General features: G+C 38.6%; 2 protein-coding genes across 4 annotated transcripts; one reads left to right on the top strand and one right to left on the bottom strand.

Moving 5' to 3' along the window:
• Positions 1-74,288: 74,288 nt before the first annotated feature.
• On the top strand, positions 74,289-135,763 carry VIRMA (vir like m6A methyltransferase associated). Of its 3 annotated transcripts, XM_060127380.1 has the most exons (24): positions 74,310-74,550; positions 82,550-82,665; positions 86,378-86,464; positions 87,561-87,609; positions 89,135-89,303; positions 95,229-95,351; positions 95,933-96,205; positions 98,058-99,198; positions 102,531-103,022; positions 104,080-104,234; positions 107,064-107,146; positions 109,253-109,346; positions 109,491-110,035; positions 110,560-110,795; positions 111,264-111,516; positions 113,421-113,638; positions 119,112-119,244; positions 128,718-128,870; positions 129,647-129,807; positions 130,451-130,547; positions 132,216-132,382; positions 133,050-133,381; positions 134,258-134,401; positions 135,422-135,763. In XM_060127380.1, the coding sequence occupies exons 1-24, from the start codon at positions 74,488-74,490 to the stop codon at positions 135,574-135,576; spliced, it is 5,439 nt and encodes a 1,812-aa protein (XP_059983363.1). In that variant the 5' UTR covers positions 74,310-74,487; the 3' UTR covers positions 135,577-135,763. The 3 variants fall into 3 exon arrangements, 2 of the variants coding, with proteins under 2 accessions (XP_059983363.1, XP_059983364.1); XM_060127381.1 differs by lacking the exon at positions 128,718-128,870; XR_009536305.1 differs by lacking the exons at positions 130,451-130,547; positions 132,216-132,382; positions 133,050-133,381; positions 134,258-134,401; positions 135,422-135,763 and having other exon boundaries at positions 74,289-74,550; positions 128,718-128,987; positions 129,647-129,764.
• On the bottom strand, positions 120,708-121,372 carry LOC132507779 (nascent polypeptide-associated complex subunit alpha-like). Its single transcript, XM_060127383.1, has one exon. The coding sequence runs from the start codon at positions 121,362-121,364 to the stop codon at positions 120,708-120,710; it is 657 nt and encodes a 218-aa protein (XP_059983366.1). The 5' UTR covers positions 121,365-121,372.
• Positions 135,764-136,347: the final 584 nt, after the last annotated feature.

Genomic DNA, 136,347 nt, shown 5'->3' with positions numbered 1-136,347 from the left:
GGCAAGAAACCGTGTCCCCTGCATCGGCAGGCGGACTCTCAACCACTGCGCCACCAGGGAAACCCGTATTCCATTTTTAATTATTGTTAAATATTGTTAACTGATGGTGTTTCACTAACTAAAAATATTTTCAGACAAAATGCTGATTCAAACCCTCTCCTAAAGCCTTTTCCTACCTCCTTAGATTAGACAAAGGTACAAAGGAATTTGCTTCAATTGGAAAAAAACAGAGAAGGAGAATAGTTTCATCTTTGTCTGCCACAACCAACTCTGTTCACTCTGGAAATCTTTCTTTCAAAGCCAAGGTGGGGGACTTCCCTGGTGGCGCAGTGGTTAAGAATCTGCCTGCCAATGCAGGGGACATGGGTTCGATCCCTGGTCAGGGAACTAGATCCCGCATGCATGCTACAATTAAGAGTCCGCATGCCGCAACTAAGGAGTTGGCCTGCTGCAACTAAGAGCCCGAGTGCCACAACTAAGACTCAGCGCAGCCAAAATAAATAGGAAAAAGACTTGTCTAAATTACAAAAAAAAAAAACAAGCCTAAGGTGGGAATTCCCTGGCGGTCCAGTGGTTAGGACTCCATGCTTTCACTGCTGAGGGCACGGGTTCCCAAAAGCAGCCAGGTGTGGCCAAAAAAAAAAAAAAAAAAGCCTCAGGTGATCAGCATGCTTCATTCACACAGTTTAAAGCCAGAAACCTACTAGTTGTACCTACTTGCCCAGCTTCATACTTCCCTTCTTTCATTCAACAAATATTTATCAAGCACTTTTTGCCATTGTGCCAGGCACTGGATATGGCAGTGAATAAGTAAATTGTGCTCTCAATATATGTCACTGCGTCCAATGTTGAGTTGAAGCATTTCCACTGGGCTATTAGTAGCAACATTTTAGAAAGAGCTTAAAAACCAGGCTCTAGTGAATTAGTGAGAATCCTGTTTTGCGTTTTTATGGAAGAGAACTATGCAGTATTTAAGGATTTCACATGCAACGTTCCATTTGTTACTCAAATCTATTAAAAAGGGTAGGTGAAGTATTATCTTCATTTTGCAGATGGGGCAAGTGAGATTTGGGTAGGTTAAATGATTCCTTCAATTCACACAGCTAGTATGCAGCAAAGTCGGCTTGGGAACCCCGCTGTTACCTCTAATTGGTTGCTTTTCCATTACCCCTTTCTGAGACAGGAAAGTCTGACTTCTTAGGGGGCAGCTGCCTCTGCCTATGTGTAAACAATAAGGCAACAGAGAACTGTTAGGTTTGCTCTTTTTTTTTTTTTAACAAATTTATTTTTCACTGTGTCGAGTCTTCATTGCTGCACACGGGCTTTCTCTAGTTTTGGCAAGCAGGGGCTACTCTTTGTTGTGGTGCACAGGCTTCTCATTGTGGTGGCTTCTCTTTTTGAGGAGCACGGGGTCTAGGCAGGTGGGCTTCAGTAGTTGTGGCACGCGGGCTCACTAGTTGTGGCTTACGGGCTCTAAATCACAGACTCAGTAGCTGTGGCACACGGCCTTAGTTGTTCCACGGCGTGTGGGATGTTCCCGGACCAGGGCTCGAACCAGTGTTCCCTGCATTGGCAGGCGGATTCTTAACCACTGTGACACCAGGGAAGTCCCTACGTTTGCTCTTTTTAAATTTTTAATAAATCACCACTGTGCTTATTATCAATTTTATAAACAGGTAGCAGTCATGAAGCCAAGTAATGAATGCAGCAGATGGCAACATTGTGAAAATATGTTTCTGCCAGACTTGTAAGTGCACAGTTAATGAGAACAGAAATCAAATCTGCAGACTGTTAGTCTCTAGCAAAGTGCACAGTTCCTGACCCAAAGTTCTCTTCTGGAGATCTTTCTCATTTACCTCAGCCATCAGCTTCTGTGCGAATGACTTCCAAAATCAATTCAACAAACGTTATGGGAGTGACAAAATGCCTGGTGCACTGAGAATATAAACAAGAATGAGGCCCATCCCAGCTTTCAGAGCCCCAGGTTTACATTAGGGAAGCAAATAATTAAAATACAACGTGAAGACATGCTATAATGGGCAAGTGATATAATGATATGGAAATTTCCTTAATAAACAAAATTAGGAAACAATTACTTATGAGAGGAAACAATTACTTATACTTAAGAATAATTCTGCATCTGAAATCTTAAACCTCAGACAACCTCCAAGCTTTCCAACTTCCTTAATGAAAATAACATTTTTATTGATCTGCTGTTATGTGCTGGACATTATGCTAGTTGCTTTACAGGTAGTGTATCTCATTTTATCTTCACAACCCTATGATTATTTTTCACTTTACAGAGGAATCTGAGGCTCAGAGAGGTTAGGTGACTTGTTCAAGTCCCCACAGCTGCTAAGTGAATAGAGTCAGTTTAGGCTCCCAAGTGCATCCTCTTAATCAAGGCCATATAGGGCCTCTTTTCCTCCTAAGGCAACTGTTCTTTGATCTTACTGAGGCCTTGGCCTCCTTTTTCTCCCCATTCTCCTGGCCATCACCCTTCCTTCCTTTACTCTCTATCCTCTAGGCCCGCCAAACCACACAGGTACCCCACCAGTGTATGGTCTGACACCTCCTTTGTACACATTGTTCCCACTGCCTGGATGAGCCAAAGCTACCAAACCCATTGGAAAGCTGGCAGAGTGAAAGATAAAAAGGAACCATAACAGTAGAGTATATGTGAAAAGTTAATATGTCACTCTCCTAATACTGAAAAATTTAAATTACAGAACTGGAAAATTCATGGTAGACTTTCATGTGAAAAGATCTTACTGGTAGAACATGGGGAACACACTCTCCGCAAGTGTAGTTGTGAGATTCACAGAATTTTATCCTGTATTATAGGACAAAGATACAGTTAATACCTCAAGATAATATTTCTATATAGGACATTCTTAGACAATGACAAAACAAAATTTAAATAGGGTTTTAGTGCAGTGTTTTTTCAAATCAATACATTCATACATGTATGTGTAATGTGTGTGTGCACATGTATATATACATATAGTCTCAAATAAAACCTAAGTAATAAAGCAAATCCAGATGAAAATATCAGTTTTCTTAAGAACAAAAATAAAAATATAAGGTATAATACATATCAGATATTGTTAAGTCAGTATTTAGAAGAAAATCTCTTTGCTCTTAAATAATTTTTAATAAATATTCATAAAAATGTTTTTAAGAAAGAAGCTAATGATGAATTATGTCTCTGCTAAAGATGATAAAGAGAAAGTATCTGTTTCATTTACAACCCAGTTCAGCCATGCCTTAACATTTTGCCATATTTCATATAAAATTAGGGATTTGAAAAATTAGTTTTGTTAATTTTTAAAAGAACTATATTGGTTTGCTTATCAGTTCCATTTTTTGCCTTTATGTAATTGATGACACACAGTATGGCTTGGAAATAAAATTTTGAAACCACTAGCTTAGTTAATAAAATAAAAGGAAAATTCAAATTAACAAAGTCACGGATGGAAAAAAGTGGTATAATTCAGACATAGGTTTTAATCACAGAAATGTTATTTTAAGCCACAAGCTTATAAAATGTGCTAAAGAAATAGAAGAGGATACTGCCTGTGATAGTGTAAGGTTAGCAAACTCAAGGTGGCCAAAGAGACTCCATGAAGATCTACACAGCAGAGAAAGCAGCAGGCGCTTACCAGATGATTAGTAGAACAACAACAGACAAGCCACCATTTCATGCACTGTTCCTGGGAGTGTAAGTAGTGGAACTTTTCTGGAGTAACATTTAGAAATATCAAGATTTTTTTCTGGGGGGGAAGCAAATATTTGAACCTGCAATTGTACTTTATTTACTAAATGTTTGAATATGAATGTTTCAAGGAGAGAAAGAGAAATTGTTCATCACAAACATTTTTTAATGATAATTCAAAGGATTTTTTTTTTTTCCGGTACGTGGGCCTCTCACTATTGTGGCCTCTGCCATTGTGGAGCACAGGCTCCGGATGCGCAGGCTCAGCGGCCATGGCTCACCGGCCCAGCCGCTCTGCGGCATGTGGAATCTTCCCGGACCGGGGCACGAACCCGTGTCCCCTGCATCGGCAGGCGGACTCTCAACCACTGCGCCACCAGGGAAGCCCTCAAAGCATTTTTTAAATTGAAGTATAGTTGATTTACTTATCATAGATTGCTTTTAAGAATAAAAATTTTGGAAATTTGATGTGGTATAAAAACAGCATAATTTTCTATGTATTGACATAAATGATGGGCAAAATCTATTGATAGAAGAAAAAAACACAGGTTACAAAGGTATATATATATAATCCAATTTAAAATTGTTCTAAAGACTGGGAGTATGAAGTGTATGAAACTGTAATAGTGTTTATCTGTAATGAATAAGATTTGAAGATTTCTCTTTTACTTAAAACATTTCTAATTGATTTTTTTACAGTGACTAAAATTGGTAAAATCAGTGAAGATATTTGGGTAAAAATGGTCACTTGTCTCAAAACACTCTGAGAAGACTTCTCCAAACTTTTAAAAACTGTACAAACCCCATATTACATTACATATGTTAAATTACATTACAGTTTTAAAAAAGATGGGGGCTGGGAGTTCCCTGGTTGCCTAGTGTTTAGACTTCTGTGAGTTCACTGCCATGGCCTGGGTTCAATTCCTGGTGGGGACATGAGATCCTGCAAGCGTGTTGGGCAGCCAAAAAAACAGATGGGGGCATGTTTTACAATTTTACTTATTTTATGAGATTAATATGTTATTTTTTATTAATGTATGATTGATAAATAAAAGTTGTATATATTTAAGCTGTACAACATGAAGTCTTGATATACATATATACCAGGCAGACCTTGGAGATCTTGTGGATTCAGTTCCAGATCACCACAATAAAGTGAATATCGCAATATTCGAGTAGACTTTTATTAGGGCAAACATTTCTATAACCCTAAATATCTCATTAAAACAAACAGATGACCAAGAATCTTTGTTAATCAGTGACCCAAAATGAAGTAAAAATTAGTAAAGTTAACTGTAAATGAAGATACTGCAGCATATAAACCAGTAAATCATCAATGTGTTTTTTTTTTTTTTTTTTTTGTGGTACGCGGGGCCTCTCACTGTTGTGGCCTCTCCCGTTGCGGAGCACAGGCTCCGGATGCGCAGGCTCAGCGGCCATGGCTCATGGGCCCAGCCGCTCCGCGGCATGTGGGATCCTCACGGACCGGGGCACGAACCTGTGACCCCGCATCGGCAGGCGGACTCTCAACCACTGTACCACCAGGGAAGCCCCATCAATGATTTTTTAATACCAGGACCTAATAACATTATTTTCCAAGTAAGTAATTTTTTTTTTTTTAAGTATGGTACCTCTTTTTTTTTTTTTAATTATTTCTTTATTTTTGTCTGCGTTGGGTCTTCGTTGCTACGCGTGGGCTATCTCTAGTTGCGGCGAGCGGGGGTACTCTTCGTTGCGGTGCCTTCTCTTGTTGCAGAGCACGGGCTCTAGGCATGTGGGCTCCAGAGCACAGGCTCAGTAGTTGTGGCGCACGAGCTTAGCTGCTCCGTGGCATGTGGGATTTTCCCGGACCAGGGATCGAACTCATGTCTCCCGCATTGGCAGGCGGACTCCCAACCACTGCACTACCAGGGAAATCCCCCAAGTAAGTAATTATTAATGTGAAAACCATAATTAATACAGACAACACAGATAAGAATATTTTTTGGCTTTCCAGTGCATGTAAAAGTTACGTTTGCACTCTCCTGTGGTCTATTATGTATGCAATAGCATTATGTCTAAAAAAACAATGTGCATACCTTAATTTAAAAAATACTTTATTGCAGTGGTTAGGACTCTGTGCTTTTACTGCCAAGGGCCTAGGGTTCAATCCCTGGTCAGGGAAATAAGATCCCGCAAGCCACCCGACCAAAAAAAAAAAAAACCTTTATTACTAAAAATGCTAGCCATCATCTGAGCCTTCAGCAAGTCATAGTAATAACATCAAAGATCACTGATCACAGATCACCATAACAAAAATAATAATAATGAAAAAGTTTGAAATATTGGGAGAATTACCAGAATGTGACACAGAGGCAAATATTGGGAGAATTACCAGAAGTGAGCAAATGCTGTTGGAAAAATAATGCAGATAGACCTGCTTGACGCAAGGTTTCCACAAACCTTCAATTTGTAAAATACACAATATCGTCCAGTTGCAATAGTTGAACAAGGTATGTCTGTACATTGTGAAATGATACCACAATCAAATTTTTTTTACTGGAGTATAATTGCTTTACAGTATTGTGTTAGTTTCTGCTGTACAGTGCAGTGAATCAGCTATATGTATACCTATATTTCCTCCCTCTGGGACCTCCCTCCCGCCCCCCATCCCACCCATCTAGGTCGTCACAGAGCACCGAGCTGAGCTTCCTGTGCTTTATAGCTTGTTCCCACTAGCTATCTATTTTACACATGACAGTGTATATATGTCCATCCTAATCTCCCTATTAGTCCCACCTTCCCCTTCCCATCCTGTGTCCACATGTCTGTTCTCTATGTCTAAGTCTCTATTCCTGCCCTGCAAATAGGTTCATCTGTCCATTTTTCTAGATTCCACATATATGTGTTAATATACGATATTTGTTTTTCTCTTTCTGGCTTACTTCATTCTGTATGACAGACTCTAGGTCCATCCACATTTCTACAAATGACCCAATTTTGTTCCTTTTTATGGCTGAGTAATATTCCATTGTATATATGTACCACATCTTCTTTATCCATTCATCTGTCATTGGACATTTATGTTATTTCCATGTCCTGGCTATTGTAAATAGTGCTGCAATGAACATTGGGGCACATGTGTCCTTTTGAATTATGGTTTTCTCAGGGTATATGCCCAGTAGTGGGATTGCTGGGTCATATGGTAGTTCTATTTTTAGTTTTTTAAGGAACCTCCATACTGTTCTCCATAGTGGCTGTATCAAGTTACATTCCCACCAACAGTGTAGAAGGGTTCCCTTTTCTCCACACCCTCTCCAGCATTTATTGTTTCTAGATTTTTTGATGATGGCCATTCTGAATGTTGTGAGGTGATAGATACCTCACTGTAGTTTTGATTTGCATTTCTCTACTGATTAGTGATGTTGAACATCCTTTCACATGTTTGTTGGCAATCTGTATACCTTCTTTGGAGAAATGTCTATTTAGGTCTTCTGCCTATTTTTGGATTGGGTTGTTTGTTTTTTTGATATTGAGCTGCATGAGTTGTTCGTATATTTTGAAGATTAATCCTTAGTCTGTTGCTTCATTTGCAAATATTTTCTCCCATTCTGAGGGTTGTCTTTTCGTCTTGTTTATGGTTTCCTTTGCTGTGCAAAAGCTTTGAAGTTTCATTAGGTCCCATTTGTTTATTTTTGTTTTTATTTTCATTACTCTAGGAGGTGGGTCAAAAGAAATCTTGCTGTGATTTATGTCAGAGTGTTTTTCCTGTGTTTTCCTCTAAGAGTTTTATGGTATCTGTCCTTACATTTACATCTTTAATCCATTTTGAATTTATTTTTGTGTATGTTGTTAGGGAGTGTTCTAATTCCATTCTTTTACATGTAGCTGTCCAGTTTTCCCGGCGTCACTTATTGAAGAGGCTGTCTTTTCTCCATTGTATGTGCTTGCCTCCTTTGTCATAAATTAGGTGAGCATATGTGCATGGGTTTGTCTCTGGGCTTTCTATCCTGTTCCATTGATTTATATTGCTGTTTTTGTGCCAGTACCATACTGTCTTGATTACTGTAGCTTTGTAGTATAGTTTTAAGTCAGGGGAGCCTGATTCCACCGGCTCCATTTTTCTTTCTCAAGATTGCTTTGGCTATTTGGGGTCTTTTGTGTTTCCATACAAATTGTGAAATTCTTTGTTCTAATTCTGTGAAAAATGCCATTGGTAATTTGATAGGGGTTGCACTGAAGCTGTAGATTGCTTTGGGTAGTATGGTCATTTTCACAATATTGATTCTTCCAATCCAGGAGCATGGTATATCTCTCCATCTGTTTATGTCATCTTTGATTTCTTTCATCAGTGTTTTATAGTTTTCAGACTACAGGTTTTGTGTCCTTAGGTAAGTTTATTACTAGGTATTCTTTTTGTTATGATGGTAAATGGGACTGTTTCCTTAATTTCGCTTTCTGATTTTTTATTGTTAGTGTATAGGAATGCAAGAGATTCTGTGCACTAATTTTGTATTCTGCAAACTTACCAAATTCAATGATTAGTTCTAGTAGTTTTCTGGTGGCATCTTTAGGTTTTTCTGTGTACAGTATCATGTCATCTGAAAACAGTGACAGTTTTACTTCTTCTCTGCCAATTTGGATTCCTTTTATTTCTTTTTCTTTTCTGATTGCCGTGGCTAGGACTTCCAATACTGTGTTGAATAAGAGTTGTGAGAGTAGTCACCCTTCTCTGTTCCTGATCTTAGAGGAAATGCTTTCAGTTTTTCAGCATTGAGAATGATGTTTGCTGTGGCCTTTATTATGTTGAGGTAGGTTCCCTCTGTGCACATTTTCTGGAGAGTTTTTATCATAAATGGGTGTTGAATTTTGTCAAAAGCTTTTTCTGCATCTATTGTGATGATCATATAGTTTTTATCCTTCAATTTGTTAATATGGTGTATCACATTGATTGATTTGCATATATTGAAGAATCCTTGCATTCCTGGGATAAATCCCACTTGATCATGGTGTATGATCCTTTTAATGTGTTGTTGGATTCTGTTTGCTAGTATTTTGTTGAGGATTTCTCTGTCTATGTTCATCAGTGATACTGGTCTGTAATTTTCTTTTTTTGTGATATCTTTGTTTGCTTTTGGTGTCAGGGTGATGGTGGCCTCCTAGAACGAATTTGGGAGCGTTCCTCCCTCTACAAGTTTTTGGAAGAGTTTGAGAAGGGTAGGTGTTAGCTTTTCTCTGAATGTTTGATAGAATTCACCTGTGAAGCCATCTGGTCCTGGACTTCTGTTTGTTGGAAGATTTTTAATTACAGTTTCAATTTAGTTACTTGTGATTGGTCTGTTTACATTTTTTCTGGTCTGTGTATATTTTCTAATTCTTCCTGATTCAGTCTTGGAAAATTGTACCTTTCCAAGAATTTTTCCATTTCTTCAAGGTTGTCCATTTTATTGGCATGTAATTGTTTGTCTCTTAAAATCCTTTGTATTTCTGTGGTGTCAGTTGTGATTTCTCCTTTTTCCTTCCTAATTTTATTGATTTGCCTCCTCTCCCTTTTTTGCTTGATGAGTCTGGCTAAAGGTTTTTCAATTTTGTTTATCTTCTCAAAGAACCAACTTTTAGTTTTATTGATCTTTGCTATTGTTTTCTTCGTTTCTATTTCATTTATTTCTGTTCTGATCTTTATGATTTCTTTCCTTCTACTGACTTTGGGTTTTCTTTGTTCTTCTTTCTCTAGTTGCTTTAGGTGTAAGGTTAGATTATTTTATGAGATTTTTCGTGTTTCTTGAGGTGAGATTGAATTGCTATAAACTTCCCTCTTGGAACTACTTTTGTTGTTTCCCATAGGTTTTGGGTGGTCATGTTTTTGTTGTCATTTGTTTCTATGTATTTTTTTATTTCCTCTTTGAGTTCTTCAGTGATCTCTTGGTTATTTGGCAGCGCACTGTTTAGCCTCCATGTATTAGTGTTTTCTATAGTTTTTTTCCCTGTAATTGATTTCTAATCTCATAGCGTTGTGGTCAGAAAAGATGCTTGATGTGATTTCAATTTTCTTAAATTTTCCGAGGCTTGATTTGTGACCCAGGATGTGATCTACCCCAGAGAATGTTCTATGTGCACTTGAGAAGAAATTGTATTTTGCCACTTTCAGGTGGAATGTCCTATAAATATCAATTAAATCTATCTGGTCTATTGTTTCATTTAAAGCTTGTGTTTCCTTATTTATTTTCTGTTTGGATGATCTGTTCATTGGTGTAAGTGGGGTGTTAAAGTCCCCTGCTATTATTGTGTTACTGTTGATTTTCCCTTTTATGGTTGTTAACATGTGCCTTATATATTGAGGTGTTCCTATGTTGGGTGCATAAACATTTATAATTGTTATATCTTCTTTTTGGATTGATCCCTTGATCATTATGTAGTGTCCTTCTTTTTTTTTTTTTTTTTGGTACGCGGGCCTCTCAATGTTGTGGCCTCTCCCGTTGCGGAGCACAGGCTCCGGACACGCAGGCTCAGCGGCCATGGCTCACGGGCCCAGCCGCTCCGCGGCATGTGGGGTCCTCCCAGACTGGGGCATGAACCCGTGTCCCCTGCACCGGCAGGCGGACTCTCAACCACTGCGCCTCCAGGGAAGTCCTAGTGTCCTTCTTTATCTCTTGTAACAGTCTTTGTTTTGTGTGTGTGTGTGTGTGTGTGTGTGTGTGTGTGTGTGTGTTTTGTGGTACACGGGCCTCTCACTGACGTGGCCTCTCCCGTTGCGGGGCACAGGCTCCACACACGCAAGCTCAGTGGCCATGGCTCATAGGCCTAGCCGCTCCACGGCATGTGGGATCTTCCCGGACTGGGGCACCAACCTGTGTCCCCTGCATCGGCAGGCGGACTCTCAACCACTGCACCACCAGGGAAGCCCAACAGTCTTTATTTTAAAGTCTATTTTATCTGATATGATTATTGCTACTCCAGCTTTCTTTTGATTTCCATTTGCATGGACTATCACTCTCCATCCCTTCACTCTCTGTCTGTATGTGTCCCTAGGTCTGAAGTGGGTCTCTTGTAGACAGCACATATATGGGTCTTGTTTTTGCATCCATTCACCCAGTCTGTGTCTTTTGGTTGGAGCATTTAATCCATTTACATTCAAGGTTATTATTGATATGTATGTCCCTATTACCATTTTCTTAATTGTTTTGGATTTATTTTTGTAGATCTTTTTCATGTCTTGTGTTTCCTGCCTAGAGAAGTTCCTTTAGCATTTGTTGTAAAGCTGGTTTGGTGGTGCTGAATTCTCTTAGCTTTTGCTTGTCTGTAAAGCTTTTGATTTCTCTGTCAAATCTGAATGAGATCCTTGCCAGGTAATCTCTGTTGTAGGTTTTTCTCTTTCATCGCTTTAGGTATATCCTGCCACTCCCTTCTGGCCTGCAGAGTTTTCCTGAAAAATCAGCTGATAACCTTATGGGGATCCCCTTGTATGTTATTTTTTGTTTTTCCCTTGCTGCTTTTAATATTTTTTCTTTGAATTTAATTTTTGTTAGTTTGATTAGTATGTGCCTTGGTGTGTTTCTCCAGGGTTTATCCTGTATGGGACTCTCTGTGCTTCCTGGACTCGGGTGGCTATTTCCTTTCCCATGTTAGGGAAGTTTTTGACTATAATCTCTTCGAATATTTTCTCAGACCCTTTCTTTTCCTCTTCTTCCTCTGGGACCCCTATAATTCGAATGTTGGTGCATTTAGTGTTGCCCCAGAGGTCTCTGAGATTGTCTTCAATTCTTTTCATTCTTTTTTCTTTATCCTGCTCCTTGGCAGTTATTTCCACCATTCTGTCTTCCCGCTCACTTATTCGTTCTTCTGCCTCAGTTATTCTGTTATTGATTCCTTCTCGTGTATTTTTCATTTCAGTTATTGTGTTGTTCATCTCTGTTTGTTTGTTCTTTAGTTCTTCTAGATCTTTGTTAAACATTTCTTGTATTTTCTCAATCCATGCCTCCATTCTATTTCTGGGATCCTGGATCATCTTTACTGTTATTACTGTGAATTCTTTTTCAGGTGGGTTGCCTACTTCCACTTCATTTATTTAGTCTTGTAGGTTTTTGCCTTGCTCCTTCGTCTGTGACATATTTTCTTGTTGTCTCATTGTTTTTTTTTTGATGGGTGGAACTGTGTTTCTGTCTTACTGATTGTTTGGCCTGAGGCTTCCAGCACCAGAGTTTTTAGGCTGTTGGATGGAGCTGGGTCTTGGTGCTGAGATGAGGACCTCCAGGAGACCTCACTCCAGTGAATGTTTCCTGGGGTCTGAGGTTTTGTGTTAGTCCAGTGGTTTGGACTCGGAGCTCCCACCACAGGAGCTCAGACCCAACCCCCGGCTCGTGAACCAAGATCCTGCAAGCCACTTGGGGTGGCAAAAAGAAAAAAAAAGAAGAAAAAAAGGAGCATAATAAAAATAAAAAATAAAATAAAATAAGAAAAAAATAATAAAAAGTAAAAAATAAAATAAGGTATGTTAGAAAAAATATAGATGAAACAACATCTGGAAGGTAAAACAGAACCACCACAGCAAGAAAAAAATTTAAAATAAAAAAGCTGGAAAAGGCCTTGGCTGTGGTGGGAGGGGCTTAGGCAGGGGCGAGGTTTAGCGGGGGTGGGGGGCTATCCTTACATCCACAGGGCCGGAAAAGGCCCTGGGGTGTTGGGGGCGGGGCTTAGGCTCAGTGTCACAGAGGGGCCCAGGATGCCTCCGGACCCAGAGGGCGGAGGACCAGGTCCAGGACCCCAGCAGGCTCCCTGGGCCTGAGTTGGCTGGGGAAGTGCTAGGCGCTTTGCCCCTGATCCTCCGATCCTGGAGGGTCCCTCTGCATTGGCCCCTCCTCTTCTTCCCCCCACTCCCTCCTACACCCCTAGGACCAACGCAGCTGGGGAGGGCCCTGGAAGGCGGAAGACCTGGCCGGGGACCCCAGCAGGCTCCTGGGGCCTGAGTGGGCAGGGGAAACTAGTTGCGTCTCCCCTGATCCTCCAATACCGGAGGGCCCCTCCCCATCCACCTCTCCTCTTCTTCCCCCCTCTTCCTCCCTCCTATGCCCCTAGGACCCACGAGGCAGGAGGGGGCCTCAGAGGGGGGAGGACCCCTCCCAGGAGCCCAGCAGGCTTCCCAGGGCCGACTGGGTGGGGGAAAGGCTAATTGCGCTCCCCCCAATCCACTGAGCCCTGGAGGGTCCCTCCAGGTGTGGGAACCCCTCCCCCTGTCGCAGCCACCCCTCACGGGCGCCAGTCCCGTCCAGCCTCCACTTCTCCTCCCCCCACTCCCCCCCATGTCCTACCCGGTCGCTCAGGGGTTTCACTTGTCTCCTTGTGCATCGAGGACCCCCACCAGCATCCTGTAGGTGCCCTAGTTGTGGGGAGACTCAAACACTGCGTCCTCCCGCTCCGCCATCCTGACACCACAATCAAATTAATATATCCATCACCTCACATGTTACCACCATGCTTGGTTATGCATGGGAGCAGGACTGGGGCTGGTAAGAACAATTTGAGATCTAGTCTCTTAGCAAATTTCAACTATAAATTATTAACTATAATCACCATGCTGTAAATTAGGTTTCAAGAACTTACATATCTTGTAAATGAAAGTTTGTACCCTTTGAGTAACAGGAGGTTAATGTGATTTTGATTTTAAAAGCTTGACAAGAATAATAACCAGAAAGAAAAACACTTACATGTTAATCCCGTTTTTAACGTGGGTACAACGCAACTCTGTTACACAGAGTCAAGTCTCCCCACCCTGTCTAAGCAGGCTTGTACCACAGGCATCACACAAGGCAAAGAGCCCTGGCGCTTAATGAGTGAAAATAAATCAGATCATCTCAACAGTCTCTCAGAAGACAGACCATAACAGTCACCATTTGAAAACTTAAGCATGATGTGGCTAATTTTTTAACATGAAATGTGTGTATGTATATAAAATGTGGCAAAACATTAAGATATGACAAATGTGGGTGAGGATATTCATTTTATAATATCATTAATTTTCCTGTACGCTTGAAATATTTCATAATACGAAAGTTTAGGGACTTCCCTCGTGGTCCAGTGCTTAGGACTCCGCGTGCCCAATGCAGGGGGCCTGGGTTCGATCCCTGGTGAGGGAACTAGATCCTGCATACTGCAACTAAGACCCAGCACAGCCAAATAAATAAATACTAAAAACAAAAACAAAAGCTTTCACCTACTTTAAAAAAAAAGTTTCGGTGATTATAAATACATACACATATTTTTAAACTGTATTTTCAAATCTTCCCTCTCATTAAGAAAACCTTTTCGTGGATGCTCCTCTAGATAAAGCCTTTATTCTTTCCTGCTCTTCAGCCACTGCCTCAGAAAACTTAGTATCTTTCTCCTCTTCCTTTTCTCTGTGCCTCTTTCAACCGAGCAATAATCTTCTGGCTTTAGGTCCCCTCAATTTGCTGAAACTTACTCTGGCAAAGGTCACCAATGGGAAGTTGCTAAGTCCCACAGCTGCTGCTCTGTCCTTTCCTATATGGCACTTTGTCCCTTCATTTGATGCATCGCTTCCTTTTGCTTGGCATTTTTTTTTTTAATTTATTTATTTTTGGCGGTGTTGGGTCTTCGTTGCTGCGTGCGGGTTTTGTCTAGTTGTGGCGAGCGGGGGCTACTCTTCGTTGCGGTGCGTGGGCTTCTCATCGTGGTGGCTTCTCTTTTTGCGGAGCACTGGCTCTAGGCATGAGGGTTTCAGTAGTTGCAGCACGCAGGCTCGGTAATTGTGGCTCGTGGGCTATAGAGCGCAGGCTCAGTAGTTGTGGCGCACGGACTTAGTTGCTCCGTGGCATGTGGGATGTTCCCAGACCAGGGCTCAAACTGTGTCCCCTGCATTGGCAGGCAGATTCTTAACCACTGCGCCACCAGGGAAGCCCTGCTTGGCTTTTAAGGGAACAGTCTATCCTGGTCTTCCTCCTACCTCTCCAGCAGGGCCTTCTCGGTGGCCTTTGCAGGTTTCTCATCCTCTGAACACCTGTTTCCCTCCACCTACTTTCTCTCCCTCATTGCCATGGCTCCAGCTCTACTCCCAAGTCTCAGGGCCTCAGGGAAAACATCTCTTCCCAGTTTAGGGACTGGGCTTCAACCCCAATTCTATTACCCATCTTAGACAATTTATTTAGCTTATTGATTAATTCTTTGTCTCATCTGAAAATGAAGTACCTCTCCAAAAGACTTGAGAAATAAGGTTTGTGAAGCCCTGATCACAGTATCTATTTTGATCAATAAATGTTAGCTACTTGATACCTCCACTCAGCTGTTCCAAACACATGAATACAATTGTATGTGTCCCCAGCTAAACTAAACCCACTTCTCTTTCTAAACTCTCTTCTGGGAGTTAGAATCCTGCATCATGCTAGACTCTTCTTCTTCCATGTCACCCCTCATACTCAGTGTATCACAAGGCCTACAGACTCTTGTTCCTTAAAACCTCATGTCCAGCACCTCCGCTCCCTGGCTGCCTCTTCTTGCCTTGTTCAGAACCTCTGGCTCCAGGGTTGCCCTCTTAAATCCATCCTCCACCCCCTCCAGTGACCTCACTAAAACTCTACTCAGACAAGGTCAGCCCGAGTCTAGACCCTACCGTGCTGTTGAGTTAACAAGGAAACTGAACAGAGAGAAGGACCCTGCCTGGTGGTAGTTCGATAGCTTCTAACTCAGCTATCTTTCTCCCCAACGAAAGGCATGTTTATTAGCTCTAGGTAGTTCCATCTAATAGTAATTCAATTTGTGATTAACTTCACACTCCCTATCAAAGTCTTTTAAATGGCAGGTATTCCAGGGAGGGATCATAGAGTAAACCCAGGATGCTTTGCTGTGCAGAGTTTGTGCCAGAAAGCCATTGTATGTGACTCCCTGAGTGGGGCCATTGAAGAACAGCTGTGCAGAGGGCAGGACGTTTTGTCTAGCAAGGTATAAAGGATTTGTGAGAACGTTTCCTTTCCTGATGGGACTACCTGTTGTAAATATATTAGGACTTAGGGCAAAGGTGCCCCTTCTGCCAATTACCAGGTTAGATGTTGGACGCCCACTCGATGCCACCCACAGATCCCAGGCACTTATAACCACGTCTCCCAACAACTCTGAACAACCTCATTCAACAGGTGAGGAAACGCAGGCTTAGAACCTTGTTCTGCTTCTGGAAGCAAATGGTTTGTGAATCTCTGGAGACCTAACCATGCTTCCTGGGTGTGGGATTTTAAAACAAGTGCTTTTCCACCTTTCAACGCCCTCCCCACTTCCTTTAGGCTAGCTGTTCTCCACGTGTGGTCCTCAGACCAGCAGCATCGCCATCACCTTGGGAATTTGTTAGAAATGCAAGTTCTCAGGCTCCACCCTTGGCGTGGCTGGAGGATAGAGAGGGAAGGAAGGATGATAGCTGAGAGACTGGGAGAAACAAGAAGCCAAGGCCTGCAGTTCTCAGTACGATCAAAGAGCAGTTTCATTAGAGGGAAAAGAGGGCCTACAGGGTCTTGATTAAGAGGATGCGCTTGGGAGTCCAAACTGGCTCTGTCCACTGAGCAGCCGTGGGGTCTTGAACAAGTCACCTAACCTCTCAGAGACGCAGGGACTCAGATTCCTCTTTTTCTTTTCTTTTTTTTTCTTTTTGGCCGCGCTGAGCAGCGGCGTGCAGGATCTTAGCTCCCCGCCCAAGGATTGAACCCACGCCGCCCCCAACAGTGGAAGCACGGAGTCTTACCCACTGGACCACTAGGGAAGTCCCTCAGATTCCTCATTTGTAAAATGAAAAATAATCATAGGGCTTTTGTAAGGATTAAATGAGATACACTACCTGTAAAGGAGTTGGTATGAAGTCCGCACAAGATAGCTAGTCAATACAACCTCACAAAATAGCTAGTCAATAAAAATGTTATTTTCATTAAAATAACATTAAAAATGTTATTTCCAGGAAGCTGGAAAGCTTGGAGGTTGTCTGAAAGATTTAAGATTTCAGATGTGGAACCTGGGGATGTGGCCCAGTAAATTGTGTTACAACACACCCTCCAGGTGGTCCTGAAGCATGTTCTGGAGTCTTGAGAACCACGGGAGAATCACCCGGAGAGCCTGTAAAACTCCCAAACCCAGACCGCGCCGCAGGCCTATTAAGCCAGAATCCCTGGGTGTGGAGTCAGCCCAGGCCTCGGTGTTTCCAGAGCCTCCCAGGTGATTCTGATGTGCAGCCACGCCTGAGAACCCCTGCTTAGGCTCGCGTTGATATAATTTAACAGCCATCAGTTATTAAGCACTGATAGTGTGCCAAGCACTGAGCTTCACATTACATTTATATACAATTCTCACGACAACTCTAGGACTTTAGTATTAGTATTCCCACTTTAAAGAAATGAATGATGAGGCTTAAGAAAGTTTTGCCTCTTGCCCACAGGCACCAAGTTAGCAGAGTCAGGATTCAAGTTCAGGATTTTCTGATTCAAAATCTGGGCCACAGCTCCCTGCCCACTGCCAGATCGTGTGGCACTCAGAGCTATCATTAGTGTATGAATAAGTATGGTCAGTGGCAAGGTGAGCAGTGACTTCAGAGTCGGTGGTGGCTCGGCAGCTGCTAAAAAGGACCTAAGAAGAAGTATCCAGCTCTCCCTAAGGAAGAGCTCAGGCTTAGGACTCAGACAAACCCAGTTTCAGGGCTGGCTCTGCCCAAGGTCCTACTTTGTGACTTGACCTCCCTGAGTGTCAGTTTCTTCTCCAATAAAAAATGGACATATTTTTATTTTGTAGAACTGCTGTGAAGAATAAATGAGGTAACACCCATGAAAGTGCCTGGCACAGACTAAGAGCACAATAAACGTTTGTGTATCCCGCCCCCAACGAGCAATTTCTCCTCCACTTTGCTCCTAACCTGTGAGGGCCTAGGGGTTGGGGTTTGCTGTTGCTATGGGAATCAGCCTGGGGAATAGCCATTTCTCTTTCTTCAGTGTTTTCCACTGGTTGACTCTATTTCTGTTTTCTATTCTTCACTCAGTCCCTAAGGAGAGCCAATTCTTCCTTCTCTCTGCCACTGTTTGAATCACCCCACCCAAACTTCTGCCTAGAGGCATGAAATGAATCACCTCCCTTTTCTAGTTCGACAGTCTTTCTGCACAGGTCAGATCCCTCCTCCTCTCCTGATGACCCACCCCCTTTCTGTGGTCCAAGGCCTACAGGTCTTGCTGGCCATTAAGGCCTAAGTGTAATGACAGCGTTTGCCTGCACAGCCCTGGGTTGATGGCACATGGTTTGATCATAACTTACTGGCCCTAGGAGCACCCAGCCTCCGGGAAAGGCTCCAAATGAAGTGACCTACTTTCACCTACATTTGCGAGCCTTTTTTCAGCATTTCACCACTCCTGGCCAGAAAGGCTTGTTTCTTGAGACTCAGACAAAACTTAAGAGACTTTGGAGAGGGAGTTCTGAGTGCATCCCTTTTGTCCTGTAGGTGAGGAAGCAAACTGCTGTAGGTCAGATGGCCAGTTAGTGGTGTGGGCCAGATGGTAACTCAGGTTTTCTTCCCCACAATGAAGCATACCTGTGTCAGGGAGCTGTTGCACAGTGGAGACCGCTCTGGACTGGAGCTGCAGTCCTGAGCTCACGGCAAGAACTGTACCAGCCTTCAGCCACTCTCTTGTGATTTTTTTTTGGTTAATATTTTAAAATTGTGTATTAATTAAAATGTGGTCTTAGTAGAAAAATGTAGCAAGGAAAAATCAAGAGAAAGAGACAGACAAGAACTTGCAGTGGGGAGAGGGGAGAGAAAAGCAACTACATTTATGTGACAAGAAGAGAAGAGAAATAAAAGGGCAAATAAAATCCAAGGCATGGAACAGGCGAGCATTCTGCTCCAGCCTGTTGGTCAGACCAACCCTCAGCTTCTGGTTCGGTCACACAAATAATTGCTTAGAAAGCAGCACCTTTCCCACCATCTACCCCGATTGCTGCACGCCACAGATCTAAGGCTGTATTACTATCCTCTCCTTTCTACCCTTACCGCTGTCCCCTATCCGTAGCTGAGCCCCCAAAGTCAGGGAAAACTCAGGGTGTATGTGTTGGAATAGCTAGCTCAGAAAAATTAGAATGTTGCAATGCTCGGTGTAAAATCTAACTTCTCCTGACTCCCGGGAATTCCCTGGCGGTCCAGTGGTTAGGACTCGGCGCTTTCACAGCTGTGGCCCAGGTTCAATCCCTGGTCAGGGAACTAAGATCCTGCGAGGTGGGGCCAAAACCATACTTTCAAAAAAAAAAAAAAAATCTAAGTTCTTCTGGATCTCAATGTAGGAAACACTCTGGGAGTTTATTTTTTTCTATTAAATTATTTTTTTAATTGAGGCATAGTTGATTTACAATTCTGTGTTTGTTTCAAGTGTACAGCAAAGCGATTCCATTATACATATGTATGTTTATATCTATATTCTTTTAAAAAATTCTTTTCCGTTATAGTTTATTACAAGATATTGAATATAGTTGCCTGCACTACACAGTAAATCCTTGTTGTTGAGTTTAATTATTTAGGGAAACTATTTCCTTGCCTGATTTAACAATACCTTCCATGGTCAAATTTGGATATACCCCATCTCTAACTCATTCACTCCAAAGGCATTGAGTCAAACTAGGGATTCCAAGAGCAAGGCCATATCTCATTTCGTTACACTTGGGGAAGGTAAATAATACACAGACAAGAGCCAGGAGCCAGGGACACACCCTGACTCATTTCTTTTTTTTAATTGAAGTTTTTATTGGGATAATTACAGATTCATATGCGGTTGTAAGAAATTAAAAAGAAATACAGTGTACCCGTCACCTAGTTTCCCCCCATGGTAATATTTTGCAAAACCAAAGTGCAATATCATAACCAGGAGGTTGACATTGAAATAATCTATTATTCAGATTTCTGCAGTTTTACTCATACTCACGTGTGTGTGTGTGTATGTGTATTTAGATCTATGCACTTTTATCACATGTGCAGGTTCAGGTATCGACCATCTCAGTTTAGATACTGACCAGTTCCATCATCACAAAAATCCCTTGTGTTGCTTTATTTCAGCCACACCCACCCTCTCCTGCCCTACCTCCTTCCACCATACCTAACCCCTGGCAACCACTAGTGTGTTTCTAAATGTTCATCGTTTCAAACATTTTATATAAATGGAATCATAGAGTATGTAATCTTTGGGGTCTGGCTTTTTTCACTCAGCATAATTACCTGGAGAGTCATCCAAACTGTTGGATGTATCAATAGTTTGTTCCTTGTTCATTGCCGAGTTCATTCACTTTTTCACTCTGTGATTGTGAAAATGTCACTTAGAAGTTTATACTTTTCTACCTGAAGGCCCCCAGAAACTGTCTTGACCCTTCTAAGCCTCCATTTATTCACCTGATTTTTTTTTTAAATGCGTAGTTTAAGTTTAAATGCGTAGTTTAAGTTAAGAGCGTAGTTTCTCCCAGGATTGGTATGAAGTTCAGACGAAGTAATAGACATAGTGAGGCACTGAGAACGGTGAAGTGATGCACGTAGACATTATAAAGACCTCTTTGAGGGAAGCTCCTAGTTTGAATTTTGTTTTTACTGCTTCTTCCAGACATATCAAATTACTCCCGTTTTGGGATTTTCTTCCAGCCGGCTGAGCTCAAGGGGGACAGGAATTTAACTTTCAGGCCTTCCTCCCTTGAGGAAATTGCCTACTTGAGCAGAGAGAGCGAGAGAAAAGTGGTGATGGTTGGGGGGCGGTGGTGGACAATGGGGGAGGAGGGAGAGAGAGAGGGAGAGAGATTTAGAGAAGAAAAGGGAGAGAGAGAGCATGAATAGATTTCAGGGCTCTTTTTAACAATTCTCAAACCCGTTCTGTTGGCAATTTGCATAACACTGTCAAAACTGCTAAAACCAACGCCACTATTAAGTACAAAAAACAGTTTCAATGGCAGAAAAAAATTCTATTCTCTAATTCTATGTATGCAGTATAAAATCACAGTCGTGAGCAGACATACCCATGAAAGAGAGCAGGAGGCCTAAGCATGGTTACCTGTTTCTGAGTTTTTCTGTGAATATTCATTTTGTATTTGGCTAAAGTTCATCAAAAGAAAAGTGATAGCAAGCTGTAAAGGTAGAAGAAATATTTAGGGGAGATAAACAAAATTTGAAAGTTCTACCAAAATGTTTATAGGTTAATAAACCTTTTTTTTTTTCAAACCAGGAGAAAGTGTTTATCCTGTTTTGGTGGGAATATTCCTGCCTCGCTCACCTTCTACTCTTATCAGCTAAATCAGAATTACCCGAGGAGCTTTTAAAGCAATATAGGTTCAATTAGTAAAAACTAAGTTCAAAACTAACGATGATAAAAATAATAATTTACAAATATATTCCAATTCCCACTCCTACTAAGTCAGTAGATCTGGGAGGCGACCAGGAAACTTGTGAATATATTCTTAAGCTCCTCCGATGATTCTGACATTCAGCCAGGTTGGGAACCTCTTCTGTTTGGGATTTGCCTTCAGTGCCTCCAGGAAGCTCTGTCCTCAGAAAGTTTTCCTTTTATCACAACCTTGTTTCCAGTGGAGTTTCAACCTCCTCACTCCCTGGAACTACCCTCGCCAAGGGTAGTTTGCTTTCTCATCTTGCGCAACAGCTCGGCAGCGCTAGACACGGCGGCACACCCTTTGAGCTTGAAACACGTCCAACTCTTGATTTCCACATGTTGGGCTGTCCTACCTCTCAGATTCTTCCTTCTCAGCTCATTTGCTGTCCACCTCCCGGGCCTCACCCCTCCAGGTCCCATGCCTGGAGCTCTGGCTGGGCTCCCTTTTCTGCCCCATCTGCACTCTTTTGCTAGGTGATCCCATTTAAGCAGATGGCTTTAAATGCCATCCAAACGCTAGCACCTCTACTCTCCATATGCTAATGGCAGGTACAGTTCCACCCCAACCTTCCTCCAGAGCTGCCTACTTGACATCTCCATTGGGTATCTGTTAGGCACCTCAAACTCAACATGTCCAAAATAGAGCCCTGACCCCCGCAACCAACACAACCACTGACTGGTTCTGCAGCCTTCCTCCTTTCGTTTAACAGCACTGTCACCCATGCAGTTGCTCAAGCTAAACATCTAGCCATCATCTGTGCTTCTGCTGACCTCCCTCATTCACTTAGAAAATAGTCAATACCCCTCCACCCCTCTCCATCCCTCGGCTTCTCCTCTAGTTCAGCCGCCATCATCTCCCATTGAAACTATTGCACTTGGTCCCTAATTGGTCTCTCTGCTTCCATTCTGCCCTCCTTAGAGCTGATGAATCACTGAACACTATTAAAAATGTAAATGAGGCTAGACCACTCTTCTGTTTATGACTCTCCAATGACTTTTCATTGCAAATAGAATAAAATCCAACCCCTTATTTTGGAGCTTACAAAGTCTGAACCCTTGAACTGCTGTCCCCTCTGGCCTAGAAGCTTCTTCCCACAGATCTCTGCATTGTAGATTCCTTGGCACTCCTCAGACATCACCCTTGAGACTCTTCTGAGCATCTTAACTGAAGATTCTCCCAACCTGCCTAGTCTTTCTCTTTCTCAGTATCTGATTCATTTTCTTCTTTGCCATTTCATGGTGTGAAATTTTAATTTATGTATCTGTTTACTTGTTTATTGCTGGTACAGCCCCACTAGAATGCAAGCTCTAGCCCCACAAAGCAGATGCTCAATTAACATTTGTCTAATAAATCACTCATTTGTACAATAGTACAGACGACTGACAAATGCTCCAAGTATTCCATTTTTGGGGGGCATTGCATTTTACCTGGGATCGAAGCTTTAAGATCAAGAAGAAGCAAGCTAGGGACTTCCCTGAGGGGTGCAGTGGTTAAGAATATGCCTGCAAATGCAGGGGACATGGGTTTGAGCCCTGGTCCAGGAAGATCCCACATGCTTCAGAGCAACTAAGCCTGTGTACCACAACTACTGAGCCTGCTCTCTAGAGTCCACGAGCCACAACTACTGAGCCCGTGTGCCACAAGTACTGAAGCCCACGCGCCTAGAGCCCACACTCGGCGACAAGAGAAGCCACAGCAATGAGAAGCCCATGCACTGAAACAAAGAGTAGCCCCTGCTCTCTGCAGCAACAAAGAGAAAGCCCTCGCACAGCAACAAAGACCCAATGCAGCCAAAAATAAATAAATAAATTTATTAAAAAAAAAAAAAAGAAGGAAGCTAGTGAGATTTCAATCATCAATTTACCGACCGAGGAGAATTTCTTCACCACTGTCCTGAAAAATCCTACCTCGATTTTCACAGAGGCCACCCCCATTTTCTCTCTGTACTTGCTTCTGGGTTCCTTCTAACTTTCCTGAGAGGTTCCCTCTGAAAACTGTTCTTCTAGTTTCCCCCCACCCCCAATATATGTTTAAGTGTCCAGGCTTACGGATTCTTGCTTGCAGTAGCTACACCTTGGTACCCTTGTCAGAGGCAATGCCAGGTTCTGGAGGTTGGTTGGGCCCTTCTCACCCTGCCTCTCAGTAGTTTTCAGTAGCCTACTGCCACCTCAACATTATGCTCCTGGTCTGTACACACCCTCGTTCCAACCTACCAGCTCTGCTGAGCCTATGGTTCCTGTGCCTTTTCTGGCCTGTAACTTTTCTTGCTTTTTCACTGGCTAGGTGCCTAATTCGGCCTCCAGCCTCTCCATATCTGGAAACGTTCCACCATTACTGCTGCTGCAATTCTGCCCCCTAGCAGCTGAAACTGAAAACACTCCTTTCTGACGGCAGTGACAGCACTCCCTCTGTCTAAACTCCCTCCATCTTCAGCTTCCGTTCCCAGAAGGACCCAGGCAGTGGAGAATCTCTCAACTCGGGGTGGGGGGGGTGGGGGGAGCGGTTCAAGAGAACTGGCTTTCTCTGTGAGGTGGTGAAGGCCAAGGTATTTCTGTATTCAGTTACACTCTCCCCCTCAAAACCTCGATGGTATGTTTCCTTTTTTTCTCCATGTCCCTTATTCATGATACAGATGGCAGTCACTCCCAGGGCTGGAATGAGAATTGGGTATCCCTTCAAATAACAGATATTTTGCAAACGTTCAACATTTATTTAGTGAGGGTGGAGAGAAACTAGTTTTCTATTAATAAAAATGACTCGGACTAAAGGATTTATAACATGTACTCTTCCAAACTTCCTGGGAAGAATAGATTTTTGCCCTCCTGAGATAACTACTATTCTGACTTCTATTACCGTAGATTACATTTGCCTGTTGTTGCACTTCTTATAAATGGAATCAGACAATATGTGATTTTTTTTTTTTTTTTTTTGGTCTGGCTTCTTTCACTCGTCACATTTTTGAGATTTACCCATGCTGTTGCATGGAATAGTTCTTTTTATTGCTGAATGCTATTCCATTGTATGGATATAACAGATTTATTTATCCACTCCCCTAATTGTTTTTTTTTTTTTGCCGTGCCACGTGGCACGCGGGATCTTAGTTCCCCAACCAGGGATCAAACCCGTGCCCCCTGCAGTGGAAGCATGGAGTCCTAACCACTGGACCGCCAGGGAATTCCTCCATTCCCCTGCTGATAGACATTTAGACTGTTTCTAGATCTCTTCAGGCTGTTATGAATAAAGCTACTCTGAACATTTGTATACAACTCTTTTCATGGATGTAGGTTTTAATTTCTTTGGGGAAGTTACTAAGAAGCAGAATTGCTGGGTCATAGGGCATATATATAAGTTTATTAGAAACTGCCAGTTTTCCAAAGTAGATGTGTCATGTTACATTTTGGGAGATATATAAAACCACTTAATTTTTTATTTTTAAATGGCAGTGCCACAGTTTTTTTAAATAAATAATTAATTAATTTTTGGCTGCATTGGGTCTTCGTTGCTGCACGTGGGCTTTCTCTAGCTGCGGCAAGTGGGGTCTACCCTTGCGGTACACGGGCCTCTCACTGTTGTGGCCTCTCCCGCTGCGGAGCACAGGCTCCGGACGCGCAGGCTCAGCGGCCATGGCTCACGGGCCCAGCCGCTCCGTGGCATGTGGGATCTTCCCGGACCGGGGCACAAACCCGTGTCCCCTGCATCGGCAGGTGGACTCTCAACCACTGCACCACCAGGGAAGCCCTCAAGAAGCATTTTTAAGACCACATTTGAGTATTAGAGTTATTAATTGCCTTTGAGTTTGTCATTATTTCTTTTCTGTTTTTCCTTTATCTCTTCCTTTCTTCCTTTCATTCGTTTTGATAAAATACTTCATGAGTCATACGATATTTTCAATTCTAATTCAGGACTACGCGATTTTTATATAACCTTCTATATTACATCTGTGGCTTATTTTCTCCTCACCAAAAATCCTGGTTCTCAAGGACACTGGAGATAATAGAACTAGAATATCATTCTCTTGGCTTTATTTCTCTTCTTAATTAAAAAAAATTGAAGGATAATTGACATTTAGTAAAACTCACCCATTTTAGGTGTACAATTTGATGAGTTTGGACAGATGCATGTAGATGTGTAGCCATGACTACAACCAAGATATAGAACATTGACACCTCAGACTTGATGTAAGCAGGGACTATAAAAGGGCACAAATAGTGGGAGGTGTTGTTTCGCTGGGGCCATATTTGGAGACTTGCTACATATCAAGCTTCCATCTGGGGCCCTCTTCTTTCCTTCTTATTCTGCATACTCTCCCAAGTAGTTTTATCTACTTCCATGTCTTTAATTACTGGTCCATGATAACTCACATCCATGTATCATGAACTCTAGACCTGACATAGCCTCCTGAACGTGCCACATCATCTTTTCCTAAATCTGCTCCTCCCCTGCGTGCCTTATCTTGGTCGTTACCAATTACCCAGTGATTTATCCTTTATCTTAGACCATACTATTCTCCCTCAGCTCTCCTTCAATTCCCACAGCAAACAGGTTTCAAGTCTGTCAAATACCTTTTGAAATATCTCTAGACTCAGTCCTTCCCACTATAATTTTTAGACTTGAACCCTTGCCATCTCTCACCTAAATAACCTTTTTGTTTGTGGAAACTTTCTCCTTCCAGGCTAATACTTCCCTCCTCTCCATCCCACCCCTCCTACTCACACTTCACACTTCTTCCTTCTTCCCATCTCTTACCTTCTTTTAGTTTATTCTCAATACTCTGCAGAGTTATATTTCTAGATATAAATCCTGTCATATAATTCTACTGCCTACAATTTCTTGAATTACTTGTCACTGTTTATAGGATAAAATGCAAACATTTCTGCATCCTATACAAGGTCTTTTTCACATTCTAAAATATACTTGTAGTTTCCCCAAATAAGCCATGATTTTTCCTTCCTGCATAAAGTTCTCTTTTCTTGGCATGTCCTTCCACAATTCCCTATCCATAACTTTCTTCCTCTCCTTCAGGAGATAGAGTAAGAGCTTCCTTTTCTGTGTAGTCTGTCTTGATTTTCCCAGACAGACGTAGGGTTGCTCTCCTTATGTTCTCATTATATCTTTTACATAACTCAAGTATGTTTCTTTTTTTTTTTTTTCTGGCTGCATTGGGTCTTCGTTGCTGTGCACGGGCTTTCTCTAGTTGCGGCAAGTGGGGGCTACTCTTCGTCATGGTGCACGGGCTTCTCACTGCAGTGGCTTCTCTTTGCTGTGGAGCACAGGCTCTAGGTGCGTGGGCTTCAGTAGTTGCAGCACATGGCTCAGTAGTTGTGGCTCGCGGGCTCTAGAGCGCAGGCTCAGTACTTGTGGCACACGGGCTTAGTTGCTCCCCGGCATGTGGGATCTTCGCAGACCAGTGATTGAACCCGTGTCCCCTGCATTAGCAGGCGGATTCTTAACCACTGTGCCATCAGGGAAGTCCCAGTTATGTTTCTTTATATAATCCTCACCACGACCCCAACCCCATTCTGGAAAATATGCTTCTTCAGAATAAGAACCACCACTTTTTTAGTTGTACATTATCATTGCTAACATAGGGAATGGCTGTATCTGTTAAGAGTCTTCTGCTATTAACAATGGAAGCCCGACTCTAATTAACCTAAACCAAAGGGAATTTACAGGAGGGATATCAGCTCATAGAAGGGAAGGATGGAGAGCCAGATTTGGAAGTAGGAAGGGTCCTGGGCTGTTCTTAGGAAATAGAAAACAGAAGTGGACAGAACAGTCTTGTAGCTGGAGCAAACTGGATGAACTCCAACCATTTTCTGTCTGTTTGGCTGGGCAAATTTCAAGAAAGGAATATCCAATTGTCCTAGCTATGCCCATCCCTAGCCATGAAAGCAGGACCCCTGATGAAGTACCATATAACTGATGAACTGGGATGAGGCAATTTCTTAAAAGGAAATAAGATGATTTGGGGAAGAGAAAATGGATACCCGGTAGCTAAAAAGACAACAAACATTCATTATACTAGCACATAGTAAGCACTCAATAAATATTTTTATATGAATCAATGACTGAATGCTTGAAAATTTTATTTCCTGTCCTATTAAACAGTCATTCCCTGGATGCCTCAAGTAACCTCTCACTTCCCCTTCTCACATTTGCAGGAGCTGCCACCTCCATTGGGATGGTCCTTTCTCTTCTCTTCTGCCTGGAAATGTGTTTGTTCCTCCAAGATTCACCTTAAATGAAACAACCTCTTGGAAACTTTCCACATCCCTTCTCTATCCTTCTCTATCGTGTGCTCTTATAGTCTACTCTCTTCCTCTGTCATATGCTTCATTGATTATGATTCTGTACACGTCAAGCTCCTGTAGAGTTGATTCATGTTGCTTTGTAGCAAAAGTATTCTTACTGATACACCAAGACAGAAACATTTCCTGCTCTCCTACACCTTACATACTAGAATATAGTATCAAAATTCAACTTCCAGTGTTGTGGGTTTGGCCACTGAACTCCCATTTTTACCAGTTTGGTCATTAAACCACCAATTTAAAAATTTTCTATGGGAAATCTTGTGCTGAGCTCCTGAAACTTAACTAATAAACTATAGAAACATGATATTATAAATTGTGGCCCACCTGTTTATATTTTTCAATAAATATTTATTGGATTGTGATGGATCCGTGGAAGAATAAAGCCTGGTTCCTGGATAGTTTTTATCCCTATCTTCAAGAATTCACATGTATAGTCTATTGGGAGAGACAGATGTTTAAATAACTAATTATATCAGAAGGCAAAACGTACATTCACAAACAGGCCGCACAGCTCTTGTGAAATCTTAAAAAAACAGCGACTTCTTTTAAGGACCAAGAATTACCTTTTACCTCATTTCTGTCTCTCATGATGTCTGCTAGTGTGGTGTCCAAAAACGGGACTCAGTAAACAGTGTTTGATTGTTTCTCTGATATAGAGGAATTGAATGACAGTATAAAAAAGGAACCTCAGCAGAAATTAAGAAAAAGAAGAGAAGTTGTAAATAAATATGTTCTTGAAATGACATATAGTAAAATAGATGAGATAATGCCTACTTGGCACCTTAAAAGGTCAACCTGAGATTCCTGTTTATGCCTTATGTGTCATTTTATGTATAAACAATATTGTCCCACTGCTGACTCATGAGGAAATTTTGTTTTACTAAATGACCTATATTATGTCCCGAAGCACAGTAGGTTTTCCGTGAAGGTCTCCAAAGATGTCCAGTTAGTTGTGCCTAGAAATGAAGTTAGTTTGGGAGATCTCTTTTCAGATCACCAAGTTCCAGTGTGAAATGGAGGAAAAAAGGCATTAGGAATAGGAGTCAATTACTGCAATCAAAAATATTATATATACTTTAAAATGTTTTACTCACGGCTTTGAGATTAATCCTTTACAGTTGAAATGGAAGGCTTTTATTAAAACCTAACAGTTATAGAAAAAAATAGGAAATAAAAAGTTTAAAAACTCTTTTAAAATGTAAACTGTGTTGTCAGTCTTCAAAATGCTTTTGTGAGACAGGATGGTGTATGAGACATGCAAGTTTGGTAATTACTTGACTGCACACAACCAGACATCTATTTCTGAAAACTGGTGAAAGGAGTTTCATTGCAGATGCCCGAATAAGTTTGTGATTATGTAATGCCCAGGTTAATTTCAGAAATCACTTAATTTCTGAAATTAAGAAATTCAGTTGGGGTGGGGATTAAAGAAGGAACCCAAAAGGATCAAAATATAAAAGGGTCATGTCCAGATATGTTTCTTAACGCTCAAATCAGAAGCTTTGATTTTTACCCTTTTCTTTTTTCAACCTGCCAAACTGGCTTTTCTGGAGGCGGGCTTGATCCAGATGAGTGGCAGGTGGTAATATTTCTGTTAGGGTAAAATCTCCTTTGAATTTTTGATCTCTTACTCCTTCCCCTTAACTCTTTAATCTTTCTCCTTTCTTCTTCTTTTATCTCTTTGTTGTGTGCTTTTTTTTTTTAACATCTTTATTGGAGGATAATTGCTTTACAATGTTGTGTTAGTTTCTGCTTTATAACAAAGTGAATCAGCTATACATAAACATACATCCCAATATCTCCTCCCTCTTGAGTCTCCCTCCCACCCTTCCTATCCCACCCCGCTAGGTGGACACAAAGCACCAAGCTGACCTCCCTGTGCTGAGATGATCTCCCTGTGCTATGCGGCTGCTTCCCACTAGCTGCCTATTTTACATCTGGTAGTGTATATATGTCCATGCCACTCTCTCACTTCATCCCTGCTTACCCTTCCCCCTCCCTGTGTCCTCAAGTCCATTCTCTATGTCTGCATATTTATTCCTGTCCTGCCCCTAGGTTCTTCACAACCATTTTTTTTTTTTTTAGATTACATATATATGTGTTAGCATACAGTATTTGTTTTTCTCTTTCTGACTTACTTCACTCTGTATGACAGTCTCTAGGGCCATCCACCTCATTACAAATAACTCAATCTCGTTTCCTTTTATGGCTGAATAATATTCCATTGTATATATGTGCCACATTTTCTTTATCCATTCATCTGTCGATGGACACCTAGGATGCTTCCATGTCCTGGCTATTATAAATAGAGCTACAATGAACATTTTGGTACATGACTCTTTTTGAATTATGGTTTTCTCAGGGTATATGCCCAGTAGTGGGATTGCTGGGTCATATGGTAGTTCTATTTTTAGTTTTTTGAGGAACGTCCATACTGTTCTCCATAGTGGCTGTATCAATTTACATTCCCACAAACAGTCCAAGAGGGTTCCCTTTCCTCCACACCCTCTCCAGCATTTATTGTTTTTAGATTTTTTTGATGATGGCCATTCTGACTGCTGTGAGGTGATAGATACCTCACTGTAGTTTTGATTTACATTTCTCTACTGATTAGTGATGTTGAGCATCCTTTCACGTGTTGGTTGGCAATCTGTATATTTTCTTTGGAGAAATGTCAATTTAGGTCTTCTGCCCATTTTTAGATTGGGTTGTTTGTTTTTTTGATATTGAGCTGCATGAGCTGCTTGTATATTTTGGAGATTAATCCTTTGTCAGTTGCTTTGTTTGCAAATATTTTCACCCATTCTAAGCGTTGTCTTTTCATCTTGTTTATGGTTTCCTTTGCTGTGCAAAAGCTTTGAAGTTTCATTAGGTCCCATTTGTTTATTTTTGTTTTTATTTCCATTTCTCTAGGAGCTGGGTCAAAAAGGATCTTGCTGTGATTTATGTCATGGAGTGTTCTGCCTATGTTTTCCTCTAAGAGTTTTATAGTGTCTGGCCTTACATTTAGGTCTTTAATCCATTTTGAGTTTATTTTTGTGTATGGTGTTAGGGAGTGTTCTAATTTCATTCTTTTACATGTAACTGTCCAGTTTTCCTGGCACCACTTATTGAAGAGGCTGTCTTTTCTCCATTGTATATTCTTACCTCCTTTGTCAAAGATAAGGTGACGTATGTGCGTGGGTTTATCTCTGGGCTTTCTATCCTGTTCCGCTGATCTGTATTTCTGTTTTTGTGCCAGCACCATACTGTCTTGATTACTGTAGGTTTGTAGTATAGTCTAAGTCAGGGAGCCTGATTCCTCCAGCTCCGTTTTTCTTTCTCATGATTGCTTTGGCAATTTGGGGTCTTTTGTGTTTCCATACAACTGTGAAATTTTTTGTTCTAGTTCTGTGAAAAATGCCAGTGGTAGTTTGATAGGGATTTCATTGAATCTGTAGATTGCTTTGGGTAGCATAGTCATTTTCACAATATTGATTCTTCCAATCGAAGAACATGGTATATCTCTCCATCTGTTTGTATCATGTTTAATTTCTTTCATCATTATCTTACAGTTTTCTGCATACAGGTCTTTCATCTCCCTAGATAGGTTTATTCCTAGGTATTTTATTCTTTTTTGTTGCAATGGTAAATGGGAGTGTTTCCATAATTTCTCTTTCAGATTTTTCATCATTAGTGTATAGGAATGCCAGAGATTTCTGTGCGTTAATTTTGTATCCTGCTACTTTACCAAATTCATTGATTAGCTCTAGTAGTTTTCTGGTAGCATCTTTAGGATTCTCTACATATAGTATCATGTCATCTGCAAACAGTGACAGATTTACTTCTTCTTTTCTGATTTGGATTTCTTTTATTTCTTTTTCTTCTGTGACTGCTGTGGCTAAAACTTCCTAAACTATGTTGAATAATAGTGGTGAGAGTGGGCAACCTTGTCTTGTTCCTGATCTTAGTCGAAATGGTTTCAGTTTTTCACCATTGAGAACGATGTTGGCTGTGGGTTTGTCATATATGGCCTTTATTATGTTGAGGTAAGTTCCCTCTATGCCTACTTTCTGGAGAGTTTTTATCATAAATCGGTGTTGAATTTTGTCAAAAGCTTTTTCTGCATCTATTGAGATGATCATATGTTTTTTCTCCTTCAATTTGTAAATATGATGTATCACATTGATTGATTTGCATATATTGAAGAATCCTTGCATTCCTGGGATAAACCCCACTTGATCATAGTGTATGACCCTTTTAACGTGCTGTTGGATTCGGTATGCTAGTATTTTGTTGAGGATTTTTGCATCTATGTTCATCAGTGATATTGGCCTGTAGTTTTCTTTTTTTTCGTGGCATCTTTGTCTGCTTTCAGTATCAGGGTGATGGTGGCCTCGTAGAATGAGTTTGGGGGTGTTCCTCTCTCTGCTATATTTTGGAAGAGTTTGAGAAGGATAGGTGTTAGCTCTTCTCTCAATGTTTGATAGAATTCACCTGTGAAGCCATGTGGTCCTGGGATTTTTTTTTGTTGGAAGATTTTTAATCACGGTTTCAATTTCAGTGCTTGTGATTTGTCTGTTTATATTTTCTATTTCTTCTTGGTTCAGTCTCAGAAGGTTGTGCTTTTCTAAGAATTTGTCCATTTCTTCCAGGTTGTCCATTTTATTGGCATATAGTTGCTTGTAGTAATCTCTCATGATCCTTTATGTTTCTGCAGTGTCAGTTGTTACTTCTTTTTATTTTTAATTCTATTGATCTGAGTCTTCTCCCTTTTTTTCTTGATGAGTCTGGCTAATGGTTTATCAATTTTGTTTATCTTCTCAAAGAACCAGCTTTTAGTTTTATTGACCTTTGCTATTGTTTCCTTCATTTCTTTTTCACTTATTTCTGATTTGATCTTTATGATTTCTTTCCTTCTGCTAACTTTGGGGTTTTTTTGTTCTTCTTCCTCTAATTGCTTTAGGTGTAAGTTTAGGTTGTTTATTTGAGATGTTTCTTGTTTCTTGAGGTAGGATTGTACTGCTATAAACTCCCCTCTTAGAACTGCTTTTGCTGCATCCCATAGATTTTAGATTGTCATGTTTTCATTTTCATTTGTTTTTAGGTATTTTTTGATTTCCTCTTTGATTTCTCCAATGATCTCTTGGTTATTTAGTAGTGTATTGCTTAGCCTCCATGTGTTTGTATTTTTTACAGATTTTTTCCTGTAATTGATATCTGGTCTCATAGTGTTGTTGTCAGAAAAGACACTTGATATGATTTCAGTTTTCTTAATTTTACCAAGGCTTGATTTGTGACCCAAGATATGATCTATCCTGGAGAATGTTCCTTGAGGACTTGAGAAGAAAGTGTAATCTGCTGTTTTTGGATAGAATGTCTTATAAATATCAATGAAGTCCATCTTGTTTAATATATCATTTGAAGTTTGTGTTTCCTTATTTATTTTCATTTTGGATGATCTTTCCATTGGTGAAAGTGGGGTGTTGAAGTCCCCTACTAGGACTGTGTTACTGTCGATTTCCCCTTTTATGGCTGTTTGCATTTGCCTTATGTATTGAGGTGATCCTATGTTGGGTGTATAAATACTTAAAATTGCTATATCTTCTTCTTATATTGATCGCTTGATCATTATATAGTATCCTTCTTTGTCTCTTGTAATAGTCTTTATTTTAAAGTTTATTTTGTCTGATATGAGAATTGCTACTCCAGCTTTCTTTTGATTTCCATTTGCATGGAATATCTTTTTCCATGCCCTCACTTTCAGTCTGTATGTGTCCCTAGGTCTGAAGTGGGTCTCTTGTAGACAGCATATGTACAGGTCTTGTTTTTGTATCCATTCAGCCAGTCTATGTCTTTTGCTTGGAGCATTTAATCCATTTACATTTATGGTAGTTATCGATATGTATGTTCCTATTACCATTTTCTTAATTGTTTTGGGTTTGTTATTGTAGGTCTTTTCCTTCTCCTGTGTTTCCTGCCTAGAGAAGTTCCTTTAGCATTTGTCATAGAGCTGGTTTGGTGGTGCTGAATTCTCTTATCTTTTGCTTGTCTGTAAAGGTTTTAATTTCTCCATCGAATCTGAATGAGATCCTTGCTGGGTACAATAATCTTGGTTGTAGGTTTTTCCCTTTCATTACTTTAAATATGTCCTGCCACTCCCTTCCGTGTTGCAGAGTTTCTGCTGAAAGATCAGCTGTTAACCTTATGGGGATTCCCTGTATGTTAATTGTTGCTTTTCCCTTGCTGCTTTTAATATTTTTTCTTTGTATTTCATTTTTGATAGTTTGATTAATATGGGCCTTGGCATGTTTCTCCTTGGATTTATCCTGTATGGGACTCTCTATGCTTCCTGTACTTGACTGACTATTTCCTTACTCATATTAGGCAAGTTTTCAACTATAATCTCTTCAAATATTTTATCAGTCCCTTTTTTGTTTGTCTTCTTCTTCTGGGACCCCTATAATTCGAATGTTGGTGCATTTTATATTGTCCCAGATGCCTCTGAGATTGTCCTCAATTCTTTTCATTCTTTTTTCTTTATTCTGCTCTGCCATAGTTATTTCCAATATTTTGTCTTCCAGGTTACTTATCCGTTCTTCTGCCTGAGTTATTCTGCTATTGATTCCTTCTAGAGAATTTTAAATTTCATTTATTGTGTTGTTCATCATTGTTTGTTTGCTCTTTAGTTCTTCTAGGTCCTTTTTAAACGTTTCTTGTATTTTCTTATTCTATTTCCAAGATTTTGGATATCTTTACTATCATTACTCTGAATTCTTTTTCAGGTAGACTGCCTATTTCTCTTCATTTTTTTGGTCTGGTGGGTTTTTACTTTGCTCCTTCATCTGCTGTGTATTTCTCTGTCTTCTCATTTTGCTTAACTTACTGTGTTTGGCACCTCTGTTTAGTGGGTTGCATGTTCGTAGTTCCCGTTGTTTTTGGTGTCTGTTCCCAGTGGGTAAAGTTGGTTCAGTGGGTTGTGTAGGCTTCCTGGTGGAGGAGATTATTGCCTGTGTTCTGGTGGATGAGGCTGGATCTTGTCTTTCTGGTGGGCAGGTCTGCATCCAGTGATATGTTTTGGGGTGTCTGTGACCTTATTATGATTTTAGTCAGCTTCTCTGCTAATGGGTGGATTTGTGTTCCTGTCTTACTAGTTATTTGGCATACGGTGTCCAGCACTGTAGATTGCTGGTCGTTGAGTGGAGCTGGGTCTTAGCGTTGAGACGGAGATCTCTGGGAGAGCTTTTGCCATTTGGTATTACATGGGGCTGGGAGGTCTCTGGTGGACGAGTGGTCTGAACTTGGCTCTCCCACCTCAGAGGCTCAGGCCTGACACCTGGCCAGAGCACCAAGACCCTGTCATCCACATGACTCAGAAAAAAAGGGAGAAAAAGAAAGAAAGAAAAAATAAATAAAATAATTAAAGTAGAAAAAAATTATTTTAAAAAATTAATAAGTTAAAAAAAAAGAGAAAGAAGAGAACAAGCAAACCAAAAAACAAATCCACCAATGATAAAAGCACTAAAAATTATACTAACAAACAAACAAACAAAACCAAAATGGACAATCAGACCCCTAGGACAAATGGCAAAAGCAAAGCTATACAGACATAATCACACAAAGAAGCATACACATACACGCTCACAAAAAGAGAAAAAGGAAAAAATATATATATATGAAATTAAAAAAGAAAGAGAGCAACCAAATCGGTAAACAAATCTACCAATGATAATAAACTCTGAATAGTAAACTAAGATAAGCATAAAACCAGAAACAAATTAGATGTAGAAAGCAAATCCCAAGTCTACAGTTGCTCCCAAAGTCCACTGCCTCAATTTTGGGATGATTCATTGACTAATCAGGTATTCCTCAGATGCAGGGTACATCAAGTTGATTGTGGAGATTTAGTCTGCTGCTCCTGAGGCTTCTGGGAGAGATTTCCTTTTCTCTTCATTGTTTGCACAGCTCCTGGGGTTCAGCTTTGGATTTGGCCCTGCCTCTGCGTGTAGGTCGCCTGAGGGCATCTGTTCCCCACCCAGACAGGATGGGGTTAAAGGAGCGGCTGATTTGGGGGCTCTGGCTCACTCAGGCCAGGGGGAGGGAGGGGTATGGAATGCGGGATGAGCCTGTGGCGGCAGAGGCCGGTGTGACGTTGCACCAGCCTGAGGCATGCCATGTGTTCTCCTGGGGAAGTTGTCCCTGGATCCCGGGACCCTGGCAGTGGCGGGCTGCACAGGCTTCCGGGAGGGGAGGTGTGGATAGTGACCTGTGCTTGCACACAGGCTTCTTGGTGGCTGTAGCAACAGCCTTAGCGTTTCACGCCTGTCTCAGGGGTCCATGCTGATAGCTGCGGCTTGTGCCCATCTCTGGAGCTCGTTTAGGTGGTGTTCTGAATCCCCTCTCCTCACGCACCCCAAAGCAATGGTTTCTTGCCTCTTAGGCAGGTCGAGACTTTTTCCTGGACTCCATCCCGGCTAGCTGTGGCACACTAGCCCCCTTCAGGCTGTGCTCACGCAACCAACCCCAGTCCTCTCCCTGGGATCCGACCGAAGCCCGAGCCTCAGCTCCCAGCCCCGCCCACTCCGGCGGGTGAGCAGACAAGCCTCTCGGGCTGGTGAGTGCTGGTCGGCACCAATCCTCTGTGCGGGAATCTCTCCGCTTTGCCCTCTGCACCCCTGTTGCTGTGCTCTCCTCCGTGGCTCTGAAGCTTCCCCTCCATGCACCCCTCTGTCTCCAACAGTGAAGGGGCTTCCTAGTGTGTGGAAACCTTTCCTCCTTCACAGCTCCCTCCCACTGGCGCGTGTCCCGTCCCTATTCTTTTGTCTCTGTTTTTCCTTTTTTCTTTTGCCCTACCCAGGTACGTGTGGACTTTCTTGCCTTTTGGGAAGTCTGAGGTCTTCTGTCAGCGTTCAGTAGGTGTTCTGTAGGAGTTGTTCCACATGTAGATGTATTTGTGGGGAGGCAGGTGATCTCCACGTCTTACTTCTCTGCCATCTTGAAGGCGCCCCCTGTCGTGTGCTTTTGGCTTTGCTTGGTTTCCTCTGGGCTCTGATTGCCTCTCCAGTATTTCCCTCCGAAGCCCTCCTGCCCCCTCTAGTCCTGCTTTCCGGTGGCAATCTAGTCCCGTGCCTGTTTTCTGACACACTGTCCTGGAGATGGGACAGTAAACAGCAAACTTAGCTTTTCAACTGTCCTGGGTCAATTATTAATTATTGTGACAACTCTTTTTATTTTTTTATGGTGAAAAATCTTAACGAACAAGTATAATTGTTTGTTGGTAGTGTGCTTGCTAAGAATACACGTGACATATAAAATGTGGGTGGTTCTCACACTCAGTGCGATAACTATGATAAAACAAAACAAAACAAGGGGCTTCCCTGGTGGCGCAGTGGTTGAGAGTCCGCCTGCCGATGCAGGGGACACAGGTTCGTGCCCTGGTCCGGGAGGATCCCACATGCCGTGGAGCGGGTGGGCCCGTGAGCCGTGGCCGCTGGGCCTGCGCGTCCGGAGCCTGTGCTCTGCAACGGGAGGGGCCACAACGGTGAGAGGCCCGTGTAACGCAAAAAAAAAAAAATAAAACAAAACAAAACAAAAACAGAAAATAACAAGTGTTGACAAAGGTATAGAGAAATTGGAACCCTTCCTTGTGTACTGCTTGTGGGAATGTGAAATGGTGCAGCCTCTGAGGAAAACAGCTTAGCCGTTTTCCTGAAAAAGTTAAACACAGAATTACCTTATGACCCAGTAATTCTACTCCTAGAATTATTGTTATTGTATACTCCAAAGAATTAAAAGCAGGGACTTGAGCAGATACTTGTACACCAATGTTCATAGTAACATTATTCACAATGGCCAAAAGGTGGAAACAACTAAAATGTCCCTCGACTGATGAACAGATAAACAAAATGTGGTATATACATACAATGTAATATTATTCAGTCATAAAAAGGAATGAAATTCTGACACATGCTACAGCATAGATAAACCTTGAAAACATTTGCTAAAGTGAAACAAGCTAGACACAAAAGGACAAATATTGTATGATTCTACTTACTTGAGGTACCTAAAGTAGTTAAATTCATGGAGACAGAAAGTAAAAGAGAGGCTGCCAGGGGCTGGGGGTAAGGAGATATGAAGAGTTAGTGTTTAATGGGTAGAGAGTTTCAGTTTGGGATGATGAAAAGTTCTGGAAATGGATAGTGGTTTTGATTACACAACACTGCTAATGTACTTATCTGATGCCACTGAATTGTATACTTAAAAATGTTTACAATGGTAAATTTTATGTTATGTAAAAGACTAGTACTTTTTCCCAATGAGCCATCTTTGGGCTTTCTGACCCAGCTCTGGATCTGCTCTGACTTGAAGGACCGAGAGGAGATTGAATCTGTCTTCTCCAACCTCTGCCTGGAGTCAAATTACCATCATTAAGTGGAGTACTTCCTAGAAAGCACCAATTAATAAGAATCAGAACTTTGGAAAAAGCCCAGAGCTGTGTATGATAACTGGCCTTGATATGGGACCTCTCTAGAGTTATACTGGAGAACATTAAATTGAAAAAAAACCCAAAAACAAAACCTCTTTCATTACCAAAATAACACCTACTTATTATAGAAAATTTTAAAAATAATGGTAAGCAGGAAAAAAAAATCACCTATAATCCCATCTTCCAAAGAGAGATAACTGTAACATGGAGTATAATATATCTTTTCAATTACTTGTATTTCATCTATATTATACATATAAAACTGTTTTACAATCTCCTTTTTTTAAAAATTTGACAATTAAAAATATATTTTGATGGGAAACATTTAGATAAAATATTTAATGGTTATTTAACTAAATTGGTTCTATTAAGTTTTTTGTTTAACTTTAAAATAAACTTTTATTTTGGAATAATTTTAGATTTACAGAAAAGTTGCAAAGTACAGAGAGTTCCTGTATACCCTTCATCCAGCTTCCATCTTCCATAACCTTGACACATTTTTAAACATAAATTTATTTATTTATTTATTTTTGGCTGCGTTGGGTCTTCGTTACCATGTGCGGGCTTTCTCTAGTTGCGGTGAGCATGGACTACTCTTCCTTGCCACGTGAGGGCTTCTCATTGCGGTGTCTTCTCTTGTTGCAGAGCACGGGCTCTAGATGCATGGGCTTCAGTTGTCGTGGCACGCGGGCTCAGTAGTTGTGGCTGGAGGACTCTAGAGGGCAGGTTCAGTAGTTGCGGCGCACGGGCTTCGTTGCTCGGAAGCATGAGGGATCTTCCCAGATCAGGGCTCAAACATGTGTCCCCCGCATTGGCAGGCGGATTCTTAACCACTGCACCACGGGAGGTCCCGACACGTTTTAAGAAATATTTATTTACTTATTTATATATTTATTTGGCTGCGCCGGGTCTTAGTTGCTGCATGCAGCATCTTTGTTGCCGCGTGCGGGATCTTTAGTGGCAGCATGTGGGATCTTTTAGTTTCGGCATGCAGGATCTAGTTCCCAGACCAGGGACTGAACCCAGGGCCCCTGCACTGGGAGCATGGAGTCTTAATCCCTGGACCACCAGGGAAGTCCCACCTTGACATATTTGTCAGAAATAATGAATTCATCACCATTCATTCACATGGTGAATCCATGTCACCTTTTCTCAGGTCTGACCATGAATCAAACTCATCTCTACAACTTTTTAAAAATTTAGATATCTGAGCCCAATTGCCTCATCTATTGAACCTAAATTTAAGAAGGCAGTGCCAAACATTTTTTGTTTGTTTGAGTCCATGAGTGACTGGAGCGTTAGGAGAGAATCTAGAAGACATGGTTAAAATAATTCAATAATTCACTAAATTGAATTGACTCTATCAGTTTTTTGATAAATTTGAGCACAATCCTTTTAGTAAATTCATCAATAGAGATATAAATAGAGGCAATTTTTCATGAAATCTATTAGATGATCATTATAAAATGACCTGTCACATCTGCATCTCTACTTCTATCTGCTTGAATAAGTCCTGCTGCCTGTCAGTGATCAAATGACTGCAATATTGTCTAGAACTTCTTTACATGAAATTATCCTTCCAGTTCCTCTTCTGTGAAGTGGCAGGGAGCCCTCAGAATACATTGCACTTGTCATTTTATAGCTTAGTGTTGCTTTTAGCATGGCTAAAGCACTGTTACCCTTTCAGTATCCAGGGCCCCTCCCTTTTTTTTTCAGCCACTTTTGAGAGCTCAGTCTGAAGTGTAAAAGACGCTGTGTGAAAAGCTGAGTTCGCTTTGATTCTCTGCTACATGATCTACTGGGGCATGTCTGCACGCAGTAGTGGTCAGAATTTGTATCCTCATGACCTCACTTTTGCTTACAAAGCTCACTTTGTCACGTGGGCCACTTAACCATTTTGGTGGAGCAGTAAACAAATAGGAAAGGCTCCCAGGAATTATATTATATGAGGAAAACAGGACTGAGCCGCTTTATGCAAGTTACTTCCCTAATTTATGTACATGTTTGGGTTGGAACAAGTCAAAGGCAAAGATTACGGCTAAAGAAAAATACTGCAGAAGCTCTGGAGATAAAAGAGCTTCAAAGGTTTTTTCTCCCCCTGGTGGCCATATGGAGTCAGTACAGCAACTTGCAGAATTAAACTCTGCCTTCCCTCCCTGGCCTTTGTTAAAGTTCTTTAAAATAGACATTCCTACCAAAGAGTTCTTCATGACAAGAGACAATAGAGATTTTTAAAGCTTCTGTTTTTGAGTTCAAGAATTCTGTCCTAAAATGGGAATAATGTCAGCTACAAGGATATATTGTACAACACAGGGAATATAGCCAATATTTTATAATAACTATAAACAGAGTATAACTTTTTTTTTTTGTTTTTGCGGTACGCGGGCCTCTCACTGTTGTGGCCTCTCCCGTTGCGGAGCACAGGCTCCACACACGCAGGCTCAGCGGCCATGGCTCACGGGCCCAGCCGCTCCGCAGCATGTGGGATCTTCCCGGACCGGGGCACGAACCCGTGTCCCCTGCATCGGCAGGCGGACTCTCAACCACTGCACCACCAGGAAAGCCCTAGAGTATAACTTTTAAAAATTGTGAATCACTATATTGCACACCTGTAACTTATGTAATACTGTACATCAACTATACTTCAATTTAAAAAAGTTTAAAAAGTGGGAATAATATCAATACCTTAATTTGAAAACAGAAAGGACAATAATAAAAGACAAATTAAGGGTTCCAATGAATAAAACGTAGTTAACAGTAGGGGCATTTAGGAACAATGACAGTATTAATCAAACATGAAATATGAAGCAAGACGGAAACAGCAGTTCTGGAAGAAAAAAAGCTACTACGACATTTTCAAATATTCAACAGATAGGTAAAACTGTACCTTTTTTATTCAGTTAAAGGGTATCTGTTTAACAGCATCAATGTGTGTAACAGATTCGTGGGCAGAGAACATACTAGTTGCTCTTTTAAAATAAAAGCAATACCTACTTGTCTACAATGTTATATCCCTCTGAACTAATGCACAAGTCCAATTTCTCCCTCCTACACAGAAAAACAGACTGTTGAAAGACTCTGGCTAAACTCAAGTGCTGCAGCATGGCAATCTGAACAGGTGAAGAATGAGAGCAAAGGTTATTTTCTAACAGCTTTCTTTGCTAGATGGCTCTAGTCAAAGGGTGTGGCTTGGGCTGTGGCCAGGTGGGGACGGAAGTTGGCCATAGGTGAATACAGTCTCACCATGGTAAGTCCTCTATGGGGAAATAAGTCAGCTTTATTCAGAGAATCTGTACCTCAAGGAAGCAATCTGGGGCTGCCACAGCATTCTCTCTCAGCACTGTCAGTGTTGGTTCCATGAAAGCATTTAGTCCGGCCTCAGAGCTTTCCCACACAGAGGTCCCTCACTAGTAACACCTTTCTCCACTCTTCACAGCACTGGTTCCCAATCCTTCAAGCCTCAGCTTGTTACCCTCTTACACATGGCTTCCCTGACCATCACACCTGCTCTCTATCAGGACCCTGTGTTTTCCCTTGCTAGCACTCTTCTTACTTTTTTATTGTATTCCTTGGTTTGCTTACTTGCTTAGTGCCTCTCTTCCCCCATAGACTTTGACCTCCACTAGGGCAGGGTCTGCATCCATTTCCATCAACATTTGTCTAGCACAACACATAACTCATAGTAAAAACTTTATACATATATGTTGAATGATTGGACAAATTTAACATTGGCTAAAGATAGGAATATAGGTTTTTATCTCCTGTGCTGACTCAGACCTATTGCTATGAAGTGATTGTGTTAGGAATCTGAGACCAAGTCTGTACTCAGTAAGAATTGAAAGATTGATCATTAATGGCAGGCTGAATAATGGCTCCTCAAAAATGTCTACAGCTGAACCCCCAGAACCTGTGAATATGTTACCTGACATGGCAAAATGAGGTTTGCAGATGTGATTAAGTTAAGGATTCAGAGATGGAAAGATTATTCTGGATTATCTAGGTGGGCTCCATGTCATCACAGGGAGGAGAAAGAGATATGCCAATAGAAGCAGAGGTCAGAAAAAGAGAGAGTAGAAGATGCTATGCTGCTGGCTTTGAAGATGGATGGAGGTAATTCCTACAGCCAAGGAAAGGAACAGGCAATCAAACAGATTTTCCCTTAGAGTTTCCAGAAGGAATGCAGCCCTGATGACCAATGTCAGACTCGTTACTTCTGCAGCTATAAGGTAATAAATTTGTGATGCTTTAAAGCACTGAGTTTGTGGCAGTTTTTATACCAGATACAGGAAATTAATACACTCAGCATTGTCACAATATTTTCACAATATTCCTGAATAATTTACAATAAGCTTTCATGAGCAGGTACAAGCTGACTCCAACATACCACTGCAGCTAAGAATGACCAGTAACTTGGGACTTCCCTGGTGGTCCAGTGGTTAAGAATCCACCTGCCAATACAGGGGACAATGGCAGGGCCCCCTTTAGGTTTCCATATTGGGCAGTGCAGCCCTGCCTCTTGTTGGTCTTCAGATTGCTTCCAAATAGGAAGGATATTTAGAAACTGGACAACCAAAACAAACAAATGTCCACTACAGAATTTGTCCATTTCTCCTTTGATTTAGTGGTCATATTATATTTATTAAATATATTTGTATTTATTATATGTGTGTCTATTTCTCCACTAAACCATCAATTCCTTGTGGACAGTGACCTTATCTTTTCACCTCTATATTCATAGCTCCTAGCACATTGGTTGGCACTAGATCTATATAAAAGAATATTTATTCAATTTCATACCTGTGGAAAATGTCCATATTTTGTTCTTTGTATGTCCCTTATATTTTCCCTAGTTATTAGTTAAAATTAATTAAATAGTATCAGACCTAAACCTCTGCCATTTGCCCTTTAACATTTTGTAGGTGTCTATCCCTTGAATAAAACTTTAATATTACTAAAAAAAAAGAATATTTATTCAACAGATCACTTAATGGATATAAACTATACTCTTATTTGACAGTATGTTATATTACCTGCTCAGTGGAGTTTTAGATGTAGCTTTTCTTCTAAGCTAAAATATATTTATATATTTTAAATATGCATATACTTTCAGTTTTTAAATACTTTGACTCACAAGAAGTTGCAAAAACAGTACTACTGAGAGTTCCTAATGCATTCACCCAACTTCTCCCAATGATAATCAATGTAAGTTTTTACATCCGTGGTTGAATATTTCTTGACCCTGCTGTCTCTTTAGTCACTTCTCACGTTGCCAACTGACGTGAATGCAGGGAACTCACACTAGGAATCCGTGTTTCCTCCACCATTTATTCCCATCTTCTAATTTCCTCCTTTTTCTTTCTGTCTGCCTCTTTCTGTTTGCTTTCTACGGTTATTCTCTTTAATGCCTCCCCTTTCATTCTTCTTGTACTCACTTTAAACTATATTTAAAATGTCTTAATTCCAAAGATACTTGGAGGCATAATAAAATATGCATTGGTGTGCGTGCACGTGCACACACACACACACACACACACACATAAACTGGTTATAAATTGGGGGTGAAAGGAAAGTTGGCGCTCAAGCACAGGAGTTTGTCTCATGTGTCTCTCTTCTCCCTGGAGTCCATCTACCAAGTCCACAGCCATCTCTAGTCTGGGCACTCTAAGGCCCCAAAAGTTCTTCCTCTGCTTGCCATGGATTAAATATCCTCCTTGATTACAGCCACATCTTCGGCAACTCCTGTCAGAGCAAGGTGGAGTTCACTACATGGAGCAGTGTATCAGTCTGCTTGGGTGTCATAACAAAATACCATAGTTGAGGGGCTTCCCTGGTGGTGCAGTGGTTAAGAATCCGCCTGCCAATGCAGGGGACACGGGTTCGAGCCCTGGTCCGGGAAGATCCCACATGCTGTGGAGCAACTAAGCCCATGCGCCACAACTACCGAGTCTGCGCTCTAGAGCCCGCGAACCACAACTACTGAAGCCCGTGTGCCACAACTACTGAAGCCTGCGTGCCTAGAGCCTGTGCTCCACAACAAGAGAAGCCACCACAATGAGAAGCCTGCGCCCCACAACAAAGAGTAGCCCCCGGTCACTGCAAGTAGAGAAAGCCCGTGTGCAGCAGAGAAGACCCAATGCAGCCAAAAATTAAATAAATGAATAAATAAATAAATTTTAAAAATACCATAGTTGAGTGCCTTAAACAACAGAAATTCATTTCTCATAGAGAACTTACTCTTGAAATGAGTGCATATAGCTGATTCCATGTGTGACAGGAGACAACTATTTAACTGGAAATTCTCCCAATTCACTCCTGTCTGGGAAGCCCAAGATTAAGGTGCCCGCCAATTTGGTCTTGGTGAGACCTCTCTTCCTGGCTTGCAGATGGCTGTCTTGATATGTCCTCACATGGTCCTTCCTCGGTTTGTGCATGCAGAGGCGGGGGGTGGGGCAAGAGAGAGAGAGAGAGAGAATGTATCTTCCTCTTTTTTTTTCTTTTTTTTCTGGCCATGCCACATGGCTTGTGGGATCTCAGTTTCCCAACCTGGGATTCAACCCAGGCTCAGGCAGTGAAATCGCCAAGTCTTAACCACTGGACCGTCAGGGAATTCCCTGTGTCTTCCTCTTCTAATAAGGCCACCAATCCTATTAAATTAGGACACCCACCCTTATGACCTCATTTAATCTTAAGTGGCTCCTAAAAGCCCTAGCACCAAATACAATTACATTGGGAATTAGGGCTTCAACGTACAAATTTGTCAGAGGGACACATAATTCAGCCCATACCAGGCAGAGTATGAGCTGGATAGTTGTGTGCTGTGCACTCCAGAGATTTTGTAGATCACATTCTCTAGCTGTATTTACTCTTTATTTCCCAACTGTTGTTCTTAAATCTTTGGTAAAGACTTTGTAGTGAATAGCAAACAAGATAAGGATGTCCACTCTCACTGCTATTATTCAACATAGTTTTGGAACTCCTAGCCTCGGCAATCAGAGAAGAAAAAGAAGTAAAAGGAATACAAATTGGAAAAGAAGAAGTAAAATTGTCACTGTTTGTAGATGACATGATACTATACATAGAGAATCCTAAAGATGCCACCAGAAAACTAGTAGAGCTAATCAATGAACTTGGTAAAGTTGCAGGATACAAAATTAATGCACAGAAATCTCTTGCATTCCTATATACTAATGATGAAAAATCTGAAAGAGAAATTAAGGAAACACTCCCATTTACCATTGTGACAAAAAGAATAAAATACCTAGGGAGACAAAAGACCTGTATGCAGAAAACTATAAGACACTGATGAAAGAAATTAAAGTTGATACCAACAGATGGAGAGATATACCATGTTCTTGGATTGGAAGAATCAATACTGTGAAAATGACTATGCTACCCAAAGCAATCTACAGATTCAGTGCAATCCCTATCAAATTATCAATGGCATTCTTTACAGAACGAGAACAAAAAATCTTAAAATTTGTATGGAGACACAAAAGACCCCAAATAGCCAAAGCAGTTTTGAGGGAAGAAAACGCAGCTGCAATATAATTAACCATTAGAGAAATGCAAATCAAAACTACAGTGAGATAACATCTCACACCAGTCAGAATGGCCATCATCAAAAAATCTAGAAACAATAAATGCTGGAGAGGGTGTGGAGAAAAGGGAACACTCTTGCCCTGTTGGTGGGAATGTAAACTGATACAGCCACTATGGAGAACAGTATGGAGGTTCCTTAAAAAACTAAAAATAGAACTACCATATGACCCAGCAATCCCACTACTGGGCATATACCCTGAGAAAACCACAATTCAAAAAGACACATGCACCCCAGTGTTCACTGCAGCACTATTTACAATAGCCAGGTCATGGAAGCAACCTAAATGCCCATCGACAGATGAATGCATAAAGAAGATGTGGTACATATATACAGTGGAATATTACTCAGCCATAAAAAGGAACAAAATTGGGTCATTTGTAGAAATGTGGATGGACCTAGAGTCTGTCATACAGAATGAAGTAAGTCAGAAAGAGAAAGCTATGGCTAGCAGATAGGCAGCAGATAGGTTCAGAAGCTAAGGCCAATCCTGTTCCTAAGGGGGTTGGGGGAGGGGAGATGAAGCCTGATGAAATGGTTTCCCAGTCCCAAGGCAATGAAACATCTTCTCTCCTGCTCCACAGAGAAAGCAGCACAGAGAAAAACTTCATTTTTAAGAAATTTGAGGGCTTCCCTGGTGGCGCAGTGGTTAAGAATCTGCCTGCCAATGCAAGGGACACAGGTTTGAGCCCTGGTCTGGGAAGACCCCCACATGCCACGGACCAACTAAGCCCGTGCGCCACAACTACTGAGCCTGAGCTCTAGAGCCCGCAAGCCACAACTATTGAGCTCACGTGCCACAACTACTGAAGCCTGCGCGCCTAGAACCCGTGCTCCGCAACAAGAGAAGCCACGACAATGAGAAGCCCGCTCACTGCAACGAAGAGTAGCTCCCGCTCGCCGCAACTAGAGAAAGCCCGTGCACAGCAACGAAGACCCAACAGAGCCAAAAATAAATAAATAAATAAATTTATTAAAAAAAGAAAAAAGAAATTTGAGAGCTATCCTAATTCTTCCACTTGTAAGGATGCACTGTGGGTGCCAGGAAAGGAAGGGGGAAATGTATGCATGTTTCAGGGCCACGGGCACCAAGGCTGCCCCTGGAAAGGAAAGGAATTGAAGGCCTAAGTGGGGGAACCTAAGCTGGGTCCCTCAGAAGTTCAGTTTTATGGCTTTCTCAGCTGCTCTGGGACAGACGGCAGTTTGTAGGCCAAGAAAGCAGAAGAGTTCCATCCTAAGTCACTGTGGTCTCTCCTATCTACTTCCCACAATTTTCTCAAAACTCTGGGCTAGAACAAAAGGACTTCAGAGTTCTCTTTTGCCTTGATGGCTTCCCAAAGAGATCCTAAAATACCTGATGAGGGATGTGAAGAGAGGCTAGAGATTTAGAAAGTCCTCTGCTGCTGTGAGACAGCTGTGGGGGACCTTCAGTGCCAGTTGTTCCCTGTCCACAGGAACACGTGTTATGATATAAGGGGCCACAGGTAGGCTTCTGTGGTGCTACCCCCAGTGGTAGAGGGATTAAACCACTGGTTGCATGGTGGGTGGGTTTGGGCATAAGCCTGGAGGGACCAAACTAAAATTACTAACAAAGGAGAAAAGAAATAGGGCTCGTGGGAGGTGGGGGACAGAACAGACTGTACAGTGGAACTGAAGATCATACCTATTTAGAGGGAGGTAGAAAAAGCTTGGTAATCAGTGGATCAAACTGAATGTGAACCCTGGGAAAGGATGGAAAACCCCTCCCTCTTGCCTGACTCCTCCTCATTCCCCTACTGTGGCCTACACTATCCTGAGATCCTTCTCCAGTTTCTCAGTTAATTCCCCAGGAAAGGCAAACCTCTACCCAAGAGCTGGGTTGGCAAGAATATAGGTGAAGTAAGAATCAGAATTGGAGGAAGCTGACAGTGGAGACTGGGTTGGAGTAGCTGCCGCCCATACTGTTTTCTACAGCCCCTCCCCAAACCTCAAATACACCTTGGATTCCATTTAATTAAAAAGGTAAGAAGGCAGGTAAATCAATCAGAACCCTCATAAAACAATGATCACAACTGAACTACCATTAAAGAACAAAGTGCAGGGGGATTTAGTGGCTGGGGCTAAGGCCATCTGCAGGCCAGAGGGGGGAAAATGCTTATGTATAAATCAGAGCATGGGTATCAGAAACTTGTCCCTCCTCCAATTAGATCACAGCAGCACCCAAGATTCAGGCAACCAGTGAAGATTCTTTGGAGGACTCTGGGGTCCAGAGTCTCCCCCACTATGGGGGAAAAGCTATCTAGGGGGTTGGGTGAGGGGAAACTAGGTCTTGGAAGAGATCCAGAGGCACAGATGACACTGCATCTCCACCTCTTTGACCTCTGCCCAGTTACTAACAACATGGCTCCCACCTGGTGCCCAAGATTTTTCTTCCCATTCTCACCTCTACTTAGAAACACCCTCCACATGGCCAACTCATGAATACTGCAGTGTTTTCAAATATGAGAAACTCCAACCAAATAAAAACAAAAACTCCCTCTTGCTCTAAGCTTTACCTTCCCCCCAGGGCCTTTAATGTCATTGAACAGAAAACCTCTTTCCTCAGTTCCTGGGTTCACCACCTTCTCCATCCTGGGGAGGGGAGGAAAAGGGGATGCAGATTGACCGAAAGCAGAATGGAAAGGGGCAGGAGATGAAAAATATTTTCTGAAAACATGGGGAGGAGGAGGAAAGATAAGTAGGTCATTGTCTTGTACCTATAATGCAAAGTAAAGAAAGTTTGTTTTAGAAGGTGAGTCCTGGGGGATCTGACCCCTGACCCCCAAGCCCCAGGGTAGGGGCTGGAGGCCAGTGGCAACGGCTGCCTGGTGTTGGTTGCTAGAGTGGTAAAAAGTGCCATGATGGAACTGTTAAGAGGCAGCCCTTGGGAGCCAGGGCTTAGCGCGCTTCTACCGTAGGGGCTGTGTGCTGAGCGGTGGGGATGGAGGTTATTTCTTGGTTCTCATGCTAGCTCAACGCTTGTTTGCTGCTAGCCACCTGCTCCGTTGCTGCAACACTGGCTCTTATTCTGCTGGGACTGTTCTTGGAGATCCATACCCAGGCTTTGGCCCAAGGCACCCCCAGATTCTAGGGTTCATTCTGGCAGTTTCTTAGCTGTTGCCAGGAAGGAATAATTCATGTTCATAGCTGTCTTGGCTTAAGTCTCCATAAACAATAAGCTGTTTTCATCTTCATACACCTGAGCCTCTCCATATTCTACCCTGTGCTTGCTGCCTGGGTCAGCTTTGGTCCCTGACAGGGCAATAACCATGCTAGGACTGGCCTGTCACTGTAGTTCCTTTATTCATAGTCTAGTGAAATATAAAGACAAACGTATGGAGTGGCACTCAATAATTCAGGGACAAATTTGTCATTTGTGGGTTTTATATGCTGGTAAGATAAAAATTTCAGTCTTAGGGAATTCCCTGGCAGTACAGTGGTTAGGACACAAAACTTTCACTGCTGGGGCCTAGGTTCAATCCCTGGTTGGGGAATTAAGATCCTGCAAGCTGTGTGATGTGACCAAAAACAAAACAAAACAAATAAAATATATATATATATATATATATATATTTCAGTCTTAATAACCTTCTCAATTTTAAGACCATTTGTATAGAGATAAATATTCTGTGAAATTTTCTGGCCAAAATAGCCTGTTATCCTGGTGAAGACACAGCCATATCAGAAAAAAAAAAGTAATAATTTAATTTTTAAAAAGTCATGTTCTGGTTTTACTTGTAAATCAAAAAGAAAAAAGATTAGGACATGTTAATACATGTTTTGGAAGATATAGCTACTTTCATTCAGTTTGATAATTTGATCAGTCACTAAAAAATTCTTTAAAATTTGTAGTTTTAATCTTTCTTTGGATTTTCTGGGTTTTTTAAAAAAACAATTGGTGAATTTTTTAATTAATCAGAATTAATTATAATTATATAAATTTATGCTTATGACACAAATGATAGTGATTGAGATGTATGCTAAGAGATTGTGTGCTTAAAAAAAACTAAATGAATTAAATAATCAAAATTTTAGTATCACTAACTGATAAATAAGCCAGTGTTTTTCAAGCCTTTATATGTGTTCAAAATGTCAAATAGGTGGCAGGACTTTCCAAGCGTGTTAAACTTGTGATTGAAGTTGTAAAATATTGTTAAAGGTGTTTTGTTTACAGTTATAAAATGTTGCAGTTTGTTCACAGTTATAAAGTATAGAAGATTGGTTGTGTTTATAGTTGTAAAATGTTACATAAAGTTGTTTTGCTTACAGTTATAAAATGCTTTAGAATGTTGTTATGGTTATTAAGTGTAGAAGGTTGGTTGTGTGTACAGTTATAAAATGTTGTAGAAGGTTGTTTTGCTGACTATATCGTTATTAGAAACAGTCTACTTTAAAAATACTCTAGGTTAAAAAAAATACTCTAGGTTATTATATCAGACAAAACTCTTTTTGTTGCAAGTCATAGCAACTCAGTTTGATAGCCATTGACCTTCTTAGTTTCATGTGCTTACAGCTTCTCTGTATTACAGGAGTGGGTAGTCACGGGAAGGGCTGTGGCTCCCCCAGATTGAGTTGTGGACTCAGCTCTGAAACAGTCACTTTGCCATGTGGACAGGTTAATCCAAAGGTATCCTTTAGAGCCTGGGGTTCTATGATTACACTCCCATCTGGACCATAAGAAGTGAGGAATGGGTGGTTCCCAAAGGAATGCATATTGGGCAGATAAGTCACATTTGTCCACTCAAGTTTCCTTTCAAAATAATTGTTATCTGTGAACAGCCTTGTGGGGCCTAAGTTTGGATTGTCCTCATTTGGAAAATGACAATACTGCTGGATTTACTCATTATTTTTATGAAATCATAAAAAGAATAAAGTTGTAATTTGCATCATTATAGATCTCAGGGTTTGTGGTGAAACTGAAGAGACTTTCTTACAGGATAATATTTATGTTTGGTAGGAAAGGTACCTCCGAAATTAATTATGTTCATTATCTTATTATTTAGAAATAGCATATCTGACTTTTTATTTTTTATTTTATTTTTGGCTGTGTCAGTTCTTAGTTGCGGCATGCAGGATCTTCATTGCGGCACGTGGGATCTTTCGTTGTGGCACTCGGCTCAGTAGTTGTGGTGCATGGGCTCCAGAGCACGTGCACTCTGTAGTTGCAGCATGTGGGCTAAGTTGCCCCAAGGCATGTGGGATCTTAGTTGCCTGACAGGGATCAAACCTGCGTCCCCTGCACTGGAAGGCCATTGGACCACCAGGGAAGTCCCTTAACAGAAGAAAACCATAGTGAATTTATATAATGCGCCACTATTTAAAAATTCTTCTCTAGAGTTTGGTAGGTTGCGTTAGTTTCTATAAAAACTTACTTGCAAAATTTAATTTCATTTAGCAAATGTAAAATTTAAGATGATCAATTCAGTTCTATTTTATTCAATAAACAATAACTGAGGGTAAACTACAGGCCAGGGACTGTGCTGAAAGCTAGGAGTACAAAGATGAACCAGGGCACAGGGCAGAGCCAGGGCACAGTCTCTGCCATCAAGGAGCCAATTGTGAGAGGGAAGAAACATACACACAATTTTAATATAATATGCAGGATACCATGTTAGAAGATTGCCCAGACATAGGGGAGAACTTAGAGTACCCAGCACATTCAGGAAAGGCTTCATGGAGGAAATGAGTTGAACCTTGAAGAAAGAACAAAATTGAGCTGGAAGAAGACGCTGAGAAACGCAAGGCTGGCAGAGGCTCAGGCCTCAGAGGTGTAAATTAATATGGCACATGTGCGGAAAGCTCAAGGAGCTGGATACAGTTAGAACATAAATGTCAAGGTGAAGAGTGACAGGAGACAGAGAGAGGAGTGTCTTGACATTCTTGGCTATGATGCTAAAGAATTTGCCCTTAATGCAGGTTAGAGTTACATTTCAGATGGGCTGCTGTGCTGCAGTGTAGCCGATGGCTTAAAGAGGGGTAAGACGGGAGGGAGGGAGTCTAGTCACAACACTAATGCGACAGTCTGGTGAAAAGATGTTGAGGGATTGAACTGGGTGAGACAAAAAATATTTTTTATTCATCTTTGAATCTCTAGTGCCTGGTATAATTCCTGGTACATGGAAAGAACTCAAATAATATTTACAAATTTAGCTACATTTATTTTTTCTCTTCTGCATTCCAATGAAAGCTCCACCTTTTGGCTTTAGAACCACATTTCTAGTGACTATCATAATACAAACTGGAGTTCTAGAAGCTAACTCTACAAATACATCATGCAAGATACAGCAAGAATATATATGCGGCTGAAGAAAGTCTGCTTAACGTGACCATAATTCATTCCACAAACATCACACTTCCCTTTGCTTTTCCTGGACCACAGGGTTGTGGATAAGAATACAGATTTAGAAGGATTGTTTAAATGATCATTGCAATAAAAAAAACTAAAGCCAAATGGCCTATCAACTAAGCAATGATTTGTGCAGAAATAAGCAAATCTGCAGCTGTGTTGCCCATAAAAGACCATATACCTTGCTGGGCACTTGACTGATTTGTTGGAGTATGTTTTAAAAAGTCTCTGAAACCAGAGTTTAGTCTGAAATTGGGCATTTCATATAAATACATTACCGCAGACTGAGGTATCAAGATGAGGAGAACTAAACAAAGCTAGTGGGTGAGGGCAGGAAAGGAGTAAAGAATCATATGAGGCCCCAAGCAGGTTAGATTATTAACCACTGGGAATCTGACACCATTCAAGCCCTTCGCTGGATATCAAAGGGAGTTTCATCTGTGCCCACATTTCTTTTACTTTTTGATAAAGAATCACAGTTTTCACATTTCTTTTACATTACTCACTTTTGGAAGTTTTTTCTCCAATGCCCTCTAAATCCATGAGATATTTTGGGAGAAAATTTACTAATGGTGATGGCATATTTAGCACCTACCTTTTTTTTTTTTTATAAAGGGAACATTCTCACAAGATGTTTTACCAAGACATGTGTGAGATCTCTTCACTTTGTGAAATAGGGATGGGAGTGGAGCAAGGACAGTTTTTTTAACATCTTTGTGTATTAGTTTCTGCTTATAACAAAGTGAACCAGTTACACATATACATATGCTCCCATATCTCTTCCTTCTTGCGTCTCCCTCCCTCCCACCTTCCCTATCCCACCCCTCTAGGTAGTCACAAAGCACAGAGCTGATCTCCCTGTGCTATGCGGTTGCTTCCCACTAGCTATCTATTTTACGTTTGGTAGTGTATTTATGTCCATGCCACTCTCTCACTTTGTCACAGCTTACCATTCCCCCTTCCCGTATCCTCAAGTCCATTCTCTAGTAGGTCTGTGTCTTTATTCCCATCTTGCCCCTAGGTTCTTCATGACCATTAAGGGCAGTTTTTAACAGGGAACATTTTCTGGGAATATTGGAAAGTCTGGGTGTCATTTTCCTGTAAAGCTCTTGTGATTTTAGAGTCTACAATTTACCCTGTGAGTGTGTCCTTAACAGTTTGCCATTCCCAGAGATAACTATTTAATACTGTTTCATTTCTTTCTAACCGCGGTGTCACAAACGAGATAGAAAAGATTAAGCATGGCAACTATTGGCAGACAAAAGGCTCGTGAAATTGACACAATAATCTCATACTGCTAAAAAATTGTAAAACAGCATTAAATCTTCTGGTTGCAAAACCACTCCTGGTTCTGTAATTGTTTGTTTTTATAAATTTATTTATTTTTGGCTGCGTTGGGTCTTTGTTGCTGTGTGCAGGCTTTCTCTAGTTGTGGTGAGCAGGGGCTGTTCTTCATTGTCGTGCGTGGGCTTCGCATTGCAGTGCTTTGTTTCAGAGCACGGGCTCTAGGCGCACAGGCTTCAGTAGTTGTGGCACACGGGCTCAGTAGTTGTGGCTCGCAGGCTCTAGAGCACAGGCTCAGTAATTGTGGCGTGCAGGCTTAGTTGCTCCGCGGCCTGTGGGATCTTCCCGGACCAGGGCTCGAACCCATGTCCCCTGCATTGGCTGGAGGATTCTTAACCACTGTGCCACCAGGGAAGCCCTCTGTAATTGTTGAGTTGGTGACTAAGTAGAAAGAAGTTGCTGCCACCAAAGACAGAGCCGAGTCTGAAGACGTCAGACTTTTGCAATGACACAGTCTTTTTCAAGACATGTTCCATTGTTCCATGGCTGTTAATAGGTGTTGCTCAAAAAGAGGTTTCTTCAGTCAAAGAAGCTTGTGAAACAGTTGACTAAACAAAGTTCATCGGCCTCTCCGCCAAAGCATTCCTCAAAGCCTTCGCTAAACTAGTGAGCAAAGGGAACCTCTAAGAGGGGGTTACAGTATATATTATTTGCCAGCTTTCTTTGATCAGAGGACTTTTTCTTTGAGGAGCATCCCACTGGACTAATATTAAGTATAACTGAGTTTGGGCTTTAGACCATAAACGTGAGGTGGATTTTAAAATGTGGCTTTAAGATAGTTTATGTAGTGGACTTTTGTCAGTTGCCTTCCCAGCAATATTCTCCTTTCCTCCAATCCTCAGTTTCCTTTTTGGAATCCCAAGGTTCTGGGGAGACTGATTCTATCCTGAATCCAGGGATGAAACATATGACCTAAGCTAAGCCTGGGAGTGTTCCATCCAATAGGCTACAGTGCTTGGTTGGGGTAGGCAGTTGACAGAACCAGTCCAATCAGAATTTTTCCTGAAAATGCTGATGGGAGAACTGTGTTGGCTTCCTCCTGCTGGATGTGAGAAAGGAAGCTATCCCAGGAACTTTACAAAAAAGGCAGTGTACAAACGGCAAGAAACTGGTCCTCAGGGTTAGGCTTGGAGTTAGCCCTACCTTTGGGCATTTTGTATATAAATTCCCTTCACTGTTAAACCAATTGAGCTTGGTTTTCTATAATTTGTGACAAAATTCCTGCTTCCTGGTAGAGTTTGCTAACCATAGTAAGACATATACTATAAGGGGTTACCACCTCTTTTAAGAAACCAAATATTGATTTAACCATAAAAAAAATTTACTCCTTTGTCCCTCCAGTTGAATTTCAGTCTCACTTTCCTTTGTGATCTGTAATTGTTTACTGTTGCTATGACAAGGATGTTCCAAAAAAAGTGTATTGTTCCCATTTTTACACTCCTACACAAGTGTAATCAAAACCTCCTGCTCTAATTTCATCAAATCAGCGTTTCTAGAACCCACTATGTACCAGGCAAAAAGGGTTCAAAGATATGACAGTTCTTGACTTTCAAGAAACTCACAGCCTAAGAGAGTTTTCCAAACTTTACAAATAATTTTACTTGAAATTGTGGGAAATAAATACAGAAACTGGAAGCATTATAAACAGTCTGTTTTACAAAGAAGTTTCCACATTTAGCACAGCTAATCTCTTCCCATTCTGCTTGCCCTTTCGAGATGTTTTCAATCCAGCTCCAAAGAGTTGGCCCAAAGTAGACTGCCTGGGTCCCTCACCTCCTGGCTGCTCCCTTTTCTCTCCATGGAAGAAGCCATCTTCATTTAATACCCAGAAGTAGCTTCCTAGGCATCTTGGTTTTATTTATTTTATTACTTTATTTTTTGAGGTAAAATTCAAATAACATAAAATTAATCATTTTAAAGTGAACAATTCAGTGACTTTTAGTTCATTTACAATGTTGTACAACCACTACATTTTCATCACCCCAAAACATTTTCATCATCCCCTATCTAGTTCCAAAACATTTTCATCACACCTCAAAAAACTCTGTACCCGGGAATTCCCTCGTGGTCCAGTGGTTAGGACCCCTCTCTTCCACTGCAGGGGGCACAGGTTCGATCCCTGTTCGGGGAACTAAGATCCCACAAGCCACGAGGTGTGGCCAAAAAAAGCAAAAAATCCAGAAAACACTCTGTACCCATTAAGCGATCATTCCCCTTTCCCCCCTCCCCTCAGTCCTTGGCAACTACCAGTCTGCTTTCTAACTCAGTGGATTTACCTACTCTGCATAGTTAATATAAATGCAATCATGTGAGGTCTTTTTTATGTGGCTTCTTTCACTTAGCATAACGTTGTCAAGATTCATTCATGTTGTGGCATATAGTAGTATTTCATTCCTTTTTATGGCTGAGTCATATTCCCTTGTATATATATACCATAATTTTTTTTTTGGCCATGCTGTGCAGCTTGTGGGATCTCAGTTCCCTGACCAGGGATTGAACCCAGGCCATGGCAGTGAAAGCACTGAATCCTAACTACTAGACCACCAGGGAACTCCCCATAATTTGTTTATCAATACATCAATTGATAGATATTTGGATTGTTTCCACTTTTGAGCTATTGTAAACAGGGCTGCTATGATCATGTGTACACAAGTATTTGAGTCTCTGTTTTCATTTCTTTGGGTCTATACCTAGGAGTGGAATTTCTGGGTCATATGGTAATTCAGTGTTTAACTTTTTGAGGAATTGCCAAACTGTTTTCCACAGCAGATGCACCATTTTATATTCTTCCCAGCAAAATATAAAGGTTCTAATTTCTCCACATCCTCACTTCATCTTACACTTATTTTTGTTTTTTTGATTATAGACATATTATTGAGTACGAAGTGGTATTTCGTTGTCGTTTTATTTGCATTTCTTAAGAATCAGTGACGTTGAGTATGTTTTCATGTGCCTGTTGACCACTTGCAGATCTCCAAAGAAATGTCTTTGAAGTCTCACATTTTAATTGAACTGTTTTATTTGTTGTTGTTGAGCTTTAAAAGTTCTTTATATATTCTGGATAGTAGACCCATATCAGATATATTATTTGCAGATTACTTTCTCCCATTCTGTAGGCTGCCCTTCCACTTTCTTGATGGTGTCCTTTGGTTTCTAGGCATTTGACCCTTCATTCAGCAAAACCACATTAACTATTTATCTTGGACTGCCCTCTTTGCTTCAAGCTTCTGACTGAAAAACAGACTTCTTCCTTCAGTATCTGACATCAGAAATGACCTCACCCTTCCTGGGAGACCTGCAAGAATGTAGCTTCATCCCTACAGTGTAATACTATCTTAATATAAGAAAGCACAATGATCACAACATTCACATAACGGAACTGCACGTATATGGTAACAGAGAGGTACTTTTTTTTCTTGCAGACATCCTCAGGGAATAGCCATAGGGGGTTGCGGGAAACTATTGACCTGGAATTCTGTCACCTTAAAGCTAGAAATCTTGTAGTGGGTCATGAGGTGATATTGTAGTAATATAAGTTTTTAATACTTCATGAAGTTTTTAGATAAGGAAAGTTAGAGAAAAATTGGTCATTGTGGACCTAGCCCTGCCTGGGGAATATGGTGTGCTAACCGACTGACAACAATGTTATTACATGTTAAGATGTTTCAGTTTCAAATAAAAGAAAACCTAACTCAGAAGGACTTAAACAAAAAGGATACTGTAGTGTCTTGTAAAACAGGAAGTCTGGAAGAATAGCTGTACCAAGGATCATTAATTCAGGAACTTAATCCTATCATCAAGAGCCCAGTTTCTGTCTTTATGCTCTGCTTCCCTCGGAGTATTGTGTTGTCCCCTCATGGTTGCAAGATGGTTACTGAAACTCCAGCAGCTCCAGGCATCACTCCACATTAAAAACTGGAGTTAGGAAAGGAACTGTTTCATTCTTGAGTCTCTCTCTTTTTAAAAATTGTGGCAAAATATATATAACATAAAATTCACCATCTTAACCACTTTTCTGAAGTACACTCACATTTTGTGAAACCATCATTACCATTCATCTCCAGAACTTTTTCATCTTGCAAAACTGAAACTCTGTACCCATTAAACAGTAACTCCTTGCTCCCCACTCCCCCGAGTCCCTGGCAACCACCATTCTACTTTCTGTCTCTGTGAATTTTACTATTCTAGGTACCACATATAAGTGTAATCATACACTACTTGTACTTTTGTAATGGGCTTAGTATAATGTCCTCAAGATTCATCCACATTGTAGCATGTGTCAGAATTTCCTTCTCTTTTTAAGGCTGAATAATATTCTGCTGCATGGATATTTGTTTATCCAGTCATCTATCTGTTAACGAACATTTATGTTGCTTCTATGTTTTGGCTATTGTAATAATCCTGCTATGAACATGAGTGTATAAATTTATATTCGAGTCCCTGCTTTCAGTCTTTTTGGAAGTGGATTTGCTGGATCATATAGTAGTTCTATATTTAATGTTTTAAATTAAATAGGACCCACAATACTGTTTTCCATAGCCTCCACACCATTTTCATTCCTACAGTGTACAATGGTTCCAGTTTTTCTACATCCTTACCAACTCTGTTCTTTCTTCTTTTTTACACTATCCATCCTAATGAATGTGAGGTGATATCTCACTGTGATTTCAGTTTGCATTTCTGTGATGATTAGTGGTATTGAGCATCTTTTGCATGTGCTTATTGGCCATATTGTCTTCGGAGAAATGCCTAAATCCCTTTCCTCATTTTTTGTTTTGTTTTGTTTTATAAAAATATTTTTAAAATTGAGATATAGCTGCTGTACAACATTATATAAGTTTCAGGAGGCTTTCCTGGTGGTGCAGTGGTTAAGAACCCGCCTGCCAATGCAGGGGACACGGGTTCAAGCCCTGGTCCGGGAGGATCCCACATGTGGCGGAGCAACTAAACCTGTGCACCACAACTACAGAGCCTGTGCTCTAGAGCCCGTGAGCCACAACTACCAAAGCCCGTGCGCCTAGAACCCGTGCTCTGCAACAAGAGAAGCCACCGCAATAAGTCTGCACTCCGCAACAAAGAGTAGCCCCCTCTCACCACAACTAGAGAAAGTCCGCATGCAGCAACAAAGACCCAACACAGCATAAATAAATAAATAAATTTAACAAGAACAACAAAAACTTTCAGGTATACAACAGTTATAATTTTTACAGGCTATACTCCATTTAGTTATTATAAAATATTGGCTATATTCCCTGTACTGTACAATATATGCTTGTAGCTTATTTATTTTATACGTAGTAGTTTGGACTTCTTGATCCCCTACCCCTATATTGCCCTTCCCCTCTTCCCACTAGATTATTCTCCTATATGTGTGTCCTTTTGTTGTTGTTATACTCACTAGTTTGTTTTATCTTTATTTTTTTATATATAAATTTATTTATTTATTTGTTTGTTTATTTAATTTTGGCTGCGTTGGGTCTTTGTTGCTGCGCGCGGACTTTCTCTAGTTGTGGCGAGCAGGGGCTAGTCTTCATTAGGGTGCGCAGGCTTCTCATTGTCATGGCTTCTGTTGTTGCGGAGCACGGACTCTAGGTGCGCAGGCTTCAGTAGCTGTGGCATGTGGGCTCAGTAGCTGTGGCTTGCAGGCTCTAGAGCTCAGACTCAGCAGTTGTGGTGCACGGACTTAGTTGCTCCACGGCATGTGGGATCTTCCCAGACTAGGGCTCGAACCTGTGTCCCTTGCATTGGCAGGCAGATTCTTAATCACTGCGCCACCATGGAAGCCCTGTTTTATTTTTTAGATTCCACTTATAAGTGATATCATATCTCTATCTGACTTATTTCACTAAGAATAATACCCTTCAAGTCCATCCATGTTGTTGCAAATGGCAAAATTTCATTCTTTTTTATGGCTGAGTAGTAGTCCATTGTGTGTGTGTGTATATATATATATATATATATATATGTCACATTCTTCTTTATCCATTAATCTGTTGATGGACGCTTAAGTTGCTTCCACATCTTGGCTATTTTAGGTAATGCTGCTATGAACATTGGGGTGCACATATCTTTTTGAATTAGTGTTTTCATTTTCTTCAGAGGTATATCCAAGAGTGCAATTGCTGGATCATATGGTAGTTCTATTTTTAGTTTTTTGAGGCACCTCCAGGCTGTTTTCCACAGTGGCTGCACCAATTTACATTCCCACCAACAGTGTATGAGGGTTCCCTTTTCTCCACATCCCCACCAACATTTGTTACCTGTGGTCTTTTTTTTTCTAAGTTATTTTATTTTCAATTATTTTTTATTATGTAATTCTTTATTGGCCATGCCATGTGGCATGTGGGATCTTAGTTCCCTGACCAGGGATGGAACCCATGCCCCCTGCAATGGAAGCACAGAGTCTTAACCACTGGATCACCATTGTGGTCTTTTTGATGATAGCCATTCTGACAGGTATGAGGTGTTATCTCATTGTGGTTTTGATTTGTATTTCTCTGATAATTAACAATGTTGAGCATCTTTTTTTTAATTATTATTTATTGATTTATGGCTGTGTTGGGCCTTCGTTGCTGCGGGTGGGCTTTCTTTAGTTGCGGTGAGCGGGGGCTACTCTTCGTTGAGATGTGAGGCTTCTCATTGTTGTGGCTTCTCTTGTTGTGGAGCATGGGCTCCAGGTGCACGGGCTTCAGTAGTTGTGGCATGCGGGCTCAGTAGTTGTGGCTCATGGGCTCTAGAGCGCAGGCTCAGTAGCTGTGGCGCACGGGCTTGGTTGCTCCGCGGCACATGGGATCTTCCCGGACCAGGGCTTGAACCCGTGTACCCTGCATTTGCAGGCGGATTCTTAACCACTTTGCCACCACGGAAGCCCATGGTGAGCATCTTTTCATGTGCCTCTTGCCAATTCTTATTTTTTTTTAAATTTATTTATTTTAGTTATTTATTTTTCGCTGCATTGGGTCTTCGTTGCTGCTCGTGGGCTTTCTCTAGCTGAGGCGAGCGTGGGCTACTCTTTGTTGCAGTGCGCGGGCTTCTCATTGCGGTGGCTTCTCTTGTTGTGGAGCATGGGCTCTAGGCGTGAGGGCTTTAATAGTTGTGGCTCGCGGGCTCCAGAGCACAGACTCAGTAGTTGTGGTGCACGGGCTTAGTTGCTCCACAGCATGTGGGATCTTCCCAGACCAGGGCTCAAACATCTGTCCCCTGCATTGGCAGGCAGATTCTTAACTACTGTGCCACCAGGGAAGCCCTGCTTATTTTTAAATTGTGGTTTTGTTGTTGTTCTTGAATTATATGTAGTTCCTTGTATATTCTGGATATTAATTCCCTATCGGATATATTGATACACAGAAATTTTAATTAATTTATTTTATTTTATTTTATTTTTAAAATTTTGATAGTCCAATTTATCTGTTTTTTTTCTTTTGTTGCTTCTGCTTTGGTGTTTTATCCTAGAAATTATTGCCAAATTCAATATCATGAAGCTTTCCCCCCATGTTTTCTTCTAAGAGTTTTATAAGTTTAGATTTAACAGCTAAAAAGTCTCTTCTGGAGGCCCACTTAGTCAACTTCCCCGAATGTCCATTGGCCTAAGTGGAACCACATGCTTCTCCCTAAATCAATCACTAGCATGAAGAATGTAGTAGCCAAAAAAAAAAAGAATGTAGTAGCCATGAAAGGAAATTAGGCCAAACAAGATTTGTTCTCTCAGGCTAGAACTGATGCCAGCTTTCCTAAAATTCATGGTTTTAGGGGAATGAGGAATGTGGTTAGGATTCTCAGCATAAGAAGAAGCAATCATGGGAACTCCCTGGTGGTCCAGTGGTTAGGACTCTGTGATTCCACTGCACAGGGCATGGGTTCGATCCCTGATTGAGGAACTAAGATCCCGAAAGCCACACAGCATGATCAAAAAAAAAATAAAAGAAGAAGCAATCATCTTTTTTTACTATAGTTGTCATCTCCCTTATTAGATATATCCCAACAGAGGGAAAGGAAATTTGGAGCTAACTCATCTACACTGGGCTTTGTAGTTTCCTGAGTCCATTAATCACCCCTACAACTGTGATTCCATAAGGTCTATCACAGTGAGTCAACATATGTTCTGGTTTTTCAATGAAAATTAAAAAATCGAAATTTGTTTATAAGTTTATTTGTGTGATTTTTTTAACTTATATTAAAAAAATTTTTTTAATTTATTTTTTTGTCTGCGTTGGGTCTTCGTTGCTGCGCGAGGGCTTTCTCTAGTTGCGGCAAGCAGGGGCTACTCTTTGTTGCGGTGCGTGGGCTTCTCATTGCTGTGGCTTCTCTTGTTGTAGAGCGCAGGCTCTAGGTGCGTGGGCTTCAGTAGTTGCAGCACACGGGCTCAGTAGTTGTGGCTCTCGGGCTCTAGCGCACAGGCTCAGTAGTTGTGGTGCACGGGCTTAGTTGCTCCATGGCATGTGAGGTTGAACCCATGTTCCCTGCATTGGCAGGAGGATTCTTAACCACTGGGCCACCAGGGAAGTCCCCTGTGAGTGTGATTAAAATGGCTCTATTCTGATCACTCCTGAGGAAACCAGTTAACAAGAGTTTCTAATCCTATGGGGTCAAAGACAAGCTCCTAATTGCAGATCAAGTACCTAGACAATGATCATGCTAAGATGCTGCACCTCACCATGACTCTTGCCTCAGTCAGTCAGCCACACCTATTTACATTCTTATGGATTCATGGCTAATATTCTGACACAGATTCAGAATACATGGTCTCATTTGGGAATATAAAATAATGAAAAGATGAATATATTCCATAAATTAGTAAGAATAAAAATATAAAGCGATACACATAATCTCTCGCCATTCCCAGGAGTGGTTAGGTAGAAGAAAGAAATGAATACTTATTGAATACGTAATATTTGTTAGGCACCCATATGGAATTTTAGTAATTCACCACGGAGAATGGTGGATTAGAATATAATAATAATTTTTTAAAATGTTATGTGTATTTTGAGACTTCCCTAGTGGTCCAGTGGTAAAGAATCTGCGTTACAATGCAGGGGACAAGGGTTCCATCCCTCGTAGGGGAACTAAGATCCCACATGCCTCGGGGCAACTAAGCCTGCGTGCCACAACTACTGAGCTCATGTGCCTCAAAGAGGGAGCCCACGTGCAGCAACAACAGAACCCCCATGCCCTGGAGCCCTCGCACCACAACTAGAGAGAGAAAACCCGCATGCCACAACTAGAGAGAAAGCTGAGCACTGCAACGAAAGATCCCACATGCCTCAACAACCTGACGCAGCCAAAAAAAAAAAAAAATTATGTGTATTTTAACACAATAAAAAAAAGAAAAGAAAATGATATTCATAGTCAAATAATTCTGACCCTTGGTATATTGCTTTCTAGTTTTTTATATGCATGAATTCTTAAAATTTTATTTTGTTTTATATACAATATTTGCAATCATAACACTTATGCATTTTTCCAAATAAAATAATTTTCCCATGTAAATCTAAGTTATTTATGAGTATCATTTTGATGGCTGTAAAATATTTTGTTTTATGATTATAGCACTGTTTACAGTTACTATTTTATTAAACATTTACATTATTTCCAATTTCTTTTTATTACAAATGATGCAATACAAATTTTGTAAATAAAGCTATTTCACCATTTTGTGATTACTTTCTTAAGTTTCCAAAATGAAAATTATTGGATCAAAGGGCATGACTATTTTAAGGATATGTGTATGGTTCCAGTATTATCAACACTAACATATCAATATTCATTTAAATGTAGTATCACTCTACTAGATTTTAAAACATATTACTACAACATGGCGAAAATAAACATGTTATGGTATTGAACAAAAATTTTAAAAAACTCAATTTGTAGAACAAAACTTATGCCTGGTACAAACAAGAGTATCTTTACCTTTCAACCTGTTTTTTCTCCATTCTTTCTTTTAATAACCTTGTAAAAGCAACCAGAAAAGCTTCACCATTTCAAATCTTAGAAGTGAGGAAACTGTAAACCTAAGTAAATCCTAAACACAACATTGCAAATCAACTATACTCCAATAAAAATTAATTAAAAAAAAAAACAACTAAGGAAATCCTACACCCACTCAGTAATGGGGTAAAATTAAAATGGGATAAGACACCAAGCTTGATCAGCCACTAGCAGCTTCCCAGGGTCCCTAGATCTGGTAGTGATACAGCAATTCGAGTATACAATAAAGAATAGAAACCCCTATTACCATCTAGCTGCTTGACATTCCGATGACTGTATAACGTTAACCGTGGCTTAAGTTTGTAGGTTTGCAATTAGGAGAGTTTAGTCACTTCTCCTCTGCCAGCAGGTGGCAGTAGATATTGTAACAGGGCCTTGGAGTCCAAAATGTAAAACCTTTGCCTGAGATTTAAATTTTCGACATGGCTTTTTAAGTTTAATAAACTTTATTAAAACAGCTGAATTTATTAACTCATTGTTTTGTACCCTCTTTATTTCTGTCATTAGTACTGACCAGAATTTTAGTGTCGAATAATCAGTAAACATTGAGTTCCATGCATTTATGCTACTCATTAAGGACCATTATTTTAACAAATTTTTATAATTATTTATTTATTTATTTATTGGCTGCGTCGGGTCCTAGTTGAGGCATGTGGGATTTTTGTTGCAGCGTGAGGCTCTTCTTTGCGGTGCGCAGGCTCCAGAGCTCATGGGCTCTGTAGCTGTGGCACGCAGGCTTAGTTACCCCGCGACATATGGCATCTTAGTTCCCTGACCAGGGATCAAACCCCCGTCCCCTGCATTGCAGGATCAATTCTTAACCACTGGACCACCATGGAAGTCCCTATAACTTCTTTCTTTTTAATGTCTCTTTTCATTCGTTTCCTTTCCATATCCACTGCAAACAATCCAAATCCAGACTTTTAACCCCCTCACATGAATTATTTTAAGAATTTTCTTAATGACCATTTTGCTTCTAGTCTTTTATTTCAATAATTGTAAACATCCCAGGAAGAGTAATCTTCCTGACACATTATGATATAATTTCATTCTTCTTTCAAAAACGTCAAGGCTCAACCTCAACTCCTCAGTTCACTCCCAGTTTACAAAACAAATTCCAGTGTGGAATTCACGGCAAACCTCCATTGGACCTCAACTGACCTCTCCCATCTTTAGCTCCTACATTCAAACTCATCTACTCACTAATCACACTGGTCTTTCTGCTTCTGCTCAATTTGTTAAACCAACCAGAAACCCTCTCCCCTCCTCTTTGGCCATCTTTGGCCAATTTTACCTATCCTTCAGAAACCATTTAGCTCAAATTCCATTTCCATAAAGACTTAGCTGACCATCCCAATTCTCATTTATTCAACAACTCATTCAACTATATACAGAGGGTATATATATATATATGTGTGTGTGTGTGTGTGTGTGTGTGTGTGTGTGTATGTATATATATGGTACTAATTGTGTTCAGGTACTATTAGGCAAGGAAATACAACCATAAAAATTGTGTAGTTCCTTCCTTCACGGGGCTTGCAGTTTCTAAAAGGAAGTTTAATTACAATGCAGGAATAAATGATGTAATAAAGTGTACAGTAAGAGCATTTAGGAGCCCCCTGCTTGTAGTGGGTGTGGTGGTCAGACAAATTTCCCCAAGTTCTAAAAAGTGAATCGGGAGTTAGCTGGCAAAGAAGGGGCATGGGCATTTCAAACAGAGGAAAAGAGCATGATTAGAAGCATAAGAAAACATTTATAACCTGAGGACCAAAACCAAAACAAAACGAAACCACTCGAGCATTGTAAACACTTAAGTAGTTTTAAATGCTCACTCTCAAATTCTGTACTTAAGCTAGGAACTTAGTTGGCCAAATCTGTATTTTAAAAGATCCCTCAGGGGACTTCCCTGGCGGTCCAGTGCTTAAGACTTCGCCTTCCAATACAGGGGGTGTGGGTTCGTTCCCTGTTTGGGTAGCTAAGATCCCACATGCCTTAGGGGGCCAAAAAACCAAAATGTAAAAAAAAAAAAGCAATATTGTAACAAATTCAATAAAGACTTTAAAAATGGTTCACATCAAAAAAAAATCTTAAAAAAAAATAAAAGATCCCTCAGGTGTCATTCTGGAGGATGCATTGGAGGAGAGCAAGACCAGTCAGAAGGCTGCTGCAGTACAACGGACAAAGGCAGAGGAGCTCAGCTCAGGGAGGGCAGTAAGGACGGAGAGGAGGGGCCACGTGTGAATGTCATTATGGAGGTGAGATGCTCAGGACTGACTGGATGAGATCTGAATGACTGCCAGGTCTCTGGCTTAAGCAAGTTAATGAAGAGTGGTGGAATAAGTGGATGGTGGTCTAAGGATCCCCATTTTATGGGATGGGGGTAACTGAAGATCACTGAGACTAAGTAACTCTCCCAAGATCACACAGCGAATGAGTGTCACAGCCCAGAGCACAGCTAATTCTCTGTTTGCTCCACCAGATCCATTTCCTGTCCTTCTCTGCCCTGCTCCATGACCTGGTTGGCTGTACACTGTATCACCTGGGCCTTTCTGCCGTCTGGCTTCTAAGTGTGTTTGGCCCAAGGGAGAAACAGAGGTCAGAGTGTGGGAGGAAAGAGAGACTGAGGAATGCATTTTCCCTAGCTCTCTCCTGAAGCGAGGTAAAGCTGAAGTTTTATCAGAGGTTAAATTCCTCCAGACCAGTGTTTCTGAAACTATCAGTGGTGAATGACCTTTTTTAAAAATTACCACCCACTCGGTGGTTAAGAATCCGCCTGCCAATGCAGGGAACACGGGTTCGAGCCCTGGTCTGAGAAGATCCCACATGCCAACTAGAGCAACTAAGCCCGTGCACCACAACTACGGAGACTGTGCTCTAGAGCCCGCAAGCCACAACTACTGAGCCTGCACACCACAACTACTAAAGCCCGCGCGCTTAAAACCTGTGCTCCGCAACAAGAGAAGCCACCGCATTGAGAAGCCCGTGCACCGCAACAAAGAGTAGTCCCCGCTCACTGCAACTAGAGAAAGCCTGCGCACAACAACGAAGACCCAACACAGCCAAATAAATAAAATAAAATAAAATAAAATAGACAGGATCCCAGAGTGTTATGCCTTTATGAGGTTGGAAAAGAGTTGGAAAAAAGCTAGGGTCATTGAAACTTTCTGAACAACTGGCACTAATGGGTGTGCTTATTTCGAGATAGTTTGTGTAGATAATAGTTTACAATCTATGCTACTCAAATCTTTAGGTAATCTCCAGACTACATTCTGAAGAATGATGTGGAAGTTTCACAGCAAGCCCTCGGCTTGTAGGGAATTATCATAATAAAGTCTCATGGATAAAGGGGACAGCTGTTACTTTTAATCAGTGTGCTCAGAGAGAGAGGAAAATGAAGGCCCTTTGTGTTCCCACTGGTGGACGGGTGTCGTGCAGTTGGCAGTTTGCCAGACTCCCAACTCAGTTGTTCTTGATGTACTTGCTCTCTGGAGAGGCTGAAATGCTTGGCAGTTCACTCCAACCCTCCTCCGGCTCTGTGTACTGATGTGCATGTCAGTCACCTTGGAAAAGAGCTCATCTGTTATCAAACGAATGCAGCATGGACTTATTGTGGGCTGCTTAGCTCTCTCCCACCATCTCTGCCTTTTTGTCACTTTGCCCCTGGCAAGTGTTCAGATTTGCGTAAGTTGCTTTTCACATTAGAGGCAATTCTTGTTTTTCTTCAAATGGCTCTTTTCACTGCAGGGTGGTGAAAATCAAAAAAGGAAAGACACTGTAGCTGGTAAAACAGCAACAGCTACTATGGGCTGTTTACAGAGCACTGTTCCGGGGGAGTTTCTAATCTGATGAGCAAAAGAGACAGAAATGAAAGAAAAAGAATAGTACAATTCAAGCATTTGATATATAAAACGTGCATAATACATAATTTGATATCTGATTTGAAATAGTGAAAAAGAAATCAATTCATTCAATAAACATTTTTGAGTATTTAGTGTGTGCCAGGAACAGGGTATTATCACTAGTTTGGAAGAAGCTCATAGGCTAGAAGGGGGACACTAACCTATGAAGAAATGGCAAAAGCTAGTTGGGCACTAGACCTTAATCTGTTGAATATACTCCAAAGTACAGATAAAAAAATATCAAATCTGAGGAGTCAGGGAACTGTGTGGTGCAGGAAGTATATATACACCACATTTTGTTTATCCATTTATTCATGGATGGATATTTGGCTTCTTTCCACCTTTTGGCCATTGTGAATAGTGCTGCTATGAGCATTCATGTGCAAGTATTTGAGTACTTTTTTCGGATCTTTTGGAATATGCCTAGCAGTGGTAATATGGTAATTCTCTGTCATATGGTAATTCTATATTTTTTTTCAGAAACTGCCACACTGCTTTCCACAGTGACTGTATCAGTATTTATTCCTCATGTACAAGGGTTCCAATTTCTCTACATCCTCACCAACTCTGATTTAAAAACAAAAAAACTGTAGCCATTCTAATGGGTGTGAAGTAGCTTACTGTGGTTTTGAGTTGTCTTTCCCTAATGACTTAAGATGTTGAGCAACTTTTCATGTATGTATTGGTCATTTGAACTTCTTTGGAGAAATGTCTATTCAAGTTCTCTGCCCATGTTTTCACTGGGTGGTTTGTCTTTTTGTTGTTGAGTTGTAGAGTTTGTTATATATTCTGGAGAATAGACCATTATTATACATATAATTTGCAAATATTTTCTCACATTTTATAGATTGTCTTTTCAGTCTCTTGATAGTGTCATTTGATGCACAAAAGTTTTTAATTTTGATTAAGTCCTATTTATTTTTTCTTCTGCTCAAGTTTTTTGTGTCCTGTCTAAGAACCCATTGTCAAATCCCAGGTAATACAGATTTACTGATACGTTTTCTTCTAAGACTTTTATGGTTTCAGTTTTTATATTCAGGTTCTTGATCCATTTTGAGTTCATTTTTGTATACGGTATGAGTTAAGGGTCCAATTTCATTTTTTTTTCATATAGACATCCAGTTATCCCAGCACCATTTATTGTAGAGATTATTCTTTCCTCCATTGAATGGCCTTGGTACCCTTGTTGAAAATCAATTTACCATATATGTAAAGGTTTATTTCTGACTCATTTTAAAAATGTTATTGAAGTATAGCTGATTAACAATGTTGTGTTAATTTCTGCTGCACAGCAAAGCAACTCAGTTATACATATTCTTTTTCATATTCTTTTCCATTATGGTTTGTCACAGCATATTGAATATAGTTCCTCGTGCTATACAGTAGGACCTTGTTGTTTATCCATACTATATATAAAAGTTTGGGAATTCCCTCGTGGTCTAGTGGTTAGGACTCCGCAATCTCACTGCCGATGGCCCGGGTTCAATCCCTAGTTGGGGAACTAAGATCCCACAAGCTGCGTGGCATGGCCAAAAAAAAGTACATTATTTAAAAAAATTAAAAAATACAAGTTTGCCTCTGCTAATCCCAAACTCCCAATCCTTTCCTCCCCTACCTCCCCCTTGGCAACCACAAGTCTTTTCTCTATATCAGTGAGTCTGTTTTTGTTTTGTAGATATGTTGATTTGTGTTGTATTTTAGATTCCACATATAAGTGATATCATATGATATTTTTCTCTTTCTGACTTACCTCACTTAGTATGATAATCTCTAAGTCCATCCATGTTGCTGCAAATGGCATAATTCATTCTTTTTTATGGCTGAGTAATATTCCATTGTATATAGGTACCACATCTTCTTTATCCATTTATTGGTCGATGGACATTCAGGTTGTTTCCATGTCTTGGCTATTGTAAATAGTGCTGCTATGAACATAGGGGTGCATGCATCTTTCTGCATTATAGTTTTGTCTGGGTATATGCCCAGGAGTGGGATTGCTGGATCATATGGCAACTCTATTTTTAGTTTTTTGAGGAAACTCCATACTGTTTTCTATAGCGGCTGCACAAATTTACATTCCCACAAACAGTGTAAGAGGGTTCCCTTATCTCCACACCCTCTCCAACATTTGTTATTTGTAGCCTTTTTTTTTTAAACATCTTTATTGGGGTATAATTGCTTTACAATGGTGTGTTAGTTTCTGCTTTATAACAAAATGAATCAGTTATACATATACATATGTTCCCTGTAGACTTTTTAATCATGGCCGTTCTGACCAGTGTGAGGTGGTACCTCATAGTAGTTTTGATTTGCATTTCTTTAATAATTAGTGATGTTGAGAATCTTTTTATTTTTGACTCACTTCTATTCCATTGGTCTATATGTTTATCTTTATGCCATTGCCACAGTTTTAATTAATGTGGTTTTGTAGTAAGTTTTGAAATAAGGAAGTGTGTATCCTCCAAATTTGTTGTTTTTTTCACGACTGTTTTGGCTATTTGTAGCCCCTTGACCATATGTGGCCCATACGAATTTGAGGAGCAGATTTTCCATTTCAGGAAAAAAATAAAGGCTGTTAGACTTTTGATAGGGATTGCATTGAATTTGTAGATTGCTTTGGATAATACTGTCATCTTAACAATATTAAGTCTTCCAATTCATGAACATGGAATGTCTTCCCATTTATTTAAGACTTCTTTAACTTTTTTAGCAATATTTTGTAGTTTTCCGTGTATAAGGTATTCACCTCATTGGTTAAGCTCATTCTTTAGGTATTTCATTCTTTTGGATACTATTCTAACTGTATGTAGGTTTTTGAAAGCCATATTGAGGGAGTCATATTCAAAGTAGAGGAAAACATGTAAGCAAGGGCACAGAGATGTGAAATACCTCTGGATTAAGGGAGCCATATCTAGATGGGAATCGCTGAATCATCAGAGTGGGACGAGGTGAAAGAGTGAGCAAGGAGAAGTGAATTTGGGGCCCTACACATTGTGAGAGGTGATGGGTAGCCAATCAGGGATTCTGAGCTCTCCCAGAAGTCTGGCTAATACATCTCTCTTTCTTGACCTCCTCTACATCTTTCTGCCCTCTCAATCGTAGCTGATGATTGCACAGAGACAATAGAAACCATCAAAAAGGAACTTCCTTATTTCCACATACTAAATCATTACTCCCATCTGCTGTGTACCCATGGGCTCCTTCTTGCCCCTGGTTACCAGGCAGCAGGTGTTCTTTTTAGCAAAGGTCACTTTCTACTTGTCTACCAGATACCATCCCTCCCTCCACTCAATACATTTCTTCTTGAAATATCCCCCCTCTTTATTCATCATCACTGTTTCTCCATTGCTTTATTCCCAGCAGTCTACATGCTCTATTATCCTCCATCTTAAAAATACTCTTTGATTCCATTTCCCCTCCAACAATTACCTCATTTCTTTCTTTTTTTTTAAACATCTTTATTGGAGTATAATTGTTTTACAATGGTGTGTTAGTTTCTGCTTTATAACAAAGTGAATCAGTTATACATATACATACGTCCCCATATCTCTTTCCTCTTGCGTCTCCCTCCCTCCCACCCTCCCTCTCCCACCCCTCTAGGTGGTCACAAAGCACCGAGCTGATCTCCCTGTGCTATGCGGCTGCTTCCCACTAACAATCTATTTTACGTTTGGTAGTGTATATATGTCCATGCCACTCTCTCACTTTGTCACAGCTTACCCTTCCCCCTCCCCGTATCCTCAAGTTCATTCTCTAGTAGGCCTGTGTCTATTCCCGTCTTGCCCCTAGGTTCTTCATGACCATTTTTTTTTTTTAGATTCCACATATATGTGTTAGCATACGGTATTCGTTTTTATCTTTCTGACTTACTTCACTCTGTATGACAGATTCTAGGTCCATCCACCTAACTACAAATAACTCAATTTCGTTTCTTTTTATGGCTGAGTAATATTCCATTGTATATATGTGCCATGTCTTCTTTATCCGTTCATCTGTTGATGGACACTTAAGTTGCTTCCATGTCCTGGCTATTGTAAATACAGCTGCAATGAACATTTTGGTACATGACTCTTTTTGAATTATGGTTTTCTCAGGGTATATGCTCAGTAGTGGGATTGCTGGGTCGTATGGTAGCTCTATTTTTAGTTTTTTAAGGAACCTCCATACTATTCTCCATAGTGGCTGTATCAATTTACATTCCACCAACAGTGCAAGAGGGTTCCCTTTTCTCCACACCCTCTCCAGCATTTATTGTTTGTAGATTTTTTGATGATGGCCATTCTGACCGGTGTGAGATGATATCTCATTGTAGTTTTGATTTGCATTTCTCTAATGATTAATGATGTTGAGCATTCTTTCAACACTCCCTAATACCATACACAAAAATAAACTCAAAATGGATTAAAGACCTAAATGTAAGGCCAGACACTATCAAACTCTTAGAGGAGAACATAGGCAGAACACTCTATGACATAAATCACAGCAAGATCCTTTTTGACCCACCTCCTAGAGAAACGGAAATAAAAACAAAAACAAACAAATGGGACCTAATGAAACTTCAAAGCTTTTGCACAGCAAAGGAAACCATAAACAAGACGAGAAGACAACCCTCAGAATGGGAGAAAATATTTGCAAATGAAGCAACTGACAAAGGATTAATCTCCAAAATATACAAGCAGCTCATGCAGCTCAAAAAAAAAAAAAAAACCCAATCCAAAAATGGGCAGAAGACCTAAATAGACATTTCTCCAAAGAAGATATACAGATTGCCAACAAACACATGAAAGAATACCTCATTTCTTTGTTCTATGCAACAAAAGTTCTCGAAAGAGTTTACACACGTTTTTTATACTCAATTCTTATTCATCTTAAAAAGTTTTATTTTTTATTAGGTAATACATGTACATGGAAATAAATTCTATTTCTGTACCTTAGCCATCAAGCTCCCGTCCCTGGAGGCAAAAATAACGATCAGTTTCTTGCATTATTATTTCAGAGATAGTCTATAAATTCAAATACACACATGGTATGTATGTGCAACACAAAGAGTGAAGCCTAATGTAATATATGGACTTTAATTAATAATAATGTATCGGGGCTTCCCTGGTGGCGCAGTGGTTGAGAATCTGCCTGGCGATGCAGGGGACACGGGTTCGTGCCGCGATCCAGGAAGATCCCACATGCCGCGGAGCGGCTGGGCCCGTGAGCCATGGCCACTGAGCGTGCGCGTCCGGAGCCTGTGCTCCGCAACGGGAGAGGCCACAACAGTGAGAGGCCCGCGTACAGAAAAAAAAAAAAAATACTGTCTCATCAATTGTAATAAATGTACCATCCTGGGAATTCCCTGGCAGTCCAGTGGTTAGGAATTGGCACTTTCACTGCTGTGGCAGCCCAAGTTCAACCCCTGGTCAGAAAACTAAGAGCAGCGCAGTGCGGCCAAAAAATAAATAAATAAATAGATAAAATAAATGTACCCCCCTAAATAACGCAAAATAATAATAATAGGGGAATCCTTGATAGAAAAAATGGGATATATAGATAGGAACTCTGTACTATCTGCTCAATTTCCCATAAAACTAAAGCTGCTCTAAATAATAGTTTATTATTACTATTATTAGGCCATGCCTCTTGTGGGATCTTAGTTTCCCCACCAGGGATTGAACCCGCACCTTCATCAGTGAAAGCCTGGAGTCCTAACCACTGGACTGCCAGGGAATTCCCCCAATATTATTATTTTTTTAAATCTACCCCACACTACACTTAGGTCAAAAAGAAAATCAAAGATAAGAAAACGAGACTATGTAAAAAAATACCAATAATAAACGCACTACATGGTATACTAGTTACAGTTAAAGCAGAGCTTATGGAAGAGTTGGTAGACATAAATATACAGTAATAAATAAGAATATAAGTAACTTAAGTATCACCATAGAAATTAAAGAACAGCATATAAGCCTAGAGAGCAGAAGGAATTAGCAAATACAAAAGCAGAAACTAAAGAATCAAAAAACAGAAAAATGATAAAAGTAATAAATATAAATGCAAGAAGTGGTTCTCTGAAAAAAACAAATAGTAAAAGAGATAAACTGTTAGCTAATAGAGAGGAAAGTGGATGGCTGAGGAAGGAGGTGGATGGGAGATTTACTTTAAAAATTAATTTATTATTAAATATTTCAGACATATCAAAAGGTACAAACAATAATGTTAGGCACACCTGTGAAACAACCACCAACCTAAAAAATAAAACATTAACAAAGCATTTGAAGCCCATGTGCACTTCTCAATTACATCTCCCTCTGGTTCACCACTATCTTGAAATTTCAGTGTTTATCATTCCAGTGCATTTCTTTTTAATTTTATAACATATATGCTCCTAAAAATTTGTTATTTTATATCTTTTGAACTATTTAAATTCTATATACTCTTCAATGTGTGAAGAATAAGTGTTTGCTTAACCATTTGTTAGATTATCCACGTTAGTAGATATAGCACTGGTTCATTCTTTCTACATGTTTTATACTAGTGCATTGCATAAATATACCAGAGTTTACTGATTATTTCTTATTAATGACAATTAAGTTTACAGCTTTTTAAAACTATAAAGTTTTGCCATGAATATTCTTGTATCTGTAGGTATTTCTTTGGGCACATGTGCAAGAATTTTCCTAGAAGTGGGATAGGCACATGTAATTTTACTAGATAATTCCTAATTGCTCTCCCAAGCACTTGTGCCAATGTAGACTACTAAATAATTCCAATTGCTGCAATGTTCATCAACAGGGAGCCAGGGAGGCTTACTTTTCACTCGGCATTTTAACTGTTCATGGCATTTCACGTTTTACAATTTTTTCAATTTTATTTAAATAAATTTTCACAATAAACCTGTGGATTAAGTATTATTATTGACAATGCAGTTTCCAGATGAGGAATAAAAAAAATCTCTCCGTTTTGAGTCAGTTTCCTTTCTTTTTTTTTTTCCCTTTCTTTTTTTGAAAAGTCTTACTTTCCAACCTCGCTGACTGCACCTTTTTCCTGCCAGCCCTGTAAAGGTTTCTTGCTGGCTGGTTCACTGGGCCAGGAGTCCTGAGTTGGCTGCGTTCCCCACCCCTCCTCCGCCGCTCCTAAGCCTGCTCCACGCTCCGCCCCCGTCCCGAAGCTCTCGTGGCTCTAAAACGCGGTAGGACGACGCGGTTTGGACCATTGGAGACGCCGTAGTCCCTCCCCTTCTTCCTCTTCCCCTCTCGGCGCTCTGAGGGCGCCCTCCGCCGCGCTGGAGAAGGCTGGGCCGGCGACTTCCGGAAGCGCGACGCGTCGCGATAGGTTCAGGCTTGCGACGCCAGCGCTTTGGTCACAGGAAGTACCGGCGTCTCTCCCTCTCCTGAGCCGCTGTCGCCGAGCTTGGAGGGCTGCCCCGGAAGTCCTCCCCTTTCCCCCGCCCGCGGCAAACATGGCGGTGGACTCGGCGATGGAGCTGCTATTTTTAGACACTTTTAAACACCCGAGCGCTGAGGTAAGCCTTCGCGACTTGATTCCGACCCTGTTTCTCGAATTGGGGACTCTTACAAAAAATCGTTCGGCGTGTCTCGACTGTTCCTCGTGCCGATTGCCGCTTTAATTCCTCACACACACTCTCCCTCTTCCTAGCTTGGGTGTGGGCGCCGCGTCTGCGGGGGGGGGTGGGGGTGGCGGTAGCCACCCCCACCCCCTACATTTCCCTGCGGTAGTTTCGGCCCCGCGTCGTCTTTGGTTGAGTCGGCTGCTCTACTTGCTTTGGTCCCCCACCCACCTCCTCAACCCCCTGGGTCCGCTTTGGGCCTTGAAAAGGATCATGGTTCTCAGGTTTACCTCAGGTGATGTTTTGGAAGGGGTCTCGGACACCTTGTGTTTGACAGTAGTGTTAGTGACCGAGCGGGTCACGTTGGCTTCCTGGTTCCCAAATCCCTTTTGCTAGGTCTCTTTTCTAACGGGAGTTATGCCACCCAGATGTGACACTCATTCGGTTTAGGATTGCGGTGTTCTCCAGTTTGTCCTGAAACTTTAATACAACTTATCTCTTGGAAAGATTTCACACATTAGGACAAGAAGAACTTACACAGAACGTCCTTTGTCTGCAGCATACTTGTGAAGAGGAGAGAATTGTAGTCAAACTGTAAAGGACAATTGTGTTGTCGTTTTGAGGGGCGAGAGTGGGCTCTTGTAGAGTAATCGTTCTGTATGAACTTGAGCGCCTCTGAATGCATGACTGTTTCTGCCACATGTAAATTGAATAGTCAACCGGCCAAGAACGTACAGAAATGAAGTTCATAGAGAAATTCAAAGAAACCCCAGAGCTCACATTTCTCTTTCAGTGTAAACTTAATTTAGAGAACTTTTTTTTTTTTTTTTTTTAAATTTGGCTGCGCCGAGTCCGGGATCTTCGTTGCCGCGTGCAGGGTCCGTTTTCAGTTGCGGCATGCGGGATCTAGTTCCCTGCCCAGGGATCGAACCCGGGCCCCCCGCATTGGGAGCGCGGAGCCTCAACCACTGTACCACCAGGGAAGTCATCTAGAGAACTTTTTTTAAAAAATTGAGGTATAGTTGATTTACAGTATTAGTTTCAAGTGTACAACATGGTGATTCACAACTTTTATAGATTATACTCCATTTTAAGTTATTATAAAGTATTGGCTGCATTCCCTGTGCTGTACGATATATCCTTGTAGCTTATTTGTTCTATACATACAGTAGTTTGTACCTTAAGAGAGAACTTTTCTGCCTTCAGAGGTAAGGATGGTAGTGGGTAGCAGTTGTACTTTGGTACTTGTTAAATAAAAAGTTTGACAACCTTGGTCTTCTGATTATTTTAACGAATGGTTTATAGTCTATAAAAATCAAATATTTGGAAACTTTAGCATATCTTACTAACAATGAATTATCTTGTGGTCTCTCATTTCATGTGGTTCAATTAGCTCTGTTTGTTCAATGACCATACTTTTCTGACTGCAGTTCCAGCTAGGCTTTAGAAAACTCACAGTGGAGGCAGTAGTTGGATAAGAACAAACCTATCATGCGTACAGAAATAGGGAACAGTTAAAAATGAAAGAAAAGCATATGATGGATTGGTTTAGTAGTTTACTAGTTTAGGAAAGTTAGCATTCATTCACTTACCATATATTTAGAAATCTAGTATTCATTCATTCTTAAGCAAGCATTGAGGACCATGGAGAGGATAGGACCGGTAGTAAATACCTTCTGGCATTGATTGAGGAAGGCTTAGTAGAGATCATATTTGAACTGAGTCTTGAAGTAGGAGTAGGGGTTTTTTGGGGATATGGAGTATTGGGATGTTTGTTCTCAAGGAGTTTATAACTAGTATTGGACATGAGGTCCACAAAATTATGATTCAAGTTAGATTATGATGAGTGCATAGAGACAGAGTAGAAATTTCTTGAGGTTTGTCTCCTTTATTTCCAAAATGCTTATCAGTGTCTGATATATTAGGACCCCAGTCAATATTTATTTAGCTCCCTTTGGTGGTACAAAAAAAGGCTCCGTGATTTCAGAGGAGGGACAGATCACTTTTCATTTGAGAGTATCAGGGAAGACTTCATCAAGGCAGGTGGCATATGAACTTGGTCTTTGGTGGAAGAGAATATGTTCCACAGTTATATATAGGAAAGGAGGGCATTCTCCTGGAGTAGTCAGTCCTTTGGAAGGGTATGCTGAAGCAGTAGTGTGAAGTGGCACCTGATAGGCAGTTTGAAGCCAAATCACAGAGTTCCAGAAATGGTCAGCAAAGGAGTGTGGGCTTTATTTTGTAAGAAATAAGTAGTTTTTGAGCAGGCAAATGATATGATTAGTAAAATTAAGGTAGGTTAGTACACCAGTACATTGGTACATCAGTAATGCCTAAAATGGTTCAGAATAATTAGAGGTGGCAAATTGAGACGAAAAGGTGAGACGTAATGAAAACCTGAGTTAGCAGATGGGCAGTAATCATTGATAGCATTTATTGAATGCTTATTTTGTGCAAGACGCAGTGCTTTGGTAATTTAAATACATTATCTCTAATTCATGAATCAATTTTGAAAGATAGTTATCCCCATTTGATAGATCAGGAACTGAGCATGAGAAGTTAGGTGACTTTCCTAAAGTGGCATAGCTGAATTAAGACATACCAATGCACATTTCCTGGCTCTAAAGCTGTGCAGTGCTGTGTCCCAGTGGGATTAAGGAGGAGGGAATAGGTACAATATAAATTTTGGTTGTAGAATTGACAGGATGGCAACTGATAGTGTGAGAGTAGTTAAAAATGATAGAATTCTAGTTATAGAGAACTGGTGGAACTAGAGAACTGGTGGGGCCATTGTTAGTCATAGAAGAGTCTGGAAGTGGGTTTGAAGTGGCTTTGATGGGAACAAGATATTTTAGTTTTTGATTTGTTTAGTCAGACACCAGATAGATTCGCACAGTAGGAAGTTGGGAATCTGTTTAACAATTATTTATGAAAAACACTTTTGAAGGTGAGGCATAGCTCTAGGAGGGGCAATACAGGTAGAAAAACAAAAAACCAAAATTTACTGCACTTGTTTTCAAAGGAATTTGTAACCTGGTAGGGAAAACAGGCATTTATTCAAGTTTCACAAGGGGAATATGTGAAGGGGTTTGAGTAGTGCTAAATGAATTACAAATTGTGTTGTGGTTTGTATGCCACTTTTTAAAAAATAAAAAAATGTTATTTTAGTAAATTTTAATTTTATTATAGAATAATTAGAAGTTACAGAAAAGCAAAGGCTTTCATAGTTCCACCTTTTGTAGTCTCATCTATCATTAACAACTTTCTTAAATTTTTCACAAGTCCTCTAGTAATTAAAAAAAATATATATATACATACACACATACACTTAAATGTATACACCCACCACACACATTAAGGTACTGATAACTATAATACTGTTTTCTGGTTTCTTTTCTCACCTAACAATGTGTTGTGCATCATTATAAATGAAGAAGTACACCTATACAACATTTTAAAAGTAAGCTTCATTTTCAAACATTCTCTCTCTTTTTTGACTAGTAACATACGTACGAGGTACCAATTCAAAAGTGTGTACAGTAAAAAGTAAATCTTTTATCCCTGTCCCAAGCCATCCTGTATAACAGCATTTTTATTGGTTGTGTAATAGTTCTTTAAGTGGTAATGCTATTATTTATATATTAAATTCTCATACATCTAGGCTTCTGACATTTTACAGTGATACGATATTCTTGAGGCTAAATTGTTTTATATGTCTTTAATTAGTTCTTTATTACTTTCCAGAGTGGAATTGCTGGCTTAAAATTCAGTCTTACGAGGGTGATTGATGTTAGAAGGTCCTACTTCATTTTAGAGTTTAGGAAGTCAATTTGGAACTCATGCAAACAGCAGTGATAATGCAAGTGGCAGGAATAGATGACATAGCCTTAGTTTACCCTTAGGAGAGGACAGGGAAGAGAAGATAGTTGCAGGAATAGGAAAGTAAGGAGAGACAGCTATACTGTGACCTTTAAACACACAATGACTTCTTCCTTAGATGTGGCTGAGTCATGGAACCTGACCAGTCTGTTCTTCACTTTTCAGGTACCTCTCTAATCATAAAACTTCCATTCCATGATTTCCCACTGTCACCCTGTCTTCCTAGGTTTAGGTACTCCTCTAGATATTTTAAGCCCCTACTTCATTGTAATATTTTTAACTTTGAAAACACAATTCAGTCAATTCTTATTAAGCACCTGTTAAAAGTCTTTCATTCGTTAAATGAATATGCTCAGCACTATGAATATAACAGTAAACTGAGACTTGGTTCTTGTCTTCTTGAAGTACCACTCCAACAGGAGAGTTAAAAGAAGCAATTAGGGGGTTCCCTGGTGGCGCAGTGGTTGAGAGTCCGCCTCACGATGAAGGGGACACGGGTTCCTGCCCCGGTCTGGGAAGATCCCACATGCCGCGGATCGGCTGGGCCCGTGAGCCATGGCCGCTGAGCCTGCGCGTCTGGAGCCTGTGCTCCGCAACCGGAGAGGCCACAACAGTGAGAGGCCCGCGTACCACAAAAAAAAAAAAAAAAAAAAAAGAAGCAATTAGAATTTAGTTTGATAAGCACTCATCTAGACTTGATCTGGCTTAGCTTTTAAGAGAAAGCTGACATCTGAAAGGAGTTGGGACAGGAGCGTGGAAGGGTTCTAAGCAGAGACAGTAACATGAATGATGGCATAAAGATGAGGAAAACCAGGGTATGTTGGGGCTATAAATTTGGAGTGGTGAGAAGAGACCATACTTGTTTATAAAACTGAGGAATTTGGCCTAGTGTCTAGAACTAGAGGAGTGACAGCAGAAATGGAGGGAAATGCACAGATTTGAGAGCTGTTTAGAGGTTTAATCAATAGGACTTGATGTTTGGATGAAGGAATTATTTAGGTGAGAGAGAATGAGAAAGAATCCAAGGATGATAATGTTCTCTGTCTTGGCCATTGTCTGGATGGTGGTGCCATCACTGATGTAGGACACTTTAGTTTTGGACTTGTTGAGTTTTTGGTGCCAGAGGGACATTCAAATGGAGATGTCCAGTTGACAGTTGGATATAGTGGTCTGGGGCTCAGGAGAGAGGTCCTAAATGGCGATACAGATTTTTAGAGTTGACTTCTGGCAGTGAATGAAAAACTTATTTCTTGTAATTCTATTGATTGTGTTTAGCTACTCTGCCCTATTTTCCTCCCACATTTTGCCCTCTAGCCTTGGCGAACTATGCTTGTAATTTCTTGAACCTTCCAAGTTCTTGTTTGCATTCCTTTTGCACATGCTTCTCCCTTTGCCTAGAAAGCTCTTTATCCCTCTGTTCCACTGATTCTTGTTTTCCTTAAATACGTACTTAGATCAGGTGCTATTTCTTTTGGGAAGCCTTCCCTGACACTCTTCTTTTCCCCCCACAAATGTTTGCCCACTGTCTGATTTAGGTAAGTACGCTTCTGAGTTTTCATAGTTTTCTATGTGAGTCTGTATCATAGCAATTTATTTATTCATCTACTATAGTAGATTGTACCTTAATGGCAGGGATTATGTCTTGTCTTTATATTCTCAGGACCTAGCATACCTTGGAACATTATAGACATTTAGTAAATGTTTCAAAATAAATATTGAATAAAAGTGGTAGCAACTAATATAGAAACTCTTCTACTTACAAACAAAATAGATTTTGAAAGGCTATTTGTAAAACCTCAAGTTGATCTTTTTAGGTCCACAGTGACGACACCCTAACTACTACTAATACCATTCATTAATTAGCAGGGGGCAGGGTGAAAGGAGGTTAGAATAAATAAAGTTTTGTTCTAAGTTTCCTTTGTAAATATTAATGAGAATTTTTAACCATATAAGCAAAGGAGCTTCTGTATAGTAGACTTTTTAAGTAGAGGAGCTCTTTACAGGACAGAAACATAGAGCCAAAGTTTGAGAATGCTTTTTCTTTTATATAAATCTACTGTAGTATTTATTGAATACCTACAGTATATTTGTAATAATTAGGATATAATTTCAGCTGCTCTCATAAAGTCAGGATAACAGTGGGTTAGATAAAATAAGATTTTCTCTTTCAATCTGGTTTTAAGTATTCTAGGGCTAATGTGACAGCTCTGCATTGTCAGAGACAGGTTCCTCCCATTCTTAGGGAATTGCCTGCATTGTCCAAGACAGCTTACCATAACATGTGTTCTAGAAAGGCAGCAGAGTATAGAAGAAGAGGTGGCAGGAGTTTCTGAAGTCTGAATTTTCCCTTTAAGGACATGACCCAGAGTTGCCTACGTCATTTCCATTTCCATCCCATTGATCAGAATCTAGCAATCACATGTTCACACTGGCTTCCCAGGACATGGGAAATTCAGTTTTTAGTTCACTTTTGCCCAACTCAAACTTCTCTAGAAGAAGAGTTGTATTGGAAAACAACCAGCAATCAGCCACACTTTGCATTCATCCTGTTTCTTTTATATCTTTGAGAGTATAAAGTACACTTGAATAGTTAACATTAAGATTTCTGTACCTATATATTTAATTATATTTAATCTCTGAGCTTAAAATACAAAATTGGAAAGTCATCCTCTGTCACATTTTAGGAAAGACTCATTTGACTAATCTTTTGGTCTGTTGATAGGCACAGTATTCTTTGCAGCTTCAAGAGGCACTTAGGACTCAGTCTTTCTAGATGCCAATAATATGAACCATTCTTATTATAAACTTTGACCACTAGGTAATGATGTTTGGCTGAACTGCTAGGAAAAGTTGATGTAAAACAATCGTCCAGGGCTTCCCTGGTGGCGCAGTGGTTGAGAGTCCGCCTGCCGATGCAGGGGACACGGGTTCGTGCCCCGGTCCGGGAGGATCCCACATGCCGCGGAGCGGCTGGGCCCGTGAGCCGTGGCTGCTGAGCCTGCGCGTCCGGAGCCTGTGCTCCGCAACGGGAGAGGCCACAATAGTGAGAGGCCTGCGTACCACAAAAAAACAAAAACAAACAAAAATAAAACAATCGTCCAAAAACAAGGTGAAAATTTTCTTTTTAAATTATTGATCTCAAGAGCTACATTTGTCTGATCTTGTGTCAAATGATACATAGAAATAAATGTACACTAAATTTATGCTATCCATTTATGTTACTATAATAAATTCTTAGTTTGTGGATTTTTTTTCCTTTTTTAAATTTGAGAGGGTTTACCTTAATTGTTTGGTGCCTAAATGGCTTCCCTGGATCTCTTGATATTAGTATGTAAGTTTGGTAAATTAAGCTAATTTAAATAGAGATTCACCATCTCTCATCTATAATTCAGAAATTCAAAAATGGCAGAAAAATCTGCCCTAAATACATGTGGCCACATGCTCTGATTTGAACTGATATGTTGCTAGTTATAATCTTTATTTAGTGTGACTGTTTATACATGTTGCTGCAGAAGTATTAATGTTTTGGTTACAAGGTACTGCCCCAGAAGCCACTGGGGGTGTTAAGTAATATGTAGTGTTTGTATCATTTGCTTTCTAAAAATCTAAAAAGTCAGGATTCTGTTTTGTCTTTGGCCGGCACTGCCTGGTGTGTGGGATCTTAGTGCCCTGACCAGGGATCAAGCCCGTGCCCCCTGCAGTGGAAGCGCGTAGTACTAATCACTGGACCGCCAAGGAATTCCAAAAGTCAGGATTCTGAACGGTGTCTGACTCCAGAGGTTTCCAGTAAAGGACTGTAGGTCTCTACTGGCCTAAGCAAAACATCAGCAGGGAAGCAGATGCAGGAAATGTTGTTATACAAATGGAGAGATTTAACTAGGTACATTTTATCATCAGCTGTTTTTAAGAGTGGTTTTAATACCATTATAAAAAATGTAATAGCACTGTTTTAATGATGTGGTGTTTATTTTAAAATTGTTTGTGGTATTCTGAATGAAACAAATTGAAGTGAATAAATTTTGAATAGACAAAGTGTTTTGCTTACAGTATATTCCTCTCCCCCCTTTTCTTAAAGCAAAGTTCTCATATAGACGTGGTTCGTTTTCCATGTGTGGTTTATATCAATGAAGTCCGAGTCATACCCCCAGGAGTAAGAGCCCATAGCAGCTTGCCTGACAGTAGAGCATATGGGTAAGTCAGTTTTCTTTTTTAAAAGTACTTTTGACTAAAATTGATCTAGAAACATACTCTTAAATGCAAAAATTTAAGGTAATATTTTGTAAGTAAAAAACAAAAAACCTAAAACTTTATTCAGTTATGGTTATGTTATGTTGCATTGTAATTGACTCTAGGGTTTCTCTATAATCTATATATTATTATAAACTTGAAAAGAGTCATTATTTGACCTGAGTACTAGATTAATTTTTTCTTTCTTCATTTCTTTTTTTTAATTGGTTTATATTTTTTTAATTGGTTTATATTTTCCAAACGATTCTAGGGTGGCACAGTATAGTAGATGAAGTGTTTTTAACGTGACTTTTTCCTTGAAAATAAGAATGAGACTGAATATTTAGAAATATATCTTTTATTATGTTGCTACATTTTTTATTATATTATTTTATAGTATCAGTTTTCATGACTTATTGGTGATCTCCTTAGCCTGATACATGTGTCTTTTTATAAATATGTAGCTTCACATTACCGTTAGTTGTACTGAGCAAGTAGTTATTTGAGCATCATTTCTCTTTCTTAGTCTCTTTGTGAAATAAACCAAATATAAGACATGGTTCCTGATGTAGAGTTTTGGTTTTTTTAAATCTTTTTTTAATTTTTATTTTTTGGCCATGCAGTGCGGCTTGTGGGATCTTAGTTCCCAGGATTGAACCTGGGCCATGGCAGAGAAAGCACCAAGTCCTAACCACTGGACCTCCAGGGAATTCCCTGTTGTGGAGTTGTTGATAATTTTAACAACTGACATAAAACAGAGGAATTTGATCTTTGTTGTAACATGAATAATCATCTTCTTCTGATTTTAATTACATGAACTGGAGATGAAAGCTAAATTTTGGTTATAGAAACATGAATATGTATAATAAATATATCTGTGGGTTTTTAGCTTATAGCCTAGGCGTTACTCTTACGTATCAATGCCACATTTTGTTATGTCCATGCTGTGATAGCTCAGTTTCTATTACCTGAAAGAGTTAAGCCAGCTACAGGGGTGACTGTTAATGGTACAGATTCAAAGTTAAGGGCTCATTTCTTCATAATTGTGAAAAGTAGTTGGTTATTCCTAGAGGTAGATATAAAAATCTTCAGATGTTTTCAGGTCATTCAAAAGTAAAACAAATACAAAACAAAACAGTAAGAATGATTAGTATTTATAATGACAAATCATTGTAATTGACTTCATATCTTTTTTGCCATGTGTAAGGAAATAAAATCTCCTGTTTTCCTGTATTTCTTTCTACTTTTCCTATGTGTGTAGAATGAGAAAGATGGAGTAATGATAGTGTATCCAGCAGTCTTCTCTAATTGTACTGCTTTTGGTCAAGAAAGGTCTATTAGTTATCTGTTGCTGTATAACAAACTGTAGCAAATTTAGCAACCTAATCCCCTACTATTTCTGAGGGTCAGGAGCCTGGGAGCTGCTTGATTGGCTCAAGTTCCCTCATAAGGTTATAACTAAGATATAGGCTTTGGGTTGCAGTCTCAGAAGATTTGACTGAGGCTAGGGAATTTTAGAAGCCTGTTCACATGACTGTTGGCAGATCTTCAGTTCTTTGCCAGGAGATCCTTTCTATGGGTTGCTTATGTCACAGCATGTATTTTTGCAGGGTGAGTGATCCAAGAATGAAAGTGAGAGACCATGCCCGAGAAGGAAGCCACAGTCGCTGTATTTTATAACTTAATATCAGAAATGGCATACTGTGACATACTTCAATATACTGCTTTTACTATATTCTGTTGATTACATATTCTACTGGTACAGTGTGGGAGGGAACTACACAGGGGTGTGAATACCAGGAAGCAGGGGTCTTTGGGGGCCATTTTGGAGGCTGGCTACCACAGCAGGCAATACGAATCACTGCCATTAGCTGCAGTGGGTAAGAGTATTTGTTACATTTCCCCTCTTCTTATCTCTCTCCTTTTTCTTAGCTGGGCGTGAATGGCTGTTCATGTTTTAATAGTTCCAAATATGAAATTATTATCAGAAACAACTTTATGCACAGTATGTTATAGAACAGTAAAATAAAGTATTGATTCAATAATACAAATATGTAAGATGTTGGGAAGCCTGAAATCTCAAGGTTGAAAGTAATGTTAGAGATGATATATTTGTGCAGCACACTTTATGATAGTATTTTTTCTCATTATGAAATTCAGAACTATGTCAGGTAAAATTAAAACTCCTGTTATCCCTCCATTCTGAGAGAATCTTAACATTTGAGGCCATGTGTTTTTAAATTTATATGTGTGCGTTTATATATATATTTTGTTTTTTGTAAATGTGGTATCTTATGTGAGGTTAGGTTTTAGAGTCAACAAGTTTTAAGATGAAAGTCTAGTGGAGTCGAATTACCATTGATTCTTTAAATCGCTTTTCGGTGACCAGGACCTGAGTCTTTGATGCCTCCAGAGGAAAGAATTTGCATTTCAGTCCTTTTTCCTTTCCTTGAGATATTGGAGGCCAGGGTCTGGTTTGAAGAGGAAGGCTAGGAGAGAGAGACTAGAGTTGTTGAGCACATATAGTTGAATTTGGGTAAGATAAAATGTATGATGCTGCTCTGATCCCACTGCGTGCTATTCTGTGTATTCCTTTATTTCATTTAACATTATGTCAGGAGTACTTCACATCATTTAAATTTATTTGAAAATATGATTTCTAATGACTGCATAATCTAACAAATCAATGTACTCTTATTTATTTGGCTAGTTCTTAAAGTGGAGACCATTAGATGGTTTTTAAGTTTTCAAATTATTAGTATAATGCACCTCCTCTTGAAAAAAGTCTTTGTATATTAGTGTTTCCATAGAAACACTTTGTAGAGAAAAGTATTTCTGGAACAACTGGTGTGAACATTTTCTCAGTCTCCTGAATTTTATTGCCATATTGTCTTTCAGAATGATTGTACCTGTTTGTACTTCTACCAGAAATACATAAAGGAATCTCTTTCAGAGTACTCCGGGCATTACACTTTTTACCATATGGATTTTTTGTAAATAAACAACAAAGCATGCATTGTTTAAAAATCAAGATTTTAGTTGAGCCGAAGGAATTTCAGCAAGGGTGTAGCAGGGTTTCATTCTAGTGCAAATTAAATAGGCTTTAATCTTGATTATAGAAGTCTATAGAAAAATCAAAATATTTATGTAAATTAGTGCTATACAAATTTCAATCTGGGCTTTAAGTCACAATTTAGGGCTCTGATGCTCAAATTATTATTACAGTCCTGTATGAATGTGGGTTAAATTGAAATTAAATGGTAATTATTATTTACAACTTAAAGTTAGTTAACTCCTGATTCTTTTTGCTAATAGAATAATGATATAAGGAATTATAAAACTAGATATCATGATTAATTAGCATTTGCCATTAAAATACATTAAAAAATTTAAATATCTGTGTGTTTTAAAATGGTCCAAGTAGCAGGCGAAAGATACTTGATGGCTAAAAATTTTTCAGTAGTACTCAAAGTGAATACTTGACTTCTTGAGAATTGGATGTGAATAAAATTACAGGAAATATTACAGTTAACTCCGTGTTTTTGTTATTTACATATTAGGAATAATTTATCTTAATTCTAGAATTGCTCTTAAATTTGTACTTACTTTGTTTTTTGTTTTAATTTAGGAACTGATTATTGTAAAGGCTGACCTTTCAACTTTGTTTCATTCACAGGGAGACATCACCGCACACATTTCAATTAGACTTATTCTTTAACAATGTAAGCAAACCAAGTGCCCCAGTTTTCGATAGGTTGGGAAGGTATGTACTTACTAGGTAATTTCACCAGCAACTCATAAGTTAGTAAGCAAAACCTTTTTATTCTTTAGATAGAAGAAAAGGCTGTGTATGGTGGTAGACCCAAGAACTCAGGGTTTAATTTTCTCAATTGACAATATTAAGGAAATGTCAAGCTCCTAAGAACATGTTGAGTTTATTTATAAAATAAAATTTTAAATGTGTGAAACATTAACCATCTTTTGTTTGCTTTTTATTGGTGTATGCATTATACATATCACATGATTTGATAATAACCTAATTTGGAAAAGATTACTTTTTGATTCTTAAAAAAACCTATATAAACACATTGAGATTTTGTCTATGTTTTTTAGGTCACACTACTACATAATTTAAAATTCCATAGTCACATTTTTGTAAAATGAGAATTTTGTTATAGTTACTCCTATTTTGAATTATATAATACATGCTAGGTATGACTAACACTAGTTGTTTTGATGTCTGCAAATTAATTAACCGTTAGATGGGTTTACTCATTTATAAAAATTCATTTATAAAATACCAATTTTTTAAAGGCAGCTTAAAAATGGAAAATTTTCTGTTCCTGTCAGGAATTAAGTTTTCTAGATTTTGCTTATTCTTTTATTGATTCTCCACTCATTTATTATTAAATTATATTGGTAGTTTAACTTCTTTTTAAAATGAAGGGAACCTAGGTAATCTGAAGCAGCTAATTTTTTATATTATAGAATGTTATTCTTATGTCAGTACCTGATGAAAATAGGTGCTTTTTAAAAATTTTGGTCCCAGTATACATTTTTTTGAAGACTATAATGCTATGGATCTCTACTCTGGCTGTACATTAGAATTACCTGGGGTGCTTTTAAACAAACATTGATTCTCACACACACCTCAAAGCAATTGAACCAGAATCTCTGGGGGGTTTGTTTTATACTTTTTCTTGATATCATTTTGTGGAGAGTAAATTAAACCCAAACTTTGTAGTTCATTAAAACACAAATCTAGCATTTGATTGAAATATATGAATCTAGAAAAACTTCTTCATGAACTGTGATGTTCAGTGTTTGAGCCTATATATTTATTCCTACTCTTTTGGCAGCCTGGAATATGATGAGAATACTTCCATCATCTTTAGACCCAACTCAAAGGTAATTGTAGAAGTCAGTTTTCAACTTGTTACTACTGTTGTTCTCACCTCCGTTCAGAGTTTTTGATCCAGATAAACCAGTGATGCAGAATGTCAACTTACTTGGCTCTAGTTCTGCAGAATATCATCATTTCTTGTCTGATTCCTCTTGTATTCCAGAAGCTATTTTAAAATGGAGCAAAGACATTGTAATGCTATTATCTACCCATATAGCTCTTTATTCTAATTTTATACTTGGGTCAGGAAGAAGCCAGCATCTGTGCTTTTCCTTCTTTTCATTTAGGTGGGCAAATTCAGAAGATGACAGGCAGGTAAATTATTATTAAACACCATTGTACCTTAATTAAGTTTTCTTTAAAAATTCATATTTCATACTTCTTCCTTGTGTATCAGAAGTGTCTTTTTCTTGATACCAAATGCCATTCTGAAAGCATCTAAAAGATCTGAATCATGGAAGAGCCGAAATCCAAAAATAATGGTGATCTAATATGGGACTACTCAGCCTGCTGTTTGTTTTTGGTGGGGGATGGGTATTTAATCCTCTGCACCTTGTTTAGACTAAAAATTGTATTCTTTATCTGTTTATCTTCCTTCCAGTGGTATTTCTGTTTAGAGTCTATTAATCCATGGGCATAGTCTTTGAGCCTTTCTTCTGGTCCCTGATTTCCCTTTGCTAGAGTTTGCTAAGGTTAGCAAGGAGAATAATAATTTTTTTCTTCCTCTAGAACCCTTCCTCTAGGGTTCCATTACCACTTACTATTTCATCTTTATCCAACACTGTAGAGTGGGAGGAGAACTCAGAAGTCAGGGGCTTTGGTTTCTAGCCAAATTTTTCTACTGACACTCTCATTTTCTTATTTGTTGATAATATTTGCTCTGATTACCTCTCATAGTTATTGTGAAGATAGAGTGATTAATAGATAAGCTCTGAAAAACGTAAAGTTATTTTATAAGGAAATATTGAGGGTTAATGGCATTGATAAAGTCTTTGATCTTTTTAGGATAAGTTTCTTTGCAAAAACAATTTGTTTAATGCCTCTGGTTACCCTTACTTTTTAAGTACAATATAGATACATAGAATATACCTGCATGTCATGTAAAAAGAATGCTGTATAATTTTATAGGCTTTATAATTCTTGAGACTGGGCACAATTTGTACTCTTGTGTATCTCCATGACCCCTGTAACTATTTGGGTTTAATTTATGAATTGGCAGTAGCTCCCCCTTAATTTCCTTCTCATTTCTCTTCTCTTGGTTGGGAATCTGGTTATGCTTTTTGAATAGGATTGGCCTAAAGTATAGAACTGGGGAGATGTAGTCCTGAGACAGTTTTAGGTATGGTAACTCTGGAGGGCCATGCAAAAGTTGTGCCTCTGGGTGAATTTCCACCAGTATTGACCTTTGCATTTTCAGCATACTTTTATACTTTAGTTGAACCACAAAGTAATTTGATACCAGTTTACTTCTGACATAGTAAAACATTCATTTGAAAGATATCTCTTCCCCTCCCCCTCCCCCCAAATCAGGTGAATACTGATGGTTTGGTGCTAAGAGGCTGGTACAACTGTCTGACACTGGCAATATATGGATCAGTGGATAGAGTCATAAGTCATGACAGAGACTCTCCACCACCTCCACCTCCACCTCCACCACCTCCCCAGCCACAGCCAAGTTTGAAAAGGAATCCAAAACATGGTGAGAATTTAATTTAATTTTATTTTATTTTATTACTTAATTTTGGCTGTTTTGGGTCTTCATTGCTGTGCACGGGCTTTCTTTAGTTGTGGCGAGCAGGGGCTACTCTTCGTTGCAGTGTGTGGGCTTCTCATTGCGATGGCTTCTCTTGTTGCAGAGCATGGGCTCTAGGCACGTGGGCTTCAGTGGTTGTGGTGTATGGGCCCAGTAGTTGTGGTGCATGGGCTCTAGGGCACGTGGGTTTCAGTAGTTGTGGCTCATGGGCTTAGTTGCTCCACGGCATGTGGGATCTTCCAGGACTGGGGATCGAACCCATGTCCCCTGCCTTGGCAGGTGGACTCTTAACCACTGCGCCACCAGGGATGTCCCCATGGTGAGAATTTTAAATTTGCTTTTATCAGTGACACTTATGTTCATTATAGTAGGAAAAGGTAACTCAAAGAACTCTTCTACTTTTTGAACCTTGTTTAAGGTTTGACAAGTTATCTGTCAATCTCCCATTCTTTCCTATAAGAGTGTCTTTTATGTTGAAGTGGTTGCATTTTATTTTCCTCCACTACTTTGCAAAAATGCTTTTTTAATTGACCCAAGGTATTTTTTTAATTTAAAATATGTATATGATAATATAATCCATGGTTATTCATGGTTTACTATGAAAATTGTCTTTCAAAGAATTGAAGAATAGGCAGTAAATATGGTATGTGTTTTTGGAATACTTGTGTTAATGGCATTTGTTTTATTAGGACTGCATTTCAAATTTCCTTAGATGTCCAGATCTTAGCTAAGGCAGATTTTCCTGCTTTTGAGAACCTTTTGCTTATTAACTCAAGACAAGAAAAATAAAAACTCCAGGGACTTCCCTGGCGGTCCAGTGGTTAAGACTCCCCGCTTCCAGTGCAGGGGGCGTGGGTTCAATCCCTGGTCGGTGAACTAAGATCCCACGTGCCTCATGGCAGGGCGAAAAAAAAACAAACAGGGACTTCCCTGGTGGTTCAGGGGTAAGACTCTGCGCTCCAATGCAGGGGGCCTGGGTTCAATCCCTGGTCGGGAAACTGATCCCTCATGCATGCCGCAACTGAGGGTTCGTGTGCTGCAACTGAGAGTCTGCATGCCACAACTAAGAGTCCACGTACTGCAGCTAAGACCTGGTGCAGCCCAAATAAATAAATAAATATTAAAAAAATAAAAATAAAGCACAAGCAACTTTATAAAAAAACAAACAAAAAACCTCTAATGAACTTTAGTGACTTTCATTTTATAGAGCAGACAGCTGGACTCATGTTTTCCAGGGTCTCTTTTCCTCACTCTAGTATTACTCATAAGCTGTTGAGCTAAGGAGATTTGGGAATAAATTTTGAAATTATAATTGAGGTCATAGGGAAAAATATTTTGCTTTACAATTAGCATTTTATGAGCACAAATAAAATGACCATTGTTTCTCTTAAATCCTTATATAATAGTGTGGTGTGAGATCTTTGCTCTGATGGTGGTCACACACTGTAGTTTAATCTTTTTTCTTATATCGTACCTGCTAAGCACAGGTAAATTAATTGACCATATATGCATGGATTTATTTCTGGGCTCTCTGTTCTGTTCCATTGACCTTTGTGTCTCTTTTTATGCCAATACCATGCTGTTTAAAGTACTATTGCTCTGTAACGTTGTTTGTAACATTGTGTGATACTTCCAGCTTTATTCTTCTTTCTCAAGATTGCTTTGGCTCTTTGGGGTCTTTGATGGTTCTATACAAGTTTTAGGATTGTTGTTCTATTTCTGTGAAAAATGCCATTGGAATTTTGGTAGGGATTGCATTGAATTTGTATATTGCTTAGGGGAGTATGGACTTTTTTTTTTTGGCCATGCTGTGCGGCTTGCGGGATCTTGGTTCCCTGACCAGGGATTGAACCCAGGCCTCCTGCAGTGGAAGTGTGGAATTCTAACCACTGGACCGCCAGGGAATTCCCCCTAGTATGGACATTTTAACAGTATTAATTCTTCCCGTCCATGGGCACAGAATATCTTTTCATTTATTTGTGTCCCCTTCAGTCTCTTTCATCAGTGTCTTGTAGTTTTCAACATACATGTATTTCATGTCCTTGTTTAAATTTATTCCTAAGTGTTTATACTTTTGGATACAATTGTAAATGGGAATTTCTTAATTTCTCTTTCTCATAGTTCATTATTAGTGTATAGAAACGCAACCTATTTTTGGGTATTGATCTTGTGTCCTACAGATTTACTGTATTTGTTTATTCTAATAGGTTTTTAAAAAATTTTTATCTATTTTTATTTTTGGCTGCATCAGGTCTTTGTTTTGGCATGCGGGATCTTCATTGCAGCATGAGGGATCTTTCATTGCAGCATGTGGGCTCTTTGTTGCAGTGCATGGGCTTCTCTCTAGTTGTGGCAGGCGGGTTTTCTCTCTAGTTGTGGTGTGTGGGCTCCAGAGCACGTGGATTCTGTAGTTTGCAGCACGTGGCTCTCTAGTTGAGGCGCACAGGCTCAGTAGTTGTGGTGCGTGGACTTAGTTGCCCCGTGGCATGTGGGATCTTAGTTCACCAACCAGGGAATCAAACCCACGTCCCCTGCGTTAGAAGGTGGATTCTTTACCACTGGACCACCAGGGAAGTCCCTCTAATAGGTTTTTAATGGAGTCCTTAGGGTTTTCTTTATATTATACAGGTTTCCCCTGCTGTCTGAAATAGAGTGTTCCTATGAAACCTTTCATACACCAAAATGGTATAAAACGAAGAAACAGTTACCTTAGGACACATCTTGCTAATGGACGCACAAAATAAATTGAGATAAAGCCCAGATGCTCACAGACATAGTTCAAAGCTATGGTGGCTAAATGCTGAGATGCTGAGTGTAGTTGCCAGGGAAGGAGCTTGGCAGTGCCACTCTCACTCTTTGGGGTTATGTTGCCTCTATAACAGCTCAGTGCAAAACAAATGCTTAACACTTATTTTCTCTTTTCCACATTTTTTTGTAGAAGTGAAAATCCACTTTGGATTTCTTTTGGTTAGTGAAAACACGTACTAAGATAGGTCTTTTGTAAAAGTGAAGTGGCATAAAATGAACTTCCAAAAAGCAGGGTGTACCTGTATCAGGTTATCTGCAAAGAGCGACAGTTTTACTTCTTCCTTTCCAATTTGAATGCCGTTTATTTCTTTTTCTTGCCTAACTGCACTGGCTAGGACTTCCAACACTGTGTTGAATAAAATTGGCAAGAGGTGGGTATCCTGGTTCTGTTCTTGATCTTAGAGGAAAAGCTTTCCGCTTTTTACCATTGAGAATGATGTTAAAGCTATGGGCTTGTCACATATGGCCTGTTATGGTGTGGTACATTCCCTCTATACCTGTTTTGTTGAGAGTGTTTACCATAAATGAATTTGAATTTTGAAAAATGATTTTACTGTGTCTGTCGAGATGATCATATGATTTTTAGCATTCATTTTGTTAATGTATCACATTGACTAATGTGCAGATGCAGAGCCACCCTTGCATCCCTGGAATACATCCCACTTGATCATGATGTATGATCCTTTTAATGTATTATAGAATTCGGCTTGCTAATATTTTGTTGAGGATTTTTGCATGTATGTTCATCAGAGATATTGGCCTGTAACTTTCTTTTCTTGAGGCATCCTTGTCTAGTTTTGGTATTAGGGTAATGCTGGCCTTGTAAACGACTTTGGAAGACTTTGAGAAAGACTGGTATTAATTCTTCTTGGAATATTTGGTAGAATTCAGCAGTAAAGACGTATCGTCCTGGACTTTTGTTTTTGGGAGGTTTTTGATTACTGATTCAATCTCCTTACAGTAATTGGTCTGTTCAGATAGTCTATTTAATCATGATTCAGTCTTGGTAGGTTGTATGTTTCTAGGGCTGTATCCATTTCTTCTAGGTTGTCCAATATGTTGGTGTACAATTGTTCATAGTAGCTTGGTGTGATCCTTTGTATTTTGGTGGTATCAGTTGTAGTATCGCCTCTTTCATTTCTGATTTTGAGTCCTCTTTTTCTCGGTGAGTCTAGCTAAAGGTTTGTTAATTTTATCTTTTCTAAGCTTGTAGTTTCTTTGATCTTTCCTATTGTCTGTAGCCTTATCACAGCATCTGACATAGGTAAGTAGTTACTCTAAAATTTTGTTAAATATATTGACTTGTCAGAAAGAGAAAGACAGATACCATTGTGATATCACTCATATGTGGAATCAAAATATGGCACAAATGAACCTATCTACAAAGCAGAAGCAGACTCACAGACATAGAGGACAGATTTGTGGTTGCCAGGGGGGAGGCAAGGTTGGTGAGGGGTGGATGGGGAGTTTGGGCTTAGTAGATGCAAAGTTTTACATATAGAATGGATAAACAACAAGGTTCTACTGTATAGCACAAGGAACTATATTCAATATGGGATAAACCATAATGGAAAAGAATATAAAAACAAATATATATGTGTATAACTGAGTCACTTTGCTGTACAGCAGAAATTGATACAATATTGTAAATCAACTATGCTTCAATAAAAAAATTAAAAAAGACAAGTGGATAAAAAATTTACTGACTTCTAAAAAAACTTTTATTGGAGTATAATTTTTATTTACAATGTTGTGTTAGTTTCAGGTATACAGCAAAGTGAATCAGTCATACGTGCACATATATCCACTCTTTTTTAGATTCTTTTCCCTATTATAGAGTATAGGGTATTGAGTAGTGTTTCCTGTGCTGTACAGTAGGTCCTTATAAGTTATCCGTTTTATATTTAGTAGTGTGCATATGTCAATCCCAATCTCCCAGTTTATCCCCTACCCCCTTTCCCTCCTGGTAACCATAAGTTTGTTTTCTATATCTGTGACTTTATTTCTGTTTTGTAAATAAGTTCATTTGTACCATTTTTTTTAGATTCCACATATAAGCAATATCATATGATATTTGTCTTTCTCTGTCTGACTTCACTCTCGCTGACTTGTTTTAAAATGGACACTTAAGCTCATGTATTGCATATATGTACACATATATATGTATGTGTGTATGTTTTTAACTTTTTATTTTGAAATAATTATAGATTTATAGGAAGTTGCAAAGAAATGTATAGGGAAGTCCTGTGTACTCATCCCCAGATTCCCCTAGTTAACATCTTTTACAACTCTAGTACAATATCAAAATAAAATTGGCCTTGTTACAATCTGTAGAGCTTGTTCACCTTTCACCAGTTATACATGTATACGTGTGTGTGTGTGTGTGTGTGTAATTTTATGTCATGTCTAGCTTTGCATAACCACCACCAAAATTAAGAGACTTGATTGTACTATCACAGTATTCCCTGGTGTTATGCCTTTACAGGCAAACCCATCCCACCTGTCCCTAACTTTTGGCAATCACTAATCTATTCTCTGTCTCTGTAATTATATTATTTCATGAATGTTACAAAATGGAATCATGAAGTTGGGATCTTTTTGAGATGGGCTATTTTCATTCAGCATAATTTCTTTGAAGTTTCTCTACTTTCTGTGTGTATTACATCATTCTTTATTGTTGCTGAGTAGTAATACATAGTGTGGATGTATCATAATTTATTTAACTTCAATCACTGAAGGACATTTAGGTAGTTTCCAGTTTTTGACTTTTGCAAATAAAGCTATTATGAGCATTCATGTACATCTTCCTGCAGGAAAATAAGTCTCCATTTTTCTGGGATAATGCCCAAGAGTTACATACATTATATTTTGGTATATGGGACATCAAAAATTCTAACTTTCCCATTATAAACTAATTAGCAAAATTTCTGTTACACGTCAGGAAGGAAAAAGTTAATAAATTCTGAAGATGAAAACTCAAATGATGAATAGCATTTTTGTCATGCATTTATTTCACTATACTTACTCATTTGAAAGTTCTTTTTCTTTTTCTAATAAAATTAGCTGATGGGGAGAAAGAAGATCAGTTTAATGGAAGCCCTCCAAGACCACAGCCAAGGGGACCAAGAACTCCACCAGGACCCCCTCCACCTGATGATGATGAGGATGATCCCATGCCATTGCCAGGTAGAAATATATCAGTGATAGTTTATTTTCCCCCTCTTGATTAATGTTAATAGTACTTTTTGATTAAAGAAAAAAAATTAGATGCTGGTAATCAAATCTTGATGAATATCCTCTGCCCCCATTCTGCGCAGTGTTTTCTTGTGTTTTTTTGTTGGCAAGTGAATTTGTTAAAAGAAAAAAAAAATCAGTTAATTAATTCGAAGCTGAAGCAACATTACTTTGAAAATAAAATGTTAATGTGCTATAGTGGTATGTACAGAACAGCACCAGTAAAAATAAACAGTAGGTATTGGAAGAGATAAAAATCTGTATAGTTACTTAATAGCTAAAAAAGAAGAGGATTATTGTATTAGAACATAACATAGCATACTTTATTAATTATGAGCTGTGTTTATTTAATACTTTGTTTAAAGTATGTTTATTTAATACTATTAATATTTATTAATAATTAATAAAGCATACTTTATTAATTATGAGCTAAATCATCCAAAATGTCATTAAGTAGTTGCAGTATCCAATCCTTCTGCCTCATGTTATTTAAACAGTTAAAATAATCTGTGCCTTAAACCTCAATTTTTCAGTGTCTGGTGACAAGGAAGAGGATGCTCCTCATAGAGAAGATTACTTTGAGCCCATTTCTCCTGATCGGAATTCTGTTCCTCAGGAAGGTCAATATTCTGATGAAGGAGAAGTAGAAGAGGAACAACAAGAAGAAGGAGAAGATGATGAAGATGATGTGGATGTCGAGGAAGAAGAGGATGAGGATGAGGATGATCGCCATACAGTAGATAGTATCCCTGAGGAGGAAGAGGAAGATGAAGAGGAAGAAGGTGAAGAAGATGAAGAAGGTGAAGGTGGGTTAAATTAGCTAGGACTTCTGGTTTTAAGTGCTAGAAACTAGCTTGATGTAGCTTTTAGTAATGCAGAAGAATTTGTAGCAGAGATAAATGGCTTTCAAGAAACCTGAGTCAGATTGTAGCTGGGCCTTAAGACTTGACTAGAACTGGGATTTCCGTCTCTTCTTTGTTTTGTGTTGCTAATTTATATTCTGTTAACGAATTGTTATATCTCTATTCACCCCACATCTTTAATCTCCTCTCTTTAACCAGCCAGTCTAAACTACTTGGCTGTGTCTCAGATCCAGATCCAGTTTTCTGGGAGAGAGAGTCTCTTTGGCTTGCTATGGTATCGCTGCCCCTTGATACCATCAGCTTTGTCCAGGGAAGCAGGAATATGCAGCAAATACATGGTGATTAGGGATTTGGTGATCTGTTTTGAGAGTAAAGGAGTGGTGTTTTAAGCTGGGTGGAATTGCTAAAGATGTCTGCCACCTAGATATTTTGGCAAAATGCTACATTATTTTTAGAAATTCAGAAGGAAAAATCTCAATTACACAGGGACATATGGCAGCATTATGCAGTCCTTTAGTTAGGCTTTATTTTTCCTTTGAAAGCAAAAAGAGATACTTAAGCTAATTGGCTCTTAATTTCTCCAATAAATGGAATGTAGTGTTAAAGTATTTATGTAAAATGACAGATTATCTGCCTTTTTCTTTTATAAGATAGTACAGGTGAGCATCATTCTACGTGAGAGAGAGGACCATTCTAGTATCACAGTGGCCCTTTTACAAATATAAATAATTGGGTTATTGAGTGATAATCTTTTTAGCTTACCCCATTTCCAGATTACCACAAAATCCTTTTTAGATTTATTGTGTTTGACTGGCAAGTAGTAGTTAGATTTCATGCAGGCTTTGTTAATCAGAGGACATTTTAATAGAGAAGGTGAGAGAATGAGGCTGGTTAATTTGATTTTTACCAGAAGACATCTGGTGGTTATTCCAGAGTCAAGTCTCTATAGGCCCTTCCTTTTCAAATATGAGTGTATTGCTATGGCTAAATTGTTTTGAGCTAAAGAATGTCAAAAGAGGGCTGTTACTTGAGGAATACTGTAGGCTGTAATTGCACATCTCTGTTTTACCACGGCCAGGTAATAGTAGTGTTAAAAAGTAAAACCAACAAGTTTTCCATCTCTGGTCCTGTATTACTTCTAGTCCTGTATTAATAAATAGAGGAAAAAGCTGCATGTGTCATAATATGAAAACTCTTTGTTTTGGCAAAGCTGAGCACTTTATATGAACAGATTTTCCCTAAAAACATAATACAGAACTGGGGAAACTGTGTGACAGGTAAATACAGAGAAGTGAAAGTGAAGGAATATGAAACTCATGTTATAAAAAGAACATAGAATGTTTTTTCTGGAAATAATTGTAACTTGGTATTTATGGTACTAATTCTTAGTTAATTTAATAATTTTGGCCTATCAATTTATTTTTTCCATCTTAAAAATACTCTCTTATGAGGGCAAGCTTAATTTCTTTCCTCTTGAAAGAGGTATTTTTGGTTTGTTTTTTGAGGCATTTCTAATTTAATTTTGTGAGGAAAAGATCTGTAGCAGAGTTAGTTGTAAAGCTGAACAAATATAATAGAAAACTTCGCTTATGAAGTTTCTCCATAATTATTCTATTAGAAACTATAAAATGTTAGTAATTGTTGATAAGATGTTGGGGCAGAAATTAATTTTGTTGAGGAAATCATTAATTTTTATTTTTTGCCACACTATTAAATGGTTTTTTTGACAAACCAGATTGGTCTGCATTAAACAACAATGATGTAACAACTAAATATTATTCAAACTGATTTTCAGGGGATGATGGTTATGAACAAATTTCCAGTGATGAAGATGGAATTGCTGACTTGGAACGTGAAACATTTAAGTATCCAAACTTTGATGTTGAATACACTGCTGAAGACTTAGCTTCAGTTCCTCCTATGACGTATGATCCATATGACAGGGAGCTTGTACCACTCTTATACTTCAGCTGTCCATACAAGACTACTTTTGAAATTGAAATCAGTAGAATGAAGGATCAAGGTCCAGATAAAGAAAATTCAGGGGCAGTAGAAGCCTCAGTGAAGTTAACTGAACTGTTGGATTTGTATCAAGAAGATAGAGGTGCAAAATGGGTAACAGCTTTAGAAGAAATTCCAAGTTTAATAATAAAAGGATTAAGTTATTTGCAATTGAAAAACACAAAACAAGACGCCCTTGGCCAGTTGATAGACTGGACCATGCAAGCTTTAAATTTACAAGTAGCCCTTCGCCAACCCATTGCCTTAAATGTCCGACAGCTCAAAGCTGGGACCAAATTAGTGTCCTCACTGGCAGAATGTGGGGCCCAAGGAGTCATGGGACTGCTACAAGCAGGAGTGATCAGTGGATTATTTGAGCTCCTGTTTGCTGATCATGTCTCATCTTCCCTTAAGTTAAATGCATTTAAAGCTTTGGACAGTGTCATTAGTATGACAGAAGGAATGGAAGCATTTTTAAGAAGTAGGCAGAGTGAAAAAAGTGGCTATCAAAAACTGCTGGAGCTCATACTTTTAGATCAGACTGTGAGGGTTGTCACTGCTGGTTCAGCTATTCTTCAGAAATGCCATTTCTATGAAATTTTGTCAGAGATTAAAAGACTTGGTGACCATTTAGCAGAGAAGACTTCTTCTGTTCCTAACCACAGTGAAGCTGATCATGATACAGACACTGGACTTGAGAGAACAAACCCAGAATATGAAAATGAGGTAGAGGCTTCAATGGATATGGATCTTTTGGAATCCTCAAATATAAGTGAAGGGGAAATAGAAAAGCTTATTAACCTCTTAGAGGAAGTTTTTCATTTAATGGAAACTGCACCTCACACAATGATCCAGCCTCCTGTTAAGTCTTTCCCAACAATGGCACGTATTACTGGACCACCAGAGAGGGATGATCCATACCCTGTTCTCTTTAGGTAAGACATTTTTGGCTTTGGGAAATATATTTTACCAGTCATTAGAGGCAATTTTATGTGGTTGGTTTCTTTTTTTTTTTTTTTACTCTGTCTGTAGGTCAAGGATACTTGATATTTTAAAATAAGTGGAACTGAGACATATGTTACTGTGGGTGAGCTATATTTAGTTAATACTTAAAGTTGTAGTAGCAACTTAAGTTAAAGATAGTAATAATCAACAACAGTGCTTATATAAGCATGTCTGTGAGCAAGAATAAATGAGAAACCGCTGAGTGGCTTCTGGGAAGGTGGTACAAAGAGGATGGAACAGGAAGGAGAGAGCTTTTCAGTGTAAACCTTTTTGTACCTTATCACTGTAATACATTGTAGATTAAACTGATACTTTACTAAATTAATTTTACAGTCCTGGTTAAAGATATATTAAAGGTTTAATTGCCATTTGTTTCTGCCATCTAACTCTCTAGTTATCTATTGGTACAGTTTTGCCATTATTAGGTACCCATGGTAGATTTTTAAAATTTTGTTTTAATTTTTGAGAGTTTCTTTTTTGGCATTTTGCCTGTAAATAATTTTTCAACTAAATGCAAAAGTTGCATTTTTATTATTTTATTCCTTATTTCTGTGATTATTTTTTGCCTTGCTTTGGAACATAGTGCATTAACAGAAAATCAGTACTTGTCCTTTCTAAAATCTGTACCTATCCATTCCTGTTTTTAGCTGAAACTATCAGATCTTGCCTTAGTTTGAGTTCTTACAGGAGTGTAAGATGATAATTGTTAAAGCAAGGTCTGGTAGGAGATGAGGTCAAGAGTACAAAGTAGGAGTTTGGCTTTGAACAAGAGAAAGGAAACCTTATATGTATACAAATACAGATATCTTTGTAGTGTGGAGACAGTAGAGGAGACAAGGCACTTCTCACTGATCCTATTTTTTTTTTTTTTGCGGTACGAGGGCCTCTCACTGTTGTGGCCTCTCCCGTCGCAGAGCACAGGCTCTGGATGCGCAGGCTCAGCAGCCATGGCTCACGGGCCCAGCCGCTCCGCGGCACGCGGGATCTTCCCGGACCAGGGCACGAACCCGTGTCCCCTGCATCGGCAGGTGGACTCTCAACCACTGTGCCACCAGGGAAGCCCATTGATCGTATTTTTGATAAAGTAGGAATTGAAGTCATGCACTGAGGGTGACTGAGTATAAGAAAAGGGTGAAGCTCTCAAATAGTCAGTGAGGGGAAACAAGTAATTAATGGCCTACTAAGTCTTGTTTTTCCCCCATAATTGGAGGAGGTATGTTTGGGTATCAGACTTTAGGAAATAAAGGGCTTTGAATGCTGTGCACTAAGGAATTTGGATTTTTGTTTTTGTTTTGGCTGCACTGCATAGATTGTGGGATCTTAGTTCCCTGACCAGGGATCAAACCCGGGCCCCTGGCAGTGAGAGCACTGAGTCCTAACCACTGGACTGCCAGGGAATTCCCAGGGATTTTGTTTTTAGAATGTGGGAAGATATCGAATATTTTGGAGTAGCAGATCTGGTATGATCAAAGTAGTGTTCTAAGATTATATTATAGTTACAAGATGTATTGCAATGGAAGAGAAATTGGAGTTATTAGGTAGATAAGCCTGTCTGAAGATTCTAGGTGGTAGGTGTTGTGCTAAGTACTTGGCCTGATATAGTGGCATTTACAGAAAATGGGAAGACAGATATTGTGCTACTGTTGAGAGTTTGTGAAAAAGCATTACTAGGACTTGGCAACTGAACCTAGTAAGAGAAAGTAAGAAGGAGCTTTGATGTTTCTAGCCAAGGTAACTATTGGAACTGTGGTTTTATGGACAGAAACTGGTAAATTAGGAGGGAGAGTGAATTTTGAAAGAAATAATTACATTTTGGAAGGATTAGTTTGAAGTGACGGCAAGGTTCATTAATGTACCATGTTGGGGTCTTCAAGATAACCCCCGAGATTTGCTAGATGGAGTCACAGGACTGTGTTGTAATCACGACCACGATTTATTATATCAAAAGGATACAAAACATGATCAGCAAAGAGAAGGGGTACATGGGACGAAGCCTGGGGAAACGAGTCATAAACTTCCAGAGTCCTTTCCTCATTTAGACACAAAGGACCCGCTTAAGTCCTCCGACAACAAATTGTGACATGTGTGAAATGTTGCGTACTGAGCAAGCTCATTGGAATCTCAGCATCCAAGCTTATTATTGGGGGATAGCCATGTAGGCACCCAGTACCTAGCATGTATCAGAATTCCAGACTCCCAAAAGGAAAGCAGGTGTTCAGCGTAAACCATATTATTTGCATAAACAGTTTAGGTGCAGTGAGTATTCTTACCAGTTGATGGGCGGAAACCCTCCCAAAATCCAAGTCCCCAGAGGCCAGCCAAGGGCCAACCTTGCAAGCAGGCCTTTCTAAGAATAAACATTCTGAGGCCTGCCATGTTAACTATTTTCTGAACGTTCCATGAGGTGGTTAAGGATGCTCTTAGAGCATAATAATGTTCACCTTTGTGGTAAGAAGTTAGTGGAGGTGTTTTTATCATGACAGAAGCCTGAGTTTAAGCAGAAATTGATTGAAGAGGCAATTTTATGCTATGTGATTACAACTATATGACATTCTGGAAAAGGCAAAACTGTGGAGACAGTGACTGCCAGGGATTGGGAAGGAGGGAGGGATGAATAGATGGAGCACAGAGTATTTTTAGGACAGTGAAAGTACTCTGTCAGTAGCAGTTGGGTCTATTTAGGGGTGTTAGGTAAATTCAGACTTTTTCTACTAAAACTATGGGTACTAAAAAAATGGTTCTTGGATTTGATAAAAGAGTCTATTGTATTAAATACTGAAAATTGATAATTTGAGGTTTTTTCCCCCAGAGGTACTAATTCAGATATACTACCTATAGTAAATCTGAATATACTATAAGTTTTTTATGGTATATGTACTATATTCTCCCTAGATATACTAATTCAGATATACCGATATGCCATGGGTCGAGTAGGACCATGGTTAAAAGGAAGGAGCATTTGATAAGTGGCCTGGAAGGAAGTCCCAGATTTTAAAGTCATGGTTGATTCTGGAAAGAGAAAACTTGTCACAGTTACTTATTAAACATCCTTTGAATGCTAGGAAAAAGCCTTACAGAACTTTCACTTTTGTTTGGCCTAGTGGATAGAAGGCTTGCTACTTACAGTACTATTTTAGTTAAAGCAGTATATTGCTGAAGATAAGGATTATTGCCATTAAATTTTTTACCTCTCTCCTGTCTATTGAATAAATGAAGAATGTTTTACACTGACTTAACATATATTTTATTACTTCTTCTACAGGTATCTTCACAGTCATCACTTCTTGGAGTTGGTTACCTTGCTTTTGTCAATTCCAGTAACAAGTGCACACCCTGGTGTGCTGCAAGCCACAAAAGATGTTTTAAAGTTTCTTGCACAGTCACAAAAGGGTCTTCTTTTTTTTATGTCAGAATATGAAGCAACAAATTTGTTGATCCGAGCTCTGTGTCACCTTTATGATCAAGATGAAGAAGAAGGTCTCCAATCTGATGGTGTTATTGATGATGCATTTGCCTTGTGGCTACAGGACTCAACACAGACTTTGCAGTGTATTACAGAACTGTTCAGCCATTTTCAGCGTTGTACAGCCAGTGAAGAAACTGACCATTCAGATCTCTTGGGAACTCTTCACAATCTTTACTTGATTACTTTTAATCCTGTGGGAAGATCAGCTGTTGGCCATGTTTTCAGTCTTGAGAAAAATCTCCAAAGTCTTATTACTCTAATGGAGTACTATTCCAAAGAAGCCTTAGGGTAATTTTATGCTTAATCCTTAAATTTTCTATTTTATTGGAAAACCACATCACTAATGGGGTAGTTTCTTGAAAGAATGTGTTTTGAAAATAAAAACTATAATTTTTTGACATAACACATAACTTCTTAATTAAGGATTAGAATGGTGAAATCTCTAAGATGTGGCTGTAAATAAATGAAATAGCAGCTTCTTCCAGTTTCATCACGGTGTTAACAAAGATTGCAGCTGTAGTACTCCTGCTAATTTTTGTGGAGGGGAATCCTAAGGTACAGGAACATACGTATACCATAAGAGTCATGAGGGCTATCTTGCTGTCTTCTGCCCTTCTAAGCTATTCTAAGCTATTCTAAGCTATTCTAAGGTATTCTAAGCTAATACCTTCTAAGCTATTCATGGTGCTCGGATTTCAGAAGTGTTTTGACTGGATGAGGGTGATTGAGAATGACAGTAGTTTTCAAGAACTTGCCCTATAGGGCAGAGGGTTTTAGTGTATGAGAAGAGAAACATGTTCTTCCTGGTTCATGCCATGCAAAGCAGTGGCATCCTTTGCATCGGGGTCTTGATATGACTCCTTGAGTGATGGATCTTTTGGGGGGACCTGTAAAAGGCAAACAACAGTGACTTCTATGCCTAGCTGTATATTAACAGTTCTTTAGTGGAAGTCTGAATAATCATGGTGGTAGGTTGATTCATCACACTTGTTCCTATTTATCCAGAGTGAACAACCATTTTAAAGGAGACCGATGAAGTATACTTCCTAATCTTTCATTGCTAATGAAGTACACTTATTAATATTTCATTGTTCTGATCTTATTTCTTAATAGAATTTCACTTTCCATTTTGATGCATGTGCTTCGTTATTACATACTTTTAAGTAGTGGTTTCAGGTGAATTGAAGGTGAAACTTTAAAGTGCGATTTCCTGTTTTCAGGAAGTCAGTCATGTTTCATTGTGAAATTCCTTGATCCCTTTAAAACCAAGTAGAAAACAATGTTAAAAATTGTTCCTAAAAATTTATTTTCATATCAAAAACTTTAAAACCTTATTTTGTTTCAGTGATTCCAAGTCTAAGAAGTCAGTAGCTTATAATTATGCATGCATACTTATTTTGGTGGTGGTTCAGTCTTCCAGTGATGTCCAAATGCTAGAACAGCATGCAGCATCTCTCTTGAAGCTTTGTAAAGCAGATGAAAATAATGCTAAATTGCAAGGTATGGTACTTGAAGTTATTTTAAGCATTTATGATATGTGAAGAAAAAAAGCCTTTGAATATCTGTAGTTAGTACTTTATCATGTTTTGATAATATACCTGGGTTTTATGGAGGTATTTTATATGGTGTTCTTAAAAAGATTTTTAGGAAATTGTTCAAAGTACCTTTTTCTGAAAAGCCATGGAAATTTCTGGGTGGTTGAAGTTCCTAATCAAAGTAGAATTAAAGATGAACTCAGAAGTTCAGTTTTGTTTATAGTTTGCATGTGTGTGTGTTTTCTATATATGTATTTCTAAGTACAACACTGTTGTAAGTACAACTTAGAAATCCATTTGTGGTTAACACGTGCTATTCTCAAGTGAAGAATGATGAATATGAACATTATTTTCTAAATGTATGTTGAATGAAGTTTATGGCAAACCTTATTATGTGGGCAGTCTTGAAAAGTTTAAGGTATTTAATTACAAGTTTTTATTATTTTATTTTGGTTCTTGGCTTTCTGACCTTGCCAAGTAGAAAATTTGATAACATTGAGTAAATGTTATGATAGCATGTGGCCTCTTTTCTTTCTTTTTTTTTTTGTTTTGGCTGCACTGCACGACATGCGGGATCTTAGTTCCCCAACCAGGAATCAAACCTGTTCCCCCTGCAGTGGAAGTGCAGAGTTTTAACCACTGGCCCTGGACCGCCAGGGAAGTCCCAGGCCTCTTTTCTTTTTAATCCTAAATTTTATGTGCGATACCACCAGTAAAAGTTGGGTACTGCACTCAATTTTCTATATTGAAAATAGACTTTTTTCCCCCTGAAGTATGCCTTTATAAAAGGAGGGTATGCAGCGTCTTCAAAGGTAGTATTAATGCCTTACTACATTTTCTGTGTGATGGGTACACTAGTATTTGTTTTATTATTCCTTATATCTTTCATTTGAACACTATATATTGTACATATATGAAAGAGTTAATTTAAAAATCCGTAGGAAAATACTCAGATGTAAACAGTTGTAATCCTCAGGATTGTAGTACCAAGGAAGGGTGACTACTATTTGCACTTCCCTTCATTCATTCCTATAAAGTGTCTGGAACTTATTACGTGAGAATGCTTTTCTAAAAACATTTTTGGTGATAAAGTATAGGTTTTACGGCATAGCTTCTAGGAGAGTTTTGAGTTCGGTTGCAGTAAATGGTATATTTCATGTGTTTCTTTTATAAACAAAGCTTGCTGTTATTAGTTTTGGGGTGATAGTGATTACTTTTAACTTCGTAAAGGCAAATTAGGAAATTGATAAAATTTAAAATTCATGATAAGGGAAAAGGCACTCGGCATATGTCCCCTCATGGGTTTGATCCTGTTAGAAATGAATACATTTTGTGTATGCTTTTTTGGGGGTGTGGGAATCAGTGGCAGCATTAGGTGAATAAACATTATGTTATATTGGTTTATGAGCAGTCAATTTTATAATTCTTTTTTAATGTTGTAAGTTGATTGCTGCAAAAATATTCAGTATAGTTAGATGTAACCATGTAAATGTTTTAAGTTTTCAGAAACCAAAAATCTAAGGGTGGTAACCTCTTTTTTTCAATATATATATATATATTTCTTTTTAACATCTTTATTGGAGTATAATTGCTTTACAATGGTGTGTTAGTTTCTGCTTTATAACAAAGTGAATCAGTTATACATATACATATGTCTCCATATCTCTTCCCTCTGGCGTCTCCCTCCCTCACCCTCCCTATCCCACCCCTCTAGGTGGTCACAAAGCACTGAGCTCATCTCCCTGTGCTATGCGGCTGCTTCCCACTAGCTATCTGTTTTACGTTTGGTAGTGTATATATGTCCATGCCACTCTCTCACTTTGTCCCAGCTTACCCTTCCCCCTCCGCGTATCATCAAGTCCATTCTCTAGTAAGTCTGTGTCTTTATTCCCGTCTTGCCCCTAGGTTCTTCATGACCATTTTTTTTTTTTTAGATTCCATATATATGTGTTAGCATACGGTATTTGTTTTTCTCTTTCTGACTTACTTCACTCTGTATGACAGACTGTAGGTCCATCCACCTCACTACAAATAACTCAATTTCGTTTCTTTTTATGGCTGAGTAATATTCCATTGTATATACGTGCCACATCTTCTTTACCCATTCATCTGTCGATGGACACTTAGGTTGCTTCCATATCCTGGCTGTTGTAAGTAGAGCTGCAATGAACATTTTGGTACATGACTCTTTTTGAATTACGGTTTTCTCAGGGTATATGCCCAGTAGTGGGATTGCTGGGTCATATGGTAGTTCTGTTTTTAGGTTTTTAAGGAATGTCCATACTGTTCTCTATAGTGGCTGTATCAGTTTACATTCCCACCAACAGTGCAAGAGGATTCCCTTTTCTCCACACCCTCTCCAGCATTTATTGTTTGTAGATTTTTTGATGATGGCCATTCTGACTGGTGTGAGGTGATACCTCATTGTAGTTTTGATTTGCATTTCTCTACTGATTAGTGATGTTGAGCATCCTTTCATGTGTGTGTTGGCAATCTGTGTATCTTCTTTGGAGAAATGTCTATTTAGGTCTCCTGCGCATTTTTGGATTGGGTTGTTTTATTTCTAAGCCAGTATAGTAGGACATTCATTTCATTTTAAAGCTTGTTTAAATAATTAGACATAAGTTCATTCCTGTATAAAATTTAGTTTATTGAAATGAACATGGATCTGATAATCTAAAACCATGGTTTTTCTCAGTAAAAGAATACCTTTACTTCCCTTGTTTTAAAGGCTTTGTTATAAAGGCTTTTATTTTAAAATATTATATTATGAATTACTGTTTTTGTTTTTAAGAACTTGGCAAGTGGCTTGAACCTCTGAAAAACCTTAGATTTGAGATTAACTGCATCCCAAACCTAATTGAATATGTTAAACAGGTAAGTAAAACTTAAAAGTGCCTTGATTTTACAGAACTGTGCGGTAGTATATAGTAATACTGTTTTAAATCACTTGTATAGGTAATGCAGTTAAGTGTACTTGATTAATTTACTAGTCTTGTGGGTATAGACTGGTACTGGGTATAGATGGGTATGTAATTGTGTGTAGAATGAACACAGATGCACACAACTTTATTGCTTTCTGTTACCAGCTTCTGTCCTACTTTTTTCCCTCTCAAATAGGAATATTATCACCTACCATTTTGATGACATTTACAAAAGTGTTTTAAAGTTAAATGTTATGATAATGTAACATATAATTATAGTTAAACTTTAGTGGAAAAGAATTTCCCTCAAAATTTGTACTTAAAAATTGGTAGAGTCAGTTCCAGATAATTGCAATGGGGACTAGTTCTGTTAATTTGGGATGGTTAAATCTGCAATTGAAGTAATTAATGAGAGTTGAAAATCACATAATTAATAATATTACAGTTGAAAAATGCATATACACTTCAAGTAATTCATAATGAAAAAATTCATTAAAATCATTGCATTGTTAGTTTTGGAAGTTTGAAAAGTTTTCTTTGCTCCTTAGCTGATCCAATGTGTATCATAGGAAGAAGGGCTAAAAGTGCCCATAGATGCATAAAAAGTTTTAAACTAGCGGGGCAGAATGGACCTTGAATTATCTCCTTTTTCATTTAACAGATGAGCTATATGTGTTGTGTATGTGTCTGTGTGTCTGTGTGTGTAAACCACCTTGGTCTTGGAGCTGCAGTGTGTTATTGAAGTAATGTATGTATATTATCTAATCTTTTGCTGTTTTGACCCACCAACAAAGAGCTATTTCAGTTTTATCTGCTTCAGATTTTTCTTCACTAACTTGTCTCCCTTCTCATTTTTCCTCCATCTCCCCTAAGTACTTTTTCCTCCTATAATGTCATCATATTCTTCTGTTCTTTATGCCTCAAATGATGTCTAGAGTTTTTCATTATGTTCGGTCTTTTTTTAAGCAGAAGTACAGTAGTGTCCTGTAAATTTAGATGGTCAGGTATTTAGGGTACTTGTGCATGGTTAGGAGACTATATAAAGTATCCAATAAATATCAGATGGTTTCACTTAAAGTACTTAACCAATAAAAAGTTCAGTAGTAGAAATTTGAATACATACTGTAATTAAGAGTTTTAATTTTTGTGTAAATCCTTGTCCCATTAATTATGGTTATTATAAATGACTCTCATTCTAAGATGTGCTAAAGACAGTTGATCTAAGACTGAAACTTCACTCTGTGGCTCCCTGCTGCCTTATGTAATTTGTGAATTATTGAAAGGCAGCAAGGAAGAAATTAGAGGAAAAGATAACCTAAGGTGGGAAACATATGAGGAAAAGGATTTTCTTATTTTTAGGTTTCTCCTCTGAGGTTTAGAAGCTGAATTAGTAACATTTTAAAGTGCTATTTCTTTTAAGTTTTTTTTAACCATCTATATGCTGCTCCTTGGAAACTACAAAAATAAAGCAACTTAAACAACTATTTGTTGCCAGGAAGCATAGCGTGGGCAGGTGCTAAGGACATAGGCAACTGTATTTCTTTTTCCTCTAGCCGTGCCCCAAATGGCCATCATAACTAGATTCTTGTGGTATCTGCATTTTTCAAAATGTATGTTATGTAGTGTTAAAACATTCCATCATGCTTCCTCAATTTTCAAAGAGCTTTAGTACCCACAGGGCTTTGTAAAATCAGTCGTTTCTTTCTTTTTGGGAAAGAGGATGTATAGTAAGAGTATCCAAAAAGGAGCTATTTTAAATTCTTAATCCAGAGAGTTTCATACATAATCTGTATGTAGCCTTTGTTTTAGTCAGTACTTTTTAATATACTTGTGTTTGCAATTACTCATTTTATGTTCAAAATGTCATATATGGTACAACATATGCCAAAGATTATATAACCTTTATAAACTTCATTAGCCTTATTCATGTTTTAAATTTAGTTAAGAAGTTTAAAATGATGTAAGTACTTAACTTGAAACTCATATTTTTAACTAATACCTTCTCTGGGCCTGATAGGTACCAAGAAATTAAACTTTCTGTTCATTTTTATTTTTGAAGAATATTGATAACTTGATGACCCCAGAAGGAGTTGGCCTTACTACTGCCTTGCGTGTTCTCTGTAATGTGGCATGTCCACCACCTCCTGTTGAAGGTAATGTGGCTACTGTGCTTAAAAACTACTATTTTTTAGGCCTAGTATAAATATCATTTATTAAATAAAATCTTTAAAATCTTAACCAATGATTAATATGTAAGTAATTAGAGTTTTTTTTTTTTCTCCCTTATTTATATAAAGGTCAACAGAAAGACCTGAAATGGAATCTTGCTGTCATTCAGCTTTTTTCTGCTGAAGGAATGGACACCTTTATTCGGGTGCTGCAAAAATTGAACAGTATTCTGACTCAGCCTTGGAGACTCCATGTCAACATGGGGACCACCCTTCACAGAGTTACTACTATTTCAATGGCTCGCTGCACACTTACTCTTCTTAAAACTATGTTAACGGAACTCCTGAGAGGTGGATCCTTTGAGTTTAAGGACATGCGTGTCCCTTCAGCACTTGTGACTTTACACATGCTCCTGTGCTCTATCCCTCTCTCAGGTCGTTTGGATAGTGATGAACAGAAAATTCAGAATGATATCATTGATATATTACTGACTTTTACACAAGGAGTTAATGAAAAGCTCACAATCTCAGAAGAGACTCTGGCCAACAATACTTGGTCTTTAATGTTAAAAGAAGTTCTTTCTTCGATCTTGAAGGTTCCTGAAGGATTTTTTTCTGGACTCATACTCCTTTCAGAGCTGCTGCCTCTACCATTGCCCATGCAAACAACTCAGGTATCACTTCCATATAACATGCATCTTATAAATGACTGCAATAACACTTTTTAAAAAGCCAGTGATTTTGTTTAAAAAAAACAAACCCTCATCTCCTTCCCCTAAGAAAGACATAAAATAACTGGATGAGGGTGAGATAAAACTGAAGCAAGTTGGTCATTAAGGAAATATGGGAGTAACATTTTAAATAAATTTTTGTTAATGTGAATTTTATTATGCTGTTATGTGTACTTGTACTTTTGTTATTTTTAAATCCTTTTCCCCCACCTTTATCATGTGTTAGAATTTGCCATTAACTAGGTTGCTTCACCAATGGACTCTGCTCTACTGACTGCTAACCTGAGAACAATAAGATTTTTTTAGATGCATTGAATTCAAGCAAATGTTTAATTGTATAACAGAAAATTAAATGTTTTAAGCATGCAGTAAAGATGTTCTTTTCATAACAGTTCTTCCTGAACAGTTTTTGTGACTATAAATAAATATTTTTAAAAATCTACGTACACATTATACTTTTTTAACAGGTTATTGAGTCACATGATATATCAGTGGCACTCAACACCCGAAAATTGTGGAGCATGCACCTTCATGTTCAAGCAAAGTTGCTCCAAGAAATAGTTCGCTCTTTCTCTGGCACAACCTGCCAGCCCATTCAACATATGTTACGGCGTATTTGTGTTCAATTGTGTGACCTTGCCTCACCAACTGCACTTCTGATTATGAGAACTGTGTTGGATTTGATTGTAGAAGACTTGCAAAGGTATTTTGATTTTGCATTAAAAATTTTTTTCCTCAAGTTATTTTTGACACAGATTCATTTTTTTTAACTTAGAATTTGGAAACCAGGGTTTAGTGTGCTCAGATAATATGTGTACATATAAATATACACATATACATATATACAGACACACAGACACATGAATATAGATTAATTTTAATTAGGAAACTTTATGTCATTATTTCATGTGCAAGATATCTTGACGTGTTTCAAGATTGGGGTGTTTGAAAGGTGAGCTATGAAGTACTCTGATTTAAGAAAATACATTATTAAAAACCTAAATTTACAAAATTTTATAGTAATTGTAAAATGCCAGAGAAGTTGTGATACCCAAGGAATGAAATGTTTTATATAAGATTTGTGTAAGTTGATATGTGTTGAAAAACAAATTATTAAGTAATGCCTTAAAATCAAGAATTTTGTTCACTAAATGTGTTGATTTTATTTCAGCACTTCAGAAGATAAAGAAAAACAGTATACTAGCCAAACCACCAGGTTGCTTGCTCTTCTTGATGCTCTGGCTTCACACAAAGCTTGTAAATTAGCTATTTTGCATCTAATTAATGGAACTATTAAAGGTGATGAAAGATATGCAGAGATATTCCAGGATCTGTTGGCTTTGGTGCGGTCTCCTGGAGATAGTGTTATTCGCCAACAGTGTGTTGAATTTATCACATCCATTTTGCAGTCTCTCTGTGATCAGGTATTTATAGTTATTTTTATAAATTTTTTGTGTGTGTATGTGTTTCTTAAAAGCTTCTCTTGATGTAAATCTTGGCTGTTAACAAAGAGATCGCATCTGTTTCATTACTCTTACTGTTGTTTAGGGAGATAAATTTGACCAGTGAGCCAACAATAAAATGATTTGGTGCTATATAACTTTCTTTGACTTTGTACTTCACAGGTTTCTCTGAATAGCTTTTTTCATTTTCTTTATGAGACACTGTCTTTGGATATTTACTTTACGTGCCATTGTATTCTTTGGGGTTGGTTATGTCTAGTATGTTCATTTTCCTTCTAATTATATTATACACCAATTCACTCTTGAATATTATAGTTTTGTGATTGGTTGAATTAATACCATGGTTTCTTGTTTGGACAATTTTTTAAAAAATCTTTTTTGGCTGTGCCCCACGGCATGTGGGATCTTAGTTCCCTGACCAGGGATCAAACCCACGCCCCCTGCATTGGAAGCATGGAGTCTTAACCACTGGACCGCCAGGGAAGTCCCTGGACAACTTTTGAAGGCGTCACAGGCTACTACATTTTAGTGTGTTTCAGACTACTGTGCTATAAACATCTATAAAGACGTTGACTAAAAGTAGTAGTATTTCTTCCTGCTGTTTATATTATTGACTTCCAGTTTATAGTTCCATGAATTAATGAGAATTGTTTTAACTTTTAGAGCCCATTGTTATTGCGATATTTGGAGATTTCTATGCCTAATGGCATTTTAGCTTGTCAGAATGCTCCTACTATCTAAATCAATCAAATATGATTTTTCCAGGCAGAATATTTTTAATAGGATCCCATCATGGAAGATTACCTTTTTCTAGCTAACCAAAACCCAGTTTGGTTACATTTAACACTCAAGAAGGAACATTTTTGGTGTGACTTGTTTTCACAAAAAGGGGATCTGGTAGAAAACAGTTTTGGACCAGGTAAAAAGGCTTATTTTAAGTCTTTATACCTCAGAATGTGCAGTCAACTGGTGTTTGTTAATGTAGTTCACGTTGGGCTGTATGACTGTGATGAGTTACACTTTAGCATCCTAGCTGCCCTGATCACTTAAACCTCTTTCTTGGCTGGCCTCACCTTATTATATTTCCGTTCTATTCAAGCTTTGTTTTATAGTTCTAACCCAAGTTGAATACTTGCTTCCAGTGTGTTGAGGTGATTAAAAGCGATAACACATACTTAAAAATGTTTCTGTAATGTCTGCTTTACTTCTATAAAAAGAGTAGTGTGAGTTTTTAGTTATTTTTAGGTAAACTTGCTGACATTGAAAAACTTGAATTTTAAACGTATATAAAAACTACAGGAAAATATTGGAAGACTGTGCCTAAATGTTTTTTTTGCTCCATCCATTTCTTTTTGTGTTGTTTTTAATTCAAATATGGATATATTTATTAAAATTTATTTCTCTGATGCTTTCTTTATAAATTAAAAAATATTCAAATGAATGAATAATACAGTAATTTAAAATATTTTAGTACCAAAAGTACTAAGCTAACCATCTGAAGATAGAAATTACACTCAGTGTAATCCAGAAGGAACAATTTTTCAGAGAGATGTTCTTTTAAAATAAGAATACTGTGAGTCAGGCACAGTTGCCAAGTGGTAAGGCGTTGATCTCATAAAGTAAAATACTGTGAAACAACATATTTGTCTTTATTTCTTTAGGTGTGTATCCTTGTATTAACCTTTATAGAAGGACAAAACAACTCCTTTGTTCTTAATGTGTTTGAATCTATGTTTGGGATGGGACAGTAACCATAGTTTTTTGATAATTACTAATTGCTGTGTATTTCAGAAATAAAAACGCTAAGTGATAGTGACAATCATTTAAAAAAATTGTTTTTTCCCAACTCCCCTCCTCCCTCACAGGACATTGCACTAATTTTGCCAAACTCTTCTGAAGGTTCTATTTCTGAACTGGAGCAGCTCTCCAATTCTCTACCAAACAAAGAATTGATGGCCTCAATCTGTGACTGTCTCCTGGCTGTGCTAGCCAACTCTGAGAGTAGTTACAGCTGTTTACTGACATGTGTCAGAACAATGATGTTTCTTGCAGAGCATGATTATGGATTATTTCATTTAAAAAGGTAATGCTTTATCTAATTTAATATACTCTTGTATTTAAATCCCCCCATATTTATTAATTCATAGCTGTTGTAGAAGGTTGAAGGTATGATTTCTTTCATGTGGAGAAATTTCGTGTTTATGGAAAAGATTCATTAGCAATGAAAATTGCTAATAATAAAATCTTTAGGATTAAAAATATAAATTGAATAGATAGACATATTAATGCAGGCATCTTGCAGTATTTAACAAGGAAATCTTATTGTTCCAGGGTCATTAATTCATGCTCTAAGATATTTGTTTTGTTGGTACATTCACTTGTAGTTCTTCAAAGATGACGGTAGTGTGATATTATGGACCCTAAAGCTGAAAGTGCTGATTCTGTGTTTTTTCTCTAGAGGAATGGCTGAGATGAAATTTGTTTGAAATGATGTAAATCTCATGCTGCTCAGTCTCTCAAGTGTAATTTCTGCTCCCATCTCTCTCTCCATGCCCTCATCTTTTTCTTCACTAGGGAGATAGTGGCTACTACATAGTTTTCCTTGGAATTTGTAGAAGTATGTAGAAATACGAGATAGAAAGGATTAGGAAACATGTATTTGTACCTCTCATTAATTCTTATAACATTGGTTGAAAACTTATGTTCCAGCTACTGTGCTTGGTGCTGGCTGCTACCTTTTCCACCTGCTTAGTCTGTCTATTCTCCTGTATTCTCTCTCAGTTGATGGCAACTGCTGAACATCCAAGTTCTCCCCCCCACCACCTCCCAATCTCTCACCAAAGTCTTTAAATTTTACTTCTTGAATGTCCTTTTTCCTAGTGCCTGGATATTTACTCTATATCCCTTAAGACTCATACATTACACATACAAGAAAACCAAAAAGCTTTCCTTGATTCCTCCATTCCTAGCTGGGTTAGGTGCTTTCACAAATACCCTTTGCATACCTCTGCCATAGCACGATATGTGATGTCGTTGGCTCTGCTACATTCATGTAAGTCATCATAACCTATTCCCTTTTCTTTCTTTAGCTCTGATCTTTCTGCTAAGCTCCAAGTAACCCATGTATCTGTTTGACATCTCTACTTGGCTATCTAATGGGCATCCAAACTGAGCTAAAGCAGAGCTCTTGATATTCTTGCTTCAAACATGTTTCTGTCCTGCTTGTCCTGGTAAATATTAAACTTCGAGATTCTTGATTCTTCTCTTTTCCTCACTCCCTACATCCAGTCCATCAGTAAGTCCAGTTCATTATGTTTCCAGAATACTTCCTGAATCTGATGACCCTTCTCCACCTCCATAGTTACCACCCGTATCCGGTCCACTCTTTTCTTTCATGACCCATTGCAGTAGCCTCCAATCTTCTCTTCTTACTTCAACTATTGTCCCCCTAAAATACATTTTCTTAGCACTCAGACTGATCTTTTTAAACTTAAAACAAGATACGTGTCACTGTTTTGCTTAAATCCTTCTGATGGCTTCCTGTTGCACTGCAAATAAAATTCAAACTCTATAATGATCTTTAAGCCTCTATACAGTCTGACCCTTGCTTATCTCTTTGACTTATCTCATAGCTCTTTTATCCTCAGTTTTGCTCCCTGTCAGGCTCATTCCTACCTCCAGACTTTTTTTTTTCCTAAATGCTTTTCCCCTAGATTCTTATAGGACTTATTTCCTCACTTCACTCAGGTATCTGTATCAATATATTTCCTGTCTAAATGCCTGTCTAAAATAGCCTATTCTTTGTGTCCCCATTCCTTATTCCCCTTTATATTTTTCACTGTATTTATACTGTTTGACATTACATTATATAGACTTATTGCTTATTTGGTTGTCTCCCTCACTAGAATATAAGCTGCACAAGGACAGGGACTATTTGCTTGACTGTACTCCCACCGGCACCTAGAAACCTGGTTCATAGTAGACATTATGAAGGAAAATTTTGTCCACAAATATTTATTGAATGCCCTCTTCTCTGGGCCAGACACTGTTCTAGGTGCTGGGGATTTAGTTAAAAAAAAAAAAAATCCCTGTCTTCTTGATGCTTTCATTCTGTTAGAGGTAGACACGTGCTAAACATGTAAATAAAATACATAGTATGTTACAGAAAAACATAAAGTAGGGCAGAGGGATAGTGAGTGCCAAAGTGAGGGTGAGAGTTGTCATTTAAATGAAGTATGGGGAGGTGATCAGGGAAGCCCTCACAGAGAAGGTAGCCCTTTAACAAAGAACTGAGGGAGGTGAGTGAAACGTTAATATCCTGGGGGAGAGCCATTGCAAATAGCATGCCTAACTTGTCTGAGAAAAAGCCTTGAGGCCATGGTGGTTGCTCCTAAAGTGAGTAAGCAAGGAGAAAAATGATAGGGCCTAGGGTCAGAGAAGTAATGGGTAGGTGTGGGGAGGGCAGATCATCAAGGGCCTCTAGGTTTACTTATAAGGGCCATTGTAAGGTTTTGAGCAGAGGTGTAGTATGATCTGGCTTTTTAAATAAACAGATCACTATATACTTTTCATCTAGTCCTGAAGCAGGCCCCACTCAAGAAAAAAAAATTTTGAGATAATATTAGACTTTAAGAAGAATTACAAAAATAATAGTACAGAGTTCAGATATACCCTTCATCCAGCTTACCCTTGTGTTGATGTCATATATAGCCATTGAATATTTACCAAAACTAAGAAACTAAGCTTGGCATAATACTATTAACTAAAATACAGAATTTATTTAGGTTTTACCAGTTTTTCTAGTAATGTTCTTTTTCTGTTTCAGGATCCAAGATAGGATCCTACCTTGCTTTTAGTTTTAATGTATCCTTTGTCTCCTGTATCCTCATTTTTCATGACCTTGACATTTTTGGAGAGCATTTGTAGAATGTTCCTCAATTTAGTTTTGTCTTATGTTTTCTCATAATTAGATTGAGATTATGCTTTATTGAGAAGGATACTACAGAGGCAGTGTACCTTTGTGAGTACATCATATCAGGAAATACATAATGTATTAGTGATGATATTAACCTCGGTCACTTGACTGAGGTGCTGTCTGCCAGGATTCTGCACAGCAAACTTACTAATTTTCCGTTTTTAAGTACTAAACATTTTGAAGAATATACTTTGAGACTATGTAAATGTCCTATTTCTACTTAGAACTTTCGTCCACTCATTTTACTGTCCATCAGTGAATCTTGGCATGTGGCAGTTATTACTGTGGTGTTCTAATAGTGATTTCCTATTTTTCTCATTCCTTTCTCATTTAATTGTCCTTCTGTAAGAAAGAACTCATCACTTTTCCCTCATTTATTTACTTATTTGGGTATATCAATATGGATTCATGGACTTTTTTTTCTTGTATAATAATTGAACACTATTGTTATTTATTTCGTTGTTCAACTTATGTTACTGATTTTGGTTCTTCTTATTGGCTAGAGCTGGGAAATACATGTGTCCTAAATCATGCATATACACAAATCTACGTTTATTTTTTCATCTACTTATTTTATGTATGTACTTAAAAAATATCTTTCCATTTATCTGTCTGTCTGTCTGTCTGTCTGTCTTTCTGCCTGCCTGCCTGCGCTGGATCTTAGTTGCAGCATCTTTAGTTGCGGGATCTTTAGTTGCGGCTTGTGGAATCTTTTAGTTGAGGCATGTGGAGTCTAGTTGCGGGATTCGGGGTCTTTAGTTGCGGCATGTGAACTCTTATTTGCGGTGTGTGGGATCTAGTTCCCTGACCAGGGATCGAACCTGGGCCCCCTGCATTGGGAGCATGGAATCTTAGCCACTGGACCACCAGGGAAGTCCCTGTCTGTATGTATTTTTTTAAATGAGTCCATACAGATACTTTGATTCTAATACAATATCAGAAGGTTGATTCTAGCTTTCCCCCTTTCTTTGTAACCTCACCCATGTTTTATAATACACGGTTCTGTGGATTTTGACAAATGAGTAGAGTCATGTGTCTAGTATCTCATTTCCATGCAGAGCTATCTACATCACCCCAGCAGTCCAGTGTGCTACCCTTTTATAGACAACTTCTCTACAAGTTTACCAGCAAAATGCCAGATTTTGGTATTGCTAGTTTTTTTTTTTTTATTGTAGATATTCTAAAAGGTGTGTAGTGGACCCCAGTTTTTGATAGACCGTATAAGTAAGGTTCACTTTCTTAAGGTTATAAGTAGAGGCTAGTAATTGGTATAGTCCAATTTTGAACCTTTACTTTTTCCATTAATTGTATTATCTCTGTATTTAATATCATTCCTGTTCGTTGTGCCTTGTCCATTTTATTATATTATAAATTTCTCAAGAGCACGAGTCTTCTTTCTCTCTTTTGTATTGCTTTACCCAAATCTTGAAATTTTCTTTTGATCAACTATGAACTGTGTAAATGCATAGAATAATTTTAGCAGGGCTGTATATTGTCATGATTTTGAATACATATCGTGATTGTTTCTTATGCTGAAATCTCTTTATATTAGGGGTTGGTAAATTGTGGGCCACAGGCCAAATCCAGCCTTTCTTGGAACATAGCCAGTATTTATGTGTTGTCTGCAGCTGCTTTCCCACTGTATCAGCAGTTGAGTAGTTGTGACTGAGACTGATGTTTTGTATAGAGAGAAACAGATTGAGTTGTGTATAACCCCATAAAGCCTAGAATATTTATCATCAGGCTCTTTACATAAAAAGTTTGCTGATGCCTACTCTGTACCCTTAATTTCTTTCTGTCAGATTACAATGTCATAAAGTTAATCATTCTTTGTAGTTACATAAGTTAGGCTTTCTGGTCAGGCTTTTGAGACAGCTATAACCTCACGTTAGAGAAATCCTCAGGTTATAAAAAGTGTAAAAAAGGGAACCTGCAAGTTTATTTTGCTGAGTTTTATAACATTATTATTGGGGGAAAATTTTTTCTTTCAGTGTTTTTGAAGTTCATCCTTAAAAGGAGATATCAACTATAAAAAATGCTTTGTTAAATAGTTTGTGTGACAGGTAACACCAAAGTACTTTTTTACATTTTTTGAAATGTAAAATTTTAATTTTACTAAATTTTAGGCTGTCTGAACTGATATAGTTCATTTTTTAAAATTAATTAATTTATTTATTGTTTATTTTTGGCTGCGTTGGGTCTTTGTTGCTGTGCGCGGACTTTCTCTAGTTGCGGCAAGTGGTGGCTACTCTTTGTTGCAGTGCACGAGCTTCTCATTGTGGTGGCTTCTCTTGTTGCAGAGCATGGGCCCTAGGTGTGTGGGCTTCAGAAGTTGTGGCACACGGGCTCAGTAGTTGTGGGTCACGGACTCTAGAGTGCAGACTCAGTAGTTGTGGCACACGGGCTCAGCTCCTCGACGGCATGTGGGATCTTCCCAGACCAGGGCTCAAACCCGCATTCCCTGCACTGGCAGGTGGATTCTTAACCATTGCACCACCAGGGAAGTCCTGAGATAGTTCATTTCTTATACTAGATTTATATGCTCAAATTTTAAGAAATTGCCTATTTTCTTTATTTACAGTTCTTTAAGGAAAAACAGTAATGCTCTGCATAGTTTACTGAAACGAGTGGTCAGCACATTTAGTAAAGACACGGGTGAACTTGCATCTTCATTTTTGGAATTTATGAGACAGATTCTTAATTCTGATACAATGGTAAGTATATATATGTATTTGGTATTTCTTATATTTATAAACTTTTACATATGTTAAAAAAATCGCTTGGGTTCAAAAATATCTTGGAATAACGGTTTTTGGAACTTGGAACTAACAGTACTGTTTTTTTCTGTGTCCTCACCCCACTATAAGTACGGGGTTTTGATTTATCAAAAAAGTAGATGTTTAAGAGTAGAATTTATTGAACTCTAATTTATTAGGCATCATTATTAATTTGTGAATACTCTATGATTTACATTTTCTTAAAAGAGAGAAAAATACTACCTATAGTGCATTTATTTTTTTACCTCATTCTTTACATTGAGTTACCTTGCTAGAGTCAGTCAGAATAGTCAAATTTTATCAGTCTCTTAATCAAATATTTACTTAGTGTCACTTAATTGTACATTTACTGGCTCTGTTTTGGATGTTGTGATTTTTGGGGTGAATGTAAAGCTTATTATACTGGAATATTTTGGATCCATCATAGATACAATTAAAGATTATTTCCCTGGCTTTAAAATCTTATTGTTAAAATCTAATTAAAAATTTCTCTCATTAGTATTTATCAAAATTGTGGTATATGTTGTGGACACAATTCTAGAAGCCACTAATAGGCCTGCCTTTAAAAAGTGTCAAATAAGTTTGGGAATGTCTCCCAGATGGAGCTCAACTGCACATTAGTATATTAAAAGCTCTAAAAGGCCCTGGATGAATAGAAACTTGCTTTACTGCAATTTAATCCAGTTTTGTCCAAATGTATTGCCTGCAGAATACTTGTGCGTCTGTGTGTATGTATATGTGTATGTGTATGGCTGTTAACATCCTATGGGTTTGATATTCTGTCAACATTGATTTAAGAAATGCAGCTCATATTTAAGATTTCTGTTTAGAAAGAGTTATCGAGGACCTGTATAGTACAGTATTAACAAAATAAATGTATGTGATGATTTCATAAGAAAAAATTAAATTTACTGTTTAGTATATTTCTCTTAGGCATACAATTTATACTGAGAATATTTCCTCCAGTAAGCCCTTCTTGGCTGCCTGTTGTGTTTGTAGTTATTGTTGTGCCAGTTTTATTGGCAAACTATTATTTGTTCTGTGTCATATGTAGTTTATTAAAGTGATTAAACTTACCAGATGCTTTGATTCTGAAAGATTGGTATATTTAACAGTAGGACTGTAGCTACATACTCTAAAGAGATTTTAGTGTCTTACTTGATGGAAGACCACTTATTAGTCTTACCAGATGCTAAGTGACATGTTAATATCAGTTTGACAGATTTTTTTTCTTTTTTTCATCCAACAAGAAGCCATAACTTTATTAATGATAAAAACAGTACAGATTTCTAACCCAGCTGCAGTTACTCTTTTGAAACACCAAAAAAGGCCCTCTTTTCAGATGGTTACATTGTTAATTTCGTAATAGCATTTACAATATTACTGTTGTTCTTCAGGGCTCAGACTGCCTTTGCTCTTGACACATTTGCTTGTGACATGACCAATTCTGTGTCCTTAACTTCCGCACCTGTTTCATCAGTCTCTTCCTCTTCACTCTCCTCCTCTTGTACAGTTGGAGTCTGTGTGTTTTCTTGAATGTTTGAGACAGCTTCACCTTGAACTTTGAATTTCTCAGCAGCTGCTAACTGTGCTTGCTGAGATAAATCCTTGATCTTGGCTTCCCCCAAAACTATGTAGGTATCTGAAGCTAGGCTCTTGTATACTTCTGGTTTTGCGATGACAAAAAGGACATTCTTAGATTTCCGGATAGTGACTCTAGTAACCCCTGTAACCTGTCGAAGATCCAGTTTGGACATATCCTTCTGTGCCTTCTTTTCACTCTGACTCTGTTTTGCTTTACTGACTGGTTCTTCATTGATTTCAGCTGCTGCTGCCAGCTGGGCTTGTTGTGTGGTTGCCTGTGTAGAATCCTGTTCCTCAAGCTCTGGTACTGATTCATCACTGTCAGATTCTGTTCGAGACCCTGTCTCACCCTGGGACTGTGGCAACTCCTGCTCTGTAGCAGGGACGGTTTCTGTGGCTTCACCAGGCATTTTGTGCGGGGAACGTGGAACCAAGATGGTGGCAGAAAGAGAGCAAGTGAGAGCGTGACCCATGCCTGTTGCAGGACAGTTTTCTTAAACGTGTCATCAGTTAAACAGTTTCTAATCAGAAACGACTAACCAGTGTTCATTCATGCTGTCCAGGTTCTTCTGGGCTCTCAGGACTGCTGATTAATGCTTTTATTCATCCCTCATCAATAAATTTGCTTTTCTTACTTCCTTCATTGAGGTCAGTACCACCCTGTTTAATTTCTAAATTCTTTCCCTCTCCCTTAGATTCTTTCCCTGTTCTTTCTACTCTGTTGTATTCTTCCTTAATCAGAGGAAAATATACCCCTGTATCACTTCATTTCTATCTATGAGGTACATCTTACCCCTTTTAATAACATGCCCGATTCCTTTTCCATCTTCTGTGTTTCCCTCTCCCGTCTACCCTTGCGTTCTGGTGGATAGAATCTCTGAATATCAAAAATCAAATTTGTTATCTTTCCCCATACACTTGGTTCATCTTTTCTGTGCCCTGCTTTTATACCATTGATCTTTCCTGACCATCAAGTTAGAAACCATGAATACTGGCTAACTTTCCCCTTTTGTTCACCATCTTCAGCAGCTGCTTATTCTTGTCAGTTTCATTCACAAAACCTTTCATACTTCATTCCTTATTTTGTATTTCACTGCTATTACCTTGGTTTCTCCTTTTTGCTCCTTTTTGCATAACATTTTCATAACATCCCATAAAATTCACCCTTTTAAACAATTTGGTGGGGTTTGGTATACTCATAGAATTGTGCAACCATCACCACTATCTAATTTCAGAATGTTTTCATAACTCCACAGAGAAGCTCTGTGTGCCCATTAACAGAAACTCTCCATTACTTCTTTCCCCTAGCTCCTGGCAACCACTAATCTCCTTTTCTGTCTCTATGTCAATTTCTGCAAAGAGACTGCTGGGATTTTGATAGGGATTGTATTGAATCTGTAGGTCAATTTTGGAAATATAACTGTCTTAGTACTATTAAGTTTTCATATTCATGGACATGGCATGGCTTTCCATTTATTTAGGTTGTCTGTATTTCTATGATGTTTCGTAATTTTCAATGTGTAAGTCTTGTACCTCTTTTGTTAAGTTTATGCCTCTAATTAAATTGGGAATTTAAAAAATGCTGTTGTAAATGGAATTGTTCCTTAATTTTATTTCTGAATGTTCTTTGCTAGTGTTTAGAAATGCAATTGGTTTCCATATATTGATATTGTGTCCTGAAACCTTGCTGAACTTGTTTATTAGTTCTGAAAGTGTTTTTAGTGGTTTCCTTAGACTTTTCTAAATACGAGGGTATCCTTTCCAATTTGGATACCTTTTATTTCTTTTTCTTGCTTTATTGTCCTCTCAAGAACCTCCATTGCATGTTGAATAAAAGTAGCAAGAGTTGACATCTTTGTCTTGTTCCTAATCTTAGGGGGAAGGCTTTCAGTCTTTCACCATTAAATACAATGTTAGCTATGGTTACTCATAGATATCCTTAATCAGGTCAAAGAAATTCCCTTCTATTCCTAGTTCACTGAGTGTTTTTATCATGAAAAAGGGTGTTGGATATTGTTAAATACTTTCTGTGTGTCTATTGAAATAAATGATCATGTTGTCTTTCTCTGTATTATATTTTACATTGATTGCTTTTTACATGCTGAACTGACCTTGTATTGCTGGAATAAATACCACTTGTTCGTTGTGTACTATCTTTTTGATATGTTGCTAGATTCAGTTTGCTTTACTTTATTGAGTAATTTGGGGTCTATAGTCAATAGGGATATTGGTATGTAGCTTTCTTGTGATATCTTTGGCCTCATAGAGTGAGCTAGGACGTATTCTCTCCTCTTTCATTTTTTGGAAGTTTGTGAAGGATTGTTGTTAATTCTTTAAACATTTGGTAGAATTCGTCAATAAAGCCACCTGAGCTTTTCCTTGTTGGAAGCGTTTTTGATACTAATTAAATAGTTTTACTTATAAATCTGTTCAGATTTTCTGTATCTTCTTGAGTCAGTTTCAGTAGTTTGTGTCTTTTTAAGAATTTGTTTCTCTTCATTCAACTACATTACTAACTTGATGGCACACAAATGTTTATATTTCCTTATAAACTTTTTTATGTCTGTAAGGTTGTTAATGATGGCGCTTTTTTCATTCTTGATTTTAATAATTTAAGTCTTCTCTCCTTTTTTCTCCCCTTTTGTTAGTCTAGCTGAAGGTTTGTCACTTTTGTTGATCTTTCTAAATAACCACATTTTGGTTTCTTTGATTTTCTTCTGTTTTCTAGTCTCTATTTTATTTATTTCTGCTTTAATCTTTATTGTTTCCTTCCTTTTACTTGCTTTGGGGATAATTTACTTTTCTTTTGCTAGTTTCTTAACTTGGAAGGTTAGGTTATTGATTTGAGATCTTTCTTCATTATTAATATAAGTATTTACAGCTATAAATTTCCCTCTGTGCACTGCCTTTGGTATGTCATGTTTTTGGTTTTGTTCATATCCAGATATTTTCTAATTTTTCTTCTTTGGCCCCTTGGTTATTTAGGAGTGTGTTTAATTTCCACATAATTGTGAATTTCCCAAATTTCCTTCTGTAACTGACTTCTAGTTTTATTCCATTGTGGCCAAAGACCATACTTTGTATGATTTCAATCCATTTAAATTTATTGAGGCTACTTTTACAGCCTAGGGGTATTTTCTATCCTGGAGAATGTTTCATGTGCAGTTGAGAGGAAGGTGTGTTCTGCTGCCATTTGGAGGGATGTTCTATACAGGTCTGTTACGAGTGTTGGTTTATAGTTGTTTAAGCCTTCTGCTTCCTTGTTGATTTTCTGTCTAGTTGTTCTATCCACTGCTGAAAGTGGGATGCTGAAGTCTCCAACTATTGTTGAATTGTCTCTTTCTCCTTTTACTTCTGTCAGTTTTTGTTTCATGCATCTCCGGGCTCTATTGTCAGGTGCATATATGTTCGTAATTGTTATATCTTCCTGATGGATCAACCCTTTTGTTGTTATAAAATGTCCTTCTTTGTCTCTAGTAATAGCTTTTGTCTAAACTTTTATTTTGTATTATTGGTATAGCCACTCTAGCTTTATTTTGGTTATTGTTTGTATAGTATATTTTTTCCTACCCTTTTATGTAGAGCCTGTTTGTATTTTATAATCTAAAGTGTGTCTCTTATAGACAGCATAGTTAGATCAGGTTTTGTTTTGTTTTTTACATTCTGCCAATTTTTCCCTTTTGATTGGTATATTCAAACTATTAATGTTTAATTATTGACAGGGAGGATTTATGTCTGCTGTTTTGCTCTTTACTTCCTACATATCTTTTTGTTTTTCTTTATCTCCTTTTTTTTTTTTTTGCTTTAAACAGATGCTTTCTACTGTGCTATTTTAATTTCCTTTTTCTCTCTTTTACCTTTTTTAAAGAAGTTATTTTCTTAGTGGTTGCCCTGGATACTACATTTAACACCTTAATTTAATAGTCTCTTTCTGATTAATCCCAACATAATTTCAGTAGTATACAAAAACTGCTAGAATATAGCTTTGTTCCTGTGCTGTTATCATACTAATTACATTTTTATACATTGTGAGTCCATCTTCACAGTTTTATTATTATTGCTTTATTCTGTTGTCTTTTAATTCAGATAGGAGAAGAAAAGAGTTACAAACAAAAATACGTTTATACTGCCTTTTACCTAACCTTTACTGACATACTGTTTCTTCATGTGGGTTCAGGTTACTGTCTAATATCCTTTCATGTCACCCAGCAGGACTCCTTTTAGTAGTTTTTGTAGAGTAGGTTTGCTAGTGACAGATTCTCTCTCACTTAAAAAAAAGAATTGAGAGTGTCTTTATTTCTCCCTCATTTTTGAAGGATAGTTTTGTAAGTTATAGAATTCTTTGTTGATAGTGTTTTTCTTTCAGCACTTTGAATATGTTTTCCTACTGCATTCTGCCTTCTGTAGTTTCTGACAGTAAATCAGTTGTTAATATTTTATTAGTTGAGTCACCTCTCTCTTACTGCTTTCAAGATTCTCTCTTTTTTTTTTTGGCTTTTGACAGTTTGATCATGATGTGTCTAAGAGTGGATCTCTTTGAGTTCATTCTACTTGGAGGTTGTTGATCCTCTTCAAAGTGTAATGTTTTCATCATATTGGGATAGTTTTCAGTCATTATTTCTTTAGATATTTTTTCCTGACTCTTTCTTTCTTCTTCTGAGACTCTTTATTATGTGTGTGTTGGTGTTCTTGATGGTACCTCACAAGTCTCTGAGGCTATGCTTGTTCTTCATTCTTTTTTCTTTCTGTTCGTTAAAATGGATAATCTTAGTTGACCCTCTTCAAGTTCACTGATTCTTTTTTTTTGCCAGCTCAAATCTGCTGTTGAGCCCCTCTAGTGGATTTTTTTTTTTAAAGATTTTTTTGGGGGAGGGCACTTCCCTGGTGGTCCAGTGGCTAAGACCCTGTGCTCCCAATGCAGGGGGCGAGAGTCTGATACCTAGTTAGGGAACTAGATTCCACATGCTGCAAGTAAGAGTTTGCATGCCGCAGGCTAAAGATCTCGACACAGCCAAATAAATAAATATTTCTTTCAAAAGATTTTTTTTTGATGTGGACCATTTTTCAAGTCTTTATTGAATTTGTTACAATAATGCTTCTGTTTTATGTTTTGGTTGTTTGGCTGAGAGGCATGTGGGATCTTAGCTCCCTAACTAGGGATCGAACCCACAACCCCTGCATTGGAAGGCGAAGTCTTAACCACTGAACTGCCAGGGAAGTCCCTCTAGTGAATTTGTTGTTTCACTCATTGTACTTTTCCACTCCAGAATTTATATTCAGTTTTTGTATAACTCTTAGCTGTTTATTGATATTTTCTTGCAGAGTACTGTATCAGCCTTCTTTCCAGTTTCCTTCCATTTACTTCTTCGGTACATTCTAAATAGTTTTGTGTGAGTTCATAACTTCCTAAAGCAGACATCGGATCATATCACTCTACCCTACAATACCTTTTCATATCTGTAGAATAAATTCCAAACTTTTTAGCATGACATTCAAGACTGTTCACTGTATGGCCAAAAAGTTACCTTTGCAAACACTTCTTCTCCCTTGCTGGGAGCCATCATCCATAAGTCTCATCTACTATATGTATCTCCTTGGCCATGCTTCTCTTAGTTTGTTGCCCTCTCCCTCTCCCTCTCCCTCTCCCTCTCCCTCTCCCTCTCCCTCTCCCTCTCCCTCTCCCTCTCCCTCTCCCTCTCCCTCTCCCCCTCCCCCTCCCCCTCCCCCTCCCCCTCCCGGTCAAACTATGCCTGTTTATAGTGCCTATTTTTAGTGCCTATTTTAATGCATCCCAATTTGTGAAGCCTTTTGATATTACTTTTCTTTCTGTACACTTCACAGCATGTTATTGAATGATTTCTTTTTATAGATCATTTATATGCCTATTTACCATTTCCTACTCCACTATCTGACTGTTAGGTCACTTAGGTCAGAGACCATGTCTTACTAGCTTTTTCCCAGTGTAATTGTACAGTGTCTTGTATAATTTAATAGTTGAAGTGTTTGACAAATGATTAAGGAGATTTGAAATGGTATCACAAATTTGATAGAATTTTCATTTTTCTGAAATAACTGTGTAGCTTAAAAAATATCCTTAAAAATTCTTTTATTACTTCTCATAGTAATGTATATATAGAAAACATCAAATTGTGATAAATTTGACCTTAGATTTTCTAAGACTACTTTTAATAACAAGTAGGTAGAATAGAATTTAAAATGCATTTTATGTTGTTTAAAACTGTTTCTGTTTATAATAATGAAAAAGCAAGATAGTAGAGGTGAAAATTTTACATCATTCCAAATATTTTAATTAGTTCATAGTTTTTCCCCTCTCTTTTAAAAAACTGATTTTCTTCTGTTTTCCCTGACGTTTAAAAATAATAATCATTATAATACTTTCTGATTCAGCTATACTGAACTTCCCACCTCTGGTTAAAGTGGTATGAAAAACTAAGAGTGAGGAAAGAAGTCAGATAGATGCCTTGATAATTTGTATTCTGGTTAATATACTTATTTCTATAAAATAAATTTAGTCTGTAATTCATACATTTTAACAACATGTAGGGGACAGTTCCTTTAAAGATAACTGTTCACAGTCTGTTAGTGCATTTTGATTGCTTTTAACTCATTTAGTTTAATTTTTAAAAAATAAAACATGAACTAGACCATCGTCAACCTAGTCTTCATTGCTGCCTCCAAACAGAGCAGTTAAAACCCTTGTAGACATAATGGTTTATTAATTTCTTATTAAAACTGTATGTTCTCTTCCATAGTACAATGTAAATGACTTCCTCAGTCTAGTGTTTTCTGAAAGGAACAAGTGTGCTTCAAGCACAGTATCAGTTTGAGTGGGAATCTGTGAAGAATAATTTTCATTTAGTTTTCACCGAAATGTGTCCAGTTATAGGACAAATGGTAGGAGCTACAAACAAATTTTAATTGTTACTGTTAATTTAAAAATACTGACTCTTACATTTGGATTGGTAGGACCAATATTCATGTTGAACCATTTAAAACAGGGCCATGTTCTGAAGATTTGAAACTACTTAAGTGTTCTTTCATATGTGACAATATGGATGGATTTATTGTCATGAACTGAGATTTGTTTTGCCTGGTGAATTTTTTTCACCATTCCCATATTCATTTTATTATGTGGCATACTTTTTTTTTGCGGTACGCGGGCCTCTCACTGTTGTGGCCTCTTCCATCGCAGAGCACAGGCTCCGGACACGCAGGCTCAGCGGCCATGGCTCACGGGCCCAGCCGCTCCACGGCATGTGGGATCCTCCCGGACCAGGGCACGAACCCATGTCCCCTGCGTCGGCAGGCGGACTTTCAACCACTGCGCCACCAGGGAAGCCCTATGTGGCATACTTTTTAAAACAGAAAATGTTAACTTTCTGTATGACCGCACATAGTCTTAAATATGATAGTTACTGTTTTCTTTAGTTGTTTGCCTTATCTCCAGAAAAACAAATTCAGCTTTCATTAGTTCTCTGTTATAGCAGGCATTTTATTAACTTGAGTATCAATTAATGTATTACGTTTCCTGCAAGTGCCTGTGTATTTGTCATTGGATATTTTTGTTGAGAAATCTTGGTGCCAGTAATTTGAATACAAGTGTTTACCTATTTATTTTGTGAGTCTTAACTCAAAGAAAACTTGTTTCAGCTTTGAGCTAATTCTTAAAACTAGCCATTCATACTGATGTAAAAACAAAAACATTGAGGGGAAGATTGCAGCAGTCTTAAATATCTGAGTAAGTTTGGAAGCATTTTTTGCAAATTTCTCTGCTCTCAAATTTAACTTGTGTGTGACATTTACAGGGATGTTGTGGAGATGATAGTGGTCTCATGGAAGTAGAGGGAGCTCATCCATCACGGACGATGAGTATTAATGCTGCAGAGTTAAAACAGCTTCTACAAAGCAAAGAAGAAAGTCCAGAAAATTTGTTCCTTGAACTAGAGAAGCTTGTTTTGGTAAAAAAACAAAACAAAACAAAATAAGAAGAGCTCATTCCCAAGACATATTTTCTTCTCAGTTTGACTTGTACAAGTTTTCTTAGTGACTTTTTAAAACAGTGAACTCTCAGTTGGGTATTTATACTCTGAATTAATAATTTGGAGTGAAGTCTTCCATACTATTATGAATTTTTAAAATAATTTTGTTATGTTTTATTTTTGGCTGCATTGGGTCTTTGTTGCTGTGCGCGGGCTTTCTCTAGTTGCGGCGAGCGGGGGCTACTCTCTGTTGTGGTGCGCGGGCTTCTCATTGTGGTGGTTTCTCTTGTTGCGGAGCACGGGCTCTAGGCATGTGGGCTTCAGTAGTTGCGGCGCATGGGCTCAGTAGTTGTGGCGCGTGGGCTTAGTTGCTCCACGGCATGTGGGATCTTCCCAGACCAGGGATTGAATCCGTGTTCCTTGCATTGGCAGGCGGATTCTTAACCACTGTGCCACCAGGGAAGTCCCCATACTATTACGAATTTTAAGGAGTACATGAAGGCAGTACTTTTTGAATTATCTATTGTTTGAATGCAGGGTGCCCCCTGCTACCACTCTTTAGAAGTAACAACAATCATTTTTGGTGTTTGTTTTATTTTAATATATTTAATGTTAAGTTGATAATTTCTTGATGGTGTTCCAAATTTCTTAGTAGTGAAATAACACCACCTTTTCTACTAAAGAGTCAGTAGATGATGGGCATAAATGTTCAGGTTTTACCTGCACCTTCTTATTCTGCTTTTGTTTGTATCTAGGAGCATTCAAAAGATGATGACAATCTGGATTCTTTGTTGGACAATGTGGTTGGACTTAAGCAGATGCTGGAGTCATCGGGTGATCCTTTACCTCTTGGTGACCAGGATGTAGAACCAGTACTTTCAGCTCCAGAATCTCTCCAGAATCTGTTTAACAATAGGTAAAACAAGCAATGTTTTGTGGTTGAATAGATATTGTATATTTAATGGCTGGGATCTAGAGAGGGCCAGCAACTTATTTTTTTCTAAGGGCTAGATAATAAAAAATCTAGACTTTGCAGGCCACATTCAGTCTCTGTTGCATATACTTCTGTAGCTTTTTGCTTGTCTTTTGTTTATTTTAAAAAAGCTTTAAAAATGTGCAAACCATTCCTAGCTTGCAGGCTGTACAAAAACAGGCTGGCAGAATGGGGGTCATAGTTTACTGATCCCTGATCTAGAGGATATGCCTCTTGATCTTTGGAGCACTGTCCTTTTAGAGCATAATGAATATTTAATATGATGAAATTATTCTCTAAATTTGGAAAAATTACACATTGGTACAGTGTTATAAACTTGGCTTTTTGTTTTATTTTATTGAAAGATCAAAATTTGTCATAACAGGATTAATTTCCAAGTTACTGGTTTTTAAGAATACTTAATTCTTAAATAGCTTCTTGAAGGAGTCTTTTTAAGTACAAATCTTACTAATACTTTTAGAGAGTAATATTTTTAATTGTGCTGTTCACATGTTTTACTTAGAAGTTAAGCTAAAATATTTAGTTTTGGAATTCTGCTTTTTAACAAATACTTTCTGTATTCTAGAACTGCATATGTGCTAGCTGATGTCATGGATGATCAGTTGAAATCTATGTGGTTCACTCCATTTCAGGCTGAAGAGATTGATACAGATCTGGATTTGGTATAAGTAATTTTATTACTAAATATTTAGAAAAAAATTCTGTTGATGTTTTTGTTTCTTTGCATATTGTTAGGACTAAAATAGATTATATATTATATGGCTGTTAAAAGTCTGTCTTGGGACTAGTACTGCATTATTTTTATGTCAGTTGCCCACTTAATGGTGTCCAGGACTCTTCGTTTTTATATGCTACCTGTTTTGCCTCTTTCTAGTTAGTGATCTGTATATTTGAGAATGAGTGGAAAATCACATTTTTGCGTATGTACTCTGAAGCACTTTGGTTTCTTATATTTGTAGGGTATAGAATAGTATCCCACAAAATTATAATTAATTCCTATATTTGGGTTTAAAGGGAGGAATCTGCTCTCTTGTGGTATCTGCTCTTAATTTGGGGAAATGTAAAAAATATATTTGTTAAAATAATATAGTATGAATCCAAATTGACATTCTTTAACGTAATACTGAATAGGTAAAAGTATAGTTAAAGATTTTAATGCAGTCTGTTTAATGATTCTCATAGGGAGGACGATTTCAGTCACATCTTATTGTACCATATATTGTTTTTTCTTGATTTAAAAAATATATATATTTTTTCGATAACATCAGATTTATTTGTAAATCAAGAGGAAGGGTACTCCAGAAGAAGAGTGGATACTCAAAGAAAGAAATATATTTGGATATTCCCTGGTCCAAAAAATGCTAGTATTCATTATGGACAATAAAACTAAAAGAATGATTTGCTTCATATTTAAGGTGTATTTGGTGTATTGAGAACTCCTTTTCCTTCTTTAAGATATCACATGCAATTGAATTAAAATTGCATTAAACAATTTTTTTTCTTTAGTGTAAGTTGTTCAGTGATTCTTTAGAACTGTAGTGAGAGAAATGTTCTATAATCTGCCCTGTCCAGTTAGCCACTAGCCCCATGTGACTTTTGAGCAATGAAATGTTGCTAGTACGACTAAGGAATTGAATTTTATTTTGATTTAATTAATTTAAATTTAAGTAGGCACTTGTAATTAGTGGTTACCATATTTGGCATCACAGGTTGAAAATATTTGTTCTAACTATGTTGAATCACAGCTGTCTTGAGATGATGGTTATGACCTTATGGGGTTTAGGGAAATTTTTGGTCTTTTAGGTTTGATTAATTTGAATAAAACTTAAACATAATTTTCATTCTTCTGAAAGTTGACTTAGGTTAGAACCTCATTAAATTCATAGAACTAGGAGATCTGTGGCACAGAATCCTTTTATAATATGTAGTGACTATACAAGGCTTGTGGAGTATGTTATTTTCAGATTATTTTGGAAAAGTTCTGGAGATACTCCATTGTTACTTTATATAGAGAAATACTGAGATCCTTGTCAGACAGCAGAGGTTTCCCAGACTAATAGCCCTTCTGTGAGTAGGAATGCTACCCACCCCACCCCCAAATGAAAGCAGCTGAATTCCTAAGGTATTTTTTTTTAAAACTACCAATGGTGTTGGGTTTTGAAACGATGAAGGACCTATCATTGATTTATTATGAGACTCAAATATAGTTTATAGGAGATAAGAATTCCTGTAATCAAATGTTATGTTAATAGTACATTTAAAATGTAATGTCACATTAATAGTTACATTTAAGATATATCTGTGGTTTTGTTTCATTTTTATGACTGCAGGTAAAGGTTGACTTGATTGAGCTCTCTGAAAAATGTTGTAGTGACTTTGACTTGCACTCGGAATTAGAGCGCTCGTTTTTGTCGGAACCATCATCTCCAGGAAGAACCAAGACTACTAAAGGGTTCAAACTTGGGAAGCACAAGCATGAGACCTTTATAACTTCAAGGTAAAATTTCTTTTAATAAAGATCTTGGTTGGGGTCAAATAAGCTTATTTATTTTAATATGTTTTGATAGACACATGACTATTAAAGGAGAAAGGAAGCTGGCATAATACTTGAGTCATGAATATTGTTTTGATTTTTTTTTTTTTTTTTTGTGGTACGCGGGCCTCTCACTGTTGTGGCCTCTCCTGTTGCGGAGCATAGGCTCCGGACGCGCAGGCCCAGCGGCCATGGCTCACGGGCCCAGCCGCTCCGCGGCATGTGGGATCCTCCCGGACCCGGGCACAAACCCGTGTCGCCTGCACCGGCAGGCAGACTCTCAACCACTGCGCCACCAGGGAAGCCCTTGAATTTTTTAAAAGATAGTAATTTGGCCAGGACATACCTGGTACACTTATACTATATTGTTGTACTTAATGAGAGTTCAGAAGGTTTGAAAAAGAGCAAACTGGATTATTTTAAACAATTGTTAGTCATATCAATAAAATGTGAGTACCATTCTTAGCTAGTTTTGTTGTATTTCCCTGGCAAGTCATAGAGATATTTGCAGTAACAAAATTGGGATAAGAAATAATTGCTACATAGTTTTCAGTATTGCAAAGATTGACTTATATTTTCACTGGAAATGTGTAAAGGAGAAAGTTTTCATGGAGTATTTTTGTTTTCATAGTGGAAAATCTGAATACATTGAACCTGCCAAACGAGCTCATGTTGTGCCACCACCAAGAGGAAGGGGCAGGGGAGGATTTGGACAGGGTATACGACCCCATGATATTTTTCGTCAGAGAAAACAGAACACAAGCAGACCACCGTCTATGCATGTGGATGACTTTGTTGCAGCTGAAAGTAAAGAAGTGGTCCCTCAAGATGGAATACCCCCACCGAAACGGCCACTCAAAGTATCTCAGAAGATTTCTTCTCGTGGTGGATTTTCAGGCAATCGGGGAGGACGGGGTGCTTTTCACAGTCAGAATAGGTTTTTTACACCACCTGCTTCAAAAGGTAATGAATTATGTATGTTTTCTAATGAGTTATTCTAATATTAGAATATTGAATAGAAGCAATTCAGATAAAGTATTTTTCTGTTACTAGAGTTAATCTGGCTCTAGGCCAATGGTACTATTTGCAAAGTCCTTTACTGTATAGGAAAAATCATTTTTTAATTTAATTTTTGATTAATTGCATATTTAGCGATGATTTTAAAAGAAGTATTGGCTAATTATTTTCCTTTTTACGTTGAGAATTGTGTTTATCCTTTCTGAATAATATCCGTACATAATTTTCACAGTTGTATTTATCAACAGTTCCCTTAGGATTGTTCTGTGTAGTTCACCATTGATTCTCTTATCTACTTGCTTCCTAATGTTATATTTAATCTGTTTTAAATTTTTCAAGATTTTAGAGTCTGAGTTCTAAAATATAAACTTATAGAAATTATATTTTACTAGTGGATTGATGACATGTTTTCATGCTTCTGAGTTAAGAGGGTGGGAGCAAAAGAGCATAGGTATTTACATTAATAATAAACCCATAACTTTGTTAGGAACTGTTTTAAACACTTTGCATGTAATACTCTTATCAACCTGATGAGATAGGTTCTTTTAGTAGCCCCACTTAATAGAAGAGAAAACTTGTCAGTTAGCTGACCAGGACACGTAAAATATAAGTGGCAGAACCAGTATTTGAACCCTGGCAGTCTGGCTCCAGAGCCTCTGCTTCTGACTACATATGATGCTGCCACTCTACCTTTATTCCGTGTACAAAATTTCATAGTTTCTCTTCCATTGCTTTTGAAAATTAAGAAAAACATGTCATATCTTCCTTAATCCAGTTGAAGTTGTGGAAAAAGTAGATTTTGATCATGTTGCCTATGTTTAGGAAACTACAGTCGTCGGGAGGGAACAAGAGGTTCCAGTTGGAGTGCTCAGAATACTCCTCGAGGAACTTACAATGAAAGTCGTGGAGGCCAGAGCAATTTTAACAGGGGCCCTCTTCCACCATTACGACCACTTAGTTCTACAGGTACACTTTCTTCTTACTTGATACTTCTGAGAGAGAGGGAGGTGAATCCTTTTCAGATTGTTGAATGTCATATATTCTCATTCTGGGAGAGAATATTTTAGAATGTAGACATATAATTCTAAAGTCAATTTAATTTTATTTCTGTGAGTGAGTGTCCAATGTACATCTTCTGTATAAATACTCAGAATTTTAGATTCTGAACTATGTGTGTATAATGAGTAGTTCCATATTGATGTGCTGTTTTTTAATAGTTCAATAAAGAAGGGAAATCAATCCTTAAGGTACCTTTTTGACCAGAGTAAACTGAGATGTCTTCCTAGAGTATATAACTTGACTTTTTTTTTTTTATATAAGTTGACTCTTGAACAATGAAGGTATGAACTGCAAGGGTTGTCCACTTATATGTGGATATTTTTAACAATAAATAGGATCCATGGTTGGTCGAAATCGAGGTTGCAGAGGAAGCTCTGGATATGAGGGCCAACTATAAATTATACTTGGATTAACCCTTGAGTTGTTCAAGGGTCAGCTGTATTCTGTTTCTGTTTACAGTATTGTCTTGTGTATGTAAGCATATAACCTTTTTTCCCCCCCTAAAACATTCCTATGTCAAGTCCAAAATTCTGGTCAGATGTAGCTTTTGGTTTCAAATGCACATTTTTTGTTTTTTTTTGGCTGCACCACACACCATGCGGGATCTTAGTTCCCCTACCAGGGATCACACCTGTGCCTCTGCAGTGAAAGCGCGGATTCTTAACCATTGGACTACCAGGGAAGTCCGAAATGGACATTTTTTAAATAACAGCTGTATTTGAGATGTAATTCTTATGTTTAGACAATTTACCTATTTAAAGTGGACAACTCAGTGGTCTTCAACACATTCACAGAACTTACACTTGGGTTTTAAAGGAGCAAACAGTAATCCCTGTCTTGGTTTGAGCTCGGTGGTATAGATTAGTATTTATGTCATGGGAAAGGAAAGGATGTTGCAACTAAAAATTATATTCTTTTCTTTTATAGGCTATCGCCCAAGTCCTCGTGACCGTGCTTCCAGAGGTCGTGGGGGACTGGGGCCTTCCTGGGCAAGTGCAAATAGCGGCAGTGGAGGCTCAAGAGGAAAGTTTGTTAGTGGAGGCAGTGGTAGAGGTCGTCATGTACGGTCCTTTACACGATAAAACATTTTTTTGGAACATCCTAAGTGTATATGAACATTTCATGAGGACAGTAAAAATAAAACAAGACATTGGAGGACCAATTTAGACTTAGCAGTTATCTGGATACATCTGAGAGAATATTTTTATCTGAAGAAAGCAAATTTTGTTTGATACCTAACACAAGATTTCAATAAAAATCAAAACTTTGTATGTTTGTATATATTTTTTCCCCTTCTTATATGACTATTTAGAAAATCTCTTAGGTAGAAAATGAACAGTGAAATAACGTTTTTGTTTTAGTGTATTTCTTGCATATACCACAGACGTCCCCAATACTTTCTCAGCTCATGTTGCCCTTTACTGTTTCTATAGTTTTTTCACAATACACCAGGCCAAAAGAAGTGCCTAATGATTCCATTTATTAAGCAGTTAGGTGCAAACAACTTAATAAGAATTTAACAAGTAATGGTGGTTGCTGCACAACTTCTCAAACCTTGGAATCAGCTTGAACACTGCCAGTATTCCTGTTCCACTATGATTTTTGCGTAGTACTTACTTCAACTGCTGAAAATCCAGTTTTGCAAAGATGCACTGCCATGGGAAGGAATATAATGTTATCGAACACTGAAAATGTAAACTACCTCGAGCTAGCATTTTGTGTTGTGTCCAACAGATGTGTTCTCAAAAATTCAAAATGTCATGTGGCACTCGTTAATTTACTAGGGTGACCTAGTGCAATTTTGGGAACCTTTTAGCTGTTCAGAAAGAAACATGACACTCTTCTCCTTTACG

This window comes from Lagenorhynchus albirostris, chromosome 17 (assembly GCF_949774975.1).
Source record: "Lagenorhynchus albirostris chromosome 17, mLagAlb1.1, whole genome shotgun sequence".
In the NCBI taxonomy this organism is placed as follows: Eukaryota; Metazoa; Chordata; class Mammalia; order Artiodactyla; family Delphinidae; genus Lagenorhynchus; species Lagenorhynchus albirostris.
Note: the sequence above shows the minus strand (reverse complement) of the source record. Positions and strands in the feature narration are given on the sequence as shown.

What these genes read in the sequence shown, in the direction of transcription:
- LOC132507779 (XM_060127383.1), bottom strand. Translation starts at nt 121,364, where the DNA reads ATGGGTCACGCTCTCACTTGCTCTCTTTCTGCCACCATCTTGGTTCCA.
- VIRMA (XM_060127380.1), top strand. Translation starts at nt 74,488, where the DNA reads ATGGCGGTGGACTCGGCGATGGAGCTGCTATTTTTAGACACTTTTAAA. An exon ending in AAATAATGCTAAATTGCAAG is followed by an intron (nt 104,235 to 107,063) that starts GTATGGTACTTG and finishes TTTGTTTTTAAG; the next exon opens with AACTTGGCAAGTGGCTTGAA. An exon ending in CAGAATCTGTTTAACAATAG is followed by an intron (nt 129,808 to 130,450) that starts GTAAAACAAGCA and finishes TCTGTATTCTAG; the next exon opens with AACTGCATATGTGCTAGCTG.